General features: G+C 38.5%; 1 protein-coding gene across 1 annotated transcript; it reads left to right on the forward strand.

Annotated features, from left to right (window-relative positions):
- Positions 1-41,650: 41,650 nt before the first annotated feature.
- VEGFC (vascular endothelial growth factor C) lies at positions 41,651-121,304 on the forward strand (the record flags this gene model as incomplete). The annotated part of the gene is made up of 7 exons (XM_082680469.1): positions 41,651-41,806; positions 89,870-90,083; positions 91,518-91,708; positions 101,461-101,612; positions 116,905-117,011; positions 117,315-117,648; positions 120,868-121,304. The coding sequence occupies 7 exons, from the start codon at positions 41,651-41,653 to the stop codon at positions 120,980-120,982; spliced, it is 1,269 nt and encodes a 422-aa protein (XP_082536595.1). The 3' UTR covers positions 120,983-121,304.
- Between the last annotated feature and the right edge of the window lie 22,875 nt (positions 121,305-144,179).

The following is a 144,179-nucleotide window of genomic DNA, read 5'->3' on the forward strand; positions in this document are numbered from 1 at the left end:
ACAGGAAGCACCAGAAAATTAAAAAGGCTATAAACTATTAGACACCTTATAACAGAAGATCAAGAGGAAGAGGCAGCCTGACGGATCCCAGGGAGAGATAAGAAGACCAGGGAAGGATTCCCAGCAAGGCAGCAGAATTGGGGAGAAGAGGGGGAGGCAGTGATAAGGCTGCAGGGGAGGAGGAAAGGGAAGACTCCATATATGCAAACATCTCTCTCAATCCCTTTACCTGCTCCATCCACAGCCCAAGATGCCACATCCAAGTAAATTTCATCTCTGATTTGCCTACTTTCCAGCTTGCTATTATGGTTTGCTTACAACACATCATCAAATGTTATCTTTTCAGTCAATCTCGAGAGCTTCAATTTCTAAAGATTTGCTCAGTATTTTCCTCAGAGACACATTTCCAGACAGCCTGTTTCTCATTAGCTGGAATAAACAGGAGTGTGTTTACAGCACAGCACCAGACTTAAAAGAATTCTCCTTTCCTGGGGAAGCTGGTCAGGGAATTAGCAGTGCTATCACCTAAAGGAGTGAACTTCAGTGCTCAGCTGTGACGTAAAATAGAATATTGGTTCATTGAAATGGTCTTTAGAAAGCAAATTGCGTAGCTCTGTGACATAAAAATAGAGTTCTGTTTCGAACACAATTTTAAGCAATTCTAACATAAAAAAATCTATTTATGCCAAACAGACATGATATGTAGTGATTATAAAATATTTCACTTGTGCTCAGCAAGTAGTGACGGCCCACTGTGGGCAACAGGGAGAATAGGAAGATGAGTGAGACCTTCTTAAATAGTTTACAGTCTAGTAACTAATCTAACTTAACTGTATGAATAAAACCCTTAGAAATCACTCTTTAATACCATGGGCTTGCTTAGAAAAAAATGTTAGTTAAGTCAATTACAAATAATAGGGATTTTCCCATGGAAGTCAATAACAGTATCAAAAGATGTCATTGAAAATATTTGCAAATACGTTGATGAAAGAGAGTATCTGCACATATGTTTACCACTGTAAACTACTTCTCAAATGTCTTGGCTAGCAAAATCCATAATCAAAAGCAAGAGCAAACCCACTCATACTTACACAATCACACTGTATTTTCTGACCTATCTTCCCATCCGGAAGGTAGTTTCACTATCATGGTGGTCCCATTCTACCAAGACCCATCAGTGCAGTGAGAGTGAGACATTTAGACAAAAGATAACGTAGATAATTTACACATAAGTAATTGTGAATGTTGTATTTGATAAAGAGCCAGTAGAATATTATTCAGAATTGCATACATAGATTTTGCTCTCTCTGGGTTTACATGTAACTATTTAACGTAATACTCCTACAACAGCAGTAGTAAGTATAGAATATTAGAAATAAGTATGTAATGCAGTTCCTTTAAATAAAAAACATATACAGGGGATTTTTTTTAAATGTCACTTTATTATTGACTGTGTTTAATATTAAGCAAAACTCTAGTCCCAGATGTTTTCATCAATATTCTGGGACACTTCTGCTTCAGTTACTAAAAGATGGTATTGAACTAGTACAAAAAGAGAATATTCAGTTTAAGAACATCATTTATCTCCAAAACAGCTCGTTAATTACTTAAGACTACAGGCCATCCCTAGATAGTCATATGACATTTAACTTTGTTATTCTCATTACTACAGTATAAATTAAATTTCAAATCAAACAGCTATTTGTCTTCATAAAATTATTTTTTTAAAAGGAATTTACTATTATTTCTTTTCTTGGTAAGAAAAAGTAAGTCCAAGTCCAAAATCTTATAAAATATAACCTGCTTCTTGATGTGTCAATAAGTTTCTTTGTGGGATACAAAATACACATGCTTTTAGAGAGGACCGAATGTGTGGTAAAAAAAAAAAAAAAAAAAAAAATTGTTGTGGCTGTTTGGTGTAAAGAGAAAGGCTTATCTATCTGGTGACTAAAATATTTTATACTAATTATTATAATCCTTACTTCTACTAACTATTGAGAAAAATATATTATGAATCTACACTATTAATAAATTTCTACTTCAAACAGCGGCAATTGTGTCTCAAGATAGAAAAAAAATTCTGCAAAATATTATGACATATTCTCAAGAGGGTGTAAAGAGACTAGAGAAATACAAGTGAGAAAGGAAAGATAAACAGAGTAATCTGTTCCATTAGAATGGAGCTAAAACACAGTCAGCGCAATGAACTTGAGATATGATCATCTGGAAGTCACCCAGCATAAATTGCTCAGAGTACTGTGGTGAAGACGCAGGACAGTGTCTACTGGCTAAAACTCAAGTGACCACCCATTTGGAATGTAGCTTTTGAGCAGAGCCACTAGAAGATGACAAGGTCCGATCAACACTGCAGAGGAAGGTGTTTTGGAGGAGGCACAGACACGCATTTTGTGAATGTTTGTCAAACGGAGTCCTTTGTTCAGAAGTTGGAAAGAAATTTTTTGCTAAAAGAAACTTTGAGGAAGTTATGGTACAGAACTGGCTAGTCTGGCAACTACCACAAAGAGCAAATTAAATGGATCCAACTTCAGTCATTCACAATTTTCCCTGCACTTAACCGACAATAAGGTCATTATTTTACAATAATTTATTCAGAATTACTTAAACCTACTTCTTTTTCACAATATACCTCAAACTGATTCAAAGCACAACAGGAAACTCTCACTTCCTTGAATTTTAGCAGAATGATATTTGGAAAAGCAGTTTGTTTTTCGAAAGTTATTTGTAGGAAAATGTCAAATAGTGAGGAGGAGACTGTGGGCACCTTGGACCTAGAAAGAAGACGGAACGCCTGAAGCCAAGGTGTTTCTTCCGAGAAGAATACTGTAGGTTTTTCTTTCTCTTTAATTTGAGTTAAAATTCACATAACTTAAATTCACCATTTTAACATGTACCATTTCAGTAGCTTGTAGTATATTCAAAATGTTGTGCAGCCATCACCACTATCCAATTCCGGATAACTTCCGTCACCCGAAAAAGAAACCACGTATCCATTAGGCTGCCATTCCCCATCCCCTCTTCTCTCCGGCCCCGTGCAACTACTTTTGTCTCTGGACTTCCCTATCTCTGCATTTGCCCATTCTGGATGTTTCATGTTTCTGAAAAAGTCTTAACTTCTCCTTCAATTTAAAAGGATAATTTTACCAGATAGAGAATTCTTTGTTGACAGTTTTTTCTTTCAGTACTTTGAATATGTCATTCCATTGCCTTCTGACCTCATGGTTTCCGAGGCAACATCAGATGTTATTCTCTTATTGAGGATTTCTCCCCTTCATGTGATAGGTTGCTTCTCTTTGCTGTTTTCAGGATTCTGTCTTTGGTTTTTGACAGTTTGAGTATGATGTGTCTTTGTTTTTCATCATTACCTCTTCAAATATTCATTCTGCCCCCCTTCTCTCCTCTTCTGGGACTCCCATTATACCTATGTCAATAGGCTTGATGGTATCTCACAAGTTTTTTAGACTCTATTAATTTTTCTTCATTCTTTTTATATTACTGTTACTCAAACTAGACAATCTCAACTGACCTATTGTCAGGCTCACTGATTCTTTCCTCTGCATGCTCACTGCTGCTGTTGAACCCTTCTGGTGAGTTTTTCATTTCAATGATTGTATTTTCAACTCCAGGGTTTCTATTTGGTTCCTTTTTATAAAAATGTTTCTCTCTTCATTGATATTCTCTATGTGGTGAAACCTAATTCTCATGATCTTCTTTAGTTCTTTGGCCATGGTGTCCTTTATCTATGAGCAAATTCAAAATAGGGGATTTAAAGTCTTTATGTATTAAGTTCAATATGTGGGTTTCCACAGAGACAGTTTCTATTAATTGCTGTGTATTGGTTACACTTTCTTGTTTCTCTGTATGCCTCGTAATGTTTTTTGAAAACCGGATATTTAAAACATTATGAAATGACAACTCTGAAAATCTATTTTCTCCCTTTCCCAGGGTTTGTTTTCTACTACTTACTATTTGTTTGTTCGTTTGGTTATTTTTCTGAACTTATTTTGTAAAAATCTGTATTCTTTGTCATATTTAGCCACTGAAGTCTCTCTTCTGTTAGCTTAGTGTCAGCTAGTGATTGGATGGTGCTTGTAGACCCACTCTGTGTTTGGGACATGACTTTAATGCTCAGCTAGTCTGAACTCTGCCTTAGTCTTCACTTCCTGCTTGTGCAGAACTTGAAGGTCAGCCTGAGGTGAGAGCTTAGGACCTCCTCAGGTCTCCCCTGAGTAAGTGCACAGCCCTAGGCACACACATGACCTTGTAGATCCCCAGGAATATGTCAAAGATTTTTAAAGTTCTTATTCCCCCAAATATCGCATTCCCCAGACTTTGCTCCTAAGCTCTTTCTTGCCCCAACTTTCATCCACTGCCCCAGGCAGCAGCAACTAATACATTGATTGTAAATGATTTTGACAAACATTGCCCTTTTAGCCAGGCACCATACAAATCAAAACAAACAAAAACAATCCTTTGCAAATGAGATCCATTCTCCTCCCTCCAGAACTGGCATCTGTACAGGGAATGTGGGTTGTTATCCTCAAGGCCACTGCCAAGGTGGTGAGTAGGAAATGGGACCTGACTGAATTAAAACACAATGCTCTGTGTTCTTACTGAGATTCAGTTTTGTTTTTTTTGTTTTTATTATTATTATTATTAAGCATTTCACTGGTTGCTGCTCTTGGTTAGATTCCAGATTTCTGAGAATGCTGATCTTGACAGTTTTTGCCAGGATTTTGTTACTTTTATGGAGGGATGGACCTCTGAATGCCCTACTGCACTATTTTCTCTGACATACTCTAAGCAAATTCCCTACACATTTCTGAACAAATTAAAGATTTCTGTGAGCTAGTTAAGGTTCTTTTTTTTCTTTCTTTTTTTTTTTTGGATAACATTATATTATTTCATTTACTTGTTTTTTAAGTCAAGTGAGGATGTTGAAATAATTTTATAGAACACTTTACAGAAAATAGCAATGTGTAGGGCAATTGACCTCTTTTTTCTAAAATCAGTCACCGACATATTCTGAAAATTAAAAATATATGACAAAGTAAATAATTCTAGCATGAATGTATGTAAGGTATGCAATAGACTCTTGTCTCAAAAACATGCCAGAGATAACTGGCCCAATTATATTCCCAACCAGATTGCTGACTACAGTAGTTCATTGTGAACAATCTTTTATGGATAGAAAATAAATGTAACATGTTGGTATGAAAATATAAAAGTGATTTTCAAGCCAATTTTAGAATTCCAGTAATTCAGTTCCTGTTTTTCCATTATCTCATTATATAGTATGCTATAAAACTGTTAATAATGAAGAAGTTAAAACTATGATCAGACCCAGTATTATAGGTATTCTTTTTTTTCATTTTTTCAAAATTGTGCATTGTGATACTTCCATAAGTGGTTCTCTGCCTTTGTGTTTTTGGTTCACATCTTTGATTAAAAGCATTTTTGGCAAAGGTTTACATACATTTTGGTAAAGAATCTGACAAAATTAAAAACACTAAAATCAGAAGAACATACACTAAGTGACTTCCCTAATGGCTGAAACAACTATTTCATTGTGTTTGCACTACGCACTTGGTGCACTGTAGTTTGTAGAAGTGTCTATTGACCCAATAATAATGATCTATTATCTTCTATGATCTTCTATACTCATGAAGGAAAATGTTTACACTTTCTGGTAAGAGTTACTTTTTCTTTCTGGGAGCCTGAAGGGGAACAGTCAACTTAAATTAACTATGTCTCATACCCGTAGCTAGATACGACTTGGTCTAGAGATTGTTATAGGACCTGAAATTTCTCTTTCTCTTGATATTCTCCTGGCTAAATATCACACTACAATTATATACATATAATTTGTATATATATAATTTTTATAATAGAAAACATATTCTATGCATCATATGCATCAAGACGCATGTGTTGTTGCCTTTGGCAGAGGGTATCCCTGAAAAGCATCATCCTCCTGGCTTATTTCGTGCCTGTAGAACAGGCAGAATTTGGCATTTTCCCCAAGTCCTGGGCCTGCTTTCTAGAGCTCTAACAAATACCCATGTGCCTTTGACATCTTGTTTCAAGTCTGGAAATTCCTTAATTACACAGAAATTGGCCTTCTTCTCTTCTTGTTTCTTTTCAGACTAAGCTACTATACCATAGTTTTACCAGAATTTGGGCTCCACACACTTAATCTGGGAATACCTTCTTGACTGTAAGTTTAATTTGTAATCTGCTTATGCCTAAAAGGAGAGAACATCTTGGGGCCTTAACAGATACTACAAGCAATTGGGAGTGGAAGCACTTACTTAATATATTCTCTGAACGTTATGAACTCTACTTTGTTTTTTATTACTGGGAAAGAAACAGAAATATTGCTCTCTCCCAACAGACATTCACATTCAATAATGAGCACTCACACACCATGGCACTCCCACCACACATCCTTTAGAAAGAGGAAGGATGTAGGGTGGCATCACAGAATGAAGAAAATCCTGTAAAGTCATTTTCTCACTCAGGCGATAACCCTATGTTTGATTCCCACTCTAGACCTCTAATCTATCTATATACCATAAATCTAAGCCCCTAGATTATGTTTCCTCCTTTGTATAAGGGTATATTTTACCTTCTATTATTTTGGTTAATTTATATTGAACAAAGTACATCTAATTCTGAAAGATATTATTTCTCTGAGATTAAGCTGTTCCTAAAAGTTCAAGGCAGTTACTCTCCAATAGACTTTCCCTCTAGTTGTAGCCTTTACAAGACAGTAATTACCTTTAGCTGAATCAACATACGATACTGTACACAGGATACCCATAGATGACATTGACAAATCTAATGCCTACCAAAAAAAGACATATTCTACAGGTGTTCTACTTCTTACATGGAATGCTGTAGATAAGTTACTTAGATTTCTATGTCTCAGGCTAATCATCTGCAAAATGGGGTGGTGTGGTGGCAGAGAATGTTCATTATCTAGCCCAGCACTTGTATCCCCTTGCTTCTCAGTAACAGAAAAACAGTTTTATTTGGATTAGTCATGCACCCAAATACAGACCACCATTCCAAGCCTCTTGGCAACAACTGGCTTCTCAAACATCACTAACATAAAAAACAAGGATAGATAGATAGAGCAGTGTTGAGTCCACCTCTTACATGGTAAGGGAGAATACCACCTCAGTAAGCTTTGGCAGGGAGAAGTGAAAGTTTGATTTAAGGCAGATCTTTCAAAGCAGGGGTTTGATTACGATAGGGTATGAATCAAGACGCAACAGTCCAGGATTGGTGAAAACAATAAGCCTAGGGTTTTTAAGGAGAAGGATCCAAAGAATCTTAAGGGGCAATTTGTCTCTTGATGCTTTCCACTGAAGAACTGAGTGGTCTTTAGGAAAGTTCCTATAGAAACAATCAAACCATTTGTTCAGGGAGTTCTAAGAGAGCAAAAAAAAGCTAATGAAGACAATGGAATAGGAAAATCACGTTCACATAGTCAGCAAAGTGTGATTTCCATTGCCATTGTCCAAGCTGAGTGTGTGAGTAGATTTGATTCTCACTCCCTTGTGACCAGCTGTGGTGCTGTAACTACTCTTTTGTAAGTCAGAGGCACTCATAAGTGCTGTATGGCCCTTTGGAGAATTGTCTTTAAATGGAGAAGTCACTGCATCTTCTGACCTGATGCCTAGAATGCAGCTGTGATGTCTGAAACTGGAACAGCCATCGTGGTCTGTATGGTGAAGCACAATGGAAAGAACATGTTCTCTACACTATAGTTACTCACTCTCCCAGTTCAGGACCACTTACGGTTCCCGGTGAACATGAGATTCTTGATGTCTCATCGCAGAAAGAATTCAGTGAGAGACGAAGTGATAGGTAAGAAGTAGATTTATTTAGAGAGAAACACACTCCACAGAGTGTGGGCCATCTCAGAAGGGGAAAGAGCCCGGAAACATGGCGTGGTTAGTTTTTATGGGCTGGGTAATTTCATACGCTAATGAGTGGGAGGATTATTCCAATTATTTTGGGGAAGGGGTGGGGATTTCCAGGATTTGGACCATTGCCCACTTTTTGGCCTTTTAGGGTTAGCCTCAGAACTGTCAGGGCGCTGGTGGGTGTGTCATTTAGCATGCTAATGTATTAAAATGAGTGTGTAATGAGGCTCAAGGTCTACTGGAAGTCGGATCTTCTGCCATCTTGGACCCAGTTGGTTCTAACCAGTCTTTTGTCATATCCTATGGCTATGTCATTCTTTTAAAGGTTGTGCCCCGCCCCCTTCCCTCCTGTTTCACTACCTCTGCACATTTTCTACATGAAAAAATAAACTGTTACATGTTTAGGTCATCCTTGTTGCAGTTGTTGTTGTTATTAGTTTTGTTTTAATTTTCCGATATATACCGCAAACATGACCCTGATACAGGGGTGGTAACATACTTCTATCACAGGACTGTTGTGATGACTAACAGATAGACACATGTGGAACACTTAGAGTGGCACCTACTTTTCAATAAGTGTAATACTATTGTATTACCTAGTTCCCTCCTTAGTTTCAGAATGCAGGAGTTAGGAAACAAGCTAGAATTCACTACTAAGAAACCTAGAAAAAAAAGTAGAAGTCAGAAAGAGAGGCGATTATTAACAGAAATAAGAAAAGACAAGTAAAATATCGAACCCATTTCTTCAGAAACTCAGAGACTTTTAATTCTATAGTACCATAATAAAGAATTTAACTGACCTTTGTCCCCAATTCCTAGGAGGATACCTTAAACTCTTGGAATTTTCCAAGTGAGTGGAGTGTCTTTGTTATTCATGCTGGGTCTCTCAACCCATACCCTAAGGCCATACTTGATAGTTGAGGCTAACAAGATGACTCAAGACAGACGCCTAGATAGTTCAGGCTAATGAGATGACTCATGAAGGGAGAGCCAGAAAGATCAACCCTGTGGTTAGAAGGTTGGGCCATCACAGCTGTGATATCAACCTAATAGGGGAGGGGAGGAAGGCTGGAAACTCTTATTTGGCCAATTCCATCACTCATGCCTATGTAATGAAGCCCCAGTAAGAACTGTGGGCAGTAAGCTTAGGTGAGCTTCCCTGGTTGGCATCCTCTCGAGTATTGTCACCAACTGACAGGAGGTAATGCCCCCGGGGCTCCACAGTGAGATGATGAGGCGGCTTCATGTCTACCTACTCCTCAGCCCCCAGATCTCACCCTGTGATTCTCTCCCTTTGGCAGGTTCTGGTTTGTATCCTTTTGCTCTAATAAAACTATAATGGTAAGTACAGCACTTCCCTAAGTTCTGTGAGTCATTCTAGCGAATCTTCAAATGTACAAGGTAGTGGAAACCTCCAAATTGGTTGCCATCTTGTCAGAAGTGAAGATGGCCTGGTAGCTGCTGGCACCTGAAGTGAGAGCAGCTTTGTAGAGAGGACTGGGTCCTTAACCTGTCAAGTACGGCTCAGCTCCAGGTAGCTGGTGTCAGAAGTCACTGCAGACAGAAGCCAAACTGTCTCTGTCAGCCTTTGGGAAGCAGGGGTTTTGCTCTGGGCTTGAACCCTTCCTGTCCTCAGCCCCACTCTGCCCAGCTGCCCCTGCACCATGTGCATGTCTTCATCTATCGGGTATTACGGAGTCACAACTCCCTAAAATCCAAGAAACTGGGGGTCTTCTTAAATTTTACCTCACACCATGGGTCCATGCCAGGAAACTTGATCGTGTGGGTGGGGTCCAATTCGTAGGCAAGGGGTCCTTTAAACCTAACAGGCAATCTAGGGAGCAAGCAGCAGGGTGTGAGGTCTGAGCTGCAGACTAAGTCAGACCAAAGGCAGCAGCTCCAGAACTACGATGGGGTCTTCCAACTGCTCCATTATCCCAGGCTCAGAGGATGGTCAGTGGTACCCAGAGTCCTCAAAACCACCTGGTGGAATTCATACACTCTCTCCCTTCCTGGGTTTCAGATGGTGCCACTCCGCATCTTTCCTGATCCTAAATTTCTCACTCATCAGCTCATCTGTCCCCAAAGCTGACCCTACCACTCTCTATACTACACTCAGAATTTTGGGTTAACCCACTCTAAACTCTGTTCTGATCACAATCACATCACCTCAGCCAGAGTTAGGGCTAAAACAGAATCAGTAAGATTCAAGTGTACCACTTGGATGACTTCTAGACATCCCGAAGTTGAATGTTTTTATTTGGTTTTTACTAACACTTATAAAGCTCCTACTATGTGTCAGGCACTATAATAAGTGCTTTACAATTAATTAATAACAGCATAAGATTTAGTTTCACAATAGTCATTCCTAATTTACAGATGAGACAACAGGGGCATAAAAATGGTTAAATACTTGTTGAATGTGACCCAGCCGGCAAATGGCAGCGTAGGAATTCAAACCCAAGCTTCCAAGCCCTAGATTTCCGAATGCTTTGTTCTGCTGTGTAATCATCCTAGACTTTAATAGATAGGACTTTTTTAAGGCAAAGCATTGGGGTCTATTAGTTATTTCGGTAAGAGTAACATACTTTGTATATCCTTTGACAATCTTTACACTTATACAAGTTATTTTTACACAATAGTTTTACAGTTTTATAAACTATATCATTATTATGCCAAGTAAAATGATGTTTCATTTGATAGGGCATTATTAAATATTTTCATGTTGAAAACATTTATAACAGCACACTAGCATTCCACATGATCACTGATCAACAGTGTTTGGTGTCTGAGTCTGTATCTTTGAAGGAATAAGCAAATTTTTTTTCTTATGGGATTTATTTGGTAAGAAATCATAGAACTATAAGTGAGTTCTTAAAACCATATTTTTTTCTTATTTTTACATTACATGTATATTCCTATATATTCCTATACTGAAATATAACCTATGTATAAATGTATCACTGTTTCTCAAGCTCACCTTACTTTTTTGGTCCCTTAAAACTTCTCACTCATTCTATTATCACTGCAAGAATAATATCAATACCTAGGCTTAAAAGTTAAATCTTGCCCCATAATACCTTTTTTATGATTACCTCAGCCTTCAGTGTATGTCCTCCTATAACATTATGTTCTGTCCACTTAACTTTGATTTTAAGGGAGGTACCAAAACTCTATTTTGAAATTTAATTTGTCATTTAAATTTTTATATTTTTGTCACTATTGTTGTTGACGTCTGCATTATATTGCAAATTTCTGACGTCAGAGACTTTATTGTAGAGCTTCCCTTTTCCCAAACCAACACTGCATTTTGTTCACAGTAGATACTTAATCAATGACGTGAGAGGAAAGAAGCTACCTTTATCAAGGACCAACCTTGCATCTGGTACCATTAGGCACCGAGTATATGCCATTTGATTTAAAAAAATCCCTGCTCTCACGCAGCTTACATTTTAGTGGCGAGGGACAGTTAGTGATCTTTGTGTTAATCCTATAATTGAAACTGAATTTGCAGCTAGGCAGTGCAGGTGGTGTCACCGTGAGATCCAGGTTTGGTTTAGCCGACGTGGCCCTAGAAGGCCACCAGGAGGACTAGAGAAGTACAACAGGAGAAGGCACCAGACACGCAGGAACCCTACGAAGAGAGCTCTACAACCAGCCAAGGCAGGCGTGGGCCTCGTGCAGCTCATGAGTGGCGGAACGAGTTCAGGAGTCCGGGGCCTGGTCGCTGGGAGGGAGAGTGGTGGGCAAGGAGTCTGGAAGGTACTGGGTCAGATCAGAAGGCTCTGGGGATCAGGGAAGGGGTTAAACTTCTTCTAAGTGTCATGGAGTATTTTAAACAAGCCAATACCAGTCTCATTTTCCTTTTTAAAAGCACCTTGGCTACAATGTGAAGAAAGTTTATAGGTGGTCCTCTTAGACCTTTTGGGCTGCTATCACAAAATGCCCCTGCCTGAGTGAGTGGCTTACAAACAAGTTCTGTAGGTTGGAAGTCCAAGATCAAGGTGCAGACACACCGCCTGGTGAGGGACACCTTCCTGGTTCACAACTGGCTTCTCCTCTCCGTGTTCTCACGTGGAGGAAGAGGCCAGAGATCTACATGGGGTCTCTTTCGTAAGAACACTCATCCCATCCACGAGGGCTCCATCCTCATGACCTAATCACCTCCCAAAGGCCCCGCCTCCCAATACCATCACCGTGGGGAACAGAATCCCAACACATGTCTTTTGAGGGCATACACACATTCAGTCCACACCAGTGGTCATTTAAACTGGCCTCAAAGGGTAATGTTTTCCCTCCACTTTCTCAAGAGAGAAAACAAATAACATCCTTAAATTCACAGCACCAGTGACAGGCAGAGCTCTGATTCAAGTTCAGGGATGTTTAATCCAAAGCGTCTGATCGCTGATGAAAGAGGTCTTAATGTTCTCTTAAATCGATTGCTCACTCCGTGCGATCATTCAGCTTTAAGGGAAAGATGGAGTTTTTACCTTCAGTCGCATTGAAAATGTTCTTCATCCACACTGTGCAGACAGACACAGGATTCAGGGAAACACGCAGCTCAGTGAAGTGTGAGCTCCAGGCTGGCTGGCTGACTCTTTCAGAAGCCTCCCGGCACGTACCTGGCAGCTGGGGAACCAGGAGCCCCCAGTCTATGGCCACCAGTCAGTAAGGAGACGCTTGCTTATCCCTTGATCGGATATTTAACTATAAGCAAAAGTGAGTCGAACCTAAATTTCAATGGAACATCTCTAATGCCCCTAAATGTTTAAGAAAAGACTGCCTTTCCTATTTTTATTCTGGAAACATCTTTCCGTATTCCCATTTAACATGGCTGTCTTGTGACAGTTCCTATAGATAAAATATCAGTGAGTTTGTCACTAAAATTGTGTGCCTTCTGCCACCTGGGAGGAAGGCATTCGGTGCATGCTTTAACTTCTGAACACAATTACTGCGACACTGATATATTCAGGACTATTGTATTTGTATCACTAAAGAGTCACTTTAAAATATGATTTTCTTTTTAAGAGACTCTCAGGCAAAATGGGAAGTAAAGACGCTTAGGAAAAAGAGAGCTAAGTGTCTAGAAAACAAGACTAGCCTTCCTCACTTAACCTTTGGTTAAAGAATTGAGCTGAGATGTTTCAGTGCTGACAGTTTTAGAGAATTCCACTTTTCCTTTGCCTTTACAAACTCGAGGAGCAAAGACCACCGGGATTTCTGCTCTTTCTTTGTCTTATGGTGCCACTGTTTTTCTACGCATGTGGGAAGTGACCTAATGTGAATATAACAGGTAAATCCAGCACCCCTAACCTTGATCGTGGTTCGGGGGAAATGTCCTAAATTCTATCCTGGAGCCATCAGATAAAATGCACCCTTATGACTGACCTCAGGTGACATTTTATCCATTCCTTCAGTGTACGTTAAGTGTGAAAAGTAAAATACAACAGTCATTTAGAAGGCAGGCACAACACATTCACATATTTTGCTGTTTGAATTATCCCATGGCATGGGTACTGACGGCAGGTACAATGCTTCCAAACACTTATGGCAACATTTAGGGGCCAACATTAAAACTATTCCTGCTTTAGCAGTCCAGTGGTTGCTTTTAAAGACAAGGTGTAGTAGATGCTTTTGTTTAAATTCATTTTCTTTGAGGTAAAGTCCCATTTCTTACTTTAGAATATTTATTTAAAATCAATAAGAAAAACCAAATGTCAAACTTAATACTCAATCTTTTTGAATAGAAAAGTCATGCCCACATATGGACTAAAGTGTATACTATACTGTGCATAGTTTCCAAGCACAGACTGTCAACAAAATTTTTTTAATATATTGCAGGTAAAAGAACATTAGTAGGTAAATAAATTTTCTATGTCATTCCCTAATCATTAATAAAATTTATCCTTAAACCTGATATAGACTTTATTATTAATTACATTTGTCAGCTCAAGTTTGAATTCATTTTGTCTATGTAAGTGAGAAAGTACATCTGGTCTTTTTCTTTAGCACGTCCAATTGGGTCAAGTATGTTCACTCTTCTTGCATAAACTCATAATAAACATCACGGTCCCACACAAGGATAAAACCCATCTTATGAGAACATGTGCACAACACTTATGTCCTGCTTCATGACATGGAAGACCAAAACAATCACATTTCTTTCACTGACGAAAATAACGTGATTGCACTTTCTAAGATAATCCCACTAACTTGGGCGTGTTCCTCACATAATTCAGACATTGTTGCTCCTGAATTAGAAGCGTTATTAGAATTCAGGAACACCACCTTGATGCTGAAGGACATTATGGAACCATCAGATGCTGGTTGGTGACTTTGGAACAGGTACTGCCATGCTAAAGATCCAAAGATGGTCATTAGCCAAGTCCAGCTTTAGGTACTACTACTCACAGCAGGGAAGCCTCAGAGAGCCATCCTGACATTGCCATGGAAACCTGGTGCACAGGGAAGTACTGGTTCCACATTCCTCAGGAGAAAGATCTGTAGGAAGAGTCACCATTGCATGTGTCGAGTATTGCATGTGGCTCCCCCTCAGTGCTGTGCAATGGCGGTCATCTCACTGCTAATCTAGCAAGACCTTTTGAAGGTATCCCTGGGAGAAGAGAGGTAAGCAGGTCTCCTTGCTCTGCCCCCTTCCAAAGTTATACTCAGTTATGATCACGCTATACTTTTAGATATCTGGACTCCTACCTTTATATTTTTTGAAAACCATTTGTGCATGGCTGTTAAACACAAAGAGTGCTCTTAACGTCAGGCAAGTGGATTAAGACTGGACCCAGAGAGATTTCTGGCTTCAGGAATATTGATTACACAATTGGTGCTTCCCTACAACAATCTAGGTCTTGACCTTTTGCCTACTTGCCAAGTTCAACCCCTCTCTATCAGGCTAGAATCTCCCATGAGAAAAATCATAGCGTCCTTTCCTGCCTACTAATCTCTGTGGGGATTTCCTCAAAAGAAAGGAAATAGGATCTTGATTGCTTTTTTCCACGGGCAGTTCCTTGCTCTTTTGCAAAGTTTCCCAGCTCTTTCCCAGTAAATCTTGAGTTGCTCTGTAATCCAAGGAGTGGAACAGCCAGCAATCTCTGTCAACACCCAAAGTCTGTTCCTTTGGACTGACTGATTACAGCTATAACAACAATAATAAAATAACTTTTAAATAAAGTGACTTTATATGAAATTTTTTCAATGAAATATCAGCTGAAAACCAAATATGACTTTCAGAAAATCTACTCTTATTCTTTTATCATCTGTGTGTTGCCAAGAACATTTCAGAAGAAACTCTTCCCTAACTAATTCTACATTCATACTCCTTGGTTTTCCTTAAATAAGCACTTTAACCATAACTGAAACTGTCAGGGGGAAGCAATGAGCTCAATTTAAAAATTAACATGAATTTCTAACATAAATGTCAACCTTTAAAATTTGAAAATGTCTCTAACTTCGTTTTTTTGTTTTTTATTTATTTTTGGCTGCATTGGGTCTTCGTTGCTGTGGGGGCTACTCTTCGTTGCGGCACGCGGGCTTCTCATTGCGGTGGCTTCTCTCGTTGCAGAGCACAGGTTCTAGGTGCACAGGCTTCGGCAGTTGTGGCACGTGGGCTCTAGAGCACAGGCTCAGTAGTTGTGGTGCACGGGCTTAGTTGCTCCGCGGCATGTGGGATCTTCCCGGACCAGGGATCGAACCTGTGTCCCCTGCACTGACAGGCGGATTCTTAACCACTGCACCACCAGGGAAGTCCCCAAAAATGTCTATAACTTTGGCTCAACATTTGTAACCTTATATAGAAAACAGTTTCTTTAAATTTTATCTATTTCAGGGTATGTATCTAGACTCTAAATTTTTATTAGAAAAGATTTCTTATTTGGAGATTTCCTTTTTAATGGAAATAACTCTGCAAATTTAAAGCTTTCTAATTCAAATATTGTCTCCTTTCACCATTGCTGAGGCCATTTTGATAGTTCAGTCAATGAAACCAAAATCAAACCATTCAGGCAAAAAACAATTTGAAAGATGGTGCTGACAGACATAATCATACTAAATTTTTAAGAATCTATGACTTTTCTTTTCCATGTAAGTTTAGATGTTTCTCAAAATGTTTTCAAAGAATAAACAAACATGAAATACTCTTAGACTATGAGGAGATATAGTAATTTCAATGTTTACTAAAAATAAGTATGAAAAAAATTTTTAAGTTTATCATTACAGATAAAATATTTACCCTTTCCTAGAACATCAGGGTAGCCTCCTAAGGGTGGGGTCAGAATTGCTTCTGGATCTGCTTCTCAGAGGGCCAGTATTCATAGCCCCCTTATCTCCTGGCAGTCCAGTTAGGAGTCATATTTTCCTTTTAAAGCAAAAAATTACAGAAGACCTAAAATTACATGTTATTTCCAGGAAAAATAGGTCCTATCGCTCTGCATTCATCCTTCTGAGTGAAACTTCCTTCACTGTTTCTAGGCTCCCTGTCTCTCCCTCTTTCTAAAGCATCAGTGGGACGCTTTCAGTGAATCACAGACATTTTCTGGCATGGTCCTTCTGAAAAAATGGGGCAAGGCTAGAATCTCACAAATTCAGTCTCTTGTGAGGCTCCCTGATACATCTGTTTTCCTTTGTATATTGCGAATCACTGTTAATTTCATTTCTAAAAATGTTTCTAAAAGTTGTTCTGCTTTAAAATAATGCCTGTGAAAACCTGATACAGGTAATGGAGAGATAATAAAATGTTTCCAGCGTGAGGACAACAGGACCAGCTTTCTAATTTACAAAGAGTGTGTTCAGGGCAGCCTGGAAAGTGGTTTGCCATCTGGACCCACAACAGCCAGTACCGATGTTATTTGTAATAGTCTACAGGTCAGAACCTGAACCAAGACACTGACTATGGATGAGCAGAACACAGGAGAAATTCGAGAGCGATTTCTAAAGTAGAAGTACCAGAATTTGGTGACTGATTTGGTCACTTCATTTAAAAGTTATCTTATTGTTTTTGTTGTAGCTGAAATTAATCAGCCCAAAAACAAACTTTTGGTGTTGGCAAAGGTTCCTGGCTACCCTACTCCTTGGTACCCAGAGCAACTCGAGATTTGCTGGGAAAGAGCTGGGAAACTTCACAAAAGAGCAAGGAACTGCCTGTGAAAGAAGCAATCAAGACCCTATTTCCAGAGGGAAACAGTTCTGGGTGTACTCTGATGCTTTTGCAAAAATGTTCCTATAAAAGGGTTTCATCTTCAAGGAATTCATGGAAAAGACTCTGACAAGTACAGATTTCTGGTAACTGACTATACTGCTGAACTGAATGAATAAGCATTTTCAGAACTCTAATGGAAAACTGATGAATTCATAAAAGTGCTAACAAAAGATCAAGATAAAAAAAAATTAATTACCTGGGACTGAGTGAACTGATGAGGATGATTATAAGTTTTGTGACTTTCTGTTTGAATAATAAAAAAAACAATCCCACAAGGACTCAGAGGCAAAAAATATACAAATCAATTTTCACTGCAAGTAAAGGAGCTGTTACCGTGGAGGATTCCTGGACTGTATGTCAACATTATGACATAGTATGAGTGTGTTTCGTGTTTGGTACTTGCAATCATTGTTGCTTTTGTTGTGGTCATCCAAAATAAATAAATAAAAATGAAAAATAAAAATAGAAAAAAAAAAAGACCCTATTTCCTCTTCGCTTAGAGGAAATCCCCACAGAGATTAGTAGGCAGGAAAGATGACTCAGATTTCCTCATGGGAGATCCCAGCCTGAAAAACAGGGAGTTGAAACTAGCCATGAGGTACAAGACCAGGGGTGAGGGGATAAAGTTGTCAAAGGATAACTCCTAATTTTCTATTTGGGGAGCCTGATAGGAAAGACATTAAGCCAGGGAGAAAATGCAAGACGAGGAGGCAACAACAACTGGAGAAATCAAGTAGGAGACAGAACTATGTGAGCTAAAGAGATAAGACAGGACTGGAAATGTTGACACTTGAGCTAGCAGGGTACGTGATATTTAAAACGTTGGGACAGATGAAATCACCCTGGAAGGGTGTACAGAGGCATGTGGCAGCTTGAGAGGAAGCTGAGCTAATCCTGGCATGTAGAGATGTCTGAGCACCTTTGAAGTAAAACAGTGTGGACAGGTCTATTAGGGGTCTGATAGTAAAGAGGAAACAAGACAACACAGGCAAAGCACCCATTCTGAGGGAATGCCACATTATAAGAGGTAATTTTTAGTCCTGCAAGACATCTGTTCCTCAGACCATCCTCAGACCTGGCTCTTTGAACTTGGACCACCCATGCTCAGTAAATACATTCGATGAGGCAGAAGACAGGGACTAAAGGGAGGAAATGGAGGGTTTGAGGGGCTGTGTTCTCAACGTGGCCAAAGAGCAAAGACAAGCGACTGGCCAAGATGGGAGGCTGCGGTCTGAGAGAAGCATTATCAAAGTGCACGACTTCAGAGGTGTAACAGTTTCCCTGAACATAGAGTCCAAAATGTAGCCCTCAGGGAGAATGATGCAAGCGGAAGAGAAATGAAATGAGTTTGATTTGAAGAGATCAAGCAACTGAAAATTGGAATGTCAGTTGCTCACCCACATAAACATTGAAACCTTGTAACTACTTCAGAGTTAGAGTAAGAGAAGAAACTGTGAACTGGGTTATGGGAGCCACCAGCTTCACATGGCTACTGAATACTTGAAATGTAGCCAGTCCTAGTTGAGATATGCTGTAACTGTAAACTACACACCAGACGCTGAAGATCTAGTATAATAAAAAGGCTATAAAATAAGCATCCAATTAATAATTTTATATTGATTTCAGGTTGAAATGAGAATATTTTGGATGAGCTGAGTCAAAATATATTATTAAAATTAATTTCACCTACTTCTTTTACTTTTTTAAGAAGATGGCTGTGTAAAAATCTAAAATTACCTTTGTGGCTTTCATTATATTTCTAAGGACAAGGGTTGACCTAGAAATTTAAATGGTTTCAGGTAATCATTCTATCCCTTCTTATTACTGACTGCTGATACATGAAAAAGCGAGGGCTAGTTTATTTACAAAGTTTTGATATGTAGTCTTATGATTTAGTAAGAAAATATAAAGTTATTAAAAGTAGATGAGGGCTGGCTACAACAGAATATTGGGGATAAATTTCAGGCCCACTCCTTCCCAGATTCTGGGTTTGGATTGGGGTAGGATTATAAAATCAGACAGTGAAACTACAATTAACATTATTCTACTGATTTCTGTTCCTGCTTCTACAGCGCCAAATAAGTTCCTACTTAGATTCTTCCTTACCTAGGAAGAGGACGTCAACCTAGGTCATACATCATGTTACAGATAATTTTAATATTGAGATTTAAATTTAAAAACCTAAATTTTTCAATACTATATACTACTAAGTATACAGCCCCCAGTTAATCGATGCAATAGAATTCCTGTGTCTGATTTGAGATGTGAGCTGATTTGTAAGTTGCAACCTCCAATACGACCAGTGTTTTTAAAACAACTCCCACAACTATTATAGAAAGTGTTCCCTTTTTAATCACACAAACTTGTTTTTTCTTTACCTGCCCTTTTCCATATTAAAAACAAAAGTACAGTTTCTAAAGATAATAATTTCATAGAATATTTTCTTAGAAGCAGCACTTTTTTTTTTTTTACTTTTAGACATAATTCCTCTTTAGAGATAAATATTGATAAAGTAAGACACGGTAAAAATCTAAAGTGACGTATAGCATTAGTTTGGGAGCAGGTCAAGGAGGACCACTGGCCAAAGAGAAAACAGTAACAGCGACATAACATGCAGCTAAGGGAAAGCTGGGCCAATACTACCTAATTTACTTCATCGCTGCAGGAGGCAGGCCAAATATTTGTCGATGAGCTTGAGAGCAGACAGACAAAAGGGAGAAAGGTAATCTGATGAAATATTCAGAGTGACCAAAAGAATAAACCAGTTACTTTGGCAAGCTATGTCTTTTTTGCAGGAGTGAGCCTGAGGAAAAATTCCGGCTGTGGTTCTCTAAAAGGAACATAGTATGTGATATGGTTTATTGAGTCCAAGAGGAAATTTAATTTTTAAAAAATCTGTAATTGGGCTTCCCTGGTGGCGCGGTGGTTGAGAGTCCAGCTGCCGATGCAGGGGACACGGGTTCGTGCCCTGGTCCGGGAAGATCCCACATGCCGCGGAGCGGCTGGGCCGCTGAGCCTGCGCATCAGGAGCCTGTGCTCCGCAAAGGAAGAGGCCACAACGGTGAGAGGCCCGCATACCGAAAAAAAAAAAAAAAACAAACCTGTAATGGAATCTCTATATTTTTGTGTGTACACACACACACACACACGAGTCCCCCTTAATCTTTTTCTTACCCTTACCTGGCTCCACAGATAATTCTCTGATTGTCCAGTTTTCTTTATTATGTACTAGAGTCGGGCCAGTCCTACCATGGCTTTTCCCATTAAAAATTAACTTTCTAAGCTAATTTTTCAGTACCCTGATCTCTCTAAGTAACAAACCTGAAAAACTGAGTATTTCCTGGAAGCAGTAAGTGATAGTGGGTTAATAGGTTACCTCTCCTGAAAACTGTATGTAATTTAATGGCTTTTGGTTATATGCTACACCAGAGATGTTTAACTTTCCTTTATTTAGCAGAAAATGGTATTTTTCCCCCAAAGAAAGCGTAAGTGGAGCTCTAATATATCAGAGGGCACAGAAGGAGCTGCCCAGGGTGAAGCTTGGAGCTACCTGCCTCAGTGATGCCTTTGACCTTTCAGTGGCTGCTGGGGACCCGCAGCAGGACGCCAGCATCTACAGGGCACGGTTTCAACACCACTGCCTTCAACAAAATGGATGCCAAATTCCTATAACGGTAGTGGGGACATTCGGGGCTTATGAACCCCTCAATTCCCTCCACCTAGAGAGCAGCTATTCTGCCACTGATTAGAAGCACCCCTAACTCCCATGTGGCAAAAAGTGTCTCAGAAATATAAAGTCAATACGATCACCAGGAGGTATCATGTTGGTAAGGATACATAAGGATGACGGAGAGGAAATAGGGTTGGTGCTGCACAGGACAGCCAGGAAACTCTACGCCAAGAGCTCAGAGGATTCTCGAGGGGCAGTATTTAAGAAACAGCTAACGTGGTATCAGTCACCCAAGGAATCTGGTTAAAATGCAGATTTAGACTGAGTGGGTCTGGGGTGGGGCACTGGACCTCAAATTTCTAACAAGGTCCTTGGTGATGCTCAGGCTCTTGGTTGGAAGATCACCCTTTGACTAGCAAGGCTCTAGGGAACCTCCTGGTAATACCTTATCTGGCGGTAGGAAGTTCATTGAAACATACTCTTACGATACGATCCATCAATCATACTTCCTGGTATTTACCCAAAGGAGTTGAAAACATGTCCACACAAAATCTGCACACAGATCTTCATAGCAGCTTTATTCATAACTGCCAAAACTGGGAAGGAACTAAGATGTCCTTCAGTAGGTGAATGGATACATAAACTGTGGTCCATCCAGACAATGGAATATTATTCAGTGCCAAAAAAAAGTGAGCTATCAAGCCATGAAGATGTGGAGGCACCTTAAATACGTACCACTAAGTGAAAGAAGCCAGCCTGAAAAGGCTACATGTTGTATGCTTCCAGTTAGATGACATTCTGGAAAAGCAAAGCTATGAAGATAGTAAAAAGCTCAGTGGTCGCCAGGCACAGGGAGAGGAGAAGGATGAATAGGCAGAGCGCACAGGGTTTTTAAGTCAGTGAAAATACTCTGTATGGCATTACAATGATGGACATACGCCATTATAAATTCGTCTAAACCCAGAAAGTATACAACATTGAAAGTGAACCCTAATGTAAACTATGTACTCTGGGTAATTATGATGTGTCAGTTGGGTTCACCTTTAGTAAAAAATGCACCACTCTGATGAATGATGTTACTAATGGGGGAGACTATGCATGTGTAGAGGCAGGATGTATACGGGGAATCTCTGTACCTTCCTCTCAATTTTATTACGTACCTAAAAATGCTATAAAAAGAAAGTATTTTTTAAAAAGAAAAAGTTGATTATAGACTACTGCAACCCACATAGGCAGAACCAAAAAGGGCTCAGAATTTGCGGGAATAAAAGTTCAGGTCATACCCTCTGGTAACAAATCCTGACCAGCTGGGGTGCTACCTGAGGGAAAAACAAATATAAAATGCAGAGAAAAGGAGGAAGTGACAAATAATGATCACGACTCACAATGTGCTGCAGAAATGAGGACCCATTAATTTTTTCTGGTACTGTTATATGCCAATTTATTTTTGATTCCATCTTGTGTCTAAGGTGGGTCATTGGCAGGTAACTTTACAATTTAGTCTATAAATTCTAAAGTATCAAATAGTGATTGTGGCTGAAGCATTAGAAATCAAAACCATACAACATACTCTCGAATTTTGCAAACTGGAATTATAGATTCAATTTGACATGACCTTTAATAGAATTAGACACTGGGCAGCAATCATTATGAATTGTGAGGAACAAGAAAGTCAGTGTAATCTAATTCACTTTTATAATAGAATGAAATCCCCAGAGGGCTTGGGTGATGGTGATAAATTTCATAATTCTTGACATAACCATTCACAATGGTTATATTTCTGTATCATATACTAGTCTCTACAAAATGGAAAAAATACATAATAAAAAGTTTACTCCAGAACTTTCCCAAGGGTCAGATTAGCTTTATGAAATATTGGGTGAAGCAAAGATGGATTTGTATTTAATATGTATGTGGTCTCTTCTGGACTATCTCAACATAATAACTGTGAACAGTTAATCCTTAGATTATTAATTTTATTTTTTATCGTTATTATTGAGATTTTTATTTCAAATCACTAGTAACGAAACAGCTTCGTGAAACAAAACAGAAAAACACCCAGTGAAGAAATTTAGGGGAAAAGGACCATTAATGTTCCCTTGTGCTGATTTTGAGAATAGCTTTCTCAAAAGGTATACCTTTTCAGAAATACCTTTCTCATGATCTAATTACTGAATGGTGTTAGAAAAGTCTAAGATAGTCACTATTTATATTTTCTCTTACTTTTTAATTACAGAAAATATCATACACATACAAAGAGAACAGTATAATGAAATGCCACCTTCCATTACTCAGCTTCAATAATTATAAAAGTCCTTTCTTACATCTATACCTGATTGACTTCCTACTTCTCACTCAATAACATCAACAATAATAATTATAATGACAATTACTTTACGGGTATGAATAAGGACTATTCATATTATTATTATAGGTCTAATTTGGGTATAAGATATACAAAAAGGCTTTGGAATCTCAGCAGTAAAATTCTGACAAATGGTTACAGCTATGCAGCCCAAACCCATCAAGATATGGAAATTTTCCATCTCCCTTTATAATGTATTCACATTATAAATCCCTCAATATGTTAGTTATTGCTTTGCCTAAGAAAATAAAATATGGGTATTTACAGATTTTTAATTTTTAAAAAATATTTAACTACATATTTACACTTTTGATGATTTTCATTCCTTCCTACAGAGCCAAGTTCTACCTGTTGTGTAATTTCCTTCTAGCCTAACAAGCTTCCATTAGCATTTCTTACAGTGTAGGTTTGTTTCATTTTGCCTTTCGAGAGTAGATACTCCTCCAGTTTCTGTCTGATTTTGGCAACTTTCTCACTGACTTCAAATAGTCGGAAGTTTTGGGGGAGGAAGGGAATGAGACAGATTTATCACTGTTATCTGTAGCTGGCTTAGTCCACCGTTACCAGAAGCTAAAACCCCTCACTGTTTATATTTTAACACACTAAATGGTAGTCCCGTTCATTCATTAAAGACACACTCATTAGAACTTAAAGATGTGCTATACATTAACAAAGGCAAAGCTTATTCCAGGAATTCCAAGTGATTTAATATCTCAGAAGATAGGACATGCTGGAGAGCAGTCTATGGAAAAACAGCTACACAAATACGCATGCATTTTAGCTCGTAGGTGATAAGGAGCTGTTGACGGGATTTAAGCAAAAAAGAAACATAAGCAGATATGAATTTTTGAAAGACCAATAGTATGGATGAAGAAATTTATAGAGTAAAACCTGTGGGTAAAAAGACAAGCTGGAATGGAATTCATGTGGGAGAAGAGGAAAATCAGAGACAGGAGGTAGAACCTGGGGACTCGTTGGTTACTGAGAGTAAGTAAAAGTGATTTGATAACAGGTGCTGATCCCAAATCTGATCATTAAAATTAAGTTCTGAGTATTTGTTTTTCTAAGTTTTACTGATACAACTGTCTGAACACGTAGTACATGTTCCCTGATATTTATAACAAGAGCTTCTGTCATCTGCTGGGTGCAGAGGATACTAAGCAAACAGGGACACAGATATACCATATGATCAGAAGCCCAGTATCTCAGACTTTAGGAATTATTTCCCAGAGTAGTGGTTCTTAATCAAGGCTGTACAAAAACGCCAAAGGAGTATTGTTTTTTAATTTTTTAATTTAATTTTATTTTTTTAACCATGCCATGAGGCATGCGGGATCTTAGTTCCCTGACCAAGGATCGAACCTGCACCCCCCTGCAGTGGAAGCACAGAGTCTTAACCACTGAACTGCCAGGGAAGTCCCTCAAGGGAGCATTTTAAATAACCTGATATTCAGTCCCCACCCCCAGAGACTCTGATGGAACTGGTCTGGGGTTCAGCATGGGTATTGGGATTTTAAAATTAGTGATTCTCAAACTTTACTGTACATCAGATTCACCTGTAAGACTTGTTAAAGATTGCTAGGCACCGCTCCCTGAGTTTCTGATTTAGCAGGCTTCTGGAGCAGGGCTGAGAGTTTCCACTTCTAACAAGTTTTCAGGTGATACTGTCACTGTTGGTCTGGGGGCTGTACTTTGAAATCCACCGTCCTAGAGAGACTTAAAAGTCCCAATAGACAGTTAAAATTAAATAATGACATAGGTGCTGTACTATTAGAAATAAAAATTGCTTTGGCTGATAAGACAATAGTCTGACCAGTTTTGAATTCACTTGTAAAATTTTAAGCGATATAAGCCATAAGGACAAAAAAAAATACAGGCCCAATAAAGATACAGAAGGATCAGCTAAATAATAATAAATTCAAGAGACCATAATTAAGAAGAAGTTGAATGTAAGCTATCCGGGCGATTAAGAGTGAGTTGAGTAAACTTTCCTTAAAAGAGTGTTACTTGGAAATAAGATCATACCTAACATTTTTCTAGATTCCACATATATGCATTAATATACGATATTTGTTTCTGATTTGCTTTGCTCTACAGTACAAACTAACATAACATTGGAAAGCAACGATATTCCAATAAAAATTAAATAAAAAAACAAACAACAACAAAAAAGTGTTACTTGGTGATCTTATCTTCTACGAGGGCAATTCAAGGTGAAATTTATTTTAAGATGCAGATGAATGATTTAGACAAATGTAAGAAATCATTCTTCCCAAGGGTGGTGATGAAAAAAAGCTTACCAAAGTTGCTTCTGAGGCAGGGTATTTATGTATCTCAATTCTAGAATGATTTGAATATAGATTTTTCCCAGAATCCGTGCATGTGACATCTGCAGTTTCCACCTGTACTTTTGTCCACTGCTTGTTCTTTCATTCTATCTACATGAATTTAGGAGCTCAGATTATATAGAGAAAAGAAGTGAGAAGGCACAAGCTAAAAAAATTAATTCAAAATTATGAAACTCATGCCGTATTTTTCTGCCAATCAATAATTTTAAAGGAATTTTCTTTTGCCACCTTGACTTTTGCTTTAACTACTTTACAGACATTCAGAACTATTAACGCCTTCTTAGATATGATCATCATTTTTAAACATGACAACGTTAGGTGAATTTCTCTCAGAATAAATGTTATTTTACTAAACAATAGATTACTGTAGAAAAAAGTATTCATGTATGCTGTCAACTCTAAAGGACCTATTCAATGCAAATAGCAAGTGATGTTATCTATAGCACTTTACAGTGTTCTTTCAGAAAAGAGGCATTTCCTGTTATTTCTTTTGCAGCTTATCTGTATCCTAAAATGTAATAACTATGGATGAAATCATTCCACTTCTAAAACAACTATATATTTATGTGCATGCCATTTTGTTATAATGAAATTCCTATAAATATATTGTTTTCTTTAAAACCAAAACCTCAAAAATAACCTGTGAAAAAACGGATGGTTAAATATATTCTGTCATGAACTTAAGGTTGTATTTAAACACAAAGAGCCATTTGGCTGACTATGAATAATGATCATTGATAAAGTAATTCACTCGTCTATGTGATATTTATTTCACATACTTTTTATTTCCTCTTTAGTCCTTCTTCATTATATTTTCCTAAGCTTATTATCCTGTTAATTGTTTTTAATTTATATACTGTTTAAATATTACAAACTGACATAAATTCTGCAGGAAAAAAGTGAGAAAAATAGATAATAGAGGGATAGATGGATGTCTATCCAGATGGATGGCCATACAGAGACAGATAAGAGACGATGAGTCATAGAAGAGAGAAGGAAAGAGGGAAGATAGGAAGGAGGGAGGGAGGGAACAGGAAGGATGGAAGGAAAGAAGGAATTTCTATTAATAATTTTGGGTAATAAAGTCTTTGGATTGGATTCAAGAAATGCCATTTAAAACATTACAGTTGTCCCTCAGTATCCAAGGGAGATTGATTCCAGGACGTCCATGGATAGCAAAATCCATGGAGGCTCAAGTCCCTTAGATAAAATAGCTTAGTATTTGCACATAACCTATGTACACCTTCGCATATACTTTATTTTTTTAGTAAAGTTAGATTTTAATTCCAAACACTTTTAGACATTTGCATTCCCATATCATCTTTTTCCCTAAACTTAGCTTTTTTTTTTAAGTTTTTATTGGGGTATAATTGATTTACAATGTTGTGTTAGTTTCAGGTGTACAGCGAAGTGAATCTGTTATACAAATACGTATACCCAGTCTTTTTTAGATTCTTTTCCCTGATAGGCCATTACAGAGTATTGAGTAGAGTTCCCTGTGCTATACAGTACAGGGTCCTTATTAGTTATCTATTGTATATATAGTAGTGTGTATGTGTCAATCCTAATCTCCCAATTTATCCCTCCTCCCCTTAACCCCTGGTAACGATAAGTTTATTTTCTACATCTGTAACTCTATATCGGTTTTGCACATAAGTTCATTTGTAGCCTTTTTTTAGATTCCACATATAAGCAATATCATATGGTATTTGACTTTCTCTGACTTCATTCAGTATGAGAATCTCTAGGTCCATCCATGTTGCCGCAAATGGCATTATTTTGTTTTTATTTTTCTATGGCTCAGTAATATTCCATTGAATGTATCTCTACATTGCTTATACGGTCGACCCTTGAACAGCAGAGTTTGGGGAACTGACCCTCAGAGCAGCCCTATAACTTTATGGTCAGCCCTCCCTATCTGAGGTTCCTCCCTGTCTGAGGTTCCTCCGTATCTGAGGTTCCTCATTCTCAGATTCAACAAGCCACTGATCGTGAGGTGTACGAGTGTATATATGAGTGATCCTACTGTACTTCTATTTTATCCTGAATGTTTGCCCATGAAATTCCATATTCCTTGAAAACACAATTTTAATGCATACATAATATTTAATTAGAGATGGAAGTAGCAAAATTTGACCTCAGTTCCCCCTCTGGCTAGCCCTGAACTCTCTCTTCTCTTTCCTCCACACATTTTCCAGAACATTTTCTATACTCACTGTCTCTATCTCCTTGTTTCCCTTTGTCTTTTCAACCTACTGAAATAAGCCTTATGCTTCCAACGTTACACCAAAATGCGTCCATCAGGTCAGCAGTGTTCTAGTGCGTGCTCTTGAGAGCCCATCTTACTTACTCTCTTGGCAGGATTTGACACTGCTGGCGGATACCTCTATGTTAATACACTCTCTTTTCTTGGCCTCTGTGACAACCCCGTCTCCTAGCTTTCCTTCTAATTCACAGGTCACTCCTCGAGCTCCTTTGCAGGCTCATCCTCTTCTTCTTGACTTTTTACGATCGTGTCCACCGAGGCTTGGTCTCAGAGTTTTCCATTCTCACCTAATACTTTCTCTGGAAGGGATCACTTTTCACTCTGACAGCTCTAATTATCAAACATTGATTGCTCAGAAATGTATATTTTGAGCCCCAGGCTTCTCTTCTGGGATCTAGTCTTGTATATTGGCTAAGTATTCAACATTTCCACGTGGATGAATCACTGGTGACTGAAACTCCACGTATCCAACATGGAACTTAAAATCTTCCTGCGTACACCTGGTCCTCTTCAGCTTTTAGATCTTGCTGCGTGGCATCATCACCAATCCAATGGTAAGAGCCAGAACCTGAGATTTAGCTCTAAAACTTTCTTGTTGCTCATTCTTCTGTCCAATAAAACCAAAGTATTGTAAACTTTACCTCTCTTGAATCAGTCCAGCTACTTCCATTTCTATGCACTATCCTAGTTAGACTTATGTCCTTTCTTGACCAAACTCTCATTATTGTATCCTGACTCTTATTTGCTCATAAACTCTTCCATTCCATTTTCAGCACTGTAGTAAGGGTATTAATTTAAAAGTAGAAGTCTAATGATATCACTACATCATCATGAATTCCTCCAGGGCATTATGGGGTCTGGCTGAGAACTAAGTCATCAGCTGTCAGCTGGAAAGTTAATGAGTCCATGCAATTCAAGCAAACTGCAGGTGTAACACTCCTATTGGTACAAGGGGTTTCAAAAGAACAGCAGTAGACAAAGAGAGTTAGCTCCTAACATATGCCAAGCTCAGAGTATACTGAAGGTAGACTATCAGGCAAGTAAAAGTCAGGAGATACTTTTCTTCCTTCTATCCCCATACCTCTGTCCTTTTTTCCTTTCCCTTCCCTTCCCTTGACATCAACGCATCAAAACCTTCAGCTAGCAAGGAGGCTGAGGAGTAGCAACCGTAACCACCCCCTTCCTGCCATCGGTAGTGAGGCGGCAACAGGATCAGTAGTGGAGGAAGGCTGCAAGTTTAACAAATATAGGAACTCTTTTTTTTTTTTTGCGGTACGCGGGCCTGTCACTGTTGCGGCCTCTCCCGTTGCGGAGCACAGGCTCAGCGGCCATGGCTCACGGGCCCAGCCGCTCCGCGACATGTGGGATCTTCCCGGACCGGGGCACGAACCCGCGTCCCCTGCATCAGCAGGCGGACTCTCAACCACTGCGCCACCAGCGAAGCCCAGGAACTCTTTTTATAGATATTATTAAGAAACTGAATTACAGCAATAAACTACAAAATTCAGACTGTTTCTATGTCTAGAAGGAACTGGAAGCCTTTTTATTATCTAAAAATGAGCTGAAAACTCTTTGAGCCCGCCTTAATTTTCATGCAATGGGCAGGAGTAAGTGTAAGCACGTACCCGTGGAAAAAATAGGGATTTCTAATTATACACTGTGAATCTTTCTTGTTCAATGCACCAGTCTGAGCAAGTAAAATATGCAGAACTCTGTAATCTAATGACCAGTGAGAATGAGAAATCAAGGGCTGAGGGCATGAAGCCTGAAGCTCTAGCTCCTATCTTGTGAGCAATAGGACAACCTTGAGATAGACAGCAAAAAGCAGAAAGACAGAGTGGCTCTGACCCTGGTGAAAGTGCAGCCGCCACACATCAACCCTGTACTTCCCACCTACGGACTCATATTACATAAGGGAAGAATAGATCTCTGTCACTTTTTAAGCAGATTGAATATATGTACCAGTATTCCCAGGACAACTGAGGTTTATGTCTATTGTTACAGTGTAATTATTATCAGAGCCCCTTTTTACCCTCAAACATTTTTTGGATAAAATATAGCACACAAGAGAGAGATTAAAGATACATGAAACAAAAATTGATGCAACTGCGAAAGAGATATGGACAAACCCAGCTGGAGGTATCAATGCTCCTCTCTCAATAATTGATAGAACATGTAGACCAAAAATCAGAAGGGATACAGAACTGAATAACACTATCAGTCAACTTGACTGAATTGACATTTGTAGAAAATTCCACCCTACCATGGAAGAATATATATGCATTCTTTCCAAGTGCATATTGAACATTTACCAAAGTTGATCACATTCTGAGCCAGAAAATAAGGCTTAATAAATTTAAAAAGATTCAAGCCATACCATGTTTTCTGTTCACAATGTAAATTAGACGTAACAGAAAGAACTCTAGAACATCGGAAAATATTTGGAACTTATGAAACACAATTATAAGTACCTATTTGTCAAAGAAGAAATCAAAAGGCAAATTAGAAGGTCCTTTTCACTGCATGAAAATAAAAGCACAACATATCAAAATGTGTGGTAAGCTGCTAAAGCAGTGCTTAGAAATTTATAGAACTAAAACTTTATATTATGAAAGACAAAAAGTCTCAAATCAGTGACATCTTTTAGTTTAGGAAATTTTTTAAAAATACACTAAACCCAACCTAGACAGAAGAAAATAATGAAGAGTAGTATCAATGGAAGAGAACTTAAAAATTGAGAGAAATCAAGGAAATAAAGTTGGTTCTCTGAGATGATCAATGAAACTGATTAGTCTCTAGCCAGACTGATCAGGAAAGAGAGAGGGAAGGCGCAAGCTATTACTATCTCAGGAGTGAGCCCCATCATGATGGACCATACAGATTCATTAAAAAGGAAGAAGGTAATATGAAAACTGTTATGCCAATGAATGTGTGACAACTTAAATGAAATGAAAGAAATCCTTGAAAGGTAGAAACTACCAAAACTCATTCAAGAAGAAATCATTAATCGGAAGAGACCTGCATCCACTAAAGAAACTGAATTTACAGTTAAAAATTTTACTACAAAGAACACTTGAGGTCCAGATGGCTTCAATTGTGAATTCTACCAAACATTTAAGAAAGAAAGAGTACCAATTCTATACAAACTCTGGGGGTTATTCCAGCAACAGAAGGTTAGTTTAACACTCAAAAACCAATCAATGTAACTCACCATACTAAGCAACTAAAAAAGAAAAACCATCTGATCATCTCATGAAAGCTTTTTTGTTTGTTTGTTTTTGTTTTTGCGATACGCGGGCCTCTCACTGTTGTGGCCTCTCCCGTTGCGGAGCACAGGCTCCGGACGCGCAGGCTCAGTGGCCATGGCTCACGGGCCCAGCTGCTCCGCGGCATGTGGGATCCTCCCGGACCGGGGCACGAACCCGTGTCCCCTGCATCAGCAGGCGGACTCTCAACCACTGCGCCACCAGGGAAGCCCATTTCATGAAAACTTTTGTCTTTTTGTCATACAAAGATCTGTATATGAATGTTCATATAAACTTTGTTTGTAATAGCCAAAAACAGGAATGCAAATGTTTATCAACAGGTGAATGGATAAACACAATATGGTATCTCTGTCCATACTATGGAATACTGATCAGCAATAAAAGGAATGAACTTCACATGTCCTCAGCAACATGGATGAATCTCAAAATAATCATGCTGAAAAGAAGAGAGGTCAGACCCAAAAGAGTACATACTGTGTGGTTTCATTTACATGCAATTCTAGAAAACGCACGCTTATCTATCTGATAGAAAACAGATCAATGGTTGACTGGAGATGAGAAAGCAGAAGGCAGTGACACACAGAAACCTTTGAAGGTGATGAATAGGTCCACAATCTTGATCGTGGTGATTATTTCATGGGTGTGCGCATATGTCAAAATGTATCAAATTCCACAGTTTAGATATGTTCAGTTTATGGTATGTCACTTATATCTCAGAATAAAGCTGTTAAAATAATGAATCAATCAATCAATAAATGGATAGATGGATAAATAAATAAATAAGTTTTTGTTTCAAATTCCTTGCTCACTTTTAATTACATTCAACAAACCACTGTGCTAACGTTACAAGGAAGACCATGATGAGTGAGATCCAGTCCCTACATTCAAGCTGGTTACAGTTAAATGCAAGGGCTAAGGCAGAGGCAAATATAATTTTATCAGACTGTGATTTAGAGAAAGGGGTGGAGAGGGAGGACGGGAAGGAGGAGAAGAAGGAAAGAAGAAAGAGAAAGAGTCGAAAAAGAAGAAGCAACGGTGCTTTGGTCAATCAGAGAAACAAGAGACTCACTCACCGTTCAAGCTTTTACTAAATGTTTATAATTTTCCAGGCACTATGCCCATCATTGAGAAAATACCTTTAAGAAGTAAGCATCCGAGGAGAGAAACGTACATGTAGATCATGGAATACACACCAAAGATGAAGATTTATATTAGAGTGCTCTAGTGACAAAAGGAGAAAAGAATTCACTCTGATGGATTAGAAAGAAATATTTCACCGTGACCTTAAAAAAAAGTATTTCAATGAATCTCAAAACTGGAAAGAATCTGGGGGCTTCCCTGGTGGCGCAGTGGTTGAGAATCCGCCTGCCGATGCAGGGGACACGGGTTTGTGCCCCGGTCCGGGAAGATCCCACGTGCCGCGGAGTGGCTGGGCCCGTGAGCCATGGCCGCCGAGCCTGCGCGTCCGGAGCCGGTGCTCCGCAACGGGAGAGGCCACAACAGTGAGAGGCCTGCGTACGGCAAAAAAAAAAAAAGGAAAGAATCGTTCCTCCTATGGAAATTGCTAAAAAATTCCCAGACGTGAGACAGTTTATCTGGTGTGATTGGAGAATGAGAATTCTTCAAGCAGTGCTGGCAAACAGGACACATAAAAGGAAAGTAATGGGAAACTAAGCTAAAAGGCGGGGCTGTGATGATATTGTGAAAGAAACTGCATCCCATAGGAGGCAGTTTGGAACCAATTCTATAAGCACACGGACACTGCAAAGCAGTAGCATGACCACCTATTGTTCCAATCAGTTATGAGATGGGCCACAAGTAGTTTGTTAATTATAATGATTATACGACTCATGTTTGTAAATTATATGCTTTTAAAAAGTCACTCAAAATTTTCACTCTCATAACATCACACTCATGAACTGGTTTTCCACTATTCTTTCTTGAGTGTGAGGGTAGGATGTACGATCACAATTGGGGAGTGGTGGAATTTCAATAATCCTTTAATAATCACAGGAAAGTGTCAAAAAAGTGATTTATAAAACAGGTGTATTATGGCAGGAAAGTTACATATGTATATATACATAGAAAGAGAAGAATCATTGACACAAACCATGGAAGGTAAGTTCAAAATCAGATGAAAAATTCTAGAATGCCTGAGGAAAGGATGAATAGATGGAATAAACACAAGAAAAGCCAACACACATGAAAATGAAGGTTAAATGTCAGTATCTGTATACAACAAATCCTAGAAAAATATAAGGGGAAAATGTAAGAGTTTGCGTAAGTTATCTGAAGACATGTGATCCATAATTTCACAGATACATCACAAACCCCCATAAACAAACATAAACTCAGACTGAAAGATCCCGAAGCGTGCCAGAGGTGATAAATAAATCACTCTGGACATACTACAGTAAAGCTTAATATCAAAGACAAAGGAAGCATTCTAAAAGTTCCCAAAAAGAAATGGCAGATCATGAAACCAGGAAAAGCACCATATCAACATTCTTCAGGAGGCAGTAGGGGGCAGTGCTCGATCTCCTAGATGCTGCGTCGAGTACTTAGAATCTGGCAAACACTAGCTCTAGCTCTAAAATTAAACAAGACATCTAACTTCCCCATAGCTCAGTTTCCTCATTTATATAATAAAGATAATAATGATTTCTATGTCATAAGATTGTTGGAAGTACTAAATACACTAGAATATGTGAAACCTGTAAAAATACATTAGTAGTCACTATATGGCTATAAATGATTATTTTTCTCAGATTTCTTGGTAGCATTATTTGATGGAGGAATACCACAGGATAGCATTTGAAAGGTGCTTAAGAAAAGATAGTCCATGTTAGAATTTTATATCTATTTGAATAATCATTTAAATACAAGGGTGAAAAAATATAAGAAAGAAATCAAGATAAATATATCAGACGTGACATTAATAACTTACAATTATATATGAATTTGTAACTATTCATGCTCTATCCAAAGTTTATTGAGGGACTGTTAAATGCCAAGTATTATTTTAAATTGTTTACATATATGAACTAATATACTATTCACATAAGCCCCATGTGGAGAAGAGAGGTTCACCAAGGGTCACGCAGGGTAAATCTGATAGGCAATCAAGTTACTGCCGTAGTAAGCCTTCTTTGTAAGATCTGTAAATGTGAGACAGGTCTTAAATACAAACCATCTGTTCCTTGTTCCCTTTCTGAGTCTTTCTTCCATGAAAGTTTGTTTATAGACGTTATCTCTGAGAAATGCTCCTTGAGTATGGTTTCAGTGGTTGCAGAAACTCTGTTTCTAAGGAGTTTTTAATTTTGGTTACCTGTCCTGTTGTGTTCTCTTCCACAAAAAGAGCCAATCTGTCGTTGAGTCCAATTATGGATAAAACCAAATACTTCCTAACAAAGGATTGCCACTAGCTGGTTGGCCCTCACAGGGAAATGTGTGCAAAACAGAGAACTTTACTGTTTGTTTGTTTGTTTGTTTTGGACAAAACATGCACACATTTCTCCCAGTATGTGAGTTATAGCAAGAAATGACTACAGAGAGAGGAAATAATATTAAAGTTAGAGACCTTGACTTTTCACTGGTTAAGAAATAACAGTGGTTGGTTAACTACCCAGAACCTCAAGGCTACAATCATGTAAGAAAATAGCTAAGGAAAAACAGCTTTAAAAAAAAGCATGCAGATGCAAGCATAGTCACAGTCATCTAAATCTAGTTCTGTAGGTCTGGAGTGGAAGCTGGTCATGTCCTACAACCACCACCTTGACACAAAGCCCTGTGGTGCAAGCTCTTTCCATCTGAAGACCATCTGCTTCTAAAAAATTCTTAAGAATCCCTAATTTTAAATGTCCTAAAGGGATGTCAATTCTGTTGTCAGTGGGTTAAACCCTGTGTCTTTTTTAGCTAGGACACATGAATATAGGTTTTCACTTTCTGAAGTCTAACTGCGTTCTAGTGGTCAAAATTACCCTACAGTTCCTCTCCATTGTGGGTCCTAGGCCTTTTTTTTTTTTTTTTTTTTTAATGGTGTCTTTTCCAGATGACAAAGTCTCTGTTTTTTAGGGCATGTAGAGGCCACTTGGGAGAATGTGAAGGAAATGCAACTCATACTTCCTCGTGATAAGACTGGTTTTATTGCTTGCAGGAATCTCTTACAGTGTTTTGCCACATCTGCAAGGCAGACCCCCAAACTTGGGGGAGAAATACACAGCCTTAAAGGAAGACCTGTGATGTGTTTTTATGACGCGAGTCAATGAGTACACATTTGAGCTTAAAAATACCACTGACTTTCTCTGCTTTTCATGAGGATTGGAAGTGATAGGGACAATACGATTTCTGGGTAAACAGCAAGGATTTGCAAAGTTCTCCAGTAAGTATCCCAGTAAAATGAGTGCCTCTAATGGTGGAGAGATAGGTTGGAATTCTCCAGTTAACAAACTTGACTTAACAAAGTCAAGTTAACATTTTTGCTACCATCCGAACCACACCGTTCCAGCAAAAAAAAGTTTTGTTCCACCTTGAAAATTAGCACATATTGAGTAGGACGTTCAAACTCCATAACAAGGTGTAATTGTAGAACCCATTTGTAGGTGTTCAAAGGTATCCTGAGACTTGAGTTCTCATCCATGTCCCATCTTTACAGTTTTGCCGGGGTTAATCTGGTGCAGGTGAGACATGCAAACAGCGATAGCTTCAGCAATCTTAATGCAATTTTCTCAACGACACTGAGAAAGTACAGTGATCAATGTGTCCTCCTTGGGGTTTGGCATAAAACTCTTGCAACATTCCAGCTGAAGGCTTCTGGTGACACCAAGCAGTCACTCTGAAGGTGACAGAGATTATCCTCATGTGATGTTTCTCGATAACTCTTTTCATCCTCCAAAACAGGTTGTGTCGCAAAGAACACTCTTCAGTTAGTCTTTGGGATTTGAAGGGTAAATGGGAAATTTGAGTGCTTGGTACTACACTGGAGGAGTTTCCATTGATTTCCCTTTTTTTCCCCTTTTGTTTTGCTCATCAAAGTTTTGGAGGTCTGGCAATAGGACTATTTTCCATTCCAGCTTTCGCTTGTCTATTAAATCCCCTATTTCTGACTTAAGGCCACTCAGAGAAAATGGGGAAAGAGCTGTGGTCACATCATCTCCAAGATCTACACCTGAATGTTTTCTGAATGCGTTAAAGAGCCTATCCTGAAAGTCTCCAACGTATTCATCTTTTTGTTTGCTTGTTTTGGAGCATGTCCTCCGAAAACGCTGTCTAATAATTTATAGTTTTCTAAATTCCTCTGGTTTTATTATGGAATTTGAGGATTCTAAAGTCACACTCAGGGTATTCACAGTGCCTTTTCCCTTCAGTTTTATTGCACATGTGGTTCCTAATAACATATAAATGACTTGATGTAGATCTGGGAGCCTGGAATTACATGTTCCTAGAACTATTGCAAATTGCTCTCTAAATTTCTGCCGAGCCGGCTAGGCTTTTGGAAAGTCTTTGAAAACCACTTTCAGGTCAGACCATGACCAGAGCTTAAATTCCACCATAAGGGGCTTGTTCTGATCTGGGTAACTTTCAGAGCCAATTCAGCTTTTAGAGTTTCTGGCTGGCCACAAGGAAAGGGAAGCTAGTCAGAAAGAGTGTAGGGGCAAGGGATAAGAGAGGGCCATGGCATGGAAGAAGAGGGGTAGTAAAATTAAAGTTTTTATAACAGATTCAAGTTATGATTTGGGTGGATCTAAAAGAGAGATAGCCTTTTGCATTTTTCATTTGTCTCTTCCACAGAATAGTTAGAGAGGCAACTGTGGAATCTGAATTTCTCTTGCAAGCTTCCTTAAACAATTTAAAAAAAATACAGGTCACTGAATGTTTGGAGATCTACTCCATGTCCACTCTAAGGCACTGCTCAAAGGAACCATTCTGTTCTCATGAGAAGTTTCCCCGAATGGCCACTGAAATGCTATATAACTGTTGGGAAAATTATGCCAATTAGAAAGAGGCTCACATGTATTAGAATGTACCTATATGTACGGGGCAGGAACCTGGCCTGTAGGAGACAGGAACTTGGGTTTAGTCTGAGACAAACCCATGACAGTCCGGCAACAGTCGGTCCAATCAGTGGTTTGCTCACCTTATGTCCTGGGCTCTCCAACCTAGTGGCTAGGCAATCTCCAAAGGCAAACCTGACAAGTCTTAAGCTCTTGGAAGGTTTGGACATGAACTTCCTGCTATCAACTACCAACAGAAAATAATGAAGAGTAGTGACAAAAAGCAACGTTGTAGTAATGAGGCAGCTTTCGACCAAGGATACACTGTTTTCAAAACTGATCAAAGAATCAAAGCATTCCTGAAAGGGATTCTTAGGGGACACAATACACTTAGCGTTTGGTAGCCTGATGAACAGAAATTGGAACCGAGATCCACTGTGAGACTTACCCCCTCACTGTAGGCCTCAGTGGTTTCCCATGTTTCTGAATTGAAGGTCTTAGGCTTCAGCAGCAAGGGAAGTGGCAATAGGATCTTGGTAGGACGTCCAGGTTGTTGAACTTCCCAAAATATCACCAGCAAACCTTTGAACAAACAAAAGTCACAGTTAGCATAACTTACTGCAGTACGAGAGAATACTGTTTTGACAGAGTCTAAGCCGTGTTTCAAGAGAGTTAAGTTAGAAGTAGAATAATTGTAGGACTCTGGGGTCTGGACTTGAGTAGGTTAAAGTGGGTCTGCAACAGTGGAGAACTGTGTAGGACTGGGCAAAGCTCATGATGTAGTAGTTTAAGACTGGCTGACACAGGGGAGTGAGGGTCTTGATGGACAAAATGTCATTGACAAGCAGGTTGTTTGTCACAGTGAGATTACTATCTTCAATATACAGATTTGTGGGCATTTCCTGAAGCAAACAGTGGACTTAATTATTAGTTTACAATCTTATCTTTCCCAGGCTAAAGCTTCCTAGAAGGAACAACTAAATCACATTGACTTTAAGTCTGCATCATTTTATCTAAGTCGTGATCACAGATGTTCTCAATTCTCAAAGACTAAGATTTTAATATTACAGAAAGTAGAATTTCAAATAAAATCATCAGAAGTTACAAAAATGGACATTATACACTAGTAAAAGGAAAATTATATCAAAAAGATACAGTCATCATGAACCTCCTGGACTTAGCAATATAGAATCAAATTATATAAAGAAATAACTGAAAGAATTAGAGTTAGAACCAGAAAATAAAGTCAATAATTATAACTGGAGATTTTAACAAGTCACTTCCAAACAAGATTTGAATACTATAATTAATAAGCTCAAACTCAATATCCAACAAAGAGAGCGCACAGAGAATGAGTTCCAGTAACTGACCATGTACAAAGTCACAAAGAAAGCCTCAATGCATTTCTAAAATCAACATAATCTATAATACAACTAAATATAATAAAATTTAAAATTAATAACAAAAATTCCATCAGTCTGTAAACTAGAAAAAGAAAATAAAATAACTTTTCAGGTAAAGAAAAAAATCATAAGGAAATTAAGATAAATTTACAACTGTTCAGCAAAGAAAGCACAACAGGCCAAAGTGGCAAATATACAGGTAAAGCAGAATTTAGATGGAAACATATTTTTAACATATGTTCATCAGAAAATAGAAAGACAAAAGAAAACCAGTCTAAGAATTCAACTAAAGAAGTTTGAAATACAGCAACAAAGTAAAATTAAAGAAGCAAGAGGGCAGAATAACTGAAATCAGAAATAAATGAACTAAAGAAGATGGTCCGAATGGATACTGGAGGACACAGAACGAATACAGTATTATCATTATGTGCCTTCAAATAAAACAGAAACCCAATACATAAGACAGACAAGAGGTGTCCCTCTGGCTGGGGTCTGGGAAGAGGACAAGAGGAGCCCTGCTCCCTAAGTCCCCTTCCTCAATTTCCTTCCTCTGAGGAACACTCTTTGAAAAATCATCGTTTTAGAAGCCCGGTTATTAAATAGGTCCTGTATGAAGCTAGTGCTGGACTCACAAACCAGGAAAAAGGCCCTTCTTATGCATCAGAGTGTGCTGGTGGTAGGAAACATTTTCTGGGGGGTAAGCAGGCAACACCAAAACATACAAACAAACAAAGAAACAAGCCCTGAAACAACTAACGCAGGACTGTTTCCTGGGATTTTTTTCTTTCTCCCCACTCAGGTACACTTTTTGCAGGATTTCCTTTACTTAAAATAATAACTGCAGTAGGAAGATAACATTTTTGAGAGGAAAAGAAAAAGTCTGTATGTGCTTACTGCTGTATTTCAAAGAAAACAAATAATATACTCAATATGACACATTCTGATTCTGCTGATTTCACAGTCCTCACCCTATGCTAGACTCCAGGAGTGGTGGAAACACCTGAGATTCTCAGCTTGGTTGCCTGTCAGGATCCTGAAGCTCACATCTTACCCCAGGCCAATCAAGCAGAATCTCTTACGGGGCACTCAGCCATGCGTGTTTGTGAAGTCTCCTTTTGGTATTCCAGGCGCAAAGCTGAGAACCACTGGAATAGGGAATGGTTAAAAGGAAGCTCCAGCGTCTACTTGAATCCCACCCAGATCTGTCCTTAGCTCTTCCCTTTGCAGGGCTTTATCCGTCTCTGAAGACAAATACGGCAAATTAATCAAACAGGCAGATAGCAGGAAGACAGCGGGAACATTGCTACCCTGACAGCGCCAGCATCCTCGAACACCTCAACAAGCTATGATGACGGACTCGCTCTGAGAGGACAGCACCTGACCAAGAGAAACAACGAAGCTCAGAGCTTGAGCACAGTAAACCAACTTCACAGATGTAGGGTAATGTGGACGTGACTAAACAGTAGTACAGGTGAAACATTTTTGAGGAATTCAGCTGACTTTCAACGTAGTGTGAGTCAACACTGATTTGGCTGCCAGAAAATAAACTCCATCCAAGGCGGCATCAGCAAATGTATGATGTCTGGACAAGGAAGACCCTTTCTGCAGGCTTGCAGGAACCCTTTCAGTACTGAGTCACGTTCTGGGGCGTATACTGTCTGAAGAACATGGAGAACTAGATCATGGTGGATGAGGGAACTTGGAGCTGTCTTTAAAAAGGGGCGGGGGGGAGGAATAGAGCGTAGGGAGAACACGACAGATACTTTCAAAGTATGTGAAGAACTCACATATGGAAGTTAGAGTCGCTTTGCGGTGTAAAGTCCAGAAGTCAGAGCAACGGACAGCTGGGAGGAAGCACTTCGCAGCGATGCTGACCGTCAAACGGGCAATGGACAGGCGCGCAGAGCGGGGGCTCCCGTCCCAGGCGGTACCGAGGCTTCAAGTAAACCGGGGGGAGGGGAGTTTCAGAACCTGCAGCGCGTTACCTCAGATGGGAAAGTCTCTCCACCCCGGGCAACCGGCCCCGGGGTGCCTTGCCAACCAGGAGATGCTGTCGCCTTCGGCAAATGTCGCTTCCGACGACAGCGTGCTTAACACGTGTCTCTCCGTCACCCCCTTTCTCACTGAAAGCCAACGCCGCCCCTAAGCTTCTCCGTGAGGAGCCAGTTGCTCCTTCCGCATCTGCCCCGAGTCTGCGCTCCCGGGCCTTCCCCACACGGCCTGCCCTCATTCGGCTGCCCCGGGCCCCCGCGTGGCCCAACGGGCGGGGGTTCCCGGGCCCCGGCGGGGTCTCCCCCCGGGGTTGACTTTCTCTCGCCCCTTCTGGAATCCGGGGCTCCTTCCACCCCTCGAGCGGGACTGCCAGGGCCGGGCTGCCGGGACTCGGACCGGAGCCCCTGGCTGCCGAGGACAAAGGGCGGGCTCGGTCCTCCCGAGCCACCTCCCGGCTACCGCGCCCACCGTGCCCGGCGCGGGGCCACCGCCCCCGAGCCCCCGAGCCGCCAGCGCCCCGGGCCGCTTTCCGCGAGCGGGAGGGGGGAGGGGCGGGGGAGGGGCGGGGGGCGGCGCGACCCGGAGCGCGGGGAGCCGCTTCCGAGGAAAGGGCGAGGGGAGGGCGGCCGGGCTCGGCACGCTCCCTCCCTCGGCCGCTTTCTCTCACATAAGCGCAGGCAGAGGGCGCGTCAGCCATGCCCTGCCCCTGCGCCCGCCGCCGCGCAGCCCCGCGCCCCGCGCTCCCCGGCCTCGCCGCCGCTCCCGCCGCCCGGCCGCCCGGCTCGCCCCGCCGCGGGGAAGGGGAGGGCGGGGGCACGCGGGCTCCGGGGGCGCCGCAGGGCCCGAGCCTCGCGGGGCGTCTCGGTCTAACCCCCTCGCTCCCAGAGGCGCGCGCCGAGCCACCGAGCGGGGCGCCGTCCTCCCGCGCCCTCGCCTCAACTCGCCTCGCCTCGCGGGCCGCGGCCTCGGGCGCTCGGATGTCCGGTTTCCTGTGAGGCTCTGCCCTGACCCCGTCGCTTCGCGGGCGCTGGCCGGGAGAGCGGCTCGCAGCGTCGGGAGCGCCGAGCCCGGACCCGCTCCCGCCGCCGCGGCTCCGCGGGGTCCCCGGGCGGCCCTCGCGGACAGGGCCGAGCCGCGAGGCAGCCTCGCCGGGGCGCCCGGCCCCGCGCGCTCGCGGCCCGTCCACCATGCACTTGCTGGGCTTCTTCTCTCTGGCGTGTTCCCTGTTCGCCGCCGCGCTGCTCCAGGGTCCGCGCCGGGCGCCCGCCGCCGCCGCCGCCGCCGCCGCCTTCGAGTCGGGACTCGGCTTCTCGGACGCGGAGCCGGACGCGGGCGAAGCCAAGGTGGGTGCGCGCCCGCGCGCTGCGGGGTCGAGCCGCGGGGGCTTCGGGGTCGAGCCGCGGGGGCTTCGGGTCGCTGAGGACCCGGAACGGGCGCAGAGGGCGGGTTCGTGTTTCACCTTGTGTGCCTGGGCTCCACAGTTACAGCGCTGAGGGTAGGGTTTCTGGGAGGAAGGTTTTCACGGAAAATAGGACAGCAAGTTAGGCGAGCGAAGGGTCCGGAAGGTGGCTGGTGACAGCGATCGTGCAGCCGCCGGAGGGCGGCCCCCGCCGGTGCGCCGAGCGCGCCTGGAACCCGGCGCGGGGAGAGCCCGAGTTCAAGCCGTCGGGAGGGCTCTGATCTAACCTGGCAGGTTAGCGGGACTCCAGCGGCTCCCGGGCTTGGGTGAGCAGCCCTCCGAGGCTTGCTTTCCTGGAGAATTCCTCCGATATGGCATTTAGTAACCGGGCTTGAGGGCCTCAGACTGCAGATTCACTCGGAGCAGTTGGTCGAGCTGGAGATGCAACAGGATCTCCCATCACCATCACGCATGGCTTTTCAACTTAGTAAACACTGCGTTTCTGAAATTTGGTCGTCAGGTACTGAAAAGTAAGGTGGATTTCCTTGTGGGTTTTATAAATGCGATGTTTAACTCTTTGCCTAAAAAATGTTGCCAGGAGACTGTTGAGACATTGGGATTTTCAAGTGTCGTATCGTATTGGTGCCCGCTTCTCCCTTGATCTCCTGAAAGAGTATCTATTTACCTTAAAAGTTCAGAACTGACCTAAGGATGGAGAGTATGCTTAGAAGAGTTCTTAAATTCCTGAAGAAGTTATATATTCCACAGAAGACTGGAAGTGTCGGTTCACACACTGGCAGTACCCCTGGCTGGAACTAGATTGCAGCACTTTATTTCACCTGACGGCAAGTGAAGGGCCAGGGGTGTGCAGTTGCCACCCTTGAGTGGACTTTATTGATTAGCATCTATCGAATGTGTGCAAATTAAATTGCCTTCCCGGTTTTATTTTGAAATACGCTGTAAGACTGAGAAGACTGAGTTTTGAAAAACCAAAATACCTTTGTGTTTAAGTTTTGGGAAAAAATTGAAATATTGGAATTTCAATTGTGGGATCAAGGGGGGAAAAAAACTATGAAGTAGAAACATATACATGAAAGTTCAGAAAAGAGCGCTCTATGTGCATTGTGAAATAATTTTCAACACAGATATTTACATTGGTGTAATTATTGCCCTGAGAAAGTCTTCCTATCCTCAAATGCCACAAAAATGTAACCTTAGACCCACTAACACTTCCTGTAATTTAAATGCCTTGGATTTCATGGTATCGATTCACTTTGTTTCCTCCAACGATTTATTCGAAGTATGACTTAGGAAGGCAACTCCTCCCTATTGCCTATGTTAACTCACTTTGGGTTTACGGCAAGAAAGCGTGAAATAGGAGGTGAAATGAGCAGCCTGTCCGGATAAGCCCAGAGCCTGTGTGAGAGTCGCTGCCTGCTGGGTGGATCCTGAATGGATGGATGGGCCCGTGTGTGCCTATGTTTACGTCTGTGTGGCTAGAGGATAAAAGTTAATGTGTTTTTAGTTTTCAAAATTGTCTTCATTGGTGATGTAATGAGAGTTTCCCTTTGCCATGAGAATCTTTGTGCATTCTTGTTGGCTTTTCATATTTGACTGTCTCTTATATATTCTGTATGGTGAGTATGGGATGATAACTCTGTATGCGGTATGGACGCTTTTCCACACGTGACAGCACTTCGTTCTAAGGCTCTGAGTTCCACAGACCACAAGGCAGTGTGACTCCCGCACCGAAGTGTTCCCCAGTGGTTGAGTAGCAGCCTGAGAGGGCATGTGTCATTAATGCCTGTGGCGAACTGCTGTGTCCTTGCCGGGAAAAGTCCAAGACACGTGGTCCAAAGACTCCATGTCTCTCCCTAGTGGACAAGACTAGTCCCTCATTTGGACGTAAGCCCTGGACGGGCGCTGATTGTTAATTTTCTGTGCTTTACATAAACCCCAAGAAGAGATTAGAGGAAGGTTAATAGAAGATGCTAGATATACATAATCCCCAATAAATGCAGATTTTTGGTAATTTACGCTTCAGAAGTGTTTTTTAATATTAAAATAAAATAGAAAACAGCTCACAGGCTGTGAACCAATGTTAGCCATACCCTTCTTCACCTCATCCCCAAAGCCATACAGAAAATTGGAGGTAAAATCACAAATGGAAGCCAGATCTCCTTGTTTCTAGACCTATATTTACTGTTATTAGGTTCCTCTTTCTAATTATTCATGGTTGTAGACTTACTAAAAACTTCTGAAGTGTTTTTCCCAAGGATGTTAGTGCAAGCAAGTCAACATCAGAAAAGTAAGGCAAGCAAAGTATTGCCTAATTATATAATTAAAATTAACCACACATGATGGGGATAAAAGAGGAAATATTTAAAATTATCATCAAACTAAAGAAACCTGCAAAACCTAGAAAAAGCACTGGATTACTAACTACAATCATTTGCCAACGTGAGATTAGGTAGAGTTTTTTTTTTTTTTTTCCTTACCTGAGAACAACCAGTTCACTGTGGTTGGTTGGAGTTGAGTGTGGTTTTAAGAGAAAGGTTGGTTTATGATTAACAAAAGGAGGAGTTACTTCATTACTTCATATCATGAAATATGCTTTTATTCCAAAAGGTGGGTTGGACTGGGAGTTTAAATACCTAGATCCTTACAGGTTGTTAGAGTAATAAATGCAAGGAGAGCATATCTTACATTGCAAATGCCTTTGTTAATAAAGATTGAACTCAACAAAAGAAAGCTTAAAGATTTACAATCTTGTGTCAATTAAGTGAATGATCAAAAAGATCAGGGCTTCCCTGGTGGCGCAGTGGTTGAGAGTCCGCCTGCCGATGCAGGGGACACGGGTTCGTGCCCCGGTCTGGGAAGATCCCACAGGCTGAGGAGCGGCTGGGCCCGCGAGCCAAGGCCGCTGAGCCTGCGCGTCCGGAGCCTGTGCTGCGCAACGGGAGAGGCCGCAACAGTGGGAGGCCCGTGTACCGCAAGGAAAAAAAAAAAAAGATCAAATATTATTACATAGACAAATGTAACTTACCTAATTTTCTGTATTACATAAATAACTTTAAATATCCCTAAATTTATAGTTTAAATGCAAAAAACTAATTAGCTTAGTATTAACACTAGTTGCTTTAATGAGAATAGCTATTTTCAATTAACATAGTAAGAGTGCATATGGTTTATGGTGACTATCACAAAAAAAACTTCCTAATGATGGCAACTATTTTGTAACATGCCTTATTTTCTTTCTCATCATTTGTAATTCTGCACACTTTTGTATTTGTTTTATTTTTTTATTTACTGTTTCAAAGTAATCAGTGGCAGTGTTTCTCAAAATACCATCTTTGTGCTAACTGCATCTGAACTCCCTACAGGTCTTTAATTTTTTATTTTTTCCTTACCTGAGAACAAGCAGTCTCTGGACTTGGGTCTAGGAACATACATTTTTAACTAGCATCCTAAGTCATTCTCATGCGCAGTGACAGTCTTACACTCAGTATCTCTGGTGTGTAACGATGACTAATTTCATTGGTTTTATCATATTCATTACATAGTTTTTGTGTTTGCAGGGTAATCTGTTAGGGATGGGGAATCTTAAAAGACAGAAGCCATTTTCCTCTCTTCAAGGAGCTTGCAACTCAGGTAGGAAAAATAAAGCCTGAAGCACAAAAATACTGTGAATTATTGGAAGAAGAGTACCAGAGCATTGTCTGTGTCCTCAGGTTTGGGCAAGAGAGTCATCCATGTGGCCTAGTTGGTCTGGGTGCCTTGACTTAGGGCAGAACTTGAGCTGTAACTTGGATAGGAATTTCCAGCAGATGACTACATCAAACATCCCTTTCAGGTCTTGGATGGAGTGAGGAAGTGAGAGGGCAAGTAGAAGTGTTTGATGGCAGCCGAGGGGTTATATAGAGTAACAGTGAAGACTCTTAAATAAGAATAAGCTTTCAAGGTGGATGGAGATCACAGTGTATATGGCCTGAATCAGTTTAAGGAATTTGAATACTCTGAGTCTTGCTGTGAGTCTTGGAGGGTTATTCATGATTTAAGCACCTGAAAGACATAGGTAGTAAGAAGGCTATCGGAAATCATTTATGGGATTGATTAGAGGTCCGACAGACTTCTGCTGGGGGCCTGATCTAGTTGAGAGGCAGCAGTAATAGTCTAGAAAGGAAGTGACAAATAGAGCAGAGTGAGGACAGTGGAGACAGAAGAAAGAGATGTTACAGAGGAAGAACCCATAGATCTGGTGACTGATTAATATGAAAAGTGAGGGAGTGGGAGAAATTAACCTTGGCATCAGTATTTTAACCATAGGAAAATGTTGGTCCTACTTGTAGGACTACGACACTACAGAGAATAGAAGAGACTGGTTTCCATTGATGTATGCTGGAAGCTAAAGGCATTATTCCGTAAGTCACTTAAGATTTTACTAGACTTAAGACTCTTTGGAGAAGTAAAATAAGCTTTACAAATTTACATCCCATAAAAGGAAAATAACTGTCTAGCATCAGTAGGACTTAAACTTTCAAGAACCGTTTGAGCTCTTGACAAGTATTATTACAATCCTGAAAGGAAAATTACCAGTGTGCATATCCTATTACCCTGCATTAGAAATGAGAAGGTAAATTTTATTCAAATAAAATAGGCCATAAATGTGGCTGTAATTCTTAATCATTTACTTGCAGCCTGCTCTGTGCTGCTTCTTGCTTCATGATATTTCTCTGATGTACTTCAGATACCCATACTTTTTCACAGTAACCAACCATCAATCTTTAGAAAAGAAGTTCAGTATTAGGGACATGTGAAATGTTTGTGAAAGTGGAAACCTTTGAACCCTCTCCCTCTCTTTACCTCACTCTGCATCAATTCATGTTAGAGGCTCTGAGTCTGACATAATTAGGTTATAACTGTAATGTCCTGAGTATCTGTAAGTTAATTTCATTTTGTTTTTCGCTACATCCCCCAGAGATGGATGTTATTATATTGTATTAAAGATGACGCATCTAAGACTCAAGTGACTCAACCAGGAGCAAGAATAGAGCTTTTTTCTTTTTGAAAAACTTTTGCAGCATGTATTTTAGAAAAGCGTGGTAATGGGTTTGAGCCTTTGGGCTTTGCTAAAGAGACCCACTGTCCATACTCCCTTCCTCCTGTAAGCTGTAGCAGTGTGCAAGGGGGCAGAGAGAAGTATTGCTGTACAGCGAGGACCCCCTTATTACTTTTATTTCGGCCACATTCCCCACAATGGAACGATCTGAAAGAAACCTGGACTTTCTTCCAGGGTTCACCATATGGTGCCCTCTGATTAAAGATGGATCATAACTGGCCTAATCCATGGTACTGTTGTAAGAATGGCTGCAGAACTGGAGGCCTAACCAGGCCTCCTGACGATAATTGAACAGTTTTTCTAAGTTGCAGTAATATAACTTCTGTGAAACATTGTGATCTTACTATGTCAGGTGACCTCTCAGGATTAATTGGATTTGGAAAGAACAGACTTTAGTTGCAGAGGCATGATACTTCCTCCAACGTCTAAACATTACCTTGTCCCCCCTTTCACCTGTTACATCATTCCTGGCGCATAAAAGCATTCTCTAAGTACTACACAGGCCTACTTTTTGTTGCAAAACACATATTTGTCACTTCAGATTTGTACAAGTTGTGAATTAAGGTATCATTAATTTTTCACATTAGAAATACTAGTGTAGCAGAGAACTTTAAACAATAAGAGGTAATAGTTCATTTGATTTATAATGTGACGCTAAAATTTACTGTAAATATTTTAGATTTGTCAGTGTAATCGTTTCTTCTGAAATTTACTCAGGCAGATTACTCAGGTGCTTCCAGCCCTCAACTGATTTACTGTTTTTTCAGAGTTCCTAGTTTAACTGTTGGAGAGAGAAGAAGTTGTGTTGATTTAATTCTCTTTATTGCGCATCCATGATAGAATCAAATAGGCGCCTTAAATTAAAATACCTTTTGCCGGTGGATTCTTACCCTTTCCTGGTACTGATAGCACCCTAGTAGCTATCAGATGTTAGAAGGGATTCCTGATGATTCCTTTTCTGCAATTCTGAAACCCCAAACCTCATTTTCGTAAATTATTTGGTGCTATACCTTGATCTGATCTGACATAAAGCTATTTATAGTCTTTATTTATCCTCTTAAGTTTGGATATATCTGAACTTCATTGAAGAAATAGTGATGTATTTATGAGATGCTGCCATAGACCTTGCTGGGGGTTGGGAGAGAATTTAAATGTATATGGACTGGGTTTCTTGAAAATTCTGGGATCTGAAGTTCATGCAATCCCCAGGGCTTATGGTAAGGGATTGGACTGGAGAGCTGTTCTTTTCCAAAGGGCTTCCTTCCTCAGTCACCTGTTGCCTCAGTGACAGCCTGGAAGGGAAATTGAAGGACTCAAGAAGGAGGCCCTGTGGACACCCTTACCTCCATTTTACCCATTAGAACAAGATTTATGTACTTGTCACTCCAGATTCTCATAGTTAAATCTACTTCGATTCAGGGGCATTTTAATTAAGTCTCACTAGCGGCAGCTTCAGTTCTAAGCAGGAAATTACAATGCAGTGAGTGATACAAAAAAATGTAGAGTGAGTGATTCCTGTCTATGACAGGAATCAAGAAACTTACTCATTAAAAATACCAGAAATGAGTTCAACTATAAACGCAGACAGTATAAGGGATTTTTTTGGTAAGAGTCTCCTGCTTTACCACAAGTCGTTGGCTAGGCTTCTGGGGTATGCATGGGCAGTCATGGGAAAGGTGGGGTGATGTTGAGTCAGCTGTGAAAAACGGGTAGATGCCGGTTACAGAAGGGAGGGAGGGAGGGGTATTTCAGATATTGGAGTGTGAGAGCAGAGTACAGAGGCTAGTAATGCCACTGCGGTCAGGGGGTTTTTGGGCAACTGGGAGCAGACCCCTTTGGCTGGAGAGCCCAGAGCTTCGCGGGAAACAGAAGGGAATATTATGTATTACTGATTTTATTTTTAAAGGCATTTGCCATTTATTCAATGTTCTAAAGAAATAAGGTTATCTTCATAAGTGAATTTTCTGGACTCCCGAAAAGTTAGCAGTTTTAAGTATAAAAACTCAAATTTATCACGTTGATTAAAGTATACTATACATAACTTCATTTTAATGACTCAGCTATAATGAAAACAAGAATTACTGCATTCTTCCATTGCCCTTTCTGCGACCATTATTTACCACCTCTGCTATGTGCAGTCACTTCTGCACGTTTTAAAAATTTATGTTTTCTTCTCTCTTTTGCCTCCTTTCCCCCAAGGCTTCTCCTTTACTTCTGTTCTTTGATGCTTGGGAGGTGTTTTTGTTTTTTATAGCTGTGACCCCACCATTAAAGAATTTTATTTCAGCCTCTGGTGATCTCACCAACTACTTCAAGAATAGCATTTGAAATGGGATTTGGTTGTATGTAACAAGAATCTAACTTCAGTGTCTTAAGCAAATTTGAGTTTATTTTTCGTGCCAGTGGAGTTAAGGGCTGGTGCCATGTGAAGCTCTCTTTGGCTATCAATGTCCCAGACTCTCCCGCACTTTCTCCCCCAAAGTTGCAACAAGACTAATTCCTCTCCAGCATTATGTCTGATTTCAAGGAAGGAGGAATTAGGAGACAGGGATCTGGTGCCTTAACAGGAAAGCAAAGGCTATCTTGAAATCTGTAGTAGATTTGCACTTATTCTTATTGGACAAAACTGTCTTTTGGCCATCCCTAGCTGCAAGAGAAGCTGAGAAATAAAGCACAGGCAACTTCGAACAAGATTGGAACTCCCTTTATGTGGAAGAAAAGGAGAATGGATTTTGAGTAGCCTGTGTTTGGTTTGTAACATTGTATCAATATGGTTTCTAATTTTGTTTTCTTTCTCCCACAGATTTCTCACTTTTTTCTCATGCTTGCAAACTTAGTGCCTTCCTTGTATACTCATGTGAAAGATTAATGTTATTGAAGGATTAAATTTTAAGTTATATGAATGTTATTATGTAAGACCTTTTGACTGTTCAAAAGATTTCAAGTTTCGTTTGGAGAGAGAGTTCTTACCTGAAACATTTGTAGAACATGAGAATTTAAACTTACTAATTTTGTTGTGTCAAAAGTAGGTGTAGTAACAGAAGGGGAAAACTTGGGAAAGCTAGTACCCTCGAAAAATATTCAAGTTATGTAGATTTCTGTGTAAGAAAAATCAATACCAAATCAAGCAAATATAACATTTTTAATTTAAATTTTTTAATATTGGTGTTGGTTTTCCTTTTACTCTGTATTTTGTGTGAGGTTGGAAAGAGAAAATTTTCTAATTTTACTTGACTTCTTTCTAATGGATTCATCTCCCTTGCTTAATGCTTAACTGTAATAGGACTTTCTTCAGCCAACATGCTCACTTTTTCCTGTCACTGAGCTGTAACTTTTGTGAGACGAATTTGGTGTTTGTGGAGACTTCCAGTGTCTGTGTGCAAAGTGAGGGACAACTATTGTCAGATCACAGGCTACTCTGATAACAGATAATCCTGACCTTACTGTGTTGATTTTCAGATCACCAGCTTGTGAGAATGGCAAAAAAAGTACGCATAAGAGGGAGATGGATGATTAAAATTTCTTCACACTACCAATAAAACACCAGGTACAGATTCAGCTGGGTTGTCCTCACAAAGGAAAAGCAGGGGTTACTTCTCCCAGGTGGAGTGTCCACGGTCTTACTACCAGATAGAAGAACCTTCACGTGTGTTCTGTGGTTTCTGCCTGCACCTCTTCACGTGTCTTATACATTTACTGAGAAGGAAAATGGGAAACGGAAGCTCATAAGCATGTACTCAGTGCATGTCAGATGCTCGTGGAGCCCTTGGGCACAGTTCTCTGTTATTTCTTCATTACCTTTAATATTTTGCCATATTGATTTTGTTATTCAAATTTGTAAACCTATGTGTTAAACACATTTTTTTTTCCAGTACGCAGACCGTGTATCAAATGTAATGGGAATTTGACATGAAAAGACATTTCGAACAGAGAAGGAAATGACTATTATGAGTGTTTGAAGTTCAAGTACTTACCTTGTTTAATTTCCATAGATCATCATCTGATACACTAATAAGATTGGACCAGTTTATGTTATCTTAAACTTTTCCCCCTGCAACTGGATTATTTATCCTTAATGGTTTGAATTATTCTTCCTAATCTGCCTTAGGGGCAATTTTCATACGTGCTGATGTTTCAGAGTAGTCTCCATTAGAATTTAATTATTGGATGCCCAGCGCTGATTCTTTTGTTTTTTAAGTGCATTTTCTTGAGAAAAGTTAAGTTTTGCACGTTCATTGGTGATTTGCACTTTCATGTGAATGAACGATGAGAGTGTGTTAGGGCAGAGGGAGAGAAGGAATGGGTATGTACCTAGAGGTCACGTCACAATCGGCTACTCTGAAGGTGGAGGGGAGGCAGAGGAGAAGGTGCTCGTCATTCAGAAAAGCCAGACCTTCGTGCGTGACAGCTGCCGTGGAATTCTCGTAACGGTTATTGAACTCTTTATCCTGATCACTTCAGACCAGCTTGGCAGGGTATTTGTTGCTCAAATAGGAGCTCAGTTAGTTTTTCAGGGGCAGTGGTCCAGAGGACACGATAATAGAAATACATAATTTCAAAGTTGAGTATATGTTAGATACTATTTTTATTCTCTGTTTGGCAAGTCTGCATTGAGAATTTATTCCACTCTGCTTCCTCAGGGAAATAGCCTATTCAGGTCGCTGGAAATAACATGTCAGGTTTGATAAGAGACTTCATATGTAGCCAACTAAACCTGCTAAATATATTTAGAAAATCATTCTAGTGACTAATATCTTAAAGTGTTTCCACAATAACAACGTTGGTAATGTTAGGATTTACCCTTTTGCGTTGGAAATGACTTGTCAAGTCTTCAGAGAGACTTTATGAGCAGCCGAATATACTTGCTAAGTATATTTAGAAAGACTTTTACTAATATAAAGTTCTGTTTAACATAGCCTCTTCATTTTAAGCAGTCATACTGATTGAAATCATTAGGTAGCTGGGAAGAGAAGTTAACTTGGTTTTTGTTCGTTTAACGTTTCTAAATATTTTCCATCTACAATTGGAAGTTTCAATGTGTAGGGTTACCAGGAAATAGGATTTTCAGGGAATGCAGGGGCCCAGGTTTGATTCCCAGATAATTCAAGTATGCCTTCTTTAAATATTCCATTTTATTTTATTTTTAGAGTGCATAGGATAGTGGAAACAGCATGGACTTTGGGGTGGGAACTGTATTTGAATTTAGCACTGCACTTGGGAGGTGTATGATCTTAACACTTCTGAGTCAGTTTCTCAACTCTAAACTGGGGGAAAGAGTGTGTACCTTACAGCATTGTAAACTCACGTGAAACGCTGTCTCGCGTTAGCTACGGGTAAAACATTAGTTCTCCGTCGAGGGCCTGTCAAAGTCGTTCAATGCATCAGTGGGATCCCCACGCTTGTCTGCAGAGTCCCTACCTGAGGTTTTTTGATTCAAGGTCCACAGATGGAATAAAGTTCACCTAAATATCCATTTATTAATGTAATATCTGCTAGCTCAATACATTTTAATAACATATGAATAACACATTGCTCTTTTCAGCATAGCTGTGACCTCCCCATTGCCAAAGCCCATGTACGATGGTTAGAACTCCTTGTTCTGTGCTCTTTTATGCAGTGGTCAGTCAGGTGTGGCCACAAGAGAGGCTCAAGAAAGCAAAGTCTATCATACCCGGAGGAACGGGTCGCCAGGGGAGGTTTTGGTGAAGAGGCAGAAAGCAAGAGCGAGGGGGAAAGCTGAGACTACATACAGCCTTCCTTGGGGTTTCCCAGGGAAAGGCGAGGCAGGGCAGCTTGGACAGTTAGGAATTGGGGAGTTTGAATAATTTCAGTGGCACTAAGCTAGAGGGGCGGTCCGTCGTTGCCTGGTACCTGGCCCTGGGATGGTTAAGGCAGAGGAACATTGCTTCCTGGAGTGTTTGGGCCAGAAGAGAAGGCCAGGCTCTGGATGGGTTAGTTTGTCTATCAAAGGCATGCTCCCAGCTGAGCGCTTCTAAGAACTGGCCAGCCTCAGAGCGGCAGTCTTTCCCCAACCAGAAAGGTGTTTAAATTTTGAGTTGTCAAAACATCAGAATATGCAGAAAATTTTAAATGTATACAGTGTGTCCTATTACTTGACTTGGCAACATTCGCAATAGTTGATCTTTCCTTTTCTTGTTACGCTGTCTCTCTTGGTTTTCTTTGACTCAGTGGTTCTCTTTCTTGACCTCCACTGCTGGTTGTTTTTCTTCTAGAATTTTTAATATTGAAGTGCCCAGGGATTCCCCGCCGTGTCCTCTGTTCTTACTGACAACCACTCACTCCCTTGGTGGTGTAACCCAGTCCCATGGTAGTAAATAGCCCCCAAATTGGGTCTTCAGTCCAGATCTCTCTTCTGAAGTTTAGAAGATATAACCAATTCACTCTTCCACTTCCTGTTTGGCATTTCCACACTTCTGATCTCCTCCACCCCTGGTGAAATTTGCTCTTTCCACAGCCTGCCCTAACTCAGTCAGGGTGACAAATTTCCTTAATTTGGTCAAGTCACAATCCGTGGAGTCATCCTTGGCTTACTTCTTTCCTACCTCGTATCCAAATTCATCAGGGAATCCAGTCCTGGTGGCTAAGCCTTCAAAGAATAATCGAACCACTTCTACACGTGGCTTCTGCCACTTCTCTCACCTGAGCCGCCATTGTCTCTCGGGATCACAGCATGGTCTGCCCACTAGTCCCACTGGGTCTACCCTCAGCCACCTCGTGGAGTATTCTCAACAGAGCAGACACACTAACGCTTTTACACTGTAAGTCATGTTACATCCGTCTCTTATTTAAGGCCTTAGAATAGCTCCCTATTTTACACAAACTAAAAGGCAAAATCTCTGCAAAGGAATAGCAGTCAGGGTCCTGCAAATGTTTTAGTTGAAAAGAACTTAATGAGTGGTCTGTTTTATAGAACTGTAGGTTTTTATGAAGCACCCAGAGACCAGCAGTGGCGGGAAGTCCTAACCATCCTATTCTTGCAGGGCCAGGATGAAGGGAATGGTGTTATCACCCCTGGAAATTGCGGGGCACCATGGCAGAGGGGCTGCCCAACAGGCTCTGGAACCGTGGAATGCACACACTTTCGTGTCTACGGCGAGGCAGGCAGGAAGTGAGGGGAATGTATATCCCAACCTATTTTTTGTTCACGTCCTAGTCAAACACTCGGTTTTGTTAGCCTTTTCCATTTTAGCGATTCTGGTGGTTCCATAATGATATTTCATTGTGGTTTTGTTTTGCCTTTCCAGAGTGACTAATGAGGCTGGAGATGTGCTTATAAGTTTTTTGCCCGTTGGAATATTCTCTTTTCTCAAATGCCTGTTTAAGTATTTTGCTCATTTTTCTCTTTGGCTATATATCTTTTTTAAATGGATTTTTTAGAATTTCTTTACATGATTTGGACCCCAGATTTTTGTAAGATACATACATTACACATATCTTCTTCCATCTCCTACTGGCCTTGTTTTTATTTTTTCGTTTTTGTTTTTTTCTTTTTTTAATGACTGGAACTTTTAAATTTTAATGGAGAGTGAGTGGTTCCCTCTTTTTCCTTAATGTAGAGTGGTGTTTCTTCTTTTTCCTTTATGGCTTTTCATATCTTGTTTAAGAAATCTTTGTCTATTCAGTGTCATGATGATAGTCTTATAGAAGCTTTATTGCTTTACCTTTCATGTTTAGATTTATAATCAACCTGGAATTGATATTTGTATAGGGAGGAGAGTATGAATCAGGATTGTTTCCACTTAGATGTCGAAGTATCTCAGTGTCTTTCCCACTGCTCTGCAGTGTTATTCTTGCCATCAGTGATCTCTCTATACGTATACAGTTTTTTTCTGGACTCCCTGTTTTATATTTCACTCTGCTTGTCTTGCATCAGTATCACACTGTCCTAAATTCTGTAGTTTCATAGAAAAACTTGATGCATGGCACGAATACTTCTGATTTGTCCTTTAATATTGCCTTGACAGTATATGGTGGGATTATTGCATTGAATCTAAAGATTGATTTGGGGAAAACTGGCATGTTAGCAATATTGAGCCGCCTTTTAGGTCTTTTAAAATTTCTCTCAAATAATATTAAAACATTTTAAGTTTTCCTTTTGCATAGAGGCCTTGCACATCTTCCTTGTTGGTACCTAGGTATTTGACATTTCTGAAGCTATTGGAAAGGGATTTGTTTTTGTATTTTATTGTCTGTTTTTCTGGGTCAAGTATTCTAGGTTGGCATTTATTTTCTTTCCATACTCTAAAGATTATTTCCATCATCTTCTGACCAATCTTATTATCACTTCTTTGAACAAGAAATGATTTTCATTGTTGGCTTTTAAGGTTTTTCTGTCTTGGATTTAAGTAGTTCTGTTACACTTTTAGGTGTAGCTTCCTTTGTATTTAATCTGCTCGGAGTTCATAGCAGTTCTTGAATTTATAGCTTGGGTTTTTTTTATTACTTTGAAAAATTCTAGACTATTATTTTTTCAAATATTTCTTCTGCCCTGCAGTCTCTATCCTTCAATTGAATGTATGTTAGCACTCTCCACTGTCCCCTCTGTGTTTCTGTGTCACTTTTCTGTGTTGTCTATGTCTGTTATGCTTTTTCTCTAGTTTTCTCTGAATGTTTTCTACCGATTTACATTCCAGTTCACTAGTCCTCTCTTTTGCCCTAATACTATCAGTCCAGTCTGTTGAGATCTATTTTTAGTTATTATATTTTGCAGTTCTCAAATTTCAATTTTTTTAATAAATTCAGTTTCTTTGCAAACATTCTTCATCTTGCCTTCCATTTTCTTAAACATACTAGTCACCATGTTTTACAATACCTGTTTCAATATCTGGCTCATCTGTGGTTTTATTTGTATTGTCTATTTTTTCTAGGTTTTTTTTTCCTCTTAGTCTTATTTGTAAGTATGGTTGAAATTTTTTATTGAGTGTCTCACATTGTATATGAAAATTTATAACTGTCAGAATTATGCTGTTTGGGTTTTTTGTTTGTTTGTTTTTCCAGAGAGGGTTTCCAGTATCCTCTGGTAGTCAGGTAAATTGGGAACAGATCACTCCAATTCAGTCAGAATGTGACTGAAGTCAGTCACAAGTCAGAGGCTTGTCTCCAGTCTTTGTGAAGGTCATTCTGCTCTGGTTTACCCACATTGCTAGGGAGTTGTCATTCAGAAGAACCATTTGAGAGCTTATGGGTTTATGCAGTCCTTCTTCCTTGGCAGGTCCTGAACTCCGATTTTGGTTTTCTCAGCACCGTGATACTGCTGAAAACGTCCTTGTGCTTTTCAGATTTTTGTGTGGTTACTTTGCTTCTTGCCCTGGGCGCTTCAGACATTAAGCCAAGTGCCTCAAGAGGAAAACCATAAGTGTCAGACTTGTGTCTCTTGTGTTACCTTCTCTCCAGGATCTGAGCCCCTCAAATCCTGACTACTGCAGCCTCAAACGTTAGTGTTTTACCTGTCCATCCAGAGTAGAAAGTGTGCCAGATAGATAGAATGCCAGAAGTCTCACCTTTTTCTTTTTTTCTTTTACCTCTTTGACCTTTTCCTGGACTCTCAGCCTCTTCCCCATCCATGGACTGGCGTATTACCCGAGGGAAAAAGTAGCCCTCAAAATGTCAGTTCACCTCTCTGAGTTTTTTTTTTGTCCTACCCAGTATCTCGGCCACTGAAGCCTGGGATGCCTCTACAGTTTTGTCTTCAAGTAGGTGTTGGCTGTGTTTAATTTTATCTCCTGTTTTCTAATTCTCAGCAGGAGCATTGTTTTGTCACAAGGTGCTCCATCATGGTTAGAAGTGGAATTCACTAAATAAGCCATCTGAATCATGATCGTGAGGTTAGCATGGCTTAGTGACTGAGGGAGCAAAGCTTTTGGATAGGCTCATGGTTTAAATTCCACTTACTGTGTTTGAGATGCTTACCCACTGGAAGTTCAGTTTTATCATCTGTAATCAGAAAATCAGACTTTTTTCATAAGATTTTTGTGAGGATTAATGGGAAAAAATACACATAAAGAATTTGTTGCCCAGGGTGAGTACAACTTGAGTGCTTATGTAATCTCTCATTTTTCTCTTTCACTTCATTTTTGGCTTCCTAAAAATGCTTACTTTCTTATTAGAGCTTCACTATATATGGAGACACACACACACACGCACACACGTGTATATATGTGTGTGTGTGTAGATAAGTAGATGGAAAGATAAATGGATGGATGCACTTTATCAGAAAGAATCTGTTCTACCAAACTGTCAGAAACGTAAGTAACTAATTTATAAGAGATTTTAGGATTGTCCTTAAGACCTGCTGACTCGAGGACTCATGTTCTGAGTCTGCCTCTCACCTCAGCTGTAGTGTGCAGATGCCAACCGCACAGCCATGAGCAATTTAATCATAGATACAGGGTGAAATAGAAGATTTTCACTCTTCTCTGAGCGTGGCTGACCCAAAGGCATGGCAAATTGCTTAGTCATAGTGAATAAATTTATGCTACATAAGGCTAATAAACAGGTCAGAGACAGCTGGGTCTACTACCTGTCACTTTCTAAACTTTCTCTGTCTCTGACCAGATTTTCTTCTCAGACAATGATTTCTTCCAATTCAGAATGAGTTCTAGTACTCTCTGTCATCTCATTTTATATTCCCATGTCCTTCTTTCTCCCCTTGGATCTCTCCGACTGCCTATGAGGAGCCTATATGCACTTTGTCTTATTTTTGTGTCCCATAAGATACAAGTAACATAAGTGCTAAGTATATGTTTATTTTTCTAGTGTTACATGGGCTGTATATAATGTGCACGGGGGAGCAGATTGACCAAGGCAAAGAGTGTACACACACACACACACACAGAGTAATTCATTGTTGTCCTTGAAGCAATATTCAACAGTAGAAATCCTACAGTCTTCATAAATCTGTGACAGTTTTGGGGGGATTTATTTGTTTTTTAGTTAGCACCTACAAAAACTGTATATTCTCCTGAAAACTCACATGTGCACATGTCACTAAAGAGTTTATATCAGCTGTTCTTATATGCACGGATATTAGGTTAAAGATAATTATATTAGAATGCCCACTGATATTTGAGGGAAAAGGTTAGCAAGAAGAGGTAAATATATTTGCTTATCAATTGTATTATTTAATTTTCTAGCAAATTTAGGACAATTCCATAGAAGATCAGTAATCATAACACTTTTTAGTTTGTTTTGGATTGTCATTTGCTTTTATTAGATCAATGGCAGGAATCTACAGAATATTTTCACCTTAGGGAACAAATCACATTAAATTCCTAGGATCCCTGACCTTGCTCTCTGGGCTGGGCTTGCAGGGTTCCAGACTTCTTTACACTGACCTTGAGTGATTTTACCATGTGCAAACCACTGGTGCTGGTACTGTGAGTAATAATAAGCTTAAATGACATCTTAACATTGATGCTGCGTGGAGCTGCCTCAATGTGGTGTTTGTTCAATTATTTAAAATATAATTCTTTGGTTTGGAATCAGCAGATTATTAATGAATGGCATGTTTCTGGGGAATAAATAGGACTTTTTGAAAGCCCATGCATGGGGAAAAAAATGGGCAGAGAAAGGGCTCTTTCTTCCATTCCATGTTTCACACAGAAGCTTTACGTTGTATGAGAAAACTTCTGGAATAAACTTGTGAAGTGTTGGATAAGAAAAGGAAACAGTAAAAGTTTGTTACAAAGTGGAATTCTTGTTACACCTCCTTGGTACCTGCTACTCTGGGGACCCTTTAGTATGTTGGCTTATAAATGTTTATTAAAAATGTATAGACAGGGCCTCCCTGGTGGCGCAGTGGTTGAGAGTCCGCCTGCCGATGCAGGGGACACGAGTTCGTGCCCCCGTCCGGGAGGATCCCACGTGCCGCGGAGCGGCTGGGCCCGTGAGCCATGGCCGCTGGGCTTGCGCGTCCGGAGCCTGCGCGTCCGGAGCCTGTGCTCCGCAGCGGGAGAGGCCACAACAGTGAGAGGCCCGCGTACCGCAAAAAAAAAAAAAAAAATGTATAGACAGTATAGCCTAAAAACATCAGAAGACATTTTAGCTAGACATAATTAAGTCAGATTAATCCTGCGAAGCACTGAAAGATGGTTTTGCCTGGAGACATTTTTTATTCTTTGGCAGTAACTGTTAGAGAAAAGCCCATTGCTTAGTAACCTAATAGAAATGTCTGCATACAATTGAATTAAAAATAGCTTTTATTTTAAATTATTTTCCTAAATATAGAAAAAATATAAGGGTCTTTATAGGTAATTTTTTTAAAGCAGAAATATATTAAAATAATTATCTGTAACATTACCATCAGAACCTGCCATGCTTTGCTCTATATATTCTCAAACTATATTCAGAGAAAATAAAGTCATGCTTAAAATATTATTTTATAGCCCACTTTTAAAGTATAATATTCACTATTATTCATATCCTGAACTATTCCTTAAGAATTTTAATGACTGCATTTCTACTTATGTTTTGTATCCTCCTTGCTGTTAACTATTTTCATTTTTCTCTGTAAATAGTTATTTCTTTACATATTTTCTCTAGTAATTGGAGAGGTATGCCTTCTTCAGTGATATTCCTGTTTACCTTTTAAGGTTTAAAAAATACCTTAATCTGTTTTACTCTGACAATACCAGTAGTAAAATTTATTTCTCTGGCAAAGAGATATAAAACATTTGCTGCATCCATCCTCTCCAAAAAAGCATGTCTAGTTTTGGTGATGTAATTGGAGAATCAAGACATATTATTTTAATATCTTATTATATTTTACATTTATCTCTTCTTCATGAAAAATTGAATAAGTGTTTACAACCACATTGCACATGTATTTCATGCACATGTAATTTACAGCCATGCAACCCCATATAATTTACATTCACATGTAATTTACATGTCGGTGCTTTTTACAACCATATTGTACATGTATTTACAACTACCTTGAGATGTATGTAAACCCAGATCCCTGTGAAATGATTTCCGAGCTCACTATCAGTTATTTTATAATGTAAGTGCTTTATTTTGATTTAGTTTTGAGTCAGCTGAATGATGTCTTTTAAACAAATGCCAGGAAAAAGTGTGGGAGTCTATGGATTGTATTCCTATACATATGAGGATATCATTTCGTTCTGCTTTATTCACACATTAATGGCAAAATACTAGGCAGTAGAATTCATAGCACACAGTATCCCCTACTTCATCCACGCCCCTACCCCCAACTACAAGAACAAACTCTATAAACGTTCTTTAATTGCTCTTTGGCATTTATGTTATGGAAGAGAAATATAAGATATCAATAGAATTTTACCTGTGTCATTATTCTATTTCCAGGTTTGGGGGGATTCTTTTTATTTATTTTTACTTGTTTACATATTACAGAAAGCTTTTCTTATCCTTAGAGTTTAAATATTTCATTGGGATGTGTCTGCATATTATTCAGTTCTCACAAATTGTGACTGGCGCTCAGACTGGTAATAAGTGAGCGTTCTGCCACAAAGCTTTCATGCACTTGGAGCTATTGTTGATGATACCATTATTTTCTTTAATATTAGTCCCTCAGATGATGCTTCTTCTCTAGCTCCTCTTCTTTTCTATGGAATTCCAGTTTCCTGTATTGATTCTCCTGGAATTGTTTTGAAATTTTATAATTTTTCTTGTTTTTATAATTTTACCACTTTCCTCTGAATTCTGAAAGAATCTGCAAGGATTATCTTTTAATTCACTGATTTTTTTGTCACAGAGTGCCCCTTTAGCAATTTTGAATTAAGTAGTTTGATGCTTATCTTAATTTCAGCTTTCCTCATTTAAGGGGTTTTTTGGGCCCTTTTTTGTGGACACAGTGTGATATTTTGAAATAATCTCCTATGTTATACAGTTTTATAAAAAGTCATTTATTCTAATTTTCAAGGTGAATTTTTTGAAGCTGTTTTATACTTTCACAGCTGATCATTTTTCTCTGATCTCCGGCCTTATAAATGAATGAAAATTACCGCATAGTAGAAGTTGAGGAGGGTTTTGTTAGAGGATATATGAGTTCTTGTTAAATAGAATATTTTAGGTCCAAAAATATAGCTGTAAGAGTTTTGAATTCTTTCAGCTTCTGTCCCTTTTTTAATGCAATTAAAACTCCCTCTCTCTATACTTACATTCAATGAGAATCTTGGAGGAATGGGGTTAGAAATATGCACTCAAGTCACCATTTAGATTGTAAAGTGAAAATAAAGCAAACAAACCCAGATATCTTCATGTATGAACTGTTTCAATATGCTTCACTCATTTTAAAATAATGTTCAAAGTATCCTAATGGTTAGATTTTTCTACAAGTGTCTTTTATTTCCCCCGCTCTCTTAAATGAATTGGTTCAGCCCCCAAATACCAGGTGTAAGAAGTCTTTCCAAAAGGAGGCATATTAAATTTAATTTCTAAATATAAATTGAGGAATATTTATCCTGACAATTCTGAATTTCAATGAACAGTATAGTTACTGAGTTTTTACTTTGATGAGACATTATTTTAGCTTTTTCTGTGTTTATGAATTTTTACAATTCAGTTGTGACTTTTTACTGGTTCTCCCTTTCACGAAGGTAGATAATTTTCATAACACTGAAAATTGTCCTTCCAGTGGGAGTTTCTTAGTGTTTTGGAAAGTCCCCTAATCGCATCAACAGGAAACTCTTCTAGTGCATTTAAAATACAATTCAGTAACAATGGACCTGAAGATGAGTTACCTTGGCTCTGCTATCACTGGGTTTGGATGACAGTGGGATGAGCTTACAAAGGCTGGGGTAGCACTCAGAAAACGCCAGTCAAGACTAATACATGGAAGAACCAGGGTCTCTTCTAGGGATGGCCATGGGATAGTGCCAAGACATATGATACATAGTTGCAGATTTATGAAATACAGGCAATGTCCTGGAAAATTATGCTTTCACTTGTATGGAGTTTTCTTATATAACTATGAATATGTGTGTATCAGTGGCATCGTGTTACTTCTGAGTGTCTTAATTTGGGCTTCCATAGAAGTAGATTTTAAGATGGGGATTTGAGGCAAGGAGTTTATTTGGGAGATGATCCCAGGGTACACTGATAAGGAAATGATAAGAAAAGACGGGATAGGAGAGGACCCAGTAAATGGCCCATAATCGAGGAAGCTACCACTGTGAGTATCTGGAGTTTAATTCCACTGCGGAACTCTGGGAATCAGCATAGAACCAGCACCTCAGTGTGTGGTGATCTACTCCAGCAGCAATGGGAAAATCATGGGCTACCTAATCAAACACATAGCTGCTTCTGTCACTTCGAGTAAAGAAAACGTTGACCAGCATTTTAAAAATCATATCGATTTCCAAATATATATGTGGTGATAAATGCTGTGTTTTGAACATTGTAAAGAATTTGGAATTTGAGAAAACAACTGGTTTGGAATTCTGCCTAATTACTCTCTATTTGATCTCAGTTAACATTTAATTTCTCTTCGCTTTAAGTTCATCATCTAGAAACTAGTGACAATAATAATATTCTTGCCTCTCTCAGGAGTTTGTTGTAAGAATCAATTTAGGCAATTGACATGAAAGTACATTCTAGACTACAAAATAGTACATGCAGTCTTTTTTTTTTTTTTTTTGCGGTACGCGGGCCTCTCACTGTTGTGGCCTCTCCCGTCGCGGAGCACAGGCTCCGGACGCGCAGGCTCAGCGGCCATGGCTCACGGGCCCAGCCGCTCCGCGGCATGTGGGATCTTCCTGGACCGGGGCGCGAACCCGTGTCCCCTGCATCGGCAGGCGGACTCTCAACCACTGCGCCGCCAGAGAAGCCCAGTCTTTTTTTTTTAAACATCTTTATTGGAGTATAATTGCTTTACAATGGTGTGTTAGTTGCTGCTTTATAACAAAGTGAATCAGCTATAAATATACGTATATCCCCATATCTTCTCCCTCCTGCGTCTCCTTCCCACTCTCCCTATCCCACCCCTCTAGGTGGTCACAAAGCACCGAGCTGATCTCCCCGTGCTATGCGGCCGCTTCCCACTAGCTATCTGTTTTACATTTGGTAGTGTATATATGTCCATGCCACTCTCTCACTTCGTCCCAGCTTACCCTTCCCCCTCCCCGCGTCCTCAAGTCCATTCTCTACATCTGCGTCTTTATTCCTGTCCTGCCCCTAGGTTCTTCATAACCATTGTTTTTTAGATTCCATATATATGTGTTAGCATACGGTATTTGTTTTTCTCTTTCTGACTTACTTCACTCTGTATGACAGACTCTAGGTCCATCCACCTCACTACAAATAACTCAGATTTCGTTTCTTTTTATGGCTGAGTAATATTCCATTGTATATATGTGCCACATCTTCTTTATCCATTCATCTGTTGATGGACACTTAGGTTGGTTCCATGTCCTGGCTATTGTAAATAGAGCTGCAATGAACATTTTGGTACATGACTCTTTTTGAATTATGGTTTTCTCAGGGTATATGCCCAGTAGTGGGATTGCTGGGTCATATGGTAGTTCTATTTTTAGTTTTTTAAGGGACCTCCATACTGTTCTCCATAGTAGCTATATCAATTTACATTCCCACCAACAGTGCAAGAGGGTTCCCTTTTCTCCACACATTCTCCAGCATTTATTGTTTGTAGATTTTTTGATGATGGCTATTCTGACTGGTGTGAGGTGATACCTCATTGTGGTTTTGATTTGCATTTTTCTAATGATTAGTGATGTTGAGCATCCTTTCATGTGTTTGTTGGCAATCTGTATATCTTCTTTGGAGAAATGTCTATTTAGGTCTTCTTCCCATTTTTGGATTGGGCTGTTTGTTTTTTGATATTGAGCTGCATGAGCTGCTTGTAAATTTTGGAGATTAATCCTTTGTCAGTTGTGTCATTTGCAAATAGTTTCTCCCATTCTGAGGGTTGTCTTTTGGTCTTGTTTATGGTTTCCTTTGCTGTGCAAAAGCTTTGAAGTTTCATTAGGTCCCATTTGTTTATTTTTGTTTTTACTTCCATTTCTCTAGGAGGTGGGTCAAAAAGGATCTTGCAGTGATGTATGTCATAGAGTGTTCTGCCTATGTTTTCCTCTAAGAGTTTGACAGTGTCTGGCCTTACATTTAGGTCTTTAATCCATTTTGAGTTTATTTTTGTGTATGGTGTTAGGGAGTGTTCTAATTTCATTCTTTTACATGTACCTGTCCAGTTTTTCCACGATCACTTATTGAAGAGGCTGTCTTTTTTCTATTGTATACTCTTGCCTCCTTTATCAAAAATAAGGTGACCTTATGTGCGTGGGTTTATCAGTACAGGCAGTCTTAATTGGCTTTGTTAGCAAATGGTAGTGCCAAAGAGTTAATCTCAGAAATCAAAAATGCAAAAGATATGTTAAGCCACATAATTTTAGTCAATTTACAGATTTTGTAGTGTTTCTGAATAAATATGGCAAGTATATGTTATATTTATATTGAACAAGCCATAACTGTTAAAAGATTGACTGTTTCCTGAGAGTGAAAAATCTCATTGTTATTTTTCTATCATACATTTCAAAATTGCATTGTTTTCTATCCCTTCATTAGAAATGTTTTAAACCAATTCATTTATGTGGGAATAAAAACATTTCCGTGGTCTATCAGACATTGAACTCTGCATCATCTACTCTGGAGGGGTTATAAGACTGTGTTCTGATTCTAGATTTTCTAAAACTTTGGCAAAATCGGATTCTGAGTCTTCCTTTGCATCTGTGTTAATATTAGCAAACTTTCTTTGGGGGCTCAGCGAAGAACAAACCGTCTTTGATGAAAGGGTCATCCTAGCTGCCAGTGACCAAAAGCGGTGCCTGCTGAGAAGCTTTGTGGCAATACTCCAGACAGACAAGGATTCAGGGGTGAGGAATCCACACACTAATGAATTCCAGAAGGTGTGATTGCTGGCTTCTCTCTTCTTAAGCCCTAGCCATAACGCATTGGTGCTCAGGTTTTTTATCCTGTAGGCCATGCTTCATTCTTTGACATCCCCTGCCATTTCCCACCCCTACCTAAAAGAAGCCCCAAACAAAACAATAATAAACAATTTTGATTGTTTGATTTTTAGACAGCACTACCATCATACAGCCCTTAAGAATGCCACAGCTGCAACCTGTCACTTGGTATTTCAGCAGGATCAGGCTGGAGGCAAAAGAAAGGGGCAGGGAAGGCCAGGGTGTGTCAAAATTTTTCCTTCTTATAGATTTGAGTTCATTGCGGTCACTATCAGTGAGCTGTTTTGGACCTGTTTCTATGTGTTTAGTTCCTGCCCTTCATCAATAAATTGTAACTAACCCATTCACTGAACGCTGTATGCCTTGCACTGTAGTTTTTGGTCCTTAAAAATAACATCCGACCATAGGTATTACTGTTCTCATTTTACAAATGAGGAAACTGAGACTTCTAAGTCACGAATCTAGCTTGTAAGCGACAGAGCTGATGGACTTGGATATCTTAGCTCTTTCAGAATACCACCTCTCTTTTTATTAGCCAAGCTTCGATTCTTCTGTGAGAAAGTCATGTTTCTTACTTATGTGTGAGGGACACCCTTTTTGGCTATATAAAATGTGCACATTTATATCTTACGTGGAAAACTTTTTTTAGAGGATGTCCTCATCTTTGCAAGACTGTTGAACTAACAAAAGACTCAAGAAATTTCCATTTTAATAGTGAGTAGAATGAATGATTCTCTTTGCATTTTTCATCCCTTTATATCTAAGTGACTTTGCTCTGTCAAAAGATATCAGAGTGAAGGAGAAGACAGGTTTTTGTTGGCAGTGCCATTTGTATCTTTAGAGCTAGAAGATCTTGTCTGTATTACATGCAGATTATGGAAAGTCAGGAGACCATTACAAATGCCAGTATGAGCTATGTCTAAGCCACACCACCAATAGGAGAGGACTTACTCTTCAGGCCTCTATTTTCCATATAAATTTTGTCCTGCTTTTTCCTGGCATTTACAGGATCCTGGACAGTCTGATGTTTTCTGTTTGTTTAGTGTATTAAAATTTCTAAGAACTTCTTGATTAAATGTGTGGAGGTCTCCACTTTAATATTGAGGAGACTGAAGTATCCAGCCCAGGAAAGATCCATTTCAAAAGTTTTAATGCAACTTAATGGAAATATAAAGAAAAATTATTATATTTAGCAGTAATTTTGTATCACACTTTACAGAATGCAAGTTAAATTGGGCTTTTCTTGTTGGTCAGATTTTACAGATGAGGAAACCAAAGCAGACAGATGTAACATGAAATGTGAAATCAGTTCATCTTATTCTCTCTCTTTCTCTCCCCTCTCTTCCTCCTCTCTCTCTCTTTTCTTTATAGCTTTCGATCTAATGCTATTTATCTAGTACCTAAATATCCACTTTACTAATTGCTCTTCTGTATTTAATTCACAGACCATCTAAATATATGATATTATTGTTCTCAGTTTATAGCTGTAGTTAAAGAAACTGAGAATGATGTTCGGTAACAGCCCCAAATATTTTGTAGCATAACCTTGTAAAGCTCGAATTTGGATTTAGGTCTTTGTTTATTGCAGAACCATGCTCTATCTACAATGTCGGTTTGATTTGTTATTTTATAGCAAGGTAATTATTCATTACTTCAACAGTTACCTAAGAACTGTTTTTAAAACACAAAAAATCTTATTTTACAACAGATTTTACATATGTCATCACATGATAACGTGACCCATTTGAGGTCTATACAAAACTAATCTAGTGCAGTGTTAGTATAGTCTAAAATTTCCAGGATGTTTTGTTCACATTTTAATGTCTCGATACATACATAAAAAGCCTTTGCCAACCCCAAAGGAATTGTTTTAATATTTTGAGAAATATTAGGCTAAACCCAAGGTGTATCTAGGCAAAGTAAATATTGTTTGGTCTAAGCTGGCTTCTCCCTCCCTCCTGACCATCGTTTCATCTGCTCTCCTTATAAGCTGCTTAATGAAACAGAACTTGATCGTTATTTGCATGGTGTACTTAACAAGTCCCATCTTTGCTTCTGACCCAGAGTTTGCAGTCACATTCTTTATAGTTTTTGAAGGAAGACTGATTGTAATATTTCTTTAAAAAATGGTGGATTTGTTTTTATCTAATTTATCTCTGCTTTTATTTTTACTGTTACTAATTACGCAAAATAAGATTGGCATCACCATTCTTGTGTAAATCATTCAAATTAGTCTTTTTTTTTTTTTTTTTTTTGGTGGTACGCGAGCCTCTCACTGTTGTGGCCTCTCCCGTTGCGGAACACAGGCTCCGGACGCGCAGGCTCAGCGGCCGTGGCTCACGGGCCCAGCCGCTCCGCGGCATGTGGGATCTTCCCGGACCGGGGCACGAACCCGCGTCCCCTGCATCGGCAGGCGGACTCTCCACCGCTGCGCCATCAGGGAAGCCCAAATCAGTCTATTTTAACGCAGCGCCCTAGTGAAAAAGATCATATTCAGTTCATAACTTCAATTTGTATCCGTCTTGATTAGTTTTTAAAAAGTAATTTTAAAAAATGCATCTTATTTCCCTGTGCTTCCACTTTCAAAGCATATATACCCATGCTGTTAAATTTCACACATGACGTCACGGGATACAATCCCATGATACATTTTCATGATGTCAAAGCTTTGAATTATGAAATGGGAACCATGAAGCAGAAGCATATGCCTTATTCAGTGTGCGGTGCCATGCAGCAGTGAAATGATGCTGTGTATCCCCCTATTTACATATTCTTAAAGTGCATGTCTCCCTGGAAGCAAACCGCTCAAGCAGTAAGTAAATGTCTACATCCGGTTAATCAATTAAGCAAACAGGAGTTTATCAACGTCTGGCATCTGCCTTACTTTACTAGCTTTATGTGAATAACCGATGCCTGGTGACCTTTGATAATTTGGGGGGTTGCTTGGAATTTCGGCAGTGGTTTAATAGTGTCAGTGTGCTGTTGTGAATTTTGATATTGTAACCAACATCCTCTTGGTTGCTTTACTCACACTGAAAATCACAGCATCTTCCAACCAAAGTCTGTGTAGCCTTCTGTTTTAACACAGATACTCTAGCTTGCGCAACTTTCCAAAATATGAGCACCAAGAGAGAAAACAAGTCAAAATATAAGAATGATTATGGGAAGTGGGAGATTTTCAGAAGTACATTATTCAGCAAGTAACACACACTGAATCTTAGTAACTGCTAACTTAAACTTAGTTCAAAGGGAGTTTTTCCCCTTAAAAAACCTGTTACTGGTAAACTGCAAAGAACCAAGTAAAAACTGCCTAGTCTGGAAGGTTCCTGGCTGCTTCTGCTTTTCAGCAATAGAACTTCATCTCTTTCTCTGACATATTTATGTTCAGATTGTTCGGTTCCAAAGACTGTCCTCCTCTGCATTTTCTTTATAAGTTTGGAATTCCCAGAAGGGGGAACTTACGGGTGGAGCATTGGTTGCTTTGATGCCAGCAACACTGCTGTCTCAGATTAGGAGACACTGTCCACCTGCCATCTCTAGCACCTGGCCCTGTTCTTGCCAAATAAATACTTGTTGGAATAAATTGAATGTTTGGCCCTTCACGTCATTATAAGCAAGACTTACACCACCAATTGTGGAAAAATTTGAATAGAATTGACGAAGAGTAAAGTTGTTTTTAGAATTTTACAACTTAATAATTAGTGCCAACAAAATGCATGAGGATGATGACATGCAATTATGGAATACACTGAACGTTTAATCTTCAGAGTAACCCTGACGATAGTTATTAGGGAACATTTAAACCTAATAAAACTGTAACTGAGGATGATTATTAATAACAATTTGGAGATATATGTGATCCCAAATTCATGATCTTCCCTTAAACCATGCACTTAAAGATAATGAAGGAAGAGAAGAAGAAAACAGAAGGAACACTTAACTAAATAAGAGAATTAATTAATACTACATCATTTATAGCTTTTCTTCCTAAATTAGGTGGTTTCGTGCCAAGGAAAAGCATGAGGATCACTCCAGTTCACCTTTACTTTCCATTATGTAGGTCTTGGGTACAGTCCAGAGTTTTCTTCTTCTAATGAACAGCATGATCAGTAACAGTTGCACCAAACACTTCAATTTAAAATACACATTAAACGACTTTTCAAGTAAAGGTTACACTTTATCTTTTTTATTCTTCACAGCACGGTGTGTTTTAGGATGTATGGGACACTGCACATTCTTATTAGTTTACAATTAGGAGCTAGAGGTCTAAGGCATTCAGTAGCAATCTGGCAGTTTCCCAATTTCGGTGCTACTAAAGATAACCGTGGCAGATAAATCAAGCCCCAAAGTAGACCCTGGCCTGGATTTCTCACGTTTTAATATGCCTACAGAGTGTCCAAACACAGTCTTCATCAGTGTTGATTGTTCAGCTGGTACAGCCCTGGGCACTAAAGAGATTTACTTAAACTAAGTCATTATTCCAACAATTAAATCAGCTGGAATTAGCATAAGAATTGTTTTGTTTTCTGTTTCTTATATTAAGGATGTTTTTGTGCTACAGTGTTAGGATTGAAGTCAAATGAACGGAACCTTCCCTGTGTTCTATAGCTTTCCAATTTACTGTTAGAGGATTTCTTTTTTAACATCTTTATTGGAGTATAATTGCTTTACAATGGTGTGTTAGTTTCTGCTTTATAACAAAGTGAATCAGTTATACACATACGTATATCCCCATATCTCTTCCCTCTTGCGTCTCCCTCCCTCCCACCCTCCCTATCCCACCCCTCTAGGTGGTCACAAAGCACCGAGCTGATCTCCCTGTGCTATGCGGCTGCTTCCCACTAGCTATCTCTTTTACATTTGGTAGTGTATATATGTCCATGCCACTCTCTCACTTTGTCCCAGCTTACCCTTCCCCCTCCCCGTATCAAGTCCATTCTCTAGTAGGTCTGTGTCTTTATTCCCGTCTTGCACCTAGGTTCTTCTTGACCATTTTTCTAAGTGTCCATCAACAGATGAATGGATAAAGAAGATGTGGCACATATATACAATGGAATATTGCTCAGCCATAAAAAGAAACGAAATTGAGTTATTTGTAGTGAGGTGGATGGACCTAGAGTCTGTCATACAGAGTGAAGTAAGTCAGAAAGAAAAAAACAAATACTGTATGTTAACACATAAATATGGAATCTAAGAGGATGATTTTATATGGACAGTACATCAAATGGAGCTTTGGGTTTAAAAATGAGTACTTAGACTTTTCTATGTGGCAAAAACAAGATCCAATTTATAATAGATATTGGATAGTGACATTGATAAACTAAGAATGTAAAGCTAAATATTCATTAGCTTCTTTTTTCATTTTTTGGTTATCTCTCAAATTCAGGGAGTTCTCAACTCATTAATTAATGGATTAATAACTATACAACAAACATTTGTTGAGAACTTGCTGTTTATTCCTTGATCATTGAGTTATTCATTTAAATCAATAAGTATTAATTGAGGTCCTACTTATACATAAAGAACTGGTTATGGTGCAATGAAAAAAATTACCTGCAGTTGGGACAAATGAGCAGTTTTCTTTTGCTTAAGACATTTTTGGAATATTTACTTTGGAAAATGTCTCCATGAGCTATAGAGTTTTTTTTTTTTTCTTTTGAATAATCTAAATGATGCCAAATATAATAGCAGCCAAATCATTTGGAGCCAAGTCTGGTAATAGTGTAAGTGTTCCAGTTATTATGGAAGGCTGGTTTTGATCAAAGTGTCTATATAACTATAAAATGATGAGATGATTTTTTCCTTTGTATTCTGAAAACCATTTCAAACCGTTGGTTGTGGCTTGTTCCTAGCCCTTTTCACAGCCTCTGAGGACAAATCCTCCAGACAACTTATAAGAGGAGGAAGCTGATCCTAGCTTAGGGCTCCTTACATTTTCTTGCACAAGACTAAGGGATCTTGGGGTTGATTTCTTTGAGGACCAGTCTAACCATCATCAAGCTATAAACAGATGGTTGGTGCCATAAATCAGTGTGGAAACTAGCAAGTCACCATGTAATTTAAATGTGGCATTTGTGAAAACTCCTGCCTCTGATTTGTTTTGAGAAGGTGATCCGCAAAGTGACTTTAAATTCTTGAAAATCTGGTTTCAGCTACAGCAGAGGCACTTTGGCCCAGAGCCAACTTTGTGCAAAATATCTTCTCAGTCACTTGTCCATCACAAGTTATTAAAATTACAAAGCATAACCACATATTAGCCTGCCATCTAGAATCAGAAGTTTCAACCCATTACTTATCCTGTTCTATTTCTTAAAATATTTTTTTCACATCTTTATTGGAGTATAATTGCTTTACAATGGTGTGTTACTTTCTGCTTCATAACAGTGTGAATCAGTTATACATATACATGTATCCCCATATCTCCTCCCTCTTGCGTCTCCCTCCAACCCTCCTTATCCCACCCCTCTAGGTGGTCACAAAGCACCGAGCTGATCTCCCTGTGCTACGTGCCTGCTTCCCACTAGCTAGCTACTTTACATTTGGTAGTGTATATATGTCCATGCCACTCTCTCACTTCGTCCCAGCTTACCCTTCCCCCTCCCTGTGTCCTCAAGTCCATTCTTTACATCTGCATCTTTATTCCTGTCCTGTCCCTAGGTTCTTTAGAACCTTTTTTTTTTTTTTTTTTACATTCCATACAGATCTGTTAGTATACGGTATTTGTCTTTCTCTTTCTGACTTACTTCATTCTGTATGACAGACTCTAGGTCCATCCACCTCAATACAAATAACTCAATTTCGTTTCTTTTTATGGCTGAGTAATATTCCATTGTATATATGTGCCACATCTTCTTTATCCATTCATCTGTTGATGGACACTTAGGTTGGTTCCGTGTCCTGGCTATTGTAAATAGAGCTGCAGTGAACATTGTGGTACATGACTCTTTTTGAATGATGGTTTTCTCAGGGTATATGCCCATTAGTGGGATTGCTGGGTCGTATGGTAGTTCTATTTGTAGTTTTTTAAGGAACCTCCATACTGTCCTCCATAGTGGCTGTACCAATTTACATTCCCACCGACAGTGCAAGAGGGTTCCCTTTTCTCCACACCCTCTCCAGCACTTATTGTTTGTAGAGTTTTTGATGATGGCCATTCTAACTGGTGTGAGGTGATACCTCATTGCAGTTTTGATTTGCTTTTCTCTAATGATTAGTGATGTTCAGCATCCTTTCATATGTTTGTTGACAATCTGTATATGTTCTTTGGAGAAATGTCTGTTTAGGTCTTCTGCCCATTTTTAGGTTGGGTTGTTTGTTTTTTTGATTTTGAGCTGCATGAGCTGCTTGTAAATTTTGGATATTAATCCTTTGTCAGTTGCTTCATTTGCAAATAGTTTCTCCAATTCTGAGGGTTGTCTTTTGGTCTTGTTTATGGTTTCCTTTGCTGTGCAAAAGCTTTTAAGTTTCATTAGGTCCCATTTGTTTATTTTTGTTTTTATTTCGATTTCTCTAGGAGGTGGGTCAAAAAAGATCTTGCAGTGATGTATGTCATAGAGTGTTCTGCCTATGTTTTCCTCTAAGAGTTTTATAGTGTCTGGCCTTACATTTAGGTCTTTAATCCATTTTGAGTTTATTTTTGTGTATGATGTTAGGGAGTGTTCTAATTTCTTTCTTTTACATGAACTGATGTAAATCAGTCCAGTGTTCCCAACACCACTTATTGAAGTGGCTGTCTTTTCTCCATTGTATATTCTTGCCTCCTTTATCAAAAATAAGGTGACCATATTTGCGTGGGTTTATCTCTGGGCCTTCTATCCTGTTCCATTGATGTATATTTCTGTTTTTGTGTCACTACCATACTGTCTTGATTACTGTAACCTTGTAGTATAGTCTGAAGTCAGGGAGCCTGATTCCTCCAGCTCCAATTTTCTTTCTCAAGATTGCTTTGGCTATTTGGGGTCTTTTGTGTTTCCATACAAATTGTGAAATTTTTTGTTCTAGTTCGGTGAAAAATGTCATTGACAGTTTGATAGGGATTGCATTGAATCTGTAGATCGCTTTGGGTAGTATAGTCATTTTCACAATGTTAATTCCTCCAATCCAAGAACATGGTATATCTCTCCATCTGTTTGTATCATCTTTATTTTCTTCATCAGTGTCTTATAGTTTTCTGCATCCAGGTCTTTTGTCTCCTAGGTATTTTATTCTTTTTGTTGCAATGGTAAATGGGAGTGTTTCCTTAATTTCTCTTTCAGATTTTTCATCATTAGTGTGTAGGAATGCAAGAGATTTCTGTGCATTAATTTTGTATCCTGCTACTTTACCAGATTCATTGATTAGCTCTAGTAGTTTTCTGGTAGCATATTTAGGATTCTCTATGTATAGTATCATTGCATCGGCAAACAGTGACAGCTTTACCTCTTCTTTTCCGATTTGGATTCCCTTTATTTCTTTTTCTTCTCTGATTGCTGTGGCCAAAACTTCCAAAACTATGTTGAATAATAGTGGTGAGAGTGGGCAACCTTGTCTTGTTCCTGATCTTAGAGGAAATGGTTTCAGTTTTTCACCATTGAGAACAATGTTGGCTGTGGGTTTGTCATATATGGCCTTTATTATGTTGAGGTAAGTTCCCTCTATGCCTACTTTCTGGAGGGTTTTTATCACAAATGGGTGTTGAATTTTGTCAGAAGCTTTTGCTGCATCTATTGAGATGATCATATGGTTTTTATTATTCTCTTTGTTAATATGGTTTATCACATTGATTGATTTGCATATATTGAAGAATGCTTGCATTCCTGGGATAAACCCCACTTGATCATGGTGTGTGATCCTTTTAATGTGCTGTTGGATTCTGATTGCTATTATTTTGTTGCAGATTTTTGCATCTGTGTTCATCAGTGATATTGGCCTGTAGTTTTCTTTTTTGTGACATCTTTTTCTGGTTTTGGTATCAGGGTGGTGATGGCCTTGTAGAATGAGTTTGGGAGAGTTCCTCCCTCTGCTATATTTTGGAAGAGTTTGAAAAGGATAGGTGTTAGCTCTTCTCTAAATGTTTGATAGAATTCGCCCGTGAAACTATCTGGTCCTGGGCTTTTGTTTTTTGGACGATTTTTAATTAATTAATTTTTTTTTTTTTTCGGTATGTGGGCCTCTCACTCTTGTGGCCTCTCCCATTGCGGAGCACAGGCTCTGGACGCGCAGGCTCAGCGGCCATGGCTCACGGGCCCAGCTGCTCTGCGGCATGTGGGATCTTCCTGGACCACGGCATGAACCCGTGTCCCCTGCATCAGCAGGCAGACTCTCAACCACTGCGCCACCAGGGAAGCCCTGGACGATTTTTAATCACAGTTTCAATTTCAGTGCTTGTGATTGGTCTGTTTATATTTTCTATTTCTTCCTGGTTCAGTCTCGGAATGTTGTGCTTTTCTAAGGATTTGTCCATTTCTTCCAGGTTGTCCATTTTATTGGCATATAGTTGCTTGTAGTAATCTCTCATGATCCTTTGTATTTCTGCAGTGTCAGTTGTTACTTCTCTTTTCATTTCTAATTCTGTTGATTTGAGTCTTTTCCCCTTTTTTCTTCATGAGTCTGGCTAATGGTTTATCAGTTTTGTTTATCTTCTCAAAGAACCAGCTTTTAGTTTTATTGGTCTTTTCTTAAAATATTTTAAAACCTTCTTCTCAAGCTGGGGTGTACTCCCACCTTTTGCCTGAGTTGAGCGTCTTACTCTGTCAAGTGGACATTATAGAGACTTCTGTTCAATTTATCATCCTCAAAATCAATAAACTTAATTCGGCAGCCACAGAACGTTTAACGATATCTCTCAAAGTTTGCTAAACATTCTGCTCATTTTCTGCTTTCCGCATCTGCAGCTTATAAAGATACAGAAATATGTTCTGAACTAAATTTAGTAATATAATGTAATTACATATAATGGAACTCATGGATTACTTTTAAATAGCCACTAAGGAATAAAATGTGAAAAATAAATTATAAGGAATTAATATGATTTCCCAGGGAGTGTTTTTTTTGCGAAAAAAAACAAAGCTATCATATAAAAGTTTTATAACTAGACTATCTTTATGATTATTCTGTTCAGAACACTACATTGTTATTTGTGGCCTTTTTTTTATCAGATGAAGGAAGGTATTTCTCCTTTTCAAATAATTTTTAATTATGAGTATTACATGGATACTAAAAGATGAATTCTTTTTTTAGAAACACAATAAATTCTGGATTAATCTAGATCTTATTGATCTGAAAAACATCTCACATTTAACATTTTATGTTAAATTAACAATTACAGAATATTTTCAAACTTATTTTATAATAATTCCCTCCCCTTTAGTAAATTTTTATATTCATTTACATTTCTTTTTCAATGTTGGTTTACATGTCAGGGTGTTTATTAGTTAATGTAACAAACTGTGTGGTCTTTTAATTAATACTACCACTCAGGTTTATAAATAATACGTTTTGTATAACCATTTAGAATTTGTACACTGATACATTAGATATTTTTTTAAGAAGAGTTTTTTTTAAAAAACAATTATCATTTGTTGAACTAGTAGAATCATTATTTTAAAATGCATCCTTAAAAATAAAATGAGTTATGATTCACTGTGTAGCTTACTAATAAATATTTAGTCTATAGTTTTCTTCTTTGTGTTTCTTCTATGTCTGTGTGTTTAGCTAAGAATTGTTTTTAATTTGGTTAACAGTACCCCATTTAGGAATATGAAAAATGTTGAAGCAATTACAAAATACTTAACAATTTTGTAAAAGAAGCAGCATTTTAAAAATCACAACAAAAGATATTCTCATTGAAATGAATTTTTATATCCAAGATAATCTTTCATTCCTTATATGTGTGTAAGTTTAACTTTAAAATAAATACTTCTCTCGCAGCCTCAGAGAAAATAGTTTCATACTTATACAGTGTTTATTATGTATACCAAGAATTACACTGAATTCTAATGCACATCATCTCTTTTAATCATCACAAGTCGTGAGGCAGCTGCGTTTATTATATCCTTTTTAGAGTAGAATTAATTGAGGCACAAAGAGACTAAATAATGTATATGCAGCTGAGTTTTACCTCTAAGGCTAGATCTAAAATCTAGGCTTTTAACTTATATATTGAGTGCATAGACAGACTAATAGTTATTTAAAGTTACAATTCGAGAGAAAACACCACAAAATCTATCTATAGGCTAATTAAAGAAAATATGGTCACTTTATTATGAAAACCTCACTTGAAATGTGGGTGAACTTTAACAAATAATGAAATTCAAAGCTATCTATTGTCTAAAAGCATGCAGTCTTTTATTTTTGTATTAGTGATTTAGGTGCAAATTATTCCAATATTTTTCTTCTCATTCAAGAAAAAATTTTCAGAGCTGGAGCCCTTACAGAATTCTCTGCTTACAAAAATTAAGGCATAAATCTCCCTGGAGGAGATGATCCTCAAAAGGGGAGATGGTGCCTTTGCTCTAGCAGGAAAGAATGGAAGTAAATCCATTTTTGAATAAACAGGTACCCCTTTTTCAATTAAGACCAATTAATTTCCAAAGCCTTTGCTATTTTCCATATTACAGAGAGCTATTAAAATGTGCCAGTTTACATAAGATAGATTTCAAAAGACTATGAGAAAGAATTTTACATACCTCACGGAAACAATAGTCTTTTCAAATAGTAATTTTGGAACTGAGCCAAATGGCAAGCACCCCCTGAAGCAGTAGGTGTGATGCTACTTGGCCCAATGTCCCTTCACACTTGTAGGTCAGTATTAGGTCCCCCAAGATTAAACCTCACGGTATTCTATTCAAAGTGTCAGCATTCATAAGCCTGCAGTTGCAAGCTCTTATATGTTTCACAATCTCTTACTCCACTGAATTCCTATGCACCAAAATAGGCAAAGATAAGAATTTAGTTTCTGGGAAGATTTCCTTTAAGAGCCTCTGTCCAAAGCATCCAGTGCTGAAGAAAAAGAAAAGGTAGTGGTGGTGTATATCTGCTAATATTTTGTTTCTTTTTCTTTTCTGTCTTATAATATATAAAGAATAGAACTGGGTCAAAAACCTATGAGTCAGAATTCTATCTTTTTACATGCAAAAGATTTTCACTGTTCTGAATAATGCAAGTTATTTTATACTGTTGAAATTTAAATTGTTAAAGTAAAAACACATGCAGTCACCACTTTTACCGAGGTGAAGTAGAAAGATTACAAAGCAATCTTATTTTTGATCCTGAAAGTGTGGATAAAAGTGTTGGATAAGAGAGAATGATGTTTGAAAAATATGTGAAGAAAAATAAAGAATGAAAGACAGATTTTCATTGTACCCGAAAGACTAGTTTTGAGAACTGTTAATAGAAGTTGGGGAATTGAAAGGTGTGTTTGAATCTATTTAGAGTTAGTATGTGTTGTAGGAAGAAGCTCCAAGAGAAGAGAGAACTGAATATTGCCAGAAAAAAGGTTCCCTGTAGATTGAAAAATAAACAGCAAAATTCCATTACAGAGGAATCCACTGGAAACTCTTTCCAAGCAAGGAATGGCCCCTTCAACAGCTATAGACGACATCTTTAGCGAAATCAGAAATAGTTGCCTTGCCAGTAGTTTAAAGGAAAAGGAAGAAACTTCTGCCTTTGTACAGTCATAAAATGATCATTGTCTTTAATATTTTCTTAAAATTATTATTATAAGTCCACATACTTAGAAGTTGGGTAAACATTTCTCCACAACCATTTTATTAATGACATCCTAAACTTTGCATGTGAGTATATAATTTATAATGAATATGTTTATATACGTATACATACAGACAACATATTATATTTATTTTAAACATTTTCTTTTCAAATAATTTTATACTCCTTTAGGTTTCTCCTACTTTTGCAGTTTTTACCCGTTTCTTATAGTCTACAAATTCCTTTCACTCACTTTTCCTAAAAGTAATTAGTCAATGCTGACTACAAATTAGGTTTTGTAAAAGTAGTTGTTTTTATTTAAAAATATAACCATCACGAAATTGTTGTGCATTTTTTGTTACCAGTCTAAAGATGGGTTTTCTAACATAAGAATGTGATAGTTCCTTCTATTTATTGAGTGCTTGTATTGAGCACAATATAACTCATTTATTGTAACTATTAAATGTTTTTAAATTATAAAATATTTGCTAAAATTACAGATGATAATGTAGCAGACCACCATGTAGTTTTCACCTAAACCCGAAGTAGACTTGACTTTCTTATTCAATCTTTTACTTAATCGTACTTTGCATGTGTCTATAAAAACAAATCAATAGAACAACTTTGTATACAAGTATTAAAATCAGTATCTTTTTAATGGGAAAACAAACCCAGAGAATTTTAGTAACTCTTCCAAAGTTGCTTAGCTAGTAACAAAGCCCAAATTTGACCGCAGTTTACCACTTTTCTCAAGTCCTGCAAGATAGTACAATATTGCTCTCAACTCAGAAGGTAAAAATCATACTATTTGAAATGAAAAAAGAAGAGGAATCTCATGAAGTCCTGTGTGTACCAAACAGTTTTTTCTAGGAAAAAGCTAAATTATATATTTAACTTTTTAAAGAAAAAACAGTAATGTTAAGGTTGTGTTTCCGCTTTAAACTGACCTGTTAGTTTCTATTGGTGTAAGTACTTTGAGGATGTTTAAAATTTTACTTTAGCCTTCAGTTTACATATATTTAAATTTTAGTTAGGTTTAGGTTCCATTCTTTTTAATTAAGATATAATTACATATAGAGAAATTCACCCTTTATAGTGAGTTTTGATAAATTATATACATGTGTTAACCATTGACACAGTCAAGATGTAGAGTAGTTCAGTCAGCGCCCTCTCCAAAAATTGTTGCCTTGGACCACTTTGGAGTCAACCTTTTTCTCCACCTCCAGCCTTTAGCAACCACTGCTCAGATCCGCTCCCTGTAGGTTTGCCTATTTCAGGATGTTATATAAAGAGAATCATACAGCAAGGAGCCTTTTGAGTCTGGCTTCTTTTACTCATTATAATTCAGTTGAGATTTCTCTATATTGTTGCAAATATCAGTAGTTCCTTTTTATTGCTGAAATAATATTCCATTGTATGGGTGTATCATAGTTGTATCCATCTACTCTCTTAAAGGACATTTGCATTGTTTTCAGTTTTCATGATTATGAATAAACTCTCTGTAAATGCATGTGTACAAATTTTTATGTGAACTTAAATTTGCGTCTCAATTAAATAAGTATCTTGGAGTAGTATGGCTGCTAAGCATATGTTTAACTTTATAGGAAACCACCAAACGGTTTTTACAAAGTGGCTGTACAATGTTACATTTCCATCTGCGATATGAGATTCCAGTCTCTCCACATACTTGTTAGCACTTAGTATTGTATTTTTTTAAATTGTATCCATTCTAATGGATGTGAAGTGGCATCCTGTGAAGGTTATAAGGACCATTTCCCTGATAATCAATGACGTTGAGCATTTTTTCATGCAATTATTTGCTGTCTGGTAATCTTCTTTGGTTAGGTGTTTGATCAGATCTTTTGCCCATTTTTGTTGTTGTTTTCTTACCATTGAATTTGAATGGAAATTTTTATATTTTGGAATGAGCTTTATCAGATATGTTTAAGTCATGTATTCATGCCTTTTTCAGCCACTTTCATGGATTCCACTAGAAGGTGAGGCGGTTTCAAAGTCTGTTCTCAAAAACTGGAGAATCTTGGATCTTGGATTTTGTGATTGTTATTAATATTTGGCTCCCTTGAAAACCTCCTGTAGGTGCGTTTTTAGTAGTCTCTTTCTTGTCAGGGTTCCTCAAATCTGTATCTCAGAGACCCCCAAACCCAAGTTCATTCTTTTAACAAATTAGAAAGAACTGGTTAGGAAAATTCTCAATCTCTTGGGTTAGACATCAACCAATGACTCACCACCTCTCTGTCTCATCCACCTGTTCTCTGCCCTGCACGCTGCTAGACCAGTCACCACCCTCGCTCAAGTGCCCAGTGACGCAGCTTTTCGGTTGTCATCTTACAAACTGTGCAGAAGAATTAGACTTCCTTTTTTTTTTTTTAGCTTTTTAAATTTTTATTTATTTATTTATTTATTTTTGGCTATGTTGGGTCTTCATTTCTGTGCGAGGGCTTTCTCTAGTTGCGGCGAGTGGGAGCCACTCTTCACCGCGGTGCTCTGGCCTCTCACTATCACGACTTCTCTTTTTGTGGAGCACAGGCTCCAGACGCGCAGGCTCAGTAGTTGTGGCTCATGGGCCTAGTTGCTCCGCGGCATGTGGGATCTTCCCAGACCAGGGCCCGAACCCGTGTCCCTGCATTGGCAGGCAGATTCTCAACCACTGCGCCACCAGGGAAGCCCTAGACTTCCATTTTAAACTATTCCCTCCCTCCAGAAACACTTTCTTATCTTTCGATTCCATGACCATACCTCTTTCTGCCTCTCCTTTGGCTATTTCACTGGTTCATCCTCTGGATTCTGAATGTCAGGTTGTAGCTCCCCAACCTATGTTCTGTGCAGCTCTCTGCTCACTCTGTACCTTCTTAACCGCACACGTGGCTTCATTTTCCAACCAGACACATAGACAGCTGTCATATTTAAATTTACAGGATAGGCTTCTCCTGATCAATAGAACCATATATCCTACTGCCACCTCATTTCCACATGGATGTCTTAAATGCTTCCCAACTAGCATGTCTAAAATGAATCTTTTTTTTTTGTTTCTCTTTTATTATTAACTTGTATTGGAGTATAGTCGCTTTACAATGTTATGTTACTTTCTGCTGTACAACAAAGTGAATCAGCTATATGTATACACATATCCCCTCTTTTTTAGATTTCCTTCCCATTTAGGTCACCACAGATCACTGAGTAGAGTTCCCTGTGCTATACAGTAGGTTGTCATTAGTTGTCTATTTTATGCCTAGTAATTTATATATGTCAATCCCAGTCTCCCAATTTATCCCACCCTCCCCCACCTTGGTATCCATACGTTTATTCTCTACATCTGTGTCTGTATTTCTGCTTTGCGAGTAAGTTCATCTGTACCATTTTTCTAGATTCCACATAAAAGCGATATTATACAAGATTTGTTTTTCTCTTTCTGACTTACTTCACTCTGTATGACAGTCTCTAGGTCCATCCACGTCTCTGCAAAGGGCACAATTTCGTTTCTTTTTATAGCTGAGTAATATTCCATTGTATATATGTACCACATCTTCTTTATCCATTCATCTGTCGATGGACACTTAGGTTGCTTCCATGCCCTGGCTATTGTAAATAGAGCTGCAATGAACATTGTGGTACATGACTCTTTTGTTTGTTTGTTTGTTTGTTTGTGGTACACGGGCCTCTCACTGTTGTGGCCTCTCCCGTCACAGAGCACAGGCTCCGGACGCGTAGGCTCAGTGGCCATGGCTCACAGGCCTAGCCGCTCCGCGGCATGTGGGATCTTCCCGGACCGGGGCACGAACCCGTGTCCCCTGCATTGGCAGGTGGACTCTCAACCACTGCGCCACCAGGGAAGCCCACATGACTCTTTTTGAATGATGGTTTTCTCAGGGTATATGCCCAGTAGCGGGATTGCTGGGTCATATGGTAGTTCTATTTTTAGTTTTTTAAGGAACCGCCATACTGTTCTCCATAGTGGCTGTATCAGTTTACATTCCCACCAACAGTGCAAGAGGGGTTCCCTTTTCTCCACACCCTGTCCAGCATTTATTGTTTGTAGATTTTTTGACGGTGGCCATTCTGACTGGAATCGGTATTTGCCCTCAAAATGGGTCCTCCCATAGTCTTCTCTTTTCATCCTTTGTCGCACACTCTAGAAACTGGGTTTTCACATGGACATTTTCCCGTCTCCCTCACTGTGCAAATATAAACGAAGTAGTCCAGGTTTCAATGCCCAATAGCTCTCCAATTACCAGACTCCATGTCCACAAAGAGAATAGTCTCGCATACACAATAACTTAAGTACTTGTTGAATAGTGATAACTGCAATTGCCACATGTTAAAAAAGTGAATAATCAGGAGCCAAGAGACGAATTTAAAAATATTGCTTAAATGCCTGAAGAAAAAATACGCCTCTAAGAAATTGTTTTGCCTGTATGTGTTTATCTCACTTTGGTGTCAGTAATAACGGCTTCATCGAATAAGATGGTACGTGTATTCTTCCTACTTTATTTTTTCAAAGTGTTTGTGTAAGTTTGGTATTATTTCTTCTGCTGTTGATGTTTCATAATGTCTTCTCTAATAATATCTGAAAATATTATAGGATTTTTCTTTAAGGGTTATTCTACTTCCTGTATTTTCTGTTTTTGTTAGATTCCATTTGTTTGTTTTATTTCTCTTTTTGTTACATTGGAGATTTCCCTCAAATTTCTTACCTTCCTTTGCTGTTGTTATTGTTTATATTTAAGGCTGAATCACTGAAAAAAATCAGCAGAAGTTCCCTCTGGGTGTGGAGCTAGTCAACTGATAGGATTTAATATAGAGCGAGTGGGTAGACATCTGGGGTTTTTTTCCCTCACTGGGGGAGACATCTCTGTAAGCAACTATATATCTTTTCCCTGTGGCCACAGAGACTCTCCAGAGAAAAAACATTCTATGACTTCGGTGGGCGGGGGTAGGTGTGCACGGTGGTGGACGGCTACTGAGGGTGTGTGAGTCCGGCTGCCAGCCAGGATGGGGACCAAGCAAAGTAAGGAGCTTGAAAATGTACTGTTTTCTGCGTAGGCTTTTCCTTAGTTCTCTCTTCTTTTCAGTGAGTCTTGTCCTGCTTTTCGCTCTCCTAGTGACCCTGGGTCTGGAGCTGTCTCTTTCAGTTTCTCCCTGGAATGAGCCTCTAGGATCAGGCTAGGATTTCAGAGACTTATCTCCTTGACTGGGTGGAGGGGATAAATGGAGTATCTGAGGGCTCAGTTTGGGCTTTACATTAACTTCAACCAGTCTCCCCGTGTTCACCTGTTTCTTCACCTCCGTTTAGCCAAGTACCTATGAGTAAATACATTTGTGGATCTGAGGCATAAAATGACTTGCTTCTTCCCAGCTCCAGGCACATGGTTTTCAGCTCTGTCTCCTCTGATAACACTTCTATGTATTTATCTTAAAATAAACATCAGTATCTTTCATCTACCATGCTCTCCTATCCTGTTCTTTTTACCTCTGTGCTCATAATACATTACCCCTACTTTAGGGTGAAGCTCTGGGGAGGAAAGCAGAGCTGTACGATTGCTTTGAATTTGCCAAATTTAACTGGAAGTTGAAAGATAAATTTTTCATTCATGACCGACTTGGTTTTAGCTCTGATGCCAATAAATATCGTTAGTAAACTTTAAAAAATGTGTGTAGAAGCATCAGCTCTATCGGAAAAACTGAAACCAACTAGATGACAGGTTTTGATATTACTTCATCATACATTTGTCATGACCCATGACTGCTTATGCTCATTGACTGATACAAGAATCGACACATTAGAAATGTTATGTCTAGTGATATTTTACCATCGCAAGGGGAAGGCTATATAAATTAAATATTTAATTCTCACTGATACTGAACTCATGGTCCTTACCCCTAAATTTTCTATGAACTTTGTGGTTGTTGATTTTGGTTTTTCGTTTGGTACCCTTTTGCTTTGGGTCTTTGGCAAGCACCTCTGTCCTTATGTCCTTTTCACCTTTGTTTTCTGGGTGGCAGGACTTCCATTCTGATGAAATGGGGATAGTTATAAACTTCTATTACTTTTTCTAGCCAATAAGAGGTTAGGGCCAGACAGGGTACGTGACAGTCCAGTAAGGCTCTGTGTACTAGAGATACAGAGGTGGTGAAAGGAAGATCATTCTCCAACATCCTGGACTTTAGATCCCTGCGTTTGAGGAATAAAATGAATGGCAGCCTTATAGAGCTCTGCAATGCTTTTGATAACCTTTATGATGTGAGGCAAAAAGGAGCTAAAAGTGTAATGTTTCAGTTACAACATAATTCTGTGTTTCCTGTTCATGCCCCAAACTACTGACTTCAGAATGTATTTCTGAGGCCATGTGCTTTAATTCACTTTGCATTACCTCAAGGGGGAAAATGCAATTAAGTGCTTAAAAAATTTCCACTTAAAATATAAAATGAATAGAGTCTTCCTTAATCCAATATTATTTATATATCTTTTCATGGATAAACACTTGTTTTGTGACTTTTTATGAAGTCTGTGTGGATCAGACTTTCTTTTTTTCCTTCTTTCTTTCTTGTATTCCTGGATTTAAAATTTTTTTCCTATCCATACATGATTTTTGAGTATGAAAATAAGATAGAGAAAACTATTCAGATTAAAGTATTGTGGATTTCCTATGTTTACTATCTACCATTGACTTAACCTTGTCAAAGAGTTTAAATATTAAATGTTGAAATAGTTAAAATAAAAATCTTGTACTGTTTTTCAATATTATTTTTAAAAAGAAAATTGTGTTTATTTTCTTATTCCTTGATTCAGTTTAAACAGGAAACTCTTTCCTAAATGATCTTTCCTTTGTCATCTTAAGAAAAAAAATACATCATTATCAGTAATTACTTTGGGGCCATTTTAATAAGATTTGAGTTAAATTACATTTAAATATTTTTCTAACGTTTTGGGTTTAGGAAAGCATTATTTATAGAGTTCTTCCATGTCATGAAAAATGACAGGAAACTGATTTTAACCTATCCTACTCTTTCATTTATTCTTTGCCTAAATTCCATATGCCAGCCTACAAAGGTAGTAGACAGTAGGCAATAAGATAGGCATGCAAGGGAGTAAATAAGAGTAAATAAGCTAGTGTTTGCAATGTCTGAAATAATATGGAGGAAACAAAAAGGTGCTGAAATAGTTTATGTCAATTAGGATATCTAGTTACAGTGGATGGAAAGCTGCAGTAATTATGTGACCTTACAGTTGAAGTCTCAACGAAGAGAAAGCACCACTCGTGTATAGTGCCTCGACATACAATTTTAGGAATGGAACAGATTTTTCTGAGGTTTTAAATTTGAAAAAAGCTTGGCATTTTGGAGATACCAGTGTTCTATGACTGAGGGTGGGAATGATATGAGATGAGATTGGAGCATTGATGGGAGTCAGATGCTCAGGGCCTTAGATTGGATTTTATCTGATGTCTAAGCCACCAAAACCTGGATGAGTGGGATCATTCCATCAATGAGTGTTTTTCAAGGATTCTTGTGATTTGTGGGTGGAGAGTCCATTGGGGGGGTAAACAGAGCAGCTGAGAAGATCAGTTATGAAGGTAATGCAGTAAATCAGGCGAGAGATATTGGTGGCGGAAACTAGGAGGTCAGCAAAGGACATGGAGAAAAATTGCTATATTTTAGAGGTAAGATTATTAGTACTGGCTGATACATTATATTTAGGAGTAAAGGAAAGAGAGATAAGTGTTAATTCCCAGACTCTTGAATGAGCAATAGGTTAGTAAGTTTTAATGAACTGGGAAAAACCCGGGAGGAAATGCATTTGGAGAGGAAATTCATCAATTCCGTTTTAGATGTGTTAAGAATGAGACCTTAAGAAACCTAATCATTTTCTCAGGGTTGGGAATGGATGACGATACTCAGAAAGAAGTGTAAGGAGGATGTAAGGGAACTATTTCTGAGCCCTGAGAACGCAAACATTCAGGATTATGTATCAGAGAAGTCAGCAGAGGTTACTGATAATAACAGCCACTAAAGGAGAAGGAATAGCAGAAAAGTGTGACTCAGGGAGAAACAGAACTCATGGTTTTGGAATAAGAGCAGGTGATCCGCAGGATGGAGGTGTGAAGTATGGTGGGGTACAGAGGGTTCGCACAGAAGCTGTGGGAAGCCAGTTCCAGTGGGTTAATTGTGGGAGCCTTGACAAGTGATTAGGAGGTAGGAAAAGCACAGATACAGACAGAACATTCCAGAATGGAAGCTGTGAAGGAGAACAGAACAATGGCAATAGCTCAGTAGGGATGTGGGCTTACACAGGGTTTTCTTCTGCTTGTTGATGCTTTTGTTTGTGTTTATTTTTTAAAATCTGGGAGAACCACAGTTTCCTATGCTAATAGGAACAGTACAGTAGAGAAAGAGCGAGAGAAAGACTGAACAAGAGGAGTAGTGTTGCTAGAACAGGATGGTTCCAAGCACCTGTAGGGTTGCTAGCTTTTTGTTTTGGTTTGGTTTGGTTTGGTTTGGGTTTTTTTGCGGTATGAGGGCCTCTCACCGTTGTGGCCTCTCCCGTTGCGGAGCACAGGCTCTGGATGCACAGACTCAGTGGCCATGGCTCACGGGCCCAGCCGCTCCGCGGCATGTGGAATCTTCCCAGACCGGGGCACGAACCCGCGCCCCTGCATCGGCAGGCGGACTCCCAACCACTGCGCCACCAGGGAAGCCCGGGTTGCTAGCTTTGGACAGGATGAGGAGAAACATTTTACTCGCTCTGTATCTGAGTTGCTCTTTAACATCTGTTTCCTTTACGAAGTGTGAGGTAGGTTTGTCCACTGAATGCAGGAGTGAGGGAATGGAAGTAAGTGGAGATGGTTTGAAATTAGCATGGGAATAAACCAGCATGGGATAAATGAACTGGTGGTGAGCACTGTTAAAGGAAGACTTATTCTGACACTGGCTAACACCCTAAGGAAGACTACTGAGAACTTCATCAGGGTTGAGCGGAGTTGTTTCTGAAGTAAGCAGCTGGGGATCTAGGAGTACCTGGCTTGATAAGGGAATGGCTGTGGTTCCCCCAAAACTGAGAGGTCCTGTCCCCAGAAAACAGTCCAGATCCGGAACGCTGAACTCTCATCATTCATCTGCGCTGAACGCAGCAGACCCTCATCATTCTTCTAGCTCGGTTACCTACTGAGTGTGTATGCTCAGCATACCCCACCACACACACACACATGCACTCTCACACACACACACACTGTCACACAGACTCACACACACACTCACACATACGCACACCCCTTTCAGAGCCAGAGTGCAACTGTGGTCCAAAATCAGTACCAAAGAAAAATAAGTAGTTGAGTAAATGAATTTATAAGTAAAAGCATGCTTAGAATTTATGCTTCTGCTATTTTGAAAAAAAATCCTTGAATGGGTTTTAATTATAAAGAGAAATTTAAGAGCTCAAAGGTTAGTAAAAATGCAAAATGAAATTTTTGTGTTTTCAGACACAGTACTTCTGGTTAAATAAGTTAACTTTGCTTTACTCAACATTGTTTCATAGCAACAAATTCCCCCCACCCCCGCCGACACTTTGGTAAATAATCTGGAACCTTTTAGACATAGAAGCACATAAGGAACAAAAAATTTAATCTGGACGTAATTGCAATATACAAAACAGGTATGCCTTAAAATTAGCAAATTCTTTGGAAAAAAACAAGTTTGAGGATCTTATAATTAATATTCTCAGCCCTCAAAAAATTATGTATCATTTCTAGCAGGTAAACTCAATGAAATCTTGGTTATAACTAGCATGCCTAGAACAGTCTTTGGCACAGAGTAGTCATTCAGTAAAAAGTTGTAAAAGCATAAAATTTTCCCTTTGGTATTTATTTTAAACATCTTATTAGGGACAAGTGTCTGCTTAGTGTACCAGCCTTCTTCCTATGAGCGTTACCTTTCCAAATACTGTCTTATTTACATACACAGCAGCTTTCCACAATACATTTTAATATCTACATTTATAAATGGGAAACCAGAGGCTTAGGGTATTATTAATATCAGCATTTTCTACACTTATGAAAAACCTACTATAAATAAGCACTGGGCTGTTTACATACTTTATTTCAAAGTAGCTCATTTTTACAGCAGTCGTCACATTTCACAGGGGAAAATGAGCCTCAAAGGTCACACTCATAGTAAGTGAAGGTGAGATTCAAACGCAGGTATATCTGTGCCCCAAACACATGTTCTTAGTGTTATTCTATATGAGGTATGTGTGGTTCTCCAAAACATGATCTGTCCTAGAAAAATCAGAATTCAGTTAGATATTTTGTTAGAAACGTATCTCTGTGTATGCATTACGTGATTTTAAGTACTGTGTAGACGTGGTGGGAGAAAACAAGATTTCACAAGGAACACAGGATTTAAGTGAATAGGAATTAATGTTAAAGTATGCTTTAAGAACTGAACCTTTTATGGAGTTTAATGAATATCCCTTAATATAATTATTGCCCACATGTTTACTGCTATTACCACCACTACTACTATTACTAAGCTATTGCTATCCTTGAGTGCCTAATGTAAACCAATGCAGGGGACACGGGTTGGAGCCCTGGTCCGGGAAGATCCCACATGCCGTGCAGCAGCTAAGCCCGTACGCCACAACTACTGAGCCTGCGCTCTAGAGCCCGTGCTCTGCAACAAAGAGAAGCCACTGCAATGAGAAGCCCGCGCACCGCAATGAAGAGTAGCCCCCGCTCGCTGCAACTAGAGAAAGCCCGCGCGCAGCAACGAAGACCCAACGCAGCCAAAAACAAATAAATAAATAATAAATAAATAAATTTTAAAAAAAGAAAAAGGACCAGTGGAACGAAAGTTCCAAAGCAGACCCAATGTAAATAGTCACATGATTCACAGCAAAGGAACTAGTGCAGTGCTATGGCAAAAGTGTGGGCTTTTCATTAAAATTAGATGTGGGAAAAAAGAGAATCAGGACCTCAACCTCACACTATGCTAAAACATCAAGTCTAAGTTAACCGTAGGTCCACGTTTGAAAAGTAAAATAATAAAGATTCTAGAAGACAACATAAGATAATATTTTCATGACTTTGCGGTAAAGATTTTTTTTAAATACACCAAAAGCACTGACCGTAAAGAAAAGTTCAAACATCATTAATATTAAGAATTTTACTTCATCAAAAAACACCATTGAGAGAGTAAAATTACAAGTTTCGTAGTGGAAGATGTTTGCAATACACATATTTGACAAAGAACCTGTATCCAGAATACATCTTACTCTTATAAATCAACAACAAATAAAACAGCCAACAGAAATGGATCAAAACCTTTTAATTGGCACATCTTAAGAGAGGGTAACCCCGTGTCCAAATAAAATGAAAGTGTTCAATGTCATCAGTCCTCCAGGCATTACTCATTAAAACCACAATGAGTTAGTATCCCATACTTAGGAGAGTGACTAAAGTTTAAAAACTGCTAGTTGTGGGCAAGGGCATGGAGCCAGGGAACAGCCCTCGGAAGTATAAATTGTCAGTTGGTGCAATCACTTTGGAAAATGGTTTGGCCGTATTTATAAATACATACCTCCTGAACTGTCAATTCTGTTTCTAGCTATGAAGTCCCCCAAATGCATACTTTGTCCATCAAAAGACAAGTAGGGGGCTTCCCTGGTGGCGCAGTGGTTGGGAGTCCGTCTGCCGATGCAGGGGACATGGGTTCGTGCCCCGGTCCGGGAAGATCCCACATGCCGCAGAGCGGCTGGGCCCGTGAGCCATGGCCGCTGAGCCTGCGCGTCCGGAGCCTGTGCTCCGCGACGGGAGAGGCCACAACGGTGAGAGGCCCGCGTACCGCAAAAAAACAGAAAACAAACAAAAAAAAAACTAAGTATGTATTTTACATTTTAATTGTGGTATTTAATTTCATTTTAATTGTATTGATTCAAATTAAAAGATGAATGTAATTTTACCAAGAATAGTTAATTTGGGGAAAATTAATATTTTAATAGAAATTTAGCATATATAACTATATATACATATATATTTATACATATATAACAAGCCTAAAGGTTTTCTAATGCATATATTATGTATATATATATTTTTTTTATTTATTTGTATAGGTAGATAGACAGATATAAAGCAAGGCTAAAGGTTTTCTGGTGCATCTGTCCCACATGCCTACTCTGACAGGTAACCGATCTTGCACGCCACTTTGACAGGCTTATGCAGGCAGAGAGCTGGAGGAGCAGCTGCGGTCGGCGTCCAGTGTAGACGAGCTCATGACTCTGCTCTACCCTGAATCCTGGAAAATGTACAAGTGTCAGTTAAGGAAAGGTGGCTGGCAACACAGTAAAGAGCAGGCCAACGCCAATGCGAGAACAGAAGGGACTCTAAAGTTTGCCGCAGCACACTACAACGCAGAGATCTTAAAAAGTAAGTATGGGAAAGAAAATATATAGTAAGCTTCACATGTCAACCCAGGGAAAGCTGTCACTCTGGTCCTTTAATTTCAGCATTTGTGATAACCACTGAATACCTTTAGGGCCGAAAGTAAATAAAACAACAAAATAAAGAATTATTTTCAAACTACAGAATTTTATGATTTCACTGTGAGTGGTTAAGATGATTTCTTGAAAAATAAAGACAGGGAGGTGCGTGCATATCAACACACTGTAATTTTTTTTTTAATTGAGGTGATGTCCCATCGGAAAAAATTTTAAAACATACAGATCAATTTTACACACTATACCAGTTTAATCACTTAAACATTCTGCATCATAAAAATAATTGCGCATAAATTTTCTTTAGCTTTGGATATAGAAACGTTTAATTTCTAAATCATCCAAAATCACCTTATCAACTGCTACTTGCTTCTGTGTTGCTTCGGGAACTTGCTTGAGAGCAGGACTTTGGTAAAGCTACAGCCACAAAAAATTATGATGTTGCTCAAAATGCCATAGCATAAATAGGTGGACACTTTCAAAACGTTAACTCCTTCCTGTTGTTGGATGTTAACTGCTGTAAAGGTTTGAGATTGCAAATTATTTTGAGAACAAAAGCAAACAAGCAAAATGGTTTTATGGTTGAATAGCAGTAGTTTATATCTTTTTTTTCCCCAAAACTTTACTTGAGGGAAAATAGGGGGAAAAGAAACTAGAACATTTAAGAAGTACATCATTTTTAATGCAGTCTTTAAAGAGTCAGCAGTGTTATAGGTAAAGCACTGACTCATTGGGAACAGAATTCCAAGAGAGAGCATGAAAGGACTAGATTTTGACTTTCTTGAAAAAGCTTAAGTTCAGGATGCATGTCCCAGTTGCTGGAAAATACCCTCTCACTTCAAGTACCTATCACCAGGACACTACCGAGGTTGCCAGATCGCCTGCCTGAAAATGAGTTTTGAATTGAACCCAAAAGCAAAGCCGTCCTCTCATTTACATCTCAGTTTAAAAAAGAAAAATTAAACACGTTTATGTTTGCTCTGAGACGTCAAAATTGCTACGTATGATAGCAAATGAGCACGAGTCTCTGTGGGTTTTATAAACATCTGTATATTAAATGTTCGTTTTCTTAAGTAAAGAAAACCAAACATAAGGGCCGTAGAATCGATATTCTATTCTCATTTTGAGAAAGCGTCTGGATGTTAGCTGTCTTTTCTTTTAGAGAATACCTTTAGCTGCTCTGTTAAAGATTATATCCTATTCCAATTCACGGGGCGATGTAGGATCCCATCAACTATTCCTCTAAAGTTATGTATTGTACTTAACTCTTCACTCTGAAATCAAATGTGAGTGGCTTCCAGCTGCTGTGGGTGTCTCCGCCTTGGCGGCTTCCGTGCGACTCACGGCCTTCCCTGTGACCCGACAGGTATCGATACTGAGTGGAGGAAGACCCAGTGCGTGCCGCGGGAAGTGTGCGTGGATGTGGGGAAGGAGTTCGGAGCAGCGACAAACACCTTCTTCAAGCCTCCGTGCGTGTCCGTCTACAGATGCGGCGGCTGCTGCAACAGCGAGGGCCAGCGGTGCACGAACACCAGCGCCAGCTACCTCAGCAAGGCGGTAGGCCGGGCTCTGCGTGAGCCCTGCACCCGGGCGCCTTCATCCCTGCGGCCTTCAGAGGGCCTTAGTCCCGCTCACACTTGCTTGTCTTGTCTCTGGGGAACGAAGTTAACGTCCCAGTAGTTGGTGCTTTCCATGGTAGACCATCACCGAAAGAGTAATTGATGCTTCGTGAACTCTCTTTGCAGAGTGGCATCCAAGCCACGTTTTAAAGGTCAAATAGAAATGCTTATGCCAGTAGCGTATTCTGCAGAAAGTAATATTCATTTTAAAAAGATATTAAGATTTAAAAACATGATGCTGTTTTTATATTCAAGCCAAACTCTATCAAAGGCATGGCGGCCTTCTGAGTCTCTTGAAAAGAAAACGCTATCATTTTCAAAGTTAGAGAAAATAAACATGAGGGATTTTGGAATTAAAATAAATTTTTTTGAATACCTTTGTGTATATTTTAAAATAATTCAGTTCAGCAGTATGACATGTGTCCTAGACAATACTGTTTATTATTATGGTACTTGAGCTGTATTTAATCTTCTTTCACCTCCATGCTTCACAGAATTTAGGATTACTTTTATAATACATTTATGTTGTTGCTATGATTCATTTTACCTGCTTCCTCCAAATTACCTGCTCATATGAAAAAAAAAATCGGGATTTGCCTATGCCATTTTTGAAGTCTGTCTGGTTTCTTGTTGGTTTATGTTTTCACATTTTGTTTGGATTTTTTCGATAGACTTGATACTTGCGATAATCACAATTCTTATAAATTCTGATCTGCATAGCAGTGGCTTTAAAATGTGTAACAACGGAGTAGTTTTTATTTTAGCATTTCAAGTTTTTAAAGATGTGCAGAATTTTGGAGTTAAAAGTTTGAAGTCAGTTGGGAAGGAAGTACTTAGTCTTCCGAGTTCCGCTCCGGACACCCGCCTCTGACTCTACACACCCTCTTTCCTCACCTTCTCTTTCTGCCCTTCCTGGTGATTACTCCCAAATCTTTATCTCCAGCTCAGACCTCTCTCGTGGTTTCCGCACAACCAACTCAGCCTCGTGACTCAGCTTTCCCCAGACAGGTCAGAGTCAGCCTGTGTCACGCTGGAGTTACAGCCTGTCTCCCACCTCCACCCACCCTCACAAATAAACAAAAAAGTCAATGAATCTTTTTCTTTTTCCAGCGTTCTCTTAGTAAATGATGCCGTTCTTTTAGTTGGTCAGTCTGATTATTCTTGCTTTCACCAGAAGCCCAGTCAATAATTCCTGTTAACTCTACCTTCCAAACGTCTCTAGAACCCGTCTGTGTCTTCGTTCTGCTGACTCCACTCTGATCTGGGCTGCATGCGTCCATCACCTGGGGCATGACGCATGGACCAGCCCACTAACTGAGGTCATACCTCCTCCCTACTTCCCTCCAATCCCTTTGCCACATTATAAGCAGTGAGTTTTTTCTTTTCTAAATGAGAAATCAGATGCTGCTCAAAACTCTCCTGTAACACTGCCCGTTGCGACGGAGCCAGCGTACCGCGAGGGTATTGATAAGCTGGCCTTCTCTGATTGGACCGCTCAGGCTAGCATCTCTTCTGATCGGTTGATACCAACCTTCTGAGTTGTGAAATGTTTTGAATGACGCTCCTCTTCAGGTGTCTTCTTTAGGTGAAATCCTTTAACTGGTTTCCTGGGCCCTCCATGATCTGGCTGCTACTTAAATCTGCAGCTTCAATCGTCTCTGCTCTTTCCCGCAAAAACTGCTTTCCACAAATACCCCAATTCCTTTACTCTTTAAATTATGTCAAAATCTCTTACCTCCAAGTCATTCCAGTACTGCATCCTGGGTTTGAAACACCTCCTTACACATCACCACCACGTCCCCACTTATCGAGCTGATTTCTACACATCCTTAGGCCCAGACATAAACGTCGCCTTCACAGCATCCTGTCCTGTGCTCCGATAGCACCCTTTATTACCCATACAATATAGCATCATTACCTTATCTGTCTGTCAGATTATTTTATTCCCCAGGCTCTAAACCCCGTGAAAGCAAAGGCTGTGTTTGGTTATTACCGTGGGGCATAATAGCGCGGTAGGTGGCACGTAGTGAACACTGGGCGCTAATTAAATACTTAAATGAAAGGGAACAGATTTGGAGTCAAAGGCAGAGTTTCGAATAGGCTGGTTTTGAAGCATCTGAGTGGTATTTAGGTGGAGATACCAGAGGAAGACTGGGCATATAATTCTAGAATTCTCCAGCAGTGATTGGACCTCCAGCTATAGATTTGGGAGGAAACCTCATATTGATGAATGTGGTTTGAAGCCGTTACGTGGTTGCTACTGCTGAGAGAATTCTTGTCTCAGGAGAGAGATCGGAAGCTAATACCCAGGGAAAGCCAATATTCAGTCATTGATATCCCGCCCATTTCTCCCTTTGATTTTGTAATATCATGCCCTTCTCCCACCCAAAGAATCCACTCAGATTTATTTTTTAAGGTAAAAGGGATCATTTGAATTTAAATTCAATTAAGCAAATGTGGTGAAACACCTACTAAGTAGTGTTTATCAAGGAGGTTTACAAACCAAGGAGAACAAGACACGAATTCCTGATGGCACTGTTTTCATTTGCCTTTGACCTTTTTACTGATTTTTGCAGCTTGTAAAAGCTTGCACTCAGGTAACACTCTTTCCTGAGTTTATCTGTTTTTTTATATTTTCCATATAGTACAAATGGGAGCATGTGAAGATGGCTTTCAAACATAAAAGGAAGTTTCTTACCGATATTTTCTGAAGGGGAAAGAAAAAAGTGTTTTGTTCCAGAAATTCCAGACACATCTTTTGGCAACAAGTCACCGGCTAGAATCACATAACAATGTACCTTAAGTAATGTAAAACCCAAGTTTTTAGTAGGAACTTCATAGAAAAATTTTATGGGGTTCCATGAAGGACAGGTTATCAGCGTGTGTGAGGAAGCCAGCCGTGAGCTGAAAAGTAAAACCACATGCACTGAGCATTCCAGAGTGAGCTAATCCGTAACAACCACTCCGAAGTCCTTCCCAACTAATACCTAAGTGACTTTGAAAAGTTACCCAGATCGGATGTCTTCTTGACCTCTTTCCTAAACATATGCTTTAAGTGTATTTTCTCATGAGAAATTGTACGTTTAAGACACATCACCAAAAAGTAGAAAGTGGATTTTGCAGAACGTAAATTATTTGATGGCCAAAGTAGAAGCAGAAGAAAGTCATCTGTTTTTGAGCCAAACATATGGACAAAAAGTTATTTAAATGTTGGTATTGTTGTTGAATAGTGTCACTGAAGATAGGAATGAAAAGATAACTGCTAAATCTATGGGCTTTCCTTGGACATCTTGGAGTTAGAACTGGAGAAACTGTATGTGTTCATTAGTATCAACTGAAGGAGCAGCTCAGTCTGGGCCCTAAACCTCCTTTCCTCATTCTGACGTACATGAACCCCATAATTTAAAATTCTGTGTTGCTGTCTTAGAAATAGCTGTTCTATGTTTGTGTTATCTTATAAAGAAATCATATGAGCATATAGACTAGCAAAAGCATGCCAGATCATATTGGAGTTCAAGTGTTTCCTAAAATTGTCTTTTACTGCAAAATTCACTTAAACCTAAGTAAAATGTACAACTCTGGAATGAAACTTAGAAGTATTATTTTGCACTGCCGACAGGGATAGTTCTTCCATTAATTAAACAGAACACCAGCAGTCTGAAGGATTACTTTATTACATTCATATGTATTTAACAAGTGGAATGCGATTTGTTCTGAATCTTTAGCTAAGTAATATTTGGCAAGCATGGTTGTTGGAAATCAGGTTTTATCCAGATGTGGGAAAAGAACTCTATACCAATACCAGTTATCAGAAGTTAATGCATCTGTTAAACATACCATTTTTTTCCAACTTAATGTACTGATCATGTCCACAAGTTTTATTCAGTATTTCTAAAACTCCTGAATTGGGGTTTTTATTTTAATTGTAGCACTGTATGTACATTTTATTTATAAAAACATGTAAAATGAATTCAATACCAGATGTAAATCTGTTAGGACCTGCTGTCTTCCCAGACCCAATTTAAGTTCCATAGACCCTTGATAGCTGGCCATGTGGTTAATATACTCAGTTAAAAGGTTAAAATAAACCCTCAATTTTCATCTTTTCACATGTTTAGGGATTCTTTCTTTAAATGTTGTGCAGTTTTTCTGTCTGACTTTGCAGTTATTAGCCGTGCTGTCCAGGGGCTACAGATGTGTCTACACTTAATTAACGGACTCAGGGTTGGAATATTTAAATTACACATGGTAGTGAAATATTATTCTCTGGAGAGAAACTGGTCATATTTTGAGACAAAAAGTTGTAAAGGAAGGCACTTTTTGTGTCATATTTTTATCCACTCAAACATTCTCTTGAATTTGGTACTAAACCGTAATCCAGGATCTTCTCCGAAAGGAAGCTCTACACCTTCTTCTTGCACAGCCTGCAAGAGAAGTAGAAATAGGAATTGTTGTTTTACAACTGTTGCTATGCTGGTGTAAACGACCTATTGTTTCAAAATGTGGCTTTATTTGAAGTCCATTCTTGTTGGTGGGAATGGACTTAAATATTCTTATTAAAGAATTCCAGTAGATAGCAAATGGGGACCTGTCTGTTGGAAATGTTTGTCATTTCCTCTTGTTTATTACAGTTTTTACTGAATACACAATCAAAAACTTTTTTCAATTTCCATCTTTGTTTAAATGCCATCTTTATGTAAATTCTTTTGATCTTCTCCAAAACCAGCAACTCTTTTAATAGGCATATGCTAATAGTATAGCATCAGTTTCCATAGTGAATTTTATTATTATTTAGATGCTTAATTATATACAAGCTAATACCATCTGTTGTTCAACAACAATTCACTTTATGGTATAAAACTATTTTAGGAAAACCATGATGTTCAAAATATCAAGTTATATTTATCATCCATTAATGATGGATGACGATACTAAATACATCCATTAGTATTTACTAGGTGCATGTATATACATAGAATTATTAGCTAAAGCTGAACATAGTACATAAATTTTGCACTCTGTGAGTTTAAATTTAAAATAGAGAGTACAATTGTGCACACATTAAAGAACAAAACAATCTGACAAGAGTATAAGGATTTTTACTGCATTAAAATATAAAGAATCTATTTATTGTTTCAAAGACTGATGTGTTTGGATAGACCTTAACTCTTTTGAGAGAAAATTATAGTCACTGTGTTGGTTTCAGTCTTTATATAAATGACAAGCACAGATTTCATAAGGGAGTTAAACTGCAGGTTCTTGCTTACCAAGAGCATTTGTGGTAAACTATTTGCTGTGTTTAAAATTCTAACCTAGTATCATCATACATACACAGAGATTTTTTTTTTCCCTAATTCGCTCTCATTGTTAGTTTTGCTTAACTAAAACTAGGGACAAGAGTCATTGATTGATGACTGTTATCTTGAGATGACTGTTGGCTTGAGATGACTGATGACCTATACGTTCTCAATAAATAGTTATTGAAAACTGAACAAAGAAAGATTTTAAATAAGTTAAAAAATTGTAATTCCTCTAACAAAGACTCAACTCAGTTTTAAAGAAGAGGAAGAAGAATCATCCAACCAACACTGCCATGAAATCACCACCATTATTATCCCTATTTCATAAATCATGAAACAGCAGCTAAGAGAAGTTAGGTAATTTTTCCAAATCACAGAAGTAGCACAGATGCAGGACTCTAATTAATGTCTGTCTCTTTTTAAGACTAAGATCTTGGTTATTCTTATATCTCTAGTAGAAAAGGGAAGTTGCCAGTTATTTGAAAAGTTTATTTATTTAGGGAAGCATGTGAGTTTATAATGTGATTCTAATTATTAATATTTTTCAGCTCAAAAAAAGTTTACATTTTCTGAGCATACTATCTAATTAGGAAAAAGGGCTATAGACATTCTTAGTAACATAGGGATTAAATATAGCAATGTAAAATTCACAAATTGGTCTGTAAAAAAGAAAGTGGAATTTATTATACTTATTAAAAAGGAGTAGAAACTGTATTTAATCATTTTAAATGAAAAAAAAAGTCAATCAATACTCACATTTAAAGCTAGTGCAGAAAGGAGGTGGGAAATGAGAGCGGCTCCTTTAATGTGTGACAGCAGCTGGCATTGGCACAATTACGTCTTACTGTCCACACATACAGCACATCTCAGTAGATGTTTCTAATTCTTCTGAAGTCAGCAGATGAATAAAACTCAATTATCAAAAATCTTTTTCCCTTTAATATTGGTCAAAAGCATCTTTCTCTGGACCCTTAAATTTTTTCCACACTGACACAGTCAATTAGAAAGTTAAGGAAACTGCCTGAAAATCTCAGGTCAAAATTTGGAGGTGGAAGGTGTGTTTCAAAGAGAAGAAAAGGGTTTTTACTTTAATCTTCAGCCTGTTTCTTCCTTTTGACCAAATTAACTGAATTGAGCTGTCAAATTGCCTACTTGGACTCAAACAAGAGACATTTCTATGACATCAATAATTAAATATTTATTTTCCTTAATTAGAAATAATTTTTCTCTCAAACTGCACCACAGTTTTAATGCCTATGAAAAATCTTCAACTTACAGGAAAAAAACAGTTCTCTGAACAGTGATTTGTTTTTTCAGTGCCTCTTTACCTGTCCCTTTATCCTTTTAGTCAGTGTATTCACCAACACAAATCCCTTCCACCCTTTGAAAGTATAGCGCCAGGCCTATTTTACCAGGAAGATGCCTCTTAATATGCATTTGACTGATCTCCATCTCACTAGAACATTCTTCGAAGGCCTACTTCCTGAATACACACCTGGTGCTTTGGGGCAGGTCCTGAATGGGGACACTGTCCACCCAGGAATGGCCGAAATCTGTCCACGATCACTGATAACACTCACTGTGGTCTCTTTCCCCTTTGGAAACCATGCCAGGGTGGAACCTGGAATGGCAGCAGTCATTGAAAGGAAGGATGCCGCTGAGGTCTGGGGGTGGGAAAGCATCACTCACTCTTCTACAATAGCTGTTATCTCATAGTGCCTTATCCCTCGCTATCAGGCCCTGTTCTGCCTTGAGTCACTTGAGACGATGCCAGATCTTGCAGTGGTTATTATTACACGCGTTCTGTAAGCCGAAGTGCCCTCGTGGCCTGACCCGTCTCATCCCTTTCTTTCCAATCGCATGAGGCCACCCTTCTTGTTTCTTCATTCCCACCTGCTCCAGCCCTCAGACTCACTCTGGTACCCAGTTATCTCCACTCAGTCCTTAGCGCGCTTGAAGACCTTTGACCCTGTGACCACACCCACCTTCTTGAAGCTCTCCTCTCTTTGTTTTTTGTTTGTTTGTTTTTGCGGTTCGCGGGCCTCTCACTGTTGTGGCCTCTCCCGTTGCGGAGCACAGGCTCCGGATGCGCAGGCTCAGCGGCCATGGCTCACGGGCCCAGCCGCTCCGCGGCATGTGGGATCCTCCCAGACCGGGGCACGAACCCGCGTGCCCTGCATCGGCAGGCGGACTCTCAACCACTGCGCCACCAGGGAAGCCCTCCTCTCTTTCTTTTGCGTCCCTTGGCTTAACAGTTCCCCTCCTGGTTCTCCATGGAGGGTCAGACTTCTTCCCAAACATATTCACTGGTTCACGTGCCTTTTTTCACCCCTTATACGTTCCTGTTGCCCAGGTTTCTATTATTAGGCGTGTTCTGTTTTCATTCAGAATGAGCTCACCAAGTATTCTCATCAATGCCCAAGAATTTAATTCCAACTTTAATACCGCTGGCCTTTAAGGGGCTCTCCTAAGCTCTAAGTACATATATCTAATTGCCAGTTAAACATAAATTCTTAGGTTTTTCTGAGCTGACCTGTACATCTTTCTATCATTTCCACTATGACAGAGTTTAATTAAGTAATTTATAAATATGAAAATGAAATAAGCAATTCTAAACCACTTTATATTTCTTCTATAATGCTGGTTCTTAATGTAGGGTCGAGAGATGTCATAAGAAGTAGAAAAACTAGTATATATAGGTAGTACAGAATTCTCTCTCTTAAAATAGTTATACATTGTGCAAAAGATTTCTGCCAGTGTGACATTTTACCTAATAAAAGGCTTTCATCCAAACTGCATAAACAAATGTCTTTTTAGAGAAGAAACTGGTCAAAATGGTAATACTGGGATACATTGAGGCCATACGTTGAGATTATCTACGTAGAGTAGGAAGTATTCTGGAACACATCTAGAATCCTGAGAATATATGCAAATAATAATAACTCACATCTACACAGCAATCAAAATACATATCACAATCGTATACGTTAGCTTACACAATTTTTAAAACAGTCCCATGAATTAATGGGTCAAATGTTACCCTGAATTTACTGGTTGTTAAAGAAAGATACAGCTTCGAGAAGTTAAATGACCTTTCCAAGTTCACATAACTTACAAGTGGGGTTGCCAATAAAGGTGCCCTGTCTTGTGCCCATTCCTCCTAAGGCACTTAGTCTAAGAAAGTAGCTGAAGTAGTACGCGAATATATAAGAAATACATTTCAAGTGAAGAAAATGTGCATTTATAATTGAGATATTTCTATATTTCATTCTTCAAAATTCATTTCAGTGAATCTCCCTGTAGGCATGGACAGAATGGGCACCTAATTCTATTCCCTAAATATCTGCAGTGATCTTCAACTGTTGGCATGAAATTACAGCAAAGGGTGGAACCACAAGGCTCTGGGGTGTGTTGTCTTTTTTAGCACTACACAAATGTCTGTAAAGGTAGCAAACAACACGTGGTTTAGCTACAATTAAATTACTATGAACTGATCTTATCAAGCAGGTAATGGTCAGGATTTCACTTTCACCATTATTACTGATCATAATTTAGATTTTAAGAATCTTTGGCATTTAAATCCTCTTAGTTTTACTTAATCACTAATTTATTTGTATATTCAACTTAAAACATTGTTTTTGTGGAAGGAAGAGGAAAAGCTGAAGTTCTCCACTAATGAGGCATTCAGAATGAGGTTTTAAACGAAATGTTAAGACTCTAATCCACCATCATGTATAATGTCCTACCCTGTTTTATACTTATATTCTCATAATGCCTTCGTCAGAATAGCAGAAACGATCCTTTACTAATGAATGTATTTATTTTTCTTTTAAACATAATAAATTCATAAGATATCTCAGATAAATGTAAAACTACTTTGAGGTTGAAGTTTAATTTGGAATGAAAGTCAGTTTTACATCTATGTATTTTATGTCTGTGTATTCAATTTACATAAAATAGGACTTAACCAAACATTTCAAGGTTGTGTGACCAATAGATTTGCTCTTACATCACAAAGATATTTATATCAGTGCCATTTTTTTAAACCCCTGGAATAATCTAGGACTCTGAAACAATCCTTTTTTCCTTGAACATGTTGGTTTGTCATATCTCTGCTCTGTAGTCATTAGTTGGTTATCAGAATTCTAATATGCTTTATGATAGTGACATGAGATAAGCATATGGACTGTTTACTATTCTGATAAAGGATACTTATTAGACGCAAAACAGTTTTTACATTGTAATCATAAAAACTTTAGCATCCTGAATACATTATGCAGCACTACCTAATCATGAAGAGTTAATCTCACTCTTTTTGGACTCCAACATGTACCATAAAAATGCTTTATAGCATCTATATAATTTTTCTTCTTTTGTCCCTTCTTTGTAGTTGTTTGAAATTACAGTGCCTCTCTCTCAAGGCCCCAAACCAGTAACAATCAGTTTTGCCAATCACACTTCCTGCCGATGCATGTCTAAGCTGGATGTTTACAGACAAGTCCATTCAATTATTAGACGTTCCCTGCCAGCAACACTACCACAGTGAGTATGAATTAAATCTATTTTTTTCTTCATCCTCTACTAATATAAAATTATTTCCAAGTAAACACAGTTGATTGAAAGAATTTTTGTGAAATTTGCGATAATATACTTCTGCATCAAATAAAAAGAAGACATTCAACATTCATGAAATCAACTGTGCAAATTCATAGATGATGCTAAAACTAAAAATATTTGAGCCTAAGATTTTTGGTCCAAAACAAAAAGTAAATATAAATACATTCTTTTCCATCTATTAGCATTCAGTTGCCTCTCTTCAATCTCAATTAGTTTTTCTCTATATATCGATTCATATTTTTTATTTCAGCAAGGATTGAATACTGAAATTTTGATTAATACTTGAAATAATTTTTCTTAATATTACTTCAAATTAACAATCAAAGTAACATTTGTTATTCAAATTTTTTTCGCATCCTTTTTTTAGTTTGGTATATGGCAACATATGCTTCATTAGATCTGATAAAGGGCCTGGATAGAGCATCACGTATTGACTCTATGAACAGTTTATAATGAATCATTATGCACTGCCATCTGAGATCTAGGAACTTTTTGCCCCCAGATTAGGATGCAGCTCTTTGTTCTTTAGTATAGCCAGGGAATATGGAATGGGCGTGTAAATAAACCTTAGATAATTCCAACATTTGTAACAAAAGTATAAATAAATTGATGGGTAAACATATACATTTACCAAAAACCTTTTTAGAAAGCTTTCATTTTCATGGGCTTGACAATAAAAGTGATGGGCTAATAGCAGTTTTCCCTGTTGGAGCTCTTTGTGCTGCTTTACTTAGTGTGACAGATAGGAGGCGTTACCTTTCCAGGGACACCGTAGGAAAAACTCAAGGGTAGCCTAATTTGACTGACAGAAAGAAAAAATCTTACAAGCATCTGTGAATAAATTCATACTAATGCAAGTGGAGACAACAGCCCCCTGAAGTAGTAGGTGCGATTTCATTTCCGCAGCCCTGGGAGCTCTATTCACCTGTGTCCCTTGGCAACTCCCATTCTAAGCACTTCAGTTGTTATCTCTGTATTGATGGTTTCCAGAATTACAGTTCAAGATCTGACCATATTGATGACTTATAATATTTTATTAAGTCCCTTTTATATAGCTGTGTTTATTATTATATTAGACGTAATAGGTACAAAGTCAAAGATTTATTAAGTCCGTTTATTTACCTCTACATTATTCACAGTAATGGCCTTTCATATTCTTTGAGGCCTTGAAATCACGCAGTTGTCATTAATTCCTTCTTTCCCTTATATCACACCCAAAAGCTATTGATTATTTTGGGGGAGAGGGGAGATATCTGCTCCAACGTAAACTTATTATTTCATTTCCAACACTGTCACCCTGATCCACTTCATTCTGCATGGATTTCTGATTTAATGCGGTGGTTTCAGTACTAGCTTTCTTGTGTCAAATGTGTCTCCAGCTCCTGTATAATGTCACAAGTAAGCTTTCAAAGGCATCATTTCATTCATCTGACCAGAAGCTGTCAGTGACTTTCAACTTCTCAAAGAATTGGGCACCGATTTTCCACCTCTGTCTTCTGGTGTCAGCCTTCCTTTCTTGTTTTGCTTCTTATTCTTCACCAAGTCTGTGTTTCACAAAGTCTGGTTCCCTAAATACCACGCTTATTTCCTGCTCTGTAACTGTTTCTATTCTGACCTGGCTTAAAATAAATTTACTTTCTTTTCTGCCTTTCCAAAGCCGTATCTATTTCTCAGAGTTCAGGTAAAGGTCTTTCTGCTGCCTTTGTCGTGTCCAAATACCACAGTCACCTTTGCTTCGTGAATTCCCATAGCAATTACTATACTTACTTTATCCTTGCATGGGTTGTTTAGGGGTCTGTAACTGTTGCATGTGAACCTGGATCACGAGAGTATTTCAGGTAGGCTTATGTCTTCTGTAATGTCCAGCTAATAACACTTAAAAATAATTGAGCTGTTAACTACTTTCAGGCCCTAACACACATTGTCTCATTTAACACTGACAAAAGCATCTGTGAAGTTGGTGGTACTTAGCCTTATTTTACAGTTGAACTGGTAATCACGCTCCAAACTTGGGAGCTAAACAAGTGTACTACACTCATCAACAAATGCTTCTTAAATAAATAACTTATTTATCTGTATGTATCTCATAGCATTTGTGTATTTTAGTTATACTTTCATCAGTACTTATTCTTCTAACTACTATACTGTATGCTGTTGGAGGTCAAGAAGAGACAAATGTTTGAGCAAAGAGAGCTTGGGTCTTAGTAAGCAGAGCTGAGTTAGGTCTGCCATTAATTAGCGTTTTAACATTGGGTATTTCATGTCTCTGAACCTCAGTTTGCTTATGTGTAAAATGTAAAGATGTAAAGAGGATTGAAGGAAATACTTCCTTCAATGCTTCCGCAGTGCTGACTATAGTGTCCAGCATCTAAGAGACAGTCATTAAAGGGCAGATTTATTATTATCGTTAAGATTCATGTTGGATTCATTTCCTTGTCTCTTGTGTTTTTCAGTGTGTTTCACCGTGTACAATAAGAAATGTATTTTATATTCCAAGCCAGTGGGCACATAACTATGTGTATATGTAATATCCATCTATGTATGTGTGTAATATTTAGAATATATATATAATTTTAAAGTAGATGACTATATGTAACTTTACATGTAGTTATATACCCATATATAGCTATAAAAATAAAACAAAGTATTATTTTAAAATATTTCCTTTAGAGTAGTGCTATTCAACCTTTTTTTTTTCCCATTGTCACCCCCTAAGGATCCTTTTATAGGCATTTTTTCCTAATCACCTCCCCCATGAAATCTGAATACCACAGACACATTTATATTTCTTTATATACCTTAAGTATATCTGGGCTTCATACATTTAAAAGGAAGTAGAAAGCTTACTTTTTTATTCAGCGTAGGATTAAAAAGGACAAAATAAAAATGTTATAGTGAAAAGTTAAATAAAAATGTAAAAGCTATCAATATTGAACATAACATAACTATTTGCTGAGAAATTTTTAAAGTAATTTATTTACTTATAAAAATGGTAATATGTCAAATTACATATGGAAATTAGCAATTTATATAAACTAACAATACAAATATAATAATTTTTAAAACATTCAAAATAATCATGTTCCAGCAAAAGTAAAATAATTTTAAAAAATAAAAAATTTTTAAGAGAAATTAACTTTTAACTTTGGCTTCATATGAGAAAACAATGTTTAACCTATATAACTACTAGATATTTATTTAGAGGGTATCAACAATTTTTCTTCTTGGCATATGACATACTAATGTTTTGATTAACATTTAAGCTCAAACATTATTTGAGCTTAAATACACACAATATGATCAATAACTTCCCACCTAGGTATTTATCCAAGATAAATATAAACGTATTTCCACACCATAACTTGTAGACAGACGTTCATATAAGCTGTTTAGCCTGTAACTGGGAAGAAACCAACATCCATCAAAGATGAATGAATAAACAAATTGCAGTCTATCCATACAGTGGACTATTACTGCGCAGTCTAAAAAGAATGAACTGTTAATACACACAACAACATGAATGGATCTCAAAAATGTTAAGCTGAGTGAAAGAAGCTGGACTAAAAAGAATGCATACTGTATGATTCAATTTACATGAAACCCTAGAAAAGACAAAGATAATCTAGACTCAGAGAAAGCAATCAATAGTTGCCCAAAGATGCAGGGGGTGGGGATTGACTGGGATTGAGCAAAGGGAACTTTTTGTGGGTGATGGAAATGTTCTGTATTTTGATGGTGGTGAGCGTTACACAGGTGCACAAATTTGTAAAAAGGCAGTGAATTTAAAATAGGAGCATTTTGGGGCTTCCCTGGTGGTCCACTGCACTCCCAATGCAGGGGTCCTGGGTTCGATCCCTGGTCAGGGAACTAGATCCCGCATGCTGCAATTAAGAAGTCTGCATGCCGCAACTAAGACCCAGACCAGCCTAAATAAGTAAATTTTTTTATAAAACAAATTAAAAAAAAATAGGAGCATTTTCTTATATGCAAATCATTCCACAGTAAAATTGATTTTTGAAATGCCAAGAGAAAAAGACCCCTTTCATTAACTATAATTTTGAAATTAGTTGAGGTTCAAAATGGTAGATGTCTTAACATCTTTATGGTGACACTTTAAGTCAAGATTATAATGATTCCTTCGGGGGGAGGGCTTCCCAGCACTCCTTCCTGTGGAGATGAAATCCCGCTCAGTGCTGCCAGGAGGAAGATGAGTCATGTCTTTTCCAGACTCTTGGTGTTATGTTTACATTATTATGAGGTTAAATAAGTGGCATATCATTCGTTTTACGTTATTTAAGAACAGATATAACTAAGTAATTGAGAGAATCATTCACAAAATGAGCCATTCATAAAATAATTCTTGAGTCTCTAAAAAGGACAAAGAATGTTTCTAGGTTCTGTGCGAGAGGACAGAGATGGGCCTGGTTGCCCCTAACCTCTGCGCATTCAGAGTCAAGGGACAACGTGTGTTATGTTGATATTACTATTGTTATTATTTATTCTCCTAAATATTACTGTGCACCAAGCCACTCATGCTCGTAACTAGTGCTGCCAGGTGGTAGCCTTGATGACACACACCACAGAGCAGAGTGTGCTCGCTGTAGGTGGCTTCTTGGTTTGAAAATTCCTCCTCTGCTCACCAGCCCTTTTGAGTTCTGCTAAGTTCTATAAACTTTTTGTGACACTTTTTCATCTTTAAAACAAAACAATAAAATGTTACATATAACACAATACAGTGTAAGATTTATAACCTATAGTCCTCACAGTCTATTCAATAACATGACACTATATTACATATTAATCTAAGATTATAATACCATAATAGAACAACAATGATGATGATGATAACATCTAACCCACGAGGGTGTAATGATGTTTATTGTCAGTATTCATGTGAAATATTAGCCCACTGCCTGACACACAGTAAGCGTTCAATAAACATTGGCTGCTATTTTTACTAACATTTTACAAATGAGAAAATTGAGTCTTAGAAATGTAATTAGCCTATACAGAGCTAAAAACTAAAAAAAAAAAGTGTCAGAAGGAGATAAAAAGTCAAGTTTTCCTTTTTCTTAAGCTCTCCCCCAATAGCATAGAGCATTTCTAGTATTTTCAAAACAAAATTCAAGTCTCAATAGCAGCAGCAACAAAAAATACCATAAATTCAGAGGTGGAGGACAGTATCTAACAGAAAGGGTTAGTTATCATGTTCATATGGATGTTCTCATAGATTATTCTCTTTTTTCCAATTATTTCCTCTTATGTTTTCCTTCAGATTAAATTCCATGAATTTCTATGGCCCCGTTAATGATGGAGACTCTCTTTTTATGGAGGGAGCCGTTTATGATTAAGAAGCGATGCCCAAGATCTTTCTACTTGGTGTTTATTCATTCATGAGTATTTATGTTGAGTCTTCTATGTGCATAGCACTGTGCTAGGAAACGTAGGATTTTTATAAATGGATTATGTAATTTCTTAACTAAAGCAACTTATGTACCAGAGGACAAACATACACAAATATATCTAATATAATAAGTGTACAATACACTGTGCTCTGCTTCATTCAGCCATTCAGCAGACAGTTATTATGTGCCCTCTAGGTACTACTGTTGTGTTAGGCTATAGAGATAGATAGGATTGCTATTCCAGAAAAAATCCCATAAGGGAGTCAGACATGTAACCTTAGGACTGGGATTGGTGTAGGAGAGGAGGTGACGGTGGATGCATGACTGCAGCAGAGTGTGTGATGGAGAGGGTCTGCAGAAGTCCAGAGAGGTCAGCAGAAGTGCAAACGCCATTCCAGGGATGGACTTCTTCTCTCTTTCCCTTCCAGTCGCTCAGGAACCACTAAAAGACACATGTAGGGACGTGATATTTACATCTTACATGATAGAATGAACAGCCTGGTGGCAAGGTAGTACGTGAATTAGAGAAGCCAAACAGGAGTTGGAAAATGTGGAGAGGACACTTCTGAAATAATCCAAGAGAGAAATAATAAGAGTGGGTACCGAGGCAGTGGAAGTGGGGATGGAAAGACATTTGAAATATAAGAAAGTATATGACTTGGCAACTGCGTGTGTGGGACGACAAAGAGGGAGAAGTTGAAGATGAAACTGCAGGTATGATATTCAAAAAGACGGGGAATACCTGTTCACGGGAAGAACGGGTTTGTGAAGGAGAATTTAGTATTTACGTGTGCACTTTGAGTTTTTGCAGCATCTCTGAGAAATCAGAGTGGAACGTTCAGCAGACAGTGGATCTGGGGCTGGGGAGACACTGGGGTGGGGGGGCATGCCCATTGGGTAGCTGCCAATAGGTAACTGGCACTTAGAGCAATTGGAAGAAATTAAACCAGCCAAGGAAAATATGGGACATAAGCAGGGAAGAGGGGCAGCAGATGACACCATGGGGAATATGAATGTTTCGGAAACTCGGAGAAATCATAGACTAGCACGAGACTGAGAGAGACCAATCAGAAAATTTAGGCATAAAAACTGGGCGAGAAATATATTACCAAATCCAAAAGATATTGCAAAAGCCAACAAGAGTTGAAGGAAAGAAGTGGTGAGAGGATCAAATATCAGAAAAAGCTTAAGAATGGTTAGGACTGACTCCATGACCTGAAGGACGTGATACAGAGATAACATAAGCATTTATTAATGACCTACTATGTGCTAGGTGCAGAGAGAGAGGGTGAGAAAGAAAGAGGGTAAGCAAGAGAGTGAGAGAGAAAGTCTCAATTACGCATGAGAAGCTGAATCAGAGGGATCAAGTAACTTTCCCCAATATCACACAACTAAAAATGTAGGAAAGCAGAGATTCCAACTAAGTTAGGAGCCAATTCATCCCTTTGGGGGTGCAGTCATTACTGCATTTTTAACTTCTTGAAATTAAAAACAATAACTTCAAGCATACAGTAAAGGACAAAAAATGACATCTTTCTGCCCCAATTCAAAATTTGACAAACATTTTGTCATATTCACTTAAGATACAACCCAAAGCCCCAGTCACCGTTCTTCATCCTTGATTCCCAGAAGTAACCACTACGCAGAAATTGTACTATTCTCATTCGTGCTTTGCTATTTTTATAGCGGGTGGATGTATTAACATACCATGAGAGATTATAGGGTACACCTTGGTGTGTTTAAATTTTTGTGTTAAAATTGGGCCATTAGTTTTAGTCTCAACAGTATGTTTTATAGATGTAATCATTGATTTCTGTAGGCCTGGTGTGTTCATTAAACAGCTGCATAGTATTCCATTGGATGAATAGATAGGTAGATAGATACAGATAGATAGTTAGATAGTTTTTTCATGATTATTCTATGACATTATACTATAGGGAAGGCAATATTCAAGCATTAGGAAAAGAATAAAATCAAAGGAGAGAGATGTCACATTTGAGAGACAAGTGCCTTGCAGTTAATTTTACCCACTGGTAAATGTATTGGTTAGTCAATTGATTATCATTAACAATGTTCCTAAAGTTATCCTAAAGAAAATAACACGTTCTGGGACCAATGAATAGAATCGAATAATTTAACTGGATTTAAATCTGTAAAAGCAGTAGAGATAAATTACAAAGGCAATGCTGAGACTATGCTTCTGGACCTTTGAGCACAGCCTGCGGTGTTTTGCCTCTGTACAGGTATTGGGGAAGCATAGGGAGTTCTGTGAGTAGAGAAATGACAAGACATTGCTCACCATGGCCAAGGTACCTTGAGTTGTTTTAATGGTTAATAAAGATAGAGGATATGTATTATTTCAGCCTGATAAAGAGGCTGTATCATGGGGGAGAGTCATGTTATGGTGAGAAAGACAAAAAGGAAGGGTGAAGAAAGGTGCAAAAATTGACAAATCTAGCCTGAAGGCTAATTTGTGAGTTTGTTTACTGCCTTTATTTCTTTTACAAAAGTGTTAACAATGTTTACTAAGATACCCAGTAAAGCATACCTGCTTCTAAGAAGTTACAGTTATTCAGGTTTATTAGGGAAACTTCATTCTTGTGACAGTTCATCTGTTCAACAAACAGAGTAGATTTACAGCCACGAAAACCTTTGATTTAGAATCTGAGTGTCTTTGGACTGTTCATCTATTACAATGGATCCTTAGTCCTAATGCTTAGAAACTTGAATATCCATGAGTTTTTCTTTCTCCCCTTTTAATTTTTCATTATTTCCCTTTTGATTTCAAGATTGTAATTGTTGCTTTACACAAAATAGAGATAAACAGAATAGCATGTTGATTTTAATAAACTATTTCAGAGCAGAAATGTGAAGATAATTTACCTGCCAATTAAACTGTGACATAGTCTAGCACCAGTTGATCAGAAACCACCCTTTTTTTCAGCATTTTAAAACATGAATTTTTATTCTTCCCTGAAAATATCCTCTTTGCAGGTCAAGCCCTAGGTTCATATGCAATTATTTTTGAAATCTTAATTCATATGTCTATTCATCCTCTTTCCTACAAAGCTCATCATCTAAATATTGTCAAACACCTTCAAATGAGCACCTATGATATGAACTCAGGTAAGAGATTCCAGACCCTGAAGCGTATTTTTTTCCAAAAGGAAGCCAACCATGCTGTAGAGTGTGCCTGTCTTTGGGCTGTCTGTTTCTGCTTTCTAAAAGTTAATAATGGAGAGCACAGCATCCCTGTGGCTTGCTGATTGACTGGTAGAAATGACAGCAAAATGTATATGACTGAGAAGATTTCATCAGTACATCCTCTGCGCTAGGCTGTTTCTGTAATGTTACCCATAGGTAGGGGCTATTAGATCAAAGATTTTGTGACATTTAGTGTCAAGTTTACCCAGATCACATTGATGATTATTTTTAATAAATGTCCATATTATTAGACCACATCTACCAATCATCTTCTAAAAAATCTATAGACTTTTTCAGAAATTTTAGGTTTATAGAAACACTGAGCAGGAAGCCATTGCTCTCCCCCAACTAGTTCCCCTATTATTAGCATCTTTTTTTTTTTTAAAATAGGTCTTTATTGGAGTATAATTAGTGTGGTACATCTGATACCATTGATGAGCCAATACTGATACATTATCAACTAAAATCCATAGTTTAGTATCTTTTTGTTGCACATTATATGGATTTTGACAAATGCATAATGACAGGTATCCACCATTATATTGTCTTACAGAATGTTTCACTGCCCTCATAACCCCTGTTCAGCCCTACTTCCCTTCCCCGAAACACTGCCCTCAACCAGTCATTTTGATGTCGTAGCGACACTCTCATGCCCTCAACACATGTTGTCATTGTTTTGGTTTTGCTTTTTTGTTGAGATGTGACTGTGATGAGATAATGAGACCAGTGGCTATTGAAGGACATTTTTACTGAATTCCTGGTTGCTATTTTATCATTTCTCTGTTCTGATTCTGTTAGTTCGAGTTAAATATAGCAATAAAAACTGACAAACTGACCAATAGAGTAACTGCTAGATTTCCATTGTTTCAACCTACCATACCTCTCTCAACCTTGTATATCCAACCAAATCCAAAAAGTTTAAAAATTTAAAAAAGGAAACCACCTAGGCTTCTAGCCTTATCCTAGCATCCTGTGCTGCTGTGCTCCGGTTCTAGTGACCATCCAACTCAAAAACAAGCACTCCTGCACGCAGCTAGCCAAGCAATGACTACATGGCATAACCCATGCTTTATACCCAAGTCTTAGATGGTAGCTGGGTTGTTGTATATAGCAGGTTACTGCTTTAAAACAATCATTTATATTCGCACAAAAAGTGAAAGATTAGATTTCTAAGCCCACTTTTTATACTAATGCAATGATTGTATTAGCCTTTCACTTATTAAGTCTAGAAAAATCAGTAAAACTATGGATTTTCATCAATCAGACATAATTACTATTTTTTTTTATATCTTAACAAACCCAACTCCATCCACTGTTCTTCCAGTCACAAGCAAAATAGTAACATAAGCAGACGTAAGCACAAATGAGCATGAAATCAATAAAAATCAATACCAGGTACGATAAATATATGTGTTTTATTTAGATATATTTCTGTTAAACATGTTCCTTTTTTAAGACAATTTATATAAAGCCTTTAAAATGAATATAATTCTGAGTTCTACCCATAGTACTGAAGAAGCTACTTAATAACATTCACTATCAAGGCCATTTTTACTTAACCACTTTTCATTTGATATTTACCACTCTTGCAAAAATATAAGCAAATCAACATCTGTGTAGATTGCTGAGTGTATTCAAGGGCCACGCATGACGAACTCAAGATGAACACAACAGTTCAAAGACTTTTGGAATAAAATTGTTGAAACCAGGGCGCTGATAATGAAAGAATATATTTGCCCCCCCGCCTCCTATGCTGAGAGCAATCTTGAGCAAAAAGGGTCTAGATTGATATTAACCCATAATGTATTACAGGTCTCAGTGATGTTAATCATAGTGGGCGAAGTTCAAACGACATCAACAGTTGGCCGTTAGGAAATCAAAACCCTATTTTGATTTTTTTCAAAATTAATTATGTAGTCAGAGTTCCCTTACGGTTTTCGCAATGGAGTACAAGAACATCTTATTGAATGTCCAACTGAATGACGTAAAGCTCCTTGGAGCTCGTAGTACATGCTTTCAAACTAATATTACTGGATCATACACCACTTTTAACAAGATTTAGCAAAGAATAGCTATTTGAAGAACACACCTGTGGACTATAGATGCCACATGATCAGCAGAATTTTAATCTGCTGGGATGTTGTAAAGATACCTAATTAAAAGAGCTTCCAATGAGATTAATCGATTAACAGCACAGTTCATCTCCATAGAAAGAATTTGCTTTTTAAAGAAGTCATTGAGTGCTACAAGTTGAATTAGTATTCAATTAATGTCAACATTCATTTTGAGCAACCTATGAAATATTTTTAAAGAGATACTTAGTAAATTATATCAATAAGCATTTTAATATAAATCAAGATGCAGTTCATTTTTTCCACTTAGAAATACATTACCAAGATGATAGTGATTTGAAAAAGAATAACATTTCAGCTCAGCTCTAACTAATGCCAAATAAAGGTGGTAGTGTGTCTTCATTCCTTAAATATTGATTTGGAGAGTCAGGGAATTTCAAGTATATAAAAACCCGAGTGACGAAAAGTAGAGATGAGAGTCCAAAACATAGGATGCACAAAGTAGCCTACTACAATGTTCAGTGCACAAGAGCTAGTAATTATTACCCAATGTGTAGAACCTAACACATTTTGGAGCAGATTAATCTTCTAGCATTTCCAAAGGAAGGTCAATGGCAAAATAAGATGGATTTGATCATTAAATTTGTTGTTCTCTAACACACAAACCGTTAAATTTTTGTTCCCTGGTTTTTTGTTTTTTGGTTTTTTTTTTTGGTAACACTATTTATTTATTTAATTATTTATTTATTTTTTGGCTGTGTTGAATCATCGTTGCTGCGCGCGGGCTTTCTCTAGTTGCGGCGAGCGGGGGCCACTCTTCATCGCGGTGCGCGGGCCTCTCACTATCGCTGCCTCTCTTGTTGTGGAGCACAGGCTCCAGACGCGCAGGCTTAGTAGTTGTGGCTCACGGGCCTAGTTGCTCCGCAGCATGTGAGATCTTCCCAGACCAGGGCTCGAACCCGTGTCCCCTGCATTGGCAGGCAGATTCTCAACCACTGCACCACCAGGGAAGCCCTGTTCCTCGGTTTTCATTAGCAAAAAGCAATAGCTACCAAACCAGCCAAGTGAAGTTTTGAAACAATTAATGAAATAATTCTTAGAAAAGCATCTTTATCCTCCATACAAATGATAAGCAGGATTGTGGATGTGTTAGTGTGTGTAGGGATGGGAAAGGAAAAGTAGGAAAGTTAACCTATTTACATATGATTCTCAACATAAATTACTTCACAAATAATTGCACAATGTTCTGCTTTTCTATGCAAACAAAATGTGCCTTCGAATCAATAGGTTTTATAAATACAGTATATAAGATAACTGATTTATAAAATTTTAAAATATGTTTACACACATTAATATTCAGAACTCAAAGAGAAATTTCAGTAGGATAAAAATGCTTTGGAAATTAAGATGTGTAGAAGGTAAGTAAATTGTGCTAAATCTTCTATCCACCATGAAAACATTTCCTTTCATTCTAACATAACAATATTTTGGAAATTGTGTCTCCCATCTTTTCACATGAGAAGCTTTAAACACTTAGAAGATGCTATTCACTTTTAGAGCAGGGAACTTGAAGTAATTATAAAAATATATTCTATCCAAATATGCTTTTTTTATTGAAGTATAGTCAAATATATGTTTCTTTAATTAAGTCGTATCTTACCAGGATTCCAAATTTCAGCACTGAATTGTGTGTTAACACTGATGAGTAGAAGTTTTTTTTATTCTTGGCAAAGCTTCTGAAGCTATAGTTTTCTAGAAATTTAAGTTTTAAGAATATTGGAAATTAAAATATTTAATTCACTTTGAGCAAACCATAATTAGTTGGCAATAAAAGTTTATGTTGGCAAAACATTTCAGGTATAACATAATTGAAAGTGTTATTCTGAAGGCCGTATTTTTATCATGAACATTCAAAAGCAAAAGAACTATGAAATCACTATTTAATTCTATAAAACTAGGCAAGGCACCTTCTTGTTTTTTATGACACTTCCAGAAATGTCATTTCCTACATTCATTTCTACACACAGTCCATACTTTTGAATTCATACTGCTGAAGATGTGAAATATTAGAGAGAAAACTATATTTTTCCTCACTACATAAGAGAGAGGAAATTGTTTTTGCTTCATACCTGTTTGGGATAAGCAATTTTGCATACATATTTATACTTAAGCACAGACACATTAACACATACTCCTGCAGTTGAAGATTTTATCTTTCACCAACCTCCCTTAGGCTAGTGATGGAGATTATTCTTGACACTTCCCATTTAAATAGCTTAGATGTGTTTTGTCTACTTTAATGACTGTAACTAAAACAAATACATCTGGCATTGCAACCATCTATACACAAACACACATACACCACACATGTGGGAGACAGGGAGGTTGTGTGGGGGGGTTGTATATGCGTATTTATACACACGTATCTGTCCATGCACATTACATACATTTCAAAAATATTTATATGCATATATATATAATTGAAATAAAGTTGCAGAAAACATTCTTTACCACATGCACTCTAGTAGTTCATATTTTATTATATGCTATTCTTTTATATTTTAAAAATGCATTTCCCAGCCCATATAATTGAGCTCAAGATCCACTAATGGGTTGCTGCTAACAGCTGGAAAAACACTGGCTTAAGTAACGGCAGTATAAATCACATATTGGCAAAATTAAAGATGCTTTTCTACTGCGACCACAACAGCACTGTACCCACCTGATACCAACATGTATCAGGAATGTATTACTTAAACGACATATACGTCAATGTTGGGACAGCGTAGCCAGAATGGTTTCATCATCATTGATAGAAGAGTGACTTGAGTTTCATGAGCCAGGATTAATTGCATTGCTGTTATATACTTACACATAACTGCTTCTTATTTGATGGAAGGCTGCTAAAGTTTTGGGTAGGATGTAAATTTAAAAACACGATACTATTTTGGCAAACTGATAAATACTGTCTAGATTTTATGTGGAACAGAAACATGTTCATGACTTCCCAAGAAAATAATGACAAAAATATGTAATGAGTAGAGATTTGCTCTCAGGGATACCTCAAATTATTAGGAAAGTATAATGTTCTCTAGGAAATATTATTCAGTGAAAAAGCAAGGTCTGGAACAGTGTATAAGGGATGCTATCTTCTGTGTAAAAAAATAAGAAAAAATACATACATATAGACTTACATCTTTTCTTTGCAAAAAGAAACACTGATGATATAAACCAAAAGCTACGAAAACAGCATGCTGGAGATATGAATCCAAAAGACCTCTGAATATACTTTTTCTCATAATTTTAACTCTGATGATCACATAAATGTTTTCCACTTTCAAAATAATGAGTTGAAAAGAAAAAACATATAGTATTTGCAGGATAAAGCAAATATCTCAATATATACTTATATTTAAGCAAAGATGGTTAGAAACCAAGATTTTAATGGAAGTTATTAGTTGAAGTCAAAGGACTAAATTTAAAACCCCAGTAATGTTCAACTGGATTTGGAAATAGCACTATGAACTTTTTTCCCTAAAAATATGTACAGGTATTTCTTGCTTAAGATCAATAATCTATTCCCCCAAATATAATAATGCTCTTCTCCAAAAAAGAGAATTAGGGCTCCCTGAAGGGATGGCTGATCCAGGCATGGGGGAGAAATCGGGCAACATGAGTGTATGGCATCTGTTCATCCCAGAAAGCAGAGAAGCTGGAAAAATAAAGGGGTCATGCCATACAGGCACCAACACGAAGGGGTCCCAGTTAGGCAACAGTGAGACAATTGGCACATCAAAGGAGCATTTGAAGCCCATATGTTCAGATTTTTAGTTAAATAAATAAGGAAGACAGAAGGAGGAAGGGAAGGAAAAACTAGAATAACAACAAAGAACATGGTCTTTGATTCCTTTCTGTGGAGCGAGGAGTGGGAAATCTGTATTAATGGACGCTTTACAGCTATGGGCATCTGTGCTTCAGAAATAAGGCCGTAAAGGTGCATGTATAAGGATGTTTCCTGTAGAACTGTTTGAAAAAGCCGTAAATTGGAAGAAACTCCAATGATGACCAATAGGAGATTAATAAAATAAATAATAGTACATCCGTTTATGGACTACGATGCAGCCAGTAAAAACGATGGAGCAAACTTCATAAAGTGACATATAAAGAGGTCCATAATATATCGTTTAATGGAAAAAGGAAATTTCAGAATAGTATAAAAGGCTTTATCCCATTTTTTCATGAAGTAAAACAGTATGTGATTATACAAATAAATGCATTTGCCTTAAAAAGATAGAAATCTGGAATGAATGATATAAGACCATTCCACTAACAGTGGTCACCTCTGGGATTAGAATTTGGCAGCACCTGTGGGTGGGAGCAGTTTGAGAGGGAATGTTTGCATTTCATTTTATATATTCTTACGTCATCTTGGTGCTTTTTTTACAAGCATTGTTGATTTTGTAACACGTAGGTAAGAAAAGAGATGATCCCTTCCATGTAACAATTATTCTCTTGCTTAACCCATCTCTCCCACAGATGCCAGGCTGCAAACAAGACCTGCCCCACAGATTACATATGGAATAATCACATCTGCAGATGCCTGGCTCAGCAAGATTTCATTTTTTCCTCTAATGCTGGAGACGGTAAGCCGAATGCTGTATTAAAGACTAAATGTCTCTGTTTTGATTAACAAATATTGTAATATTAAAATCACATGTACAATATTCATTTTCATGCTTTGAAATCACTCACTACAAAATAGGACACTTTCTGCTTTGTATTGGTATTATTTTGAAATTCTTTGTGAAGGAACCTACCTGTGTGTGTGCACAACCCTTTAATGAACAACATGGAAATGAAAACACTTTTAAAGGCTTTTTATTGTTTCCCACCGCACCCAGCACCAAGTAAGGGATAGTAAAGATGTCCTGACTGTGTTTATCTAGACTCTGCAGACGGATTCCATGACATCTGTGGGCCCAACAAGGAGCTGGATGAAGAGACCTGTCAGTGCGTCTGCAGAGGGGGGCTTTGGCCTTCCAGCTGTGGACCCCACAAGGAACTGGACAGAAACTCATGCCAGTGTGTCTGTAAAAACAAACTCTTCCCCAACTCGTGTGCGGCCAACAGAGAATTTGACGAAAACACATGCCAGTGCGTATGTAAAAGAACCTGCCCAAGAAATCAACCCCTAAACCCTGGAAAATGTGCCTGTGAATGTACAGAAACTCCACAGAAATGCTTCTTGAAAGGAAAGAAGTTTCAGCATCAAACATGCAGGTAAGAAATCTTCATAAACAGTATTCATTTCTCTTACTGGAAATAGTTTTCTCAATGCAAAGCAGTTTTCTCAACCAAGATATTGGTTCTTTGTTAGAATGGAACTAGTTAAGTTCTGGAAGATGAATTCTGATATTTGTAACCAATGCTAAATTTTTGTGAGACTTTGCCCCCCAAAAATAAGGTGGGAGTCCTGGGAACCAAAACCAGATCCAAGCTCAGAATGCACTAAATCCTTGTTCCAGAGACTAAGGTAGTAGCTCTCCACGTGAGTTAGAGAACAGATGCAAAGGACAGTCACTTGTGGAGCATTTTCACCTGCCCCCAACAAAATGATGATGCTATCAGATGTAATTTTGTACAGCTGTTCTAAGTGCAGAAAATGTGCAAGCTTTACAAAGGATAGGATGATACCGTTTACTGTGGAATTGTATCTAGAAATGAAAATAGTTAAGCTAAGTATAATATTTAATGGAATCAGAGAAATAAATTAATACGTTGTTCAAGGTTACTCAAGACATTCCTTAAACCTGATTCTGCTCCCTTCTTCACCAGAAAAAAATGAGTCTCTTGGACTCAAACTCTTTCAGTGTTAAGCCCTGAACCTCTTCCTCTTTGATCTGAGAATAAGCCAGACCTGTGCTTTTGACATTTGCTCCCACTCTCCTTCAGCATCTCGCTCCACCAATCACGCCCTCTCCCTTCCGTACCTTCAATGTCCTCAACTCTAGTGTTCGTCCCCCTCAATTTTTTCTATTTTATTGGCATCTCACTGCGATTTTGAGCATTCTGTAGCAACCAAGCTCTGTCCTTGTCTTCTGAGTTGCACCAAGACCAGGCATTTGGCATTTGTCTGTTCACCTCTTTCATCTCTCATTTATTCAACCAACTGGAACCTGGTTTATGCCCTAATATTCCACGATCAAGTTCAGTAGACCCTGCATTGTCAAATCCGATGGACAATTTGGTCTTTCTGTAAAACTGTCCTTTCCGTAGTTTCTCTTTAGGCTCTCCTCTGTTTTGAGTGAGACAACATTGTTCTTTCCTGGTTGTCCTTTAGGTTTTCTGACCACTTGCTGTCCATCACTGGAGTTCTCACTGGGTTCTCTTTTTCCACCCACTCTTTACAGATGGTGATAACACCCTTTCAACAGATGATTATTCACACAACTTAAAACTTTATTTACATTTATTTATTTACAATTATTTATAATTGTAAATAACTACAATTTATTTACATTTATTTACAATTTAGTATCTGCATGAATACTTCCATTTATCTACAGTTTAGTATCTGCATGAATGTTCATCATTACCTTTATCTTCAGTAAATAAAGTATCCTTCTTTTTGATTCTCAAGAGTTTGTATTCCCACTTCAGTTTATCTTTCTGATGATTTGTCCACACTAACATGTTAGCTAGTGCATGAGGAGACTTCCATGAATCTAGGTATCTCATTAATGACTTTTATTTTCTTCCTTTGTCATTTCAGAAGACCTGATAGGAATCCTTGTTTTTCCTCTTTAGAATATTCTGGGCAATGATATTCCAATTTTACTTGCATATCCTACTCTAATCACCAAAAGGATATTTCAAAAATGCAGAATATAGATACTAAATTTTATTAAAGATCATGAAACCATTTTTTTCATATTGAATCTGAGTGAACCCAGTATACATTGAAAAACCTGAAATTTTTGTTTACATAAAACTAACCAGCTGGGCTTCCCTGGTGGCACAGTTGTTGAGAGTCCGCCTGCCAATGCAGGGGACATGGGTTCGTGCCCCGGTCCGGGAAGATCCCACATGCCGCGGAGCGGCTGGGCCCGTGAGCCATGGCCGCTGAGCCTGCACGTCCGGAGCCTGTGCTGCGCAACGGGAGAGGCCACAACAGTGAGAGGCCTGCGTACCGCAAAAAAAAAAAAGCAAAAAAACTAACCAGCCATACTTGTCTACAGAATTCTTATATTAACTCAGTAGAAAAGATTTCTGTCATTGTGTTTCTCCTCATCGCATACACTGTTCCTTAATGGCTTTCTATTTACTAACTCTCTCCCCATGTTCATTTTTCTAAGTGTATAATTCCAGGTTTTATGCATATACTGAAGCGAAAAAAAAGATAGTTTAATATTTTGAACATATATATACTCCTCATTTTCTCTTCATATTTATTCCAAAATTGTGGCAGGCAGAGTATATATTCTGTGGTTCACTGCCTTAGTCAGCAACTTACATTGATCATTGAGAATTGTATCTCTTTAGTAAAGGAATACCAGTGGCCTTATAATAATATCATTGTATTTAGAACTGAAAATAAATAAATAACATTCTAACTAGACATGCTTTCTTTTCTGGAGTAAAAGAAATGCTGTTGCAAAATCACATCTGTAGTATTTCTGTGGTGCATGTTTGATCTCCAGGTCACCTTGCATTTTTCTTGCATTATATCCATCCCCACTGCCACATGTTACGTATACTCATCCTCCAGAAAAATCCTTCAAAGATAGCTCCCATTCACTGGAGCAACAGGGCTGCTGATGTGACTGGCTGCTGGGTCGTTTGTCCTTTTGCCACTACTAGAAACTGGACATCTGGGGTAGGAGGAAAGGGACCCTCACAGTGAATACTGTCCCTCCCAGTGCCTTCCCCCAGACCGCACTGTTTTCACATGGAGCCCAGGTGGAGGAGGGAGGCTGAGCCACTCCCGTGCAGCCAGCCAGCTGCCAGTCTAGTCAAGTCAAGAGTGAGGATGGGGCCCTCACTGTGGACCACGGTCCTGCCAGAATGGCTGGGTTTAATCGCTCCAAAGTCTGGGTTCCAAACGAGTCCCAGAGTCTTGTGAATGCTACCATGCTTACGTGATCACGCTAAATCGGCAGACCTTAGATATTCACTTCCAAAATTTCTGTTTTATGTTACTTTCATCTACGAAGCACAGAGCACCTCAAAAGAACTAATGCTCACAATACCTCATTCTTCCATTCGTTATTTCTGCAAGCAAGACTCTTTCTTTTTTTTTTTTTAGGTTTTTCCATTCCTCTTAAATTTGGTAACGCCAGGCACAAACTTTAGCAATGTATAAACTGGAGAACAATTTTATGATAAAATGAGTAACTCTGTACTAGTTTGGAACTTAAAAAAACACAAAAGTGCATTTGTAGCTTAACAAATTCATCTCCTTGGTCTTTAACGAAAGTCTGTCCTTCTTTGTTCCCCTAGTTGTTACAGACGACCGTGTACAAATCGAGTGAAGCATTGTGAGCAGGGACTTTCATTTAGTGAAGAAGTATGTCGCTGTGTCCCTTCATATTGGAAAAGACCACATATGAACTAAGATTGTATCTTTTCTAGTTCGTCATTTTTCTATCATGGGAAAACGGTGTTGCCATGTTAGGACTATGAGCACAGAGACTTTGTGGGACTGAACCATGTGGATAATGTTACAGAAATGGACTGGAGCGCATCTGCAAAAGACCTCTTTAAAAGACTGGTTTTCTGCCAATGACCAAACAGCTGAGGTTTTTCTCTTGTGATTTTAAAAAAGAATAATGACTATATAATTTATTTCCACTAAAAATATTGTTTCTGCATCCATTTTTATAGCAATAACAATTGGTAAAGCTCACTGTGATCAATATTTTTATATCATGCAAAATATGTTTAAAATAAAATGAAAATTGTATTATAAGCTGGTAAGTTGAGTCCATTACCATCTTACGCCATCAGCAAAACTCGATATTATGAAAACTGTCATCTCCCCCTGCCCTTTCCCCTTTTCTCTAATTGGATGTCAGATTTTGATTGCTGTATGATCCTGTAAAAGAAAGTTTCAGAGGGACAGCGGTTGCTATTAATTTTATTTAAATTCATCTCTTAATATATTTAATGAGTAGAAATGTTTTAGCCCATGACACTTTTGAATTTATAGCCAAATGAATCAATAGAAAACGTATCATCTTCTAAGATAGTCTGCTTAGCATGGTTATGCAGTTGAAAGTTATTCAGTGCCCTTGGAGCATTCAGACTCTTAACCTGATATAATAGCTCTCATCAAACATTTAAAATATTTTTCTTAAAAAGAATCTTAATCTTAATCTTAAAAAGAATCTTTCCATATATTTAATTTCTTCTGACCAGCTAAATACTTTTTATAAGCTGAAGCGCTCCTACCCAGTACATATAAAATAAATTGGAAATGACATTTAAATGCTCATATGTGCGAAAGAGGAAACCTTTCAGTCACACAATTAAAGCACTTGTTTTGTTTTTTTTAAAAAGGCAGCACACTAAAATTTCTTTTTCTGGGAACAAATATTTTGCCTACATAAATGCAACCACATAAGTGGTTGGCTGGTTGACAGAGTATTGATTATTTGCTCGTAGGACATGGCTACTAGCAAATAAAAATACATAGCTACTAGCAAATACATGAAAATAAGTAGTCCTGAAAGGAAAAAAAAGAATCTATAAAGTTATGTAAAAATGGCTTTTAAAACTTGCAAATTTAATATAACAAAAACATTTTAAATGGTATAGGTGACTACTCAGTACAGTACAAAATATTAGTATCTATATGTTTTGCTACAAAATAATTTATTTTTAATAATATTTGATTAGAAGGTCGATGCCCTAAAAATGTTGAAACACTATTTTCAATACTGACTTTTAAAACAGTGTTACATGCAAGGTTTACTGAATTACAGGTACGTACTCTGCACAACTTTAACATCTCGTTCATAAAGTCAGATTTTTTTTTTACGTACTGGGAAAACGAAGTAGTCTTTTGAAATTCTCTCATTATACATTTATGGACCATCTTTGTATTTTTTAAGTAAAGATGAACCTGAAGCCTGTAGGCAGAAAATATATGAAAATATGCATTGTACAATCTATGAACCAGCTACGGTCTGGGTAATTTTCAAACTTGAGAACAGCAAAAACAAACAAACGAACACAAAAACACAACAGCAGTAGCAACAACAATAATAATGAAACAAAAGCAAAAGAAGTATATTTGACAACAGCTATAGTTTTATCAAAATCTCCCCAACAGAACAAATTAGGGAGTCATTACAAAAGGAAGAATGGAATCATCATAAACAATATCTCTCCACCTGCTGGGGAGGCACAGTCCCTTGGTGCATAAAATGGTCACCAGCTATACAATTCAACTGAGATCCAATTTAATAAATTTTCACCACATTTCAGCCAAGAATGTAAGCAAACAAACATTATATAATCTGTTATGCTGATCTAGCATCAATCATTTTTAGTCTTGATACATTTTAAATATATTAATTTTTTTTAGATAATGCAGAAAAAGTCTATTCTAAGTTTCCAGTGAGCCCCCTGAGGCCATGTAGAGAATATTAGGATCTGATATAATGACCGTTACAAGTTATCAGCTTAAAAAAATCTAAACTATGTGTTGACAATTTGTTTCTCAGAATACATGGGTAAGCCAAAGAAATCACTAGACCAAAATATAAAGCGTGAGGCATACCAGAAAAAATAACATTTAATTTGTCCCTGGAGATGTAATAATTTTGATGAAAGGCGAAAGTAACATCAACAAAGACAATACTTTGCCAGAGAATCTTGCAAACAATTTTATATGGACCATAAAAATCTCACTTCACTACATTATAATAATTGACATTCTGTGGTACTGGTTAAGAAAGTGGACTAGAGATCAAGCTAAACGGTGATTTAAAATATTAGCAAATAGGATTCAGCAAGAAGCTAAAATAGACAGCATTTTCATAAACTCTGCAAGAGTCTCCAACTACAAACTGGTCAAATCTCAAGGATAAAGATGAGAAAACACTGGAAGCTTGCAGCAACAGTTACTATATCCAGATCTTGAAAAGTTTATAAATAGAATTTTATGTCTAGAAACCTAACACTGTATACTCTGTTTAAAAGACTCACAGAACAAAATATTTTGGTAAGCGGTTATAAGATTTAGCTTCCATATCTTTTTTCCTTTCTTTCTTTTTTGGAAGTGGGTTTTGACATTTGCTAACTGCTTGAGTGAAACAGACTCCATTATTAGAATTTCTAAAAATAAATTTTGTCCTCCGTACCCATACTGCTCAAAGCAGAAATCTGAGGGGTGACCACCAGTGGCATACCCCAGGTACACTTCTTTAAGAGGAGGGATAAAGGTCACTCACTTACCTCCACACAGTCCAGGCTTCCTCCAGGGGTACCCTGCTCTGTGGGAATTTTATTCAATGAGTGTGAGAGAGAAACAGACCCAACAGGTGACAGAGATCACATTGAAGCCCTTGTTTTGGCATTTTGCCAAAGTTTATGCACCTCCTTATGTGCTCAAGTTTCTATATTAACCTCCCCAGGAAGTGCTGTGGCAAAGAGCTGAACCAAGGTCCTATGAATCCACTTTGTCTACATTTCTACACCGTTTCCCAAGATATGAGCTCCCAATAGCAGAGTTTTCAAAGGATGCTTTTTAGGGACTTTACCTTTTGAACTGAAAATGAGAATAACATAAAAAATAGTATTGCCCACCACTGCAACAGAAGAGAGTGTGTTGACGTGTCTGATTTTTTATCTAGAGGAATTGTAGAAAGTTCTGAATAAATCCAATGATTGTATCCTAAAGAAGCATAGAGTCCACCCAGAGAACTGTCTAAGGAAGTCCATGACACATACATTATAAAGTAAGTACTGGTTTATATGTTCGTGTTTGAATTTTTAATATATTGGCTATTTTTTTAAGTGGAGAATAGCTATCTGTTAACTTGTTGAAGTGTAAATGGGGTTTGATGGTTTGAAAAAAAAATTTAAACCAAAGTTTCACACGCTCTTTTATCTTCATTCCTTAGCCAACAAGTAATTGCTTTAAAAAAAAGCATTCTGTAAGAAAAGGATCACTGGACTGGGAACCGAAACCCAGGTTTTTAATCCTGACTTTTCTGCTTTGTCCTTGAGCAAGTCACCAAAATCTTCTGAGTCTCAGCTTCTTAATCTGTGAAAAGAAGGAGTTGAATTAAATTGTGCAGGATGTCCAACTCTGAAGTTACAAACTTTGTACTAAACTACATACAGAGTGGGGCAAAGAAAAAAAAAAGAACATTTTCGAGAACTTCAGGGAAGCCCCACTCCTGTGATTAGTGACCCCATTAAGAGGAAATACTAATCTTTTAAAAGTGTTTCATAGGGCTTCCCTGGTGGCCCAGTGGTTGAGAGTCCGCCTGCTGATGCAGGGGACACGGGTTCGTGCCCTGTTCCGGGAAGATCCCACATGCTGCGGAGCGGCTGGGCCCGTGAGCCACAGCCGCTAGCATGCACGTCCAGAGCCTGTGCTCCGCAATGGGAGAGGCCACTACAGTGAGAGGCCCGCATACCACAAGGAAAAAAAAAAAAAAGAATAAAATACCTAGGAATAAACCTACTTAAGGAGACAAAAGCCCTTATGCAGAAACCATACGACACTGATGAAAGAAATTAAAGATGATACAAACAGATGGAGAGATATACCATGTTCTTGGATTGCAAGAATCAACATTGTAAAAATGACTATACTACCCAAAGCAATCTATAGATTCAATGCAATCCCTATCAAACTACCAATGGCATTTTCCACAGAACTGTAACAAAAAACTGCACAATTTGTATGGAAACACAAAAGACCCTGATTAGCCAAAGCAGTCTTGAGAAAGAAACACGGAATTGGAGGAATCAGGCTCCTGGACTTCAGACTATACTACAAAGCTACAGTAATCACGACGGTACGGTACTGACACAAAACCAGAAATACAGATCAATGGAACAGGATAGAAAACCCAGAGATAAACCCACACACATATGGTCACCTTATCTTTGATAAAGGAGGCAAGAGTATACAATGGAGAAAAGACAGCCCTTCAATAAGTGGTGCTGGGAAAACTGGTCAGCTACATGTCAAAGAATGAAATTAGAACACTCCATAACACCATACACAAAAAAAAACTCAAAATGGATTAAAGACCTAAATGTAAGGCCAGAAACTATAAAACTCTTAGAGGAAAACATAAGCATAACACTCTATGACATAAATCACAGAAAGATCCTTTTTGACCCGCCTCCTAAAGAAATGGAAATAAAAACAAAAATAAACAAATGGGACCTAATGAAACTTAAAAGCTTTTGCACAGCAAAGGAACCATCAACAAGACGAAAAGACAGCCCTCAGAATGGGAGAAAATATTTGCAAACAAAGCAACTGACAAAGGATTAACCTCCAAAATTTACAAGCAGCTTATGCAGCTCAATATCAACAAAACAAACAACCCAATCCAAAAATGAGCATAAGAACTAAATAGACATTTCTCCAAAGAAGACATACAGATTGCCAACAAACACATGAAAGGATGCTCAACATCACTAATCATTAGAGAAATGCAAATCAAAACTGCAATGAGGGATCACCTCACACCAGTCAGAATGGCCATCATCAAAAAATCTAGAAACAATAAATGCTGGAGAGGGTGTGGAGAAAAGGGAACCCTCTTGCACTGTTGGTGGGAATGTAAATTGATACAGCCACTATGGAGGACAGGATGCAGGTTCCTTAAAAAACTACAAATAGAACTACCATACGACCCAGCAATCCCACTACTGGGCATATACCCAGAGAAAACCATCATTCAAAAAGAGTCATGTACCACAATGTTCACTGCAGCTCTATTTACAATAGCCAGGACATGGCAGCAACCTAAGTGTCCATCGACCGATGAATGGATAAAGAAGATGTGGCACATATATACAATGGAATATTACTCAGCCATAAAAAGAAATTGAGTTATTTGTAGTGAAATGGATGGATCTAGAGACTGTCATACAGAGTTAAGTAAGTCAGAAAGAGAAAAATAAGTACTGTATGCTAACGCATATATATGGTATCTAAAAAAAAAAAAAGGTTCTGAAGAACCTTTGGGCAGGACAGGAATAAAGACATAGATATAGAGAATGCACTTGAGGACACGGGGAGCGGGAAGGGTAAGCTGGGACAAAGTGAGAGAGTGGCATGGACATATATACACTACCAAATGTAAAATAGCTAGCTAGTGGGAAGCAGCCACATAGCACAGGGAGATCAGCTCGGTGCTTTGTGACCACCTAGAAGAGTGGGATAGGGAGGGTGGGAGGGAGACACAAGAGGGAGGAGATATGGGGATGTATGTATATGTATAGATTGTTCACTTTGTTTTAAAGCAGAAACTAACATACCATTGTAAAGCAATTAAATTCCAATAAAGATGTTCAAAAAAATACATAAGGATATCAAATCAAATGTTGTACATCTGAAACTTACACAAAGTTATATGTCAATTATATCTCAATAAAGCTGAGAAAAAAAGAAACGAAATTGAGTTATTTGTAGTGAGGTGGATGGACCTAGAGTCTGTCATACAGAGTAAAGTAAGTCAGAAAGAGAAAAACAAACACCGTATGCTAACAGATATATATGGAATGTTAAAAAATGGTTCTGAAGAACCTAGAGGCAGGACAGGAATAAAGACACAGATGTAGAGAATGGACTTGAGGATATGGGGAGGGGGAAGGGAAAGCTGGGATGAAGTGAGAGAGTGGCATGGACATACATACACTACCAAATGTAAAACAGATAGCTAGTGGGAAGCAGACGCATAGCAGCGGGGGATCAGCTCGGTGCTTTGTGACCACCTAGAGGGTTGGGATAGGGAGGGTGGGAGGGAGATGCAAGAGGGAGGAGATATGGGGATATATGTATACGTATAGCTGATTCACTTTGTTATAAAGCTGAAACTAACACACCTTTGTAAAGCAATTATACTCCAATAAAGCCGTTTAAAGAAAGAAGATTCAACTTTCAGGTGATACTTTTATTTTACTGTAACCATATAAAGCTCTTCTCTAATGACTCACTCTGCACACATCAGGGAACTCAGCTGGTCCTGAAATAAAACACTCATCCATATGAATTTCAATCCGGCAACCACAAAACCTTGCAGATTATATTTCCAAGTTTGAAGGTGGCTGGATACCCAAAATTCTAAGAAATCTTATCATTTTGGAAAAATTCCTACATGTAGGGATAACTATTTCAAAACTATATTTAAATAATTACCAAGTAAAGTTGTACATATCTCATTTTATCAACATAAAATACAAAAAATAATAGATTGATCAAAATCAACCATCCTAATGGAAGTTCATTTGGTCTAGTAGTTTGCATCTTTACTGTCCTCAAAAGCTGTAAGACCACTTGACCTCACTAAGCCGCAGTTCCTTAATCCACATTGATATCAGTGTTGCTGTTCAGATTCAGTGCAACAGTGTATGTGAAGACCATAGATTTTGCATATAACGTGTGCTCAGTAAACATTTATTCAATATCATTCATTGTGTGTGTATATGTTTCAGAGTTAGGCATATCATAAGGTGATAATCTACTTCATTTTCCCCATATTTGTTTACTCCTTTGCAGAAAGGTCAATTCCATTAGTCAGATTCCACAAGATCTTTCCTTTTAGAATCTGCGCTTGCTTTAGGTAGGTGCAAGGTGGGTGAGGAAGGATCAGAGAAAAAAATCACAATTCTGGATTTTGAGGAGCAAATTTTATGTTGCAGGATGGAAGACACAAGACTACAGATAATATGAAATAAAAATTCACGTAAAAATATCTATTATAAGCTATTATGTCTATCTATAACACAATTTAGGTGGCCTGTTATACTGTCCAAACATAATCATTATGGTACACTGTGTATATTTTTATGACTATTTTCATGAATATACAAAACTGGGATCATAAGATTTAAACATTTGTTTCATGGATTTAGTGCTTAATTTTTGTGTATACTTTTTTCTTTTACAATGTTTCAAATTTGTATGACTGCATAACAGCACAGCTGAACAAAAATTTCTTTCATGATTCTATTACATTTGAACATTAATTTGCTTATAATTTTCACTCTTACGATTACAATCATTATCTGCAATTCTTTATGCATTTTTTGTCATAGCTCTATTTCCTTAGGCTGCCTCCTATTTGTAGAACCTATGGGTCAAAGGCATTAATCTTTTAGGGATCTTGATACACAGTCCCAATATTGCCTTCTGAAAATTGCCTTAGGAACTCTCACGACCATTTTGAGAGCTTTAATAAATTTCCATCACAACTCAACTAATATTATCTTTAAAAGAATCTCAGCTAATTTTTAGGTTAAAAGGATAACTTATTTTCATTTGTAATTCTTTTGATCAATAGTGAAGTAGAATATACTTCCCTATGTTAACAAATCATTTCTCTGTGACAGTCCTTTTCAGTCTTTGTCAGTTTGTATCAGGTTGCTCTACTTATCAAATTGTATGAACTTTTAAAACAGTAATACTATTTAAATTTTTTTTAAATTTTCTTTATTTTTTTGGCTGCGTCAGGTCTTCATTGCCGTGCAAGGCCTTCTCTCTATTGGTGGCGTGCGTGCTTTCTCTCTCTAGTTGTGGCGCATGGGCTCTGTAGTTGTGGCACATGGGCTCCAGAGCACGGGGGCTCTGTAGTTTGTGGCAAGCGGGCTCTCTCATTGAGACATGCGAGCTCAGTAGTTGTGGCTCACAGGCTTAGTTACCCCGCGGCATGTGGGATCTTATTTCCCCAACCAGGGATCGAACCCGCGTCCACTGCATTGGAAGGCGGATTCTTTACCACTGGACCACCAGGGAAGTCCCCTATTTAAATTTTGACTTTTCTGCTTGTTCACATATTTTTTTTCCTTGTTTGCTGTTGGCCTGGTCATGTAGTTTATGTTGTCTCTCTGTACAAAAATTTTATGGAGTCAAACCATTTTTTTCTATCTGCTCTTTTCATTTCATTTATGTTAAGCCTCCTTTCCTTTGCTGTTGTCAGAAGATATTTCAGGATTATGAAAATGATGGAGAAAATGGTATTGTTAATCACACAGAGGACTATCTACAAGGCACCATAAGACTGGAGCTGGGATAGGAGCTAAATCTGTGCTTCTTCTCAGAGAGAGGAAATTCACTACAGACAAGTCTGATTTCAAGCCTCTTTTCTTTCCGAGGTTCTACAAGAATGGCATTTGATTGTCCTGGTCAGCGCGTTCAGATGCTCCTTAGAATTGTAACTTCAGTGCTAATGTCACTGGACATTCTTTGTCCCTAGGATATAAAATTCCTAGGGTAGTAGCATACCTGGTAGAAGGAAGTAAAACTATCTAGAGGAGGAAACAAACTTACAAGTAAGATTGCAGAGAATCTATGACATAAATGTTAATTATTTCATCTTAGAAAAAAATCTTATTATAAAAAACTAAATGGTTCCTTAAGGGTAGCATTTACAAAAGTTAACTTTTTAAACCATCAGAAACTTATTTTAGTGTGTGGCTTAATTTAACTTTTGCCCCAATTATTTAGTCAATTGCCCTACTGATATTTTTGAATAATTATTTCCTCGGGAGGAGTGAGTGAGTAAGTGTGTGTGTGTGTGTGTGTGTGCATGTGTGTTCTTATTCTATGTATCCGTTATATATTCTTTTCTTATGCACTCTTGGTTGCTTCTAAGGCCACTGACTTTTTTTATCCACCTGTTTTTGATTCTTTCATCAGTGCTCTGAGAGTTTAGATACAACAGGTGTCTCTCCTTTCTCTTCCTTTGCCTAATTTTCTTAGCTCCTGAAAATGACAGGGATTCTATCTCCTAAGACATACTATCAATCACCCCACAACTTCCCTGACTGGTATTCTGGAAATTATAATCTCAGAAAGATGTATAAAGATGGAGAAAGGGGAGAATATTAGCCTAGTCACCTCGAAATTACCATCAAGACGTAAGAGGAGAGCTGCCTAGGGCCTTGGTGATCTCTCAAACCAACTGTCACACTATGGGATAATTACAGCATGACTTTCTATTTTATTCAGTTCCACCTGACTGCATTATTTCAGAAGGCAAAAGACAGCTTTTTTAAAAAAAAAAAATCTAACTATTCAACCCTCTAGTTTGAGTAAATTCTTCCCAGACACTACCTATCATGTGTCATTCTTTAAGGTCTTCCTAAGAATTTTATTACAAAGTTGAGGGGAATGATGAACTCCTAGAGGGCAGGTGGTATTTTATCCCCGAGTCCCACTGCCTCTTAAGACCTTAATGTTCATGGAACACAATTACTGGAAGAAGTCACATCTTACAATGTGTCTTCTTGACATGCCGAGGATGAGCATGCCTGAACTTGGAAACGGCCTTAACTGCTTCTGTACGGGAGGGACGCTCGCAGGTGGTTACAGGACTGAAACCAGAGCTTGTCACCACCCACCAGGTAAAGCTCAAGGAAACCTTGTGAACACCTTTTCTCCTAAGAAATATATAAGACTACTTCTTCCTCTCTAATGGCATTTTGGGTTGTTGGCCTTTAGACATAAATATAAAACCTCTCCGTTAAAGTAAAAAATAATTTGGGTGGGAGGAAAGTTAGAAGGAGTGGGGGAAATGACACCCTCTGAATGAAAATGTTAACAACCTCAACGGAAATGTTTTTGTCAAATTATACACACGCTTGGCATTAACTTTGGCAGTAGGTATGGAATGCATGAGGTGCATAGTTTTTATTGTTCAGATTAAAGACATTAAAGTAATAAGCGTCTTTAGACTCTGATTGTGGTATAATTTGTGCCTCAAGATTGAAATCTGCTGGAATGGAAGTGTCTTACCACAGATAATCTTAACTCATAGTTGGTGGTTGGTTAATCTAAAAAGTTGGATCTAATCTAAAAAGTGAGGATCATTAAGTATAATATAATCATGATTTAAGTATAATTTTATTTTTTATATGCATGTATACTGATTCACTAGGCTTTGCTGTAGAAACAAGACCTTGTCTTTGGAGTTGGATATTCACATTATATACAAATACTGCAATGCTTTGTTTGTTTAGCAGTTCTTATTTCATTAAAAGGGATTGAGAAATTAAAGTCACTTGCAAAGCAATCTGAAAAAACTTCTTATGTTACATTTGCCCTAAACATTGATAGTTGGCTTTCCCAGACCTAATTGGACACATTTTTTTTCCTTTTTTTTACTGACTCTCCTTGACTGAGCCTTTCCAAAGCATTCAGTTTTCTTAGAGTTTGTATCAATTTTTCCCTATATTATGGTTATTTTCAATTGGAAACATTTAATAAATATGCATTCATATTTATTTCATGGCGTAAGTTACAATGTAGAGATGACCAAGTTTGGATCACATAATTCCATAAACTTGAGAAAAGCCATTCTTTTTGTAACTAAGATAGACCCTTGTATGATTAAAAGATTTCAAACTATGGACTGTGACGTTTCAAATAATTACTTTTTCACTTTTAAAGAAGATTGTCCCTAAGTAAATAAAAACAAAAACGTCGAGCCAAACACTTGCAAATAGAGAACCTAAAAGTAACATTTTAAATTTGAAAGTGCTAGTGGTCTTTCTGTATTTTCTCATTTTGTATCTTGCCAGTGATTTTAGTAGTGCCCAGGGCATGCTCTAGATGAACGTGCTTACTTTCTCTGAAACTTTTAATTCCCAAGTCTTCTATTTCTTGCACCTTCACTCTCTTACGTCAACCCCTAAGTGGCAGCTCGAAGCTTATCAAACCTAGGAGACTTCAAAATTATGTGTCTGCTTACAAGCTGAGTGATGTGTGTTAAAAGCTTATGCTACTCGGGATAAAAAATAATAAAGGAACAGGAATGTAACCTCTGACCTCTTTGAACCATGAAGTGGTTATTCCAGTTACAATGCATTTCCCTTTTCCAAACAGAAGTTAAGTGTATTTAAGAGTAAATTTAAAACATTATACCTGGCAGCCTTCCACATGTTTTTCTTCACCTGGTGTTATGAATGATGATCTTTTTTTTTTTTTTTTTTTTTGCGGTATGCGGGCCTCTCACCGTTGTGGCCTCTCCCGTTGCGGAGCACAGGCTCCGGATGCGCAGGCTCAGCGGCCATGGCTCAGGGGCCCAGCCGCTCCGCGGCATGTGGGATCTTCCCGGACCGGGGCACGAACCTGTGTCCCCTGCATCGGCAGGCGGACTCTCAACCATTGCGCCACCAGGGAAGCCCTGAGATTTCTTTTGTGCCAAGTCCCAGGTGCTATGTTTAGGCAATAATAGTAAATTAAATAGAACTGGATGCCATGAAATGAAGAACTGCCAAAACAAACCCTAAACCAGGCAGAATTTGTCTTTAGACTATGTGTGATGTAGAAGTCTGAAAAGCCTGTGGTAACGTGAAATATTGCCACTGAAAGACACCCACATCCTCATTCCTGGAACCTGTGAATATAACCTTATTTAAAGTTCTTTGCAGACTTGATTAAAGATCTTGTGATGGGGCAATTATAACTTATCCAGGTGGGCCTTAAATGCCATCACAGTGTCTTATTAGAGAAAGGCAGAGGGAGGTGTGACACACAGATAGAGAAGAAGGTCATGTGAAAACAGAGGCAGAGATTGGAGTGATGCAGCCACAAGCCACAGAAGCTAGAAGAGGCAAAGAATGGATTCTCCACTGGAGTTTTCAGAGGGAACTCTGCCCTACCGACACCTTGATTTTGTCCAGTAAAACTAATTTTAGACTGGTTCTCCAGAACCGTGAGAGATGAATCTCTGTTGTTTTAAACCACTCAGCTTTTGGTAATTCGTTAGCAGTCCTAGGAAAGCAGTAGCCCACAGAAAGACAGTCCATGAAGGCTGAAAGAGACTAAGGAGATTGTTATTGGAAAGTAGAGGAAAGGAAGCCCTCAGTCCTGGGGAAAATCAGAAAAACACCAATGAACTCAATAAGCTGGGTAAGGGGGTTTCAGGAGAGGAGCTGGGTACGTGTGGCTTCTCTAACTGGTTATGGTAGAAGGTTAGAGCAGACAGATGAACTGGAAAACAAACTATATTCTGTTTTCAGGAAAAACTACAGAGGGCTTAGGAAAGCAATTCAAGACAGAAAAATCTTAAATAAGAAAGGATCTTTGGTTCAAATATTGAACCCAGAGAGCTAGCAGGAAAACATCGTCACAGTAAAGATGAAACCTTATGTCTGACCATGAAGACCTCAGAGAGATTTACATTCATGACCTGCAGACACATTTAGATGGACAAACAGCTTTCTAAGGCTCTTCAGGGTCTACCTCTGCTAAGAAAAAATTAGGATTTTTAAAAATCTTAATGATGTTATTCCAAAGAAGTCACACAAGTGGCCAATGTAGAAATGGGCTTATCGCTAAGAGATTTGTGAGTATGGATTTCCTCTAAAGCATTAGGTTCATAAGTTGAAATATAACAAACCCACAAATGTCTTAAAGAAGTGTATTCACTGAAACTAAAAGGAACAGAGATAGTACAAAATGAAGAGTCTTTGAATCCCTGAACTTCTATAGGCAAAATACAGGATAAAAACAAAAATAAAGAAAGGAACAAACAAAAATCTGCTCGGCTGTAAACATAAGCTACAGCTTATGAAAAAGAAGAATGTCTTTGGGAGAGGAACGAAGAGCCCAGGATGGATCCAAAAGCCTCAGAGAGCAGCTCTCAGGTTGTAGGTCTAAGCCTTCATCAGGGAACCAGTAACATGGTCCTGCTGGATTTCAGAACTGCTATGGAACAGTGATTCTGGTTTTGAATAGGAGGGTCTATTTTGGTTATCCTAAGTCTGACCATCACATATTTGCTATTTTGGGCACAGATAACCTGGCTCTTTTGTTCTCAGATCCGGTTGAGAGAAACCATACTTGAGGAATTGCATCCAAGGTGTCTTATCTACATGTCTCCTGATTTAGATGGCAAGAGTCTGGACCTTGAGCCTGAGTTGGAAACCAAAATAGAATGAGACTTCTAGAGTCACAAAAGAGAGTGACTGTATTTTGCAGGCTGTGAGATTTGAACTCTTGTGGCCCAAGGATGAATTTGGCATACTCTATTTCCTGAAGGTGGCCACCAAATGCATCCCACACAGAATACTTTTCTGAAACGTGCTTTGCGACTCTCCCATCAAGAAATGCAGTCTATTCTTCTTCCCTTCAATCTGGGTGAGCTTGTGCAGGTTCAGAGTACAGTGCAGGTGCTGGTGTATGACCTCTAGGCTGGGTCAGTAATCCCGTGCTGCTTTTGTGGTCCCAGTCATTTGAGACTCTCATTCTTTGGACACTGCCTCTGGGGTGTTCTCCCACAGAAACTCCTCACTGTGCCATGGGTCTCCTAACCCACATGGAGGGGCCATGGTTAGAAGTCCCCGACAACAGTCCCAGCTGAGTCCAGCCTTTGAGCTACCCCAGGCCAGATACCAAACATGTGAGTGAAGAACTCTCCAGATGACTCCAGCCCTCAGATATCTGAAAATCCCTCAGCAGAGGCCCCAGAAGTTCTCTGGCAGTCCCAAGTCATCCCTGCTGGGCCCTATCTGAATTCCTGACCAGTAGAATCAGTGAACGTAATACAATTATGCAGTTTTACGGTAATTAATATGGATAGTTTGTTACATAGTAACCAAAACAAGGATGATCAAAGTGTACCAATTAAAAGAAGAAGTCACCAAGGAAACTCTGGAGAGGTAAACAAACATTAATACTACAACTGATCTCGTTTACGTGCTCAACAATGTCAGCAGCTGGGCTTTTCGTGGGATATAAAGGCCCTGGACGTGGATAATGGGGCCATTAGTGCTCCGTGCACCACACACAGCTCATGATTAATACGGGAAAATCAAATACATGCACAAGAGCGGCACGGGGGAAGCATGCCCATCAATACGTTTTTGTGTCATTATTAGAGAGATGCTTGACAAAATGTTAAGCAAGTCGTTTGTTTTCAAGTCTGCCTGATTTGCCAAAATACCAGTGATGTTTTAAGCAAGGGGGTTGGAGGTGGGAGGAGGGAGAGTGGAAAGGAATTTTAAATTATCAAAGAAAGTTTCAGCCCAAACCATTTTAATGAAAACAAGATTTTATAGCAAAGTTGCCAGATATTCCAGTGGATTCAAAGCATTCTTAATTCTTAACAGCACACAGACGCTTCTTCTGTGATAACTTGCTTCCTTCACAAACACACGGATGCCTTTTGCAGGCAGCATGCTATCACCGGGTAGGTCTTTGCATCCTTTGTTGAAAACGTGGCTCAGTATTCGTGCATAAGAGAAATACTCGGTTTTAGATCAAATTATATCATCTTTATAAACAACGTGTTTTTTTCTTTCTTTTATTTTTATTTATATTTGGCTGCGTTGGGTCTTTGTTGCTGCGAGCGGGGACTACTCTTCGTTGCTGCGCACGGGGGCTACTCTTCGTTGCGGTGCGCGGGCTTCTCATTGCGGTGGCTTCTCTTGTTGTGGAGCACGGGCTCTAGGCACCTGAGCTTCAGTAGTTGCAGGACGCAGTCTCAGTAGTTGTGGCGCACGGGCTTAGTTGCTCCGCGGCATGTGGGGTCTTCCCGGAACAGGGCTCGAACCCGTGTCCCCTGCATCGGCAGGCAGATTCTTAACCACTGCGTCACCAGGGACGCCCATAAACAACGTTTTAAAAGGTGACAGAATCCATGTGTTATCCTGATTTGGCACACGACAACCTGCTCAAATAAGGGAGAACAAGACTTCCGGGTGAGCAAGTCTCTTTACCCTAAAGAACAATCACAAATGGATGCAATTATCCAAGGAGGCAACAGGTTCATGGTTGAGAACTGTGTCAAGAGGAACACGGGCAGGCGTCACCAAGTGTAAACAATGGGAACTGGACCGTTCGCTCAACACAGTGGGTCTCTGTCTTCGCAGGGCAAGTGACCAGAGCCTGAGCAGCTTCAAACGACCCCTGTTTACGAACTTACGTTCCACAGACCGGAAGTCCAGAGGGGCTGAGCCCTCTGCTCCGAATCTCACAAGGCTGGATGCCCGATGCTGGGCTGGGCTGGACCCCCGTGCGGGCCAGGGGAAGGACCTGCTTCTAAGCCCACTCACGCTGCTGGCAGAGGCCAATCCCTCCAAGGGCTCCCTGCCTCACATAGGACCCTTTCATGCTTAGACTCGCTCTGACTCAGTCTGCAACCAGCTGGAGAAGGTTTCAAACGGCTCGTGTGACTAGATTAGGCCCACCTTCACCACCTCCCTGTTTTAAGGTGAACTGGTTCGTCATCCTAACATCAGTGGAACCACATTGTTGAAAAGAGGAAAAAAAAATCCTCTAATTTACTTTCAGCCCTCCCTGTATAGATGGCCAGTTTCGGCTCTTCAGCACCGTGGCCTGTCAACGGGGTCTGAGTTTCAGAGTCACAAAGCATACTTTTGAGTTCCCCTTCTGACTCTGACCAACTCTGTCATGTCAGATATATCCCTTTATCACACTGCATTTGGGGGAAAAAAGGAGGAAACGCTACACATTCCACAGGGTTCGTGTGAGAATTAAGTGAGCTAATAAGTGTAAAATGTATCTCGTCCTATGCTTTTTATTGCTACCTAGTGAGAGAACGCAGAAGAAATCCCCAAGCTCTGTCTGCCCTTACAGGTGAGCTATAAATATACTGTCCACCCCCATCACCTCAGGTACTCAGCATCTTTTATCAGTGTTCTTCTATGAGCATCCCTCATGTGTCAATCTTTTGCTGCATGTAATACTCAAATGAAGGCAGAGCAGTAAATCACCAGCAAATGAATATTTAAACTTAATTTTAAATATTAAAATAAATTTAAATATAATTCCAGTTATTTATGGAGTTGGGCTACACCAGTTACTATCAATGTATATTTAGTGGGAGAATTTGACAAGTGTAAAATGAAAAACTAATAAACATCTGGTAAATTTGATTTCAGGATGATGCCAATAAGCCCTGGAAATGTTCTATTAATTTCAGAACAAGCTTATTTTTTTGAGAGTAGATCCTATATTAATCATATCTTTCTCTATTAATTTATAAAGTAAGTTACTAATACCTATATTTGTCATGGTTCAGAAAATTCCAATGATGTAGGTCAGTGTACTTACTTCCATGTTGCTGATGAAAATCGAGATTTGAGTAGCTCCTCCAGGATCATTGAATAAGTTAATGGCGGGATCTGGACAGTCATCTCTTACTGCAGAGCAAGCCCCAGGTCTTACACACACCCATGCGCCATAATGCTACCTTCAGCGTCATTCTCACCCCTTCCAAAGGTTTCTACCCTCAACTTCATGGAGGCAGCTTGCTGAAATGAGATGAAAACAAACCAAATTCAAATAACAAGTTAACCCAGGTCACAGTTTGGTTTAAGAACTGAGAACTGCTTGCCAATCCAAAGTGCATATCTTATGGGTTCAGAAATATTACCTTCCTAAGTCTATTTATTCCTATTTTTCTGTACAGAGCATTATAGAAAAATCATCCACTTTACAATCAGTTGTTGGTAATAACTGAGGTATGGACATGGAAAGTCACAGAGATGTGAAGGAAAACAGATGTTTCTGGTTGTTTTTTTTTTTCACCAATACTGAAAAAAAAAAAAAAGCTTAGAAAAACATGTCTTGCTTGAGTGTAATTTTCTCCAGAAGACAAAAGTGAAAAGAGCTGCAATTCTCCTGTAAATGAATTCAAAAGCACCAACTATGAAAAACTACCACCAAAATCATCATACTAGACCAGACCAGAAGGCTGGCATTTATAGCGACTCATCTGCAACTATTCCAGAAATCTGGAAGCACAGAGCTGGTTTCTATCATTGGAGTTGCAAAAGGAAAAAAAAAAAAGCTAAAAGGATTTTGGAAATAGATTACTGGGGAGAACTCTAAAATTTTATTTCCCAATTAAAGTTTTTTAAATTTTTGGAAATTTTCTAACTTTTGGAAATGTAGGTGAATTCAAAAATTAGAGTTATGATTATTAATAAATAAACGATTGAGGAGTCACACATATTAAGATAAAATTTTAAATTAGCTTTCAAGAGGTAAATGCAAATTGTTTTCCTATTTGGATAATTTGTCTAAATTCGCTTTGATTCTTTGCTCGTTCCTTTCCATTTGGCCGGTATGCTTCCAACAAAATAACTCAAGCTACATAAGACTCCTGCTGGGCTGAGAGCTGTATTTCAATTGCCAGATCACTAGTAATCCAAAGTACCAGTCACAGAAATACTTTGTCAATTAAAAAGTTAAGATGGAAGTTTTACTAGTTCTTATGAACTAGCAAAGACTATTATAACAAAGACTTTAGTAAGGAAAACCTAGAATGTAGAAACTCTTTTGTAAGTAAGGCTGTTTCACAAGATCTACAGAGAAACAGGTAGGTTTTTAATTCAGGAAGAATACAGTATGATCAGACGTTACATATTGTATTATTTTTCTTCCTTACCCTCAGTAAAGCCGGTTTGACTCTCAAATTAGTTTGTGTACATAATTAAATATTTCTTTTATCCTTATGAGTAAAGTACAAATAACTTAGCATTATTTTATCCAGTCTCCTCTCCCCCATTTTTCACTGTATTTCAAATTAAGCACCACAAATACACTAATATTCCTGAAACACTACTCTGAATCTATTACCTGCCTAAGAATTTACAATACTGCCTTACTAATCAGAAGCAGAATCCTTTCCTTAGCATTCAGAGTGCGCCACAAAAACCCCCAGAGGATTTTCCCACTACTATCCAGATTTTGATAACTTTGGACTGGACCCTTCACTCTTCCCACCACTACCTTTCCTGTTTGGGGATAGCCGCCTCATTCCCGCCCACCTGATTGATACCTTACCCTTCCTAGTAATGCCACAACTTCTCAAAAATGATTTTCAAATCAAACCAGATTACAAAAAGAATGTAACTCCATTCTAAAACATTCGGAAAATACATGAACATAGGAATTAAATTTACTCTAATTCTATCATCAAGGGATACTCATAGTTAACATTTTGATAAAACACCCTTGACAGGCTTTAAACTTTGTTGTAGTACATACTTTGAAAATGGTATCACGCTGTACATAATATCTCATAAGCTATATTTTCACCAGCAACCACACGATAGATATGCTAATATTATCTTTTCACACCTCATTCCTTGACTACTTCTCTGTGTATCCTTCACCTTTGTGTTCCTTGCAGCACCCAGCACAGAGTGTGACACGCAGTCACAGAGATCGATGTACAATCAGTAATATACGGTAGTTTTGTGTTCCTTGCAGCACCCAGCACAGAGTGTGACACGCAGTCACAGAGATCGATGTACAATCAGTAATATACGGTAGTTTTGTGTTCCTTGCAGCACCCAGCACAGAGTGTGACACGCAGTCACAGAGATCGATGTACAATCAGTAATATACGGTAGTTTTGTGTTCCTTGCAGCACCCAGCACAGAGTGTGACACGCAGTCACAGAGATCGATGTACAATCAGTAATATACGGTAGTTTTGCAACTTTTGTCTATTTACAGCTGTTGGGATAAAAACAAATTCAGAGATGTTTAGTGACTTAATTAAATTTTATATAACATTTTGTTTTGTATACAAAAAGCAGATGAGAAAATTTGTCACCTAAACAATGTATTTAATAGTTAATAAATGATGTTCTTAATCACAGTACTATTACATAATTAATTTATAATGAATAATATTAATAATTAGCAAATAATAGCGTACTTATATTATGTAAATAATACAAATATTCAAATATTTGTTAAAATACATTGTATCAGAAAAGACTCTGAAAAGGAAGATAGCTCAAGAGAGAGAACCTTCTCTAAAACAAAACAAATTCTGATAAGATCTTTAAAAGAATCCATATGACCAAAACAATGGGGGCAACACATCAAAGCCAGGATTTTGACTGCACGGAAAAAAATCTCTGACCGGGCACCGACTAGTGTGTTTCAAACCTGAGCAGTGGATGGATCCACGTTAAAGAGGGATGCGGGAATCCCTTGGACGTGAAACTGAATCTGGGAATTCATGGTCTCTGCTTCACAGTTCAGGTAACTGGCTTTGATTTTTAAACGTGCATTCACAAAGCAGGAGCCAGTTAGAGACATCTGGTGTGTTCTTGCCACTAGCTTATTGGAGAGCAACAATTGTGCACATACATGATTAAATTACTTAAAACCCTTTTTGCATGCCAGAACTGTGTGGTTTCTAGCTCAGCTGGAGAATAAAAATAACTTCTCCATTGCAAGGGGATCTAGATGTGACAAACCACATGGTGTTTGCAAGGATGGCCCCGGGATATACCAAACTGGAGATGACTGTATGCAGGTAGCGGTTATGTTCACCTTGAATAGAGAACATAAATCTTCCTTTTTCTTTTACTCTTCGGCTTTCATTTACCAATTCCCTCGACCAAATTCCTTCCTCATTCTCTGCTCCTAGCACTCTTCTATTTCAATCTTATGGAAACCATTGTACTGGAGGAAAGGGACGAAAAATGTAGATTCATTCAAGGAACCGTAACAATTATAACAAGACTGTAGGTATTAATTCACACTCCTTGCTTTGTCTAGGTTTCCACATTAACATTGCTAGATAATATAAAACATTAATAATTTAAGAAAAATAACCACATATATAAAAAAATAATGAAATTATTCCCAATGTTATGATACAGTAATTAATACATTTAAAATACTGAGACTGAGTTAAATGTTTTAATAGTTTTCTCAGTTACTATGGAAGTTATGAAATGGATTCTCAGCAGATCAGGAAAATCTATTCTTATCTTTAATCTATTTTAGTCAGTTTTTTTTAACATTAGGCTCACTAAGAAATTGACATATTCACTTTAGTTTCATTCAGAATTCTTCACTTTAATTCTGCATAGACTCATTTTTCTTAATTGAAATTTTTATTCAGAGCTTAGCTTTTAGGAAGAATGAATATCAAATGCACTGTGCTCTTCTATCTAAGGTATTCCAGAAATCTCTGCATATCCTTATATTTCATCATCAGAAAATCACGTTAATATTTCCCTTAAATTAGTATTACGCTTGTTTATTTTCTAGGAAATGGTCTCCTGTGAAGATAGTAAAGAAAGACCATATTCCAGAAATAACACAAGTCACCTTTTTTCATTAAGACTATATTTTTAGAGCATTTTTAGGATCACAGCAAAGCGGACAGGAAGGTACAGAGATTTCCCAAACGCCCTGCCTCCTACATGCCCAGTATCCCCACAAGATGGTCCATATGTTACAACTGATAAACCTACTGACACATCATCATCACCCAGGGTCCACAGATTATCGCAGACTCCACTCTCGATGTTATCCATTCTGCGTTTGGAAATATGCAAAATGACATGTATCCATCGTAACAGTATCACACAGAGTATTTTCACTGCCCTAAAAATGCTCTGTGTTTTGCAGACATCCATCTTCCGCCCCCACTTCCTTCCAACCCCTGGCAACCACTGATCTTCTTCTGTCTCCATAGTGTTGCATTTTCCAGATTGTCATAGAGTTGGAATCCTACAGTATGTAGCCTTTCCAGATTGGCTTCCTTCACTTAGTAATAAGCGTTCACGGTTCCTCCATGTCTTTCATTTCATTTATTCAGTCATGCGAAAAATTGTAATATTTTTCTATAATTTCATCTCTTTTGAGGCAATATGTGTCTGATGACAAAAAGAAATAAACATTGGCCAACTACGGAAGAACCCTCATCCCAGATTTACATTCAACCAGATAGCCTCTTAGCTGTGACATAATACCTTGGCTTTGGGAGAGAGCACCTATAGCTGGATACTGGCGTCTGCTCACACGGAACCCTGTGAGTTACTGCGCTTTACAGTCCTTGGATGCGGTCAGCCAGGAACACCAGCACATGCTGAGATGCCTGCCTTCCTGGATTCTCCGTTGGTCTGTGTGGTCTACATCTTCCTTTACTTGACTCTGAGGGACCTCATTTTCAACCACCCCCAGCCTTTTGGGGGACTTGGAGAAACACAGAGATGGTTTTCAAACCTCCAGAGGCAAATGAATCTTATCCAGGCTTTTCTGTCTCAAGAAGTCTTGCTGCCATTTCTACACTTCTGCTACTGTGACAGGTGGGCACACATCAGGAAAACCCCACCCCCTGCTTGCTCACTTTCTCGAGGAAGCTGAAAGCATGCCTCTGTGCCACATTTTCTCAACTCGAGGCTAAACCTCCAAAGGCTACTCTGGAGATGGAGTAGGGGAATACCTGGTCCCTACACAGATACACCCCCTGGGTTCCTCTTCTCTCTCCAGTTTTTCCTCCTTTTCCAGCCCATGGAATCTTAAATATGATCTAGGTGGTTGAGGGGAGAAAAACCAGCTCCTACTGTATATTCTTTGCTTATCGTTTAGATAGGAAACCTCGGCTCTTGCTATTCAATGGATAGAGATTAAAACTCCAAAAAGGCCTTTTCTCAATGACATGTACTCTGCCTTGAGGTTCTAAAGTCTATTGAAAACAACAACCACCAAAAAAGCTCATCAGATTGCTTGTATCACTACTGCAAGAATCTCTACCTGAGGGCAGTAATATAAATCACCATTTCCCCACTGCTCCCTGAATTTGAGAAGGAGATGGGGAAGGATAGAGATAGCTGGGTGTGCTACAGCTGAAGAACACAGGAAGCCTTTATAATTTCACTCTGCCACCCGTGTAAAGTACTCGGAACAGTGCCAACTATATAAGCGCTGATATATTTCACATCCGTAGGAGACTAGCAGAGCATATATTACAAGTTTACAGGATAAGGAAATTGAAACACAAAGGTTTACTTAATGCCTAACAGTCTCAGGCAAGTGCGAGAGGCTAAAACAGCTTCCCTGATCCTTTTCTGTTTTCCTTCCAGGATACTGTGTGGCCTCAGGGAGTTGGTTAAACGTAAGAGATACTAGATGAATTTGTTCTTCATGTGCGCCAAGGCAGCAGTTCACAAATCTGTCTTCTTTTAAATAAAAATTCAACAGGTCTAAGATCAAAATACCACTTTTGAGATATTTTGCAAGTTATAAGCCTTTCCCTAATGCTATGTCAATCTTTTGAAAATGGATTTCTCTGCTAATAGAACGTGTACAAGAAGGTACAAGAGCCTGAAATCTGTCAGTGTCTCAGTAGGCTGCACCAGAGTAACACTTTGGGAATCTTTTGCACGTATTTCATATATATTTCTATATAACTCCATATGTCTAAGAAAACAAGGCTTGAGAGGGGTATAAGTTTGGTTAAGTGTGTGAATGTGAAAAAGAAAGAGTGTGCCTTCACCCCCAAATCAACTTTCAGGATGAGAAATAAAGTAACTAAAGAAACAGTGTGATAATATTTTTGCTAGGCAAAATTGTGAGGCCAAATTTTAGACATTTTGTTAGCTCTGTGGACTTCCCTGATATTATTTATAAAGGGCCAAGAAAAAATATAATAAGTGAGGATGACAAGTAGATTTCAAACTCACACTGATTTCTGTAGAGCATAAAGGAATATTCGATTCAACTGGAGCAGAGTAGATGGGAAAAAATCTCAAGTTCCCAACTTCCCAGAAACCTGGTCAATATATATGATACGCTTCTACAATTCATTTTCATAAAGAGGGCTGAAA

The sequence above is a fragment of the Grampus griseus genome (assembly GCF_964374135.1).
Source record: "Grampus griseus genome assembly, chromosome: 21".
Lineage (NCBI taxonomy): Eukaryota > Metazoa > Chordata > Mammalia > Artiodactyla > Delphinidae > Grampus > Grampus griseus.